This window comes from Muntiacus reevesi, chromosome 10 (genome assembly GCF_963930625.1).
Source record: "Muntiacus reevesi chromosome 10, mMunRee1.1, whole genome shotgun sequence".
Taxonomy (NCBI): domain Eukaryota; kingdom Metazoa; phylum Chordata; class Mammalia; order Artiodactyla; family Cervidae; genus Muntiacus; species Muntiacus reevesi.
In genome coordinates, this window is record NC_089258.1 from 66,019,644 (window position 1) to 66,163,822 (window position 144,179).

Here is a 144,179-nt window from a genome sequence, read left to right on the forward strand (position 1 = left end):
GAAACTCTCCATTACACTTGTCAATATGGGCAGTGACATTTGTAATAGTTATTAGGAGCAGAAGTGAATTTGTGGCTTTGATTTTCATGTTTCCATTGTATCTGCTGGGAGAAAGGCATGGTGGGGATGAACAGGGAGATGAAGTGGTCACCAGTGAGGGAGGGGAGGTCATCTAAGACAGTGGTCCCCGACCATTTTGACGCCAAGGACTGGTTTCAGGAAAGACAAGTTTTCAATGGGCCAGGCCAGGGGGAGTGGTTTTAGGATGATTCAAATGCATTACATTTATTGTCACTCATTTCTATTAATATTACATCAGCTCTACCTCATTAGATCTCAGAGACTGGGGACCCCTGATCTAAGGGCCACCCAGTTTTTTGTAATGATATTATAATTTCAAGATAAAACTTGTCGTAGGTAATTCGGAAAGCAGAGTAAAGTGGAAAGGAGAAAGGAAAACAAAAAAATCACCCACCCTCCCAAATCTAAAGTAACCTGTTAGCGTTTTGCCTTGCATCTTTTTGTCTATTTGTCTTCACAAGGATTGAAAAAATATTATACATAGTACTTGCAACCTCAGTTTTCCACTTAAAATTGTAGCAAAAATTTTTGTATGTTATTATGAAACATTCTTAGGAAGTGTCATTGTAGTGATATTTTCCATCCTCCATCTCTAAGTCACTTCCCCATTGTTGCTTTACATTTTTGCTAGAAACATGCTTATATACAGAAACATTCTTATACACAGAATCTTATACACATTCTTATACACACATCCCATTTCTCTGATGGGACGGCTGGGGTCCTGCAGTCCATGGGGCCGCAAAGAGTTGGACACGACTGAGCAAATAGACGACAACAACAGCTATGATGTTGGGACAGATTCCTGAGAGTGGGATTAAAATTTAGACAGCTGGCAGCTTTGATAGCTATTCCTAATTGCTCTTCAGGGTGGTCCAAGTTCTACTGCCATGGCCTCAGCATGTTTGCAGAAGAGGCAGACATGAGAAGCACATTGTATGGGAATGTTTGTAGCACCAGATGACACGAGATGTCAGAAATAAGGTGTTTACTGATATGATCCTTCTTAGCAACGTGGTCAACATCTGTATTTTACAATCCTAATGATGTGACAGGAGTCTGTTTTGGATCCTGCCTGGGGAGTCTGGTCTCAGAAATGCCTCACATTAAGTCCAGTCTGTCCACGTTTTCAAAACTCAGGTTCTAAGAGCAGTCTTCTAGAAGAGATGTCAGGGTATAATTGTTTCCCATAAAGCGAGATTGATGGTTGTCCTTTAGCTGTGCTGAATGCCTGCCTCATTTTCACAAGGTATCACCCTTGCACAGAAAATGGATCACTCCTCCGACCTCTCCACTAAAGAACTTGAACATTGAGTTCTTTTCACTTGAGTTTAAAAATAACACAAAATAAAATCCTGGAGGGCTGATGACCTCATGAATTGGTTCATTAACTGTCTCTGATCCTCTGTAGCTAAGGAGACAGTGGTTCTAGGGGCTGTGCCCCTAACACTCTGTGTGAGTAAGAGGCTCAGGGTCGTCACCCTGGCCAGACCCCCTCCCCTCAGGCCAGCGTGTGACAGACACGGGGTTATCACATGGAGAGCCGGGTCAGAATGCGCGCGTGGGTCAGTGTGATTAGACGATCACCTTCGTGTGGACGGGTACGCTTAGTGACTTTGTCACTGTGAAACTACAATCTCAGGGACTGGCCCAGATTCAACTCTAACCCTGGAAGGCACTGTAAGCAGTTGCTGGGTGTGCAGATGAGCAGTTTAAGGCCTAAAGAAGCCCAGGGACACGCCCCAGATCCATGACTAGTTAGTGGCTCTCTAGGTCTGTAACCAGGCTTCCTGACTGCAAAGCTCCAGGCGCTTTCTAACCTGTGCTAGCTGCACTTCTGGCCCATGTCCATGGAGTCTCGGCAAGGTCAACAGGGCTTGGCAGAACTGGTTGAGAGACCAGCCTGCACAGAAGAGAAAGCATCCTTTATCGTTACTATTTATGCTGCTGCCTGCCCGGGTGGCTCGGTAGTAAAGAATCTGCCTGTCAATGCAGGAGACTTGGGTTTGAACCCTGGGTTGGGAAGATCCCCTAGAGGAGAAAATGGCAATCCACTCCAGTATTCTTGCCTGGGAAATCCTGTGGACAGAGGAGCCTGGTGGGCTACAGTTCACAGGGCCACAAAGAGCAGGACACGACTGAGCATGCACACCACCTGCACACAGTTAGTGGCATTTTCTGGTGCAGCCCAGACACGGACAGTCAGCCCCTCACCCTCATATGCATCTCTCAGGAGGAAATAAAATTCACATAAGCACCCCCTTCCACACCCCCTCATTTATAGCAAGCCCCCCACACATGAAAGGAATGATTCCAAACTGAGAGTCTTTCCATATGACATGCAAACCAATCTGCAGTGAAATGTGAAAAGAGACTGTTATTTCCTGACCCAGCACCATTAAAGCTCAGCAAAGCCATCACGTTAGCTTGTTTGCATGTAATTGTATAAACACAGTTTGCCCAGTTCAAAGCACTTGGAGGTATTTCATTATGCCTTCGTCCTGGCTGGGCGACACTGACCACGTGCCAGGGCTGAAAAAATAACCAGCCCGCCCATGAGCTAGGGCTGATGTGGAGGAAGGCAGCTGGGCCAGAGTCTTTAGCTGCTTGTCACCGGTGTGATTGTACTCTCCCGGGAGACACGTGACCGTGGCCTTGGATGCGGACACTGAGCATCACCAAAGGGCATGTGTCCACCCCACTTTCTCCCCGCTAGCTCCTCACAGGTTGAGTTGAATTTGATTCCACCAGTATGCATTGGAGGGGGGCCCGTGGGGAAGATTCAGGCATAGGAATCAGGCCCAGATCCTGTGCTCAACAAGTTCAAGTTCCTAAAGATGAGAGAGGCATGTGAGCAACGAACTCTGAGGCAGAAGTGTGGCCATGATGGCCACAGGAGTGCGAAGTAGTATAAGCAAGAGGGGAACCGTCTTGCCTCGGAGATCCTGGGAGCCTGCGAGGAGCTGGTAGCATTGAGCAGGTGAAGGTGTTCCTGTGGAGAGGAACCTTTCTAAACAGCTTGAGCCAAAGGCTTGTAGCCGGGATGTGAGAGTGCAGGGCCTGGGACTGGAGGAGGGTAAGCTGGGGTGGGAGTGAGCATGATGGTCTCTGACCATGGGAAGATCTTTCTGCAGAGGCCCCGCCTGCCTTAGCTAGCGCTGGGTCTCCAGTGCCAAACAGCACCCAGCACCTAATGAGTGCCCAGTAATTTTACCTTTTTTAAAATTGAAGTCCAGTTGATCTATGATGTTGTGTTACAGTTGTAGGTGTGTGTGCGTATGTGCTCAGTTGCTCAGTCGTGTCTGACTCTTTGCGACCCTGTGGACTGTAGCCAGCCAGGTTCCTCTGTCCATGGGATTCTCTAGGAAAGAATTCTGGAGTAGGTTGCCGTGCCCTCCTCCAGGGTATCTTCCCAATCCAGGGATCGAACCCATGTCTCCTGAGGCTCCTGAATTGCAGGCAGATTCTTTACCACTGAGCTGCCGGGGAAGCCCCAGTTTTAAGAGTACTGCAAAGTGATTCAGTTTTCTCTCTCTCTCTCTCTGTGTGTATATACACACATACACACACATACAAATTCTTTTTCAGATTCTTTTCCCTTATAGGTTGTTACAAAATACTAAGTACAGTTCCCTGTGCTCCACTGGAGATCTTTGTTGGTTTCCTGGGATGCCCAATAATTGAATGCAGGAATTCCTAGGAAAGGTGTATTGCTGCAGCCGGGTATTAGGGGGAACAAATGTAGGGGTCCATTCCAGGTATCTCTTGGGAAGGGTGGGGCTCAGGGGAGGTGTGCCACTTTAAGAATATATTTGGACTGGAACAGTGGAGGTGACTCCAGGGCCCCACGATTGTCTCCAGATCCAGTTGCAGGAGGTGTGGTCCCTGGCGTTGCTCTCCTGCATTGTTTGGCCAGCTGCCTCTGCTTCAGCCAGGCCTGTGCTCCAACTTTTTTTTAAATTAATTTTTATTGGAGCACATTTGCTTTACAGTGTTGTGTTATAATAGTTTCTACTGTACGGCAAAATGAATCAGCTGGACATATACATGTATCCCCTCCTTTTTTGAATTTCCTTCCCACTTAGGTCATCACAAAGCACTTAGAGTTCCCTGTTCCATATAGTAGGTTCTCAATAGTTATCTATTTATTGTTTTTGTTCATTTGTTAAGTCACGCTCCATGGACTGCAGCACGCCAGGCTTCCCTGTCCTTCACCATCTCCCAGAGTTTGCTCTAACTCATGTCCATTGACTCAGTGATGCCATTCAACCATGTCATCCTCTGTCATCCCTTTCTCCTCCTGCCTTCAATCTTTCCCAGCATCAGGGTCTTTTCCAATGAGTCAGTTCTTTGCATCAGGTGGCCAAAGGATTGGAACCTCAGCTTCAGCATCAGTGCTTCCACTGAATATTCAGTGTTGATTTCCTTTAGGGCTGACAGCAGTCCAGGAGACTCTCAAGAGCCTTCTCCAGCATCACAGTCCAAAAGCATCAATTCTTTGGTGCTCAGCCTTCTTTATTTCCAACTCTCATACCCCTACATGACTACTGTAAAAACCATAGTTTTATATGGACCTTTATTGGCAAAGTGATGTCTCTGCTTTTTAATATGCGATCTAGATTTGCCATAGCTTTCCTTCTAAGGAACAAGCGTCTTTGAATTTCATGGCTACAGTCACTGTCCACAGTGATATAGTCTCAAGAGTGTATATAAGACAATCCCAGTTCATTCCACCACCTCCTTTCCCCTTTTGGTGTCAATACATTTTTTTCTCTTCGTCTGTGCCTCTGTTTCTGTTTTGCAAAGATCATCTTTGCCATTTTTGTAGATCCCTCATATATACGATAATATGTTAACATATGATGCTTGTTTTTCTCTGAGTTACTTCACTCTGTATGACGATCTCTAGGTCTACTCATATCTCTACAAGTGACCCAGTTCCATTCTTTTTTATGGCCAAGTAGTATTCCATTATAAATATGTGCTGTATCTTCTTTATCTATTCTTCTGGCTGAAGGATAATTTAGCTTGCTTCCATGTCCTGGCTATTGAAAATAGTGCTGCAATGAATATTGGGATGCATGTGTCTTTTTGAATTGTGGTTTTCTCTGGGTATATGCCCAGAGGGATTGCTGGGTCAAATGGTTGTTCTATTTTTAGTTCTTTAAGGAAGCTCCATACTATTCTCCACAGTGGCTGAATCAATTTACATTCCCACCAACAGTGTAGGAGTGTTCTTTTTCTCCACACCCTCTTCAGCATTTATTGTTTGTATAATTTTTGATGATGTCTATTTTGATTGGCGTGAGGTGATATTTCATTGTAGTTTTGATTTGCATTTCTCTAATCCTTGGAAGGAAAGTGATGACCAACCTAGATAGTGTATTAAAAAGCAGAGACATTACTTTGCCAACGAAGGTTCGTCTGCTCAAGGCTATGGTTTTTCCAGTGGTCATGTATGGATGTGAGAGTTGGACTGTGAAGAAGGCTGAGCACTGAACAATTGATGTTTTTGAACTGTGGTGTTGGAGAAGACTCTTGAGAGTCCCTTGGACTGCAAGGAGATCTAACCAGTCCATCCTAAAGGAGATCAGTCTTGGGTGTTCATTGGAAGGACTGATGCTGAAGCTGAAACTCCAATCCTTTGACCACCTCATGCGAAGAGTTGAATCATTTGAAAAGACCCTGATGCTGGGAGGGATTGGAGGCAGGAGGAGAAGGGGACGACAGAGGATGAGATGGCTGGATGGCATCACCGACTCGATGGACATGAGTTTGAGTAAACTCCGGGAGTTGGTGATGGACAGGGAGGCCTGGCGTGCTGCGATTCATGGGGTTGCAAAGAGTCGGACACGACTGAGCAACTGAACTGAATAATTAGTGATGCTGAGCAATTTTTCCTGTGTTTGTTAGGCATCTGTATGTCTTCTTTAGAGAAATGTCAGTTTAGGTCTTCTGCCCATTTTTTGGATTTTTTTTTTATATTGAGCTGTATGATCTATTTGTATATTTTGCAGATTAATCCCTTGTCAGTTGCTTCATTTGCTAATATGGTCTCCCATTCTGATGGTTGTCTTTTTATCTCATTTATGGTTTCCTTTGCTGTGCAGAAGGTTTTGTTTAATTAGGTCCCACTTGTTTATTTTTGTTACTGTTTTCATTACTCTAGGAGGTGGGGCAAAAAAGATCTTGCTGCAATTTGTATCAAAGAGTGTTTTCCTATAAGAGTTTTATAGTATCTGTTCTTACATTTAAGAGTTTTGAGTTTATTTTTGTGTGTGGCACCAGGGAGTGTTCTAATTTCATTCTTTTACATGTAGCTGTCCAGTTTCCCCAGCACCACTTATTGAAGAGACTGTCCTTTCTCCATTGGATATTCTTGCCTCCTTTGTCATAGATTAGGTGACCATAGGTGCTTGGGTTTATCTTCCCCCTTATTTTTGTTATTTTAACCTTTTATCTTTCAAAGGGATTGCTCTGGTTCAGCATAAGTCACTTATTGGTTAAAAGTTGTACTTCCATATTATAAGGTAATTATCCTCCAATTAAAATAAGTTAATGTTAAAAAGTTGTGCTTCAGCCCTTCCATCAGTTACATTTTTACCTTTACTGTTGGATGTGAGTCTAGCTTGCAGGTTGCAATCACACTTCAGGAAATTTACATTTTGGGCTCCACGTTCAGCCAGGGACTAGCAGCTTGGATTTCCCTCTCCGATCACTCCTGAGAGGGCTCCTCTTGCACACGAAGTATTCAGGCTCCCAGGAGTAGTGTGATTTTAGACATGAGCCTGGCTTCCTAGGAGTGGCCCTGGGTTGGGATACGGACTGTTCAGTCCGGATTCGCTCAGAGGCTGTGTCTCAGCCTGTGGCACCAGTGAAGCTTCTGCCTTGGGTTAGTGGGTCTGCCTGTGGCTTGGGGATGTTCTAAAGCCTCCCCCATGTCCTGCTCTGACCACCCCTGAGCGGTGCAGCCCAAGCACCCCCAGAATTGACTGTGATCCCCAGAGGACACCTCCGGGTTCTTTGTCTGGTTCTGGCAAAACTTCAGGCACTCTGCTGTTAGAATCGCATGGCAGAGCTGCCAGCCTCCTCCAGAGCTCTCCCCCAGGCCCCCATTGCTGAGGCAGGCCTCCCCCTGGCTCTGCTCCTGAGAAGGTCAGTCTGGTCAGGTGGAGCTGGGGAGACCTTCAGCTGTATGGCCCCATTTCCCCTGGACAAACCCCTGGGCCCTGCCCGGGAACTCGGGGTGGGGACCCTCTTTTCTGGGAGTGACACCCCTGCTCTACAGCCAGGCACTGAGGGAGGCAGAAATGGTGGCTCTGTCTTCCTGGCTTCCTCTCCTGGAGGGAATCTCCACCCTACATGAGAGCTGGGGCGGGGGCACTCGCACCTGGGTACCCCTGGCCCACCCTGCCTGTGGGGGAGCCTTCAGCCCACGAGCAGAAGGAGGCCCTGGTCTCTGGGTCCCTCTTGCCTGAAATAGAGCTTCTGCAATCAAGCCCTGGGGAGGCTGAGAGATGCGGGCAGCCCGCTTTCCCCAAGATGAAACCATAGCCCCAGACAGCTGTGAGGGGAGAGACCAACTCCATCTTCTTGGCCACATCTGCCCAGAATAGAGGATCCAAGACATGGAGCTGTGGGCGCGGGGTGGGGGTGGGGTTTAGGGAGGTCATGGCTCAAAGGTCACAGATGCTGGCTAAGCTTATATTTAGTGCATTTTCTTGAATGACTATTTCTCCATTTGCTGTATGTCCTCAGGACAGTTTTCAGAGATTTTAAAATAATAGTGGGTTTGTTTTCTTATTTTTCAAGCATTTTCCCCACTTTGTATTGCTGGAGAGAATTTCCACCAGTTCAGCTGCCGTCTTGACCTATTTTTTGGAGCAGGAGAGAAAAGACGGACTGTATCTCTGGTTGCCAGGCATTACTTCTACCCCTCCATGCTCCCTGGGCACATGGCCTCTACCCAGCTTCATTTCATGCCATGATTTCTCAAGGACCGAGTGATTATAAAACGAAGCCATTTGTTCTATTCAATGTGTACCAAATCAGTTAGTGAGATTTTGTTTTCATTTTTGGTGAGTGAAACATGCGGGTTCACGTTCAGCTTCGGCAAAATATCCAGAGAAAAAGCATTACACCTGGAAGAGCTTCCTAAAATATATGCACATTCTCACAAATTCAATCTCCCCAAATTTCAGAGTTGTATTTATATGAACAGTTCGGCTGTATTGAAACATTGAAGAATGCAGAGCCTACTTTAAACTTCAAATTTAAGAAATACTCATTTTCTAATCATCATTCTTCTATAATCTTTCATTAAAGTTTTCTAGCAGAAATTTTAAAACAAGGGGGAAGTATTTTGTGGTGCAGGGAGGTCCTTCTGATGTACACGGAAATTGTGTGATCTTTCCATGGGCAGCGTTATACCAGACTGGATCCCTCCATTACGTTACCCAGATGCTCACATATACCATCTTCATAATTTTTGCCATCTAGTCACCATTTTTTCTATGTCTATGTACCACCTGCACTTATTCACTTAATAGTTTTCTTTCTCATATATTTGAAGTGTTTCTTTCTAAAAGCATTCATATTTTAAAAAATTATTTGCCTGTGGTGGGTCTCAGTTGTGGCCTGTGGGACCTTTGCTTTTAGTTGTGGCATGCGGGATCTAGTTACCTGGCCAGGGATCGAACCCAAGCCCCCTGCATTGAGAACTTGGAATTTTAGCCACTGGACCATCAGAGAAGTTCCTAAATACATTCATTTGTAAAGCAACTGTTCTATCACTAGAGGGAATAATCAATTAGTAAATATGATGAAGACATAACTTAAAAATTCTAGTTAGATACTGTCAAGGACTCAGAGCTTAAGACTAGCTTTCCCAGTAAAAAAGAGAACTCTATGTGTTACTAGAATAGGATGAGCTATGTTTGATGCCCATACTGAGAGTTGTCCCAAGTCCTTTACTCATGGGATCTCGTTAGATAGTCATCACAACTGTGTGAGGTAGATGGCTTGCTCCATTTCACATGGGGACACTGAGGCATGGGTAAGTGGGTGCAGAGTCAGGATCCACACAGAACAAGTGATCTGGGGCAGCGCTCTTTGCGTGCTTAATCTGCTCAGTCACGTCTGACTCTTTGGTGACCCCGTGGACGGTAGCCCGCCAGGCTCCTCTGTCCATGGGGTTTCCCAGGCAAGACTGTTGGAGTGGGTTGCCATTTCCTTCTCCAGGGTATCTTCCTGACTTAGGGAAGTCAGGAAACCAGGTCTCCCATGTCTCCTATATTGCAAGCAGGTTCTGTACCTGCTGAGCCCTCACGGGTTCTCTTAACCACCCTGCAATCCTGCCTCCAAAGAGAAGTGACTCTGTTGGTTGAAGCTACCTCTGCCTCACTGACAAGTGCCCTGGGCTCTGTAGACATCCTGTACCTTGGAAATGACAGATTTAGACTGTCCACAGCCATCCTCCCCGCTCCAGCACTTGTGGAAATGCCTTCTAGTCCACTTTGAACATTCACAATGTTCCTTGGCATCTAAATGGTTCTGAATCCTGCGGTGAAAATTCGTTTGTGCTGTGCGTAGTCACTTAGTCGTGTCCGACTCTGTGTGACCCCATGGACTGTAGCCCACCAGGCTCCTCTGTCCATGGGGATTCTCCAGGCAAGAATACTGCAGTGCATTGCTGTGCCCTCCTCCAGGGGATCTTCCCAACCCAAGGATCAAACCCAGGTCTCCCACATTGCAGGCGGATTCTTTTTAAGCTTTATTTAACTCACTTTCTCAAACTTAGAACTTCTTAATATTAAAATAGAGGAACATGTCTCAGTAACTCAGGAATTCTTCATGGAGCAGTTTGGGAAATACTGAGAGGACAGTGGAAAAAGTTGGTTTAAAACTCAACATTCATAAAACTAAGATCATGACATCTGGTCCCATTACTTCATGACAAATAGATGGAGAAACAGTGGCAGACTTTATTTTTTTGGGCTCCAAAATCACTGCAGATGGTGACTGCAGCCATGAAATTAAAAGACGTTTGCTCCTTGAAAGAAAAGTTATGACCAATCTAGATAGCGTATTAAAAAGCAGAGATATTACTTTGCCAACAAAGTTCCATCTAGTCAAAGCTATGGTTTTTCCGGTAGTCATGTATGGATGTGACAGTTGGACTATAAGGAAAGCTGAGCACTAAAGAATTGATGCTTTTGAACTGTGGTGTTGGAGAAGACTCTTGACAGTCCCTTGGAATGCAAGGAGATCCAACCAGTTCATCCTAAAGGAGATCAGTCCTGAATATTCATTGGAAGGACTGATGCTGAAGCTGAAACTCCTATACTTTGGCCACCTGATGTGAAGAACTGACTTGTTGGAAAAGACCCTGATGCTGGGAAAGATTGAAGGTGGGAGAAGGGGATGACAGAGGATGAGATGGCTGGATGGCATCACCGACTCGATGGACATGAGTTTGAGTAAACTCCAGAAGTTGGTGATGGACAGGGAGGCCTGGTGTGCTGCAGTCCATGGGGTCGCAGAGTCAGACACGACTGAGTGACTGAACTGAACTGAGTTAGTCTTTGTGTTTAGAATGAAATTCACTTCATGCTAAATTATTTCTTGTGTTTAAAGATGGAGAGGTTATTTCTTTTTCAAAAAGCTTATTTTGGCTCAGCTGGGTCTTCCGTTGCATGCGGACTTTCTCTAGTTGCAGTGTCTGGGCTGCTTTCTGCAGGGGCTTCTTTTGTTGCAGAGTGCAGGCTCCAGGGCGTTCAGCTTCTGGAGTTGTGCTCGCGGGCTCTAGAGCACAGGTTCGGTAGTTGTGGTGCGCAGACCCAGTTGCCCTGCGAATCATCCCAGACCAGGGATCAAACCCGTGTCTCCTGCATTGGCAGATGGATTCTTAACCACTGGAGCCCTTGAATAAGATATTTCTTACTTGAGCTTAAATATTCAAATAGGGTTTCTAATACCCGATGAGTTTTCTCATGTGTTCAAACCCGTATTTTAAAGGTTCACGTGCTTCCTAAACCTCTTCCAATAACTCCACACCCCTCCCTACTGGTGCAACCATGCAGTTTCTGCTAGGTAACATTCTGCCTCCTTCCAGGACTGCTGGGTAACAGTCACGGGCAAGAGAAACCTTGAGCATCTGAACCCACCATTTGTGGGACACTGTGCATTCAAAGCAAATGAGGAATCTTCTTCAAAAAGCTCACAATTAAACAGGAGAAATAGCTTTGGGAGGGAAGGATACATACATGTGATGGATGACGCATTTGTAATCATCACTGGGGGTGTCTGCTGGTCCATGACCTACTCAGCAAGTGTAAAGATCTCCAAACTTATTGGCAAAGAAAAATGAGGCCCAAAGTGTGGTTTATGCTCCTTGTTTCTTTCCAGTTCAGGAGGGTTAGCGGTGGCACTGAATCTGAGGACTTTGCTTTACCTGGACATGGTCCACGGGGGTCACACCTCATTTGCTTACTCCTTTAAAAAAAATTTTATCAGACTATGTGAATTTTCAACATTATGTTAGTTTTAGATGTACAGAAAACTGAATCAGTTATACACACACACATATATATACACACCTCCATTCTTTTCCATGCTTTTTTTTTTTTTTTTTTACCATATATTACAGAATATTGAGTAGAGTTCCCTATGCTATACAGTAGGTCCTTACTAGTTATTCTATATATAGTAGTATGTATATGTTAACCCCAATCTCCTAATATATCACTTCCCCCATTTCCCCTTTGGTAACCGTAAGTTTGGTTTTGAGATCTGTGAGTCATTTAAAAAAAAATAATCTGATTTTCCCCGTCTTAGTTGCCCAGAGCAGGGTCTTTTAGTTGTGGCAGGTGGGATCTAGTTCCCTGACCAAGGATTGAACCCAGGCTCCCTGGCATTTGGATCACAGAGTATTAGCCACTGGCCTGCCAGGGAAAGCCCTGTGAGTCTGTTTTTTCAGTACGTTTATTTCTATCGCTTTTTATTAGATTCCACATATTGGTGATATCATTTGTCTTTCTCTGACTTACTTAGTAGGATAATCTCTAGGTCCGTTCATGTTACAAATGGCATTATTTCATTCCTTTTTATGGCTGAGTAATATTCCTTTGTATATATGTACCACATCGTATCCATTCCTCTGTTTATGGACATTTAGGTTGCTTTCATGTCTTGGCTATTGTGAAGAGAGCTGCTTTGAAGATTGGGGTGGTGCTTCCCTACTCTTGAAAATTCTGATCAGCACATGGTTTAAGCTTTTCCACTGGCAGAGGGAGACTTGACTTCAGGGCACCCAGTGACACCACTTACCTTCTCAGGAGTCTTACAACAAGGCCCTCCTTTCTCCCCTGTGTCCCCAAAGCTCCGGCGCCTCAGGGCAGGGCTTGTGTGCACTGGGTCCTTCCCTAAAGGTTGTTGCTTCTGCAAGAAGCAACCACATGCGTTTCCTTTCTTATCTTTAATTCAACTGTCCTTTAAAAAAAAAAAAACAGGGTGAATAGAAGTCTCTGACCCAGTATCCACGGGTCAGCTCCTTCAGCTGACCAGCAAATATAGACCCCTGAGGCAAAGAAAGGCCAGGGAAAGGGAACTTGGACACCTATCATAAGTTGTGGTAGGAACATAGCAGATCACTGAGAAAAGGCTTTAAGACACAAGTGATATTCCAGCACTGACTCTCCAGCCTGAGCACAGAAGGGAGAGCATGAAAGAGGTTCTTTCATTTCCTTCCCCAACCAGAGCCACCACCATCCACCTCCTGTGGCTCAAAGTGACCTAAGACTAAAAACAGAATACAATGATTTCCTAACTGATGAAATTGAAACAAAGACAGACAGACAGAAATAACTAAACTCTGGAAATATAACTGCTTCATCATTTCTTTGTATTTTTTATTAAACTTTGTTGAATTTTTTAAAAAAAATTTCTGCCCAGTTATGGCAATTAAATAGGAAACCACAATTACAATGCACAAACTGTGGCATGAAAAAAGAACACACACTCCATCAGAAATGACACCAGACCCTTTCCATTTTATTCATTCAAAAAGAGTCCAGTGCACAAGTGTCAAATATGAGCACTGGCGGTTTTTTTCTTGGAAGGGGGAAAAAACATTTATTCTGGCAGCGCGTTTACAATTCCAGGAAGTGGTTTTGATACCACAAGATGCAGGAATAGAAACCATAACAAACTTGGAGGGCGTCTGTTTGCAAGGCAGGGACGACTTAGTTGGAAAACATCCCCCTTTGTGCTTAGCGAATTGCCCATCAGTCAGCCTCCCCAACTGAGCCTTCCCAGGTGTTGAAAGAGAGAATGGAATTTCCTGCATAGATGAAGAAAATTCCTATAGAGCAGTGTTTTCTGTATCTCCAACCTTCCCCCCTCCCCCGAAGCAAGTTCTCAAGCTTTTCTGGAGCTGCTTTTGGTCACATGACCCTCTATCAGGATAACTTTTTTTTTGCTAAAATACATGTGATACCAAGATTTCTTCTTACACTGCTTCTCTAAGGTTCAGATGACAGCATAAAACATCACGCGTCCAAAAAGAGCAGATATTAAGAATGTGGGCATCTATGTTCATAATAAGAGCACACACTTTGCAGGGTATGTCACCCAAAGGAACATTTTTTTTTTTTCTTCAGTTAATATGCTCCCCTGGGGAGTTAGCCTGAAGTCACTTTACCAGCCTTTTTCTGGCCAAAGTCGGTTAATTTGACAGTTGAAGAACTGTCTCCTGCCAATTGGAAAACTTTTATGCCCAACAATTCAGTGGTCCGTAAAGCAATTAAATGTTATCATTCAGTTTACACTTACACACACATGCACACACGCACAGGAGGACTGTGACAGAAGGATTAACAAGGTGAATCTTGCGACTGTTCCAAAAGAAAATGAAATTGCAAATTGGAGGTGCCATACTCAAGTATTAAAATGCAGAACTAGTCTGATCCCATTTGATTTTATGACTATAAGAAATCATGCTTGTTTGACTGGATGTTCTGGAGTTCATAAAGTTAACTCCTGGGGCACAAAACCATCTACAAAAATTGATTTGTGGTTTTTTCTTTTTTGTGTGTGTGGGATGCAGCCACTTCTTTGTTATTTTTTAAATATGTGGAGACATCATATACTGTGGCATTCCAAGAGACAATACTTTATAGAAGTAAACGAGTAATACCGCTGACTAGTTTTTCTTGCTTTACACTGGAAAGAAACAGTTTCACACATTTTTCAATCAGCATGCAGAGGAGGCAGATGTAAACAGAGTCACGCACACTCTTCAAAGAATGTGTTACTATTGCAGTAGACGCTGTTTGGCCCCGATGAGGAGGAGAGAGCGGTTTGGTTGGTTGGCTTTTTAGGTTTTATGTCATGGAGATTTTAAAACCAGGGTTTTACTAGTTCTTGGCAGTAGACCATCCAATCAGAGGCTCTGTATTTATAAATAACCAATGTGGGCTTATGCTCTCCAATTAGGCAACTCACTATCTTAGGGTCTGACACCAGCTTTCAGAGAGCTCTGCTAAATTTCACAGACTCTGTTCTAGTGGGTGGTGGGGGGGTGGGAACAGGACCTATTAGAGCTTTTTACATGCTTTGGAACTAACGCCTGACTATCTAAGCTATTGCAAGGCTCCACTCTTCCTTGGATATGTGGACCCCTTAATCCCCCTCCCCTCAAGAATCTTAATCACCAGGCCTCCATCAGACTATCACCCAGTGACCAGGGACTTTTTACTGAAAAGGAGGGGAAGGGGCTATTGCCTGAAATGCATGTTTAAGGTTCTTGATGATTATTGTCAACCTCTATGAACCAACACTTAAGCCATGAGCAAAGAGATAGGTATCTTTTCTTTTTTTAAATATGCAAAGGCTTAAAGAATAAACAAAACATCCGATGCTAAAGAAAGAAATCAGCCCCATGTTGGCACAGTTCTCATCAGAATATTGCACCAGTGTCAACTAATGCTAGAAGCTTCAAACTGTATAAATTTAAATGTATTTGCATATTATAAAAATAAAGATAAACATATACATATTTTACACTAGTTATGGAACAGCAATGAATGGTCAGTCGATCCCTCTTTCACATTTAACAGAACTGAAATCTGAGTGCTCTGAATACTGCCACCTGTACTGGAATTATGGCTTATATGTGCACGGAAAAAAAAAAAAAAATCCCTGAGAAGCCATTCGACTTTATTTTTTTTTTTTTTCTTTTCTTCAAGTAGCGCTCTCCTTGGAGGATCACAGTTCTGAGGTTCAGGTTGTAAAACATTTGCTCCATAGTCTCTCCCGTCCTTTCCCCCAACCTGCACCCTCCCCACCTCATCTACAGGCTAGGTGTGCTCCCTTGCACGAAAGCACCCTGAACACACATGCATGCGAATTCACAGAACACGCCTGGGAGTGTGGAGGGTTTGCTGGGTACAGAAGATGGTCCAGGTGCGTTCTGATGCTATTTTCTCCATGGAAATCCCACAGCCGTAGAAGTCACTGGTTTCTGTGCTTTTCCCCAGCGTTCTTCCTATGTGGGTAGATGAGAAGAAAGCACAGAAATGAACCAGGGAAATAGGAAATGACATTCTCAATTATGAGAACAGCAAGCGATAATTTTTTTTTTTGGCCACAGATTTTCATGTCTACTTCTAGAGCTCCGTGTAAAATAGTAAATGCAGACAACTAATGTTCCTACAAAGGGAAGAGACTTTTTCACTAGAAACCTACTCAAACATTTCTGTTCATGACATTAAATTCAGACATAAAGCAAGAACTAGATGAAGTAGCCATAACTACCTATTCCACTGTAATTTCACAGCTTAACTAAGAACCCTGAACTCCAAACACAGCACTGTTTCCTTTGAAGAAGCGCACACAGACATACTAAATAACTCTCTACAAGTAGGAATATATACTAAAACGTGAGAATGAGTGTCAGTCAGGACTCAAAAGCATGATTGTACTTAAGGACTGTCAAACTAAAAGCTGGAGTTAGATGAACAGAAAATGAAGAAGCTGCTGCATCACCAGCTAATTAAAGTTTAAAATTTAGTCACTCAGTCATGTCCAACTCTTTGCGACCCCATGGACTGTAGCCTACCAGGCTCCTCTGCCCATGGGATTTTCCAGGCAAGAATACTGGAGTGGGTTGCCACTTCCTTCTGCAGAGGATCTTCCTGACCCAGGGATCAAACCCAGGTCTCCCATACTGTAGGCAGATGCTTTATCATCTTTAAACAAAGTGGCATTCAATTCAGATAACATGGCTAGATGAAAACGTCTGAGATGCTCCCATCCCTTATTTTAGCTTTCCTGTAATGATGCATGATGTGATGTCTTTAAAAGTGCTTGGCAACATTTAATAAAACAGATACACTTCCCCTACCCCTACTTCCTACATCTCTTTTTCAAAACTATTTATTTGGCTGCATCCAGTCTTAGTGGTAGCAGGTGAGACCTTCGGTCTTTGTTGCAGCATGCAGGCTCTTTAGCTGTGGCATGTGGGATCTAGTTCCCCAACCAAGGATCGAACTTGGACCCCCTGCATTGGGGGCGTGGAGGCTTAGCCACTGGACCACCAGGGAAGTCGCTGGCATCCCTCTCTTAATGTTGCCTGACTTTCTGGAAACCGATAAATTAGTATCTACCTAACACACAAGAATCGTCTGGGAGCATCTGATCAATAACTTCACCAAAAATAGGCACCTTCCATTCACTAAGTAGTTACGACATGCTAGGAATGGCAGCCTTCACCATAGTGCATTATTTGATTAATCCTTAACTTTTTTTTTTTTTCTCTTTTTTCTTGATTAATCCTTAACTTTTAAAGCTCTAGCAGGTAGGCTCTGCCTTCACCAAAAAGGAAGCTACGTTTCCAAGAGGTTAGATAACTTCCCCAAGGGCACACACCAGTGAGCAGCAGGGCCAGGCCTTTAAAGAGGGTTATTTGACACCGAGCTATGCTTGACAGCGAAAAGCAAGGCTGGAATATGTGGGGCCCTCGGGGTAGTTTCGTGTTTCTTTGGCGCTGAGCCATGGGTACTTTCAGAAGGCCTGTTAATATAGTCAGCTTCTCAGCAGAGAAGGTTTTGAAAACTGCCTCAAAATCAAGTAACCATACATCGAAGTGTAAAGAGGACGGCAGGGTGAAAACACCACTCCAACCAAGCAGTTGACTCTGGTGCAGCGAGTTCTGGCTTCGTGGGGGAGGTGCTACGTCATGCTTTTCTCACTGGATCCAACAAATCTTGAGAAACACAGACAGTTGTGTCTGGCCGCCTGCTCCCCTGAGCCACGCGTTAAGACTGAGAAACACAAGGATACGTAATCAAGGGCACCCGGAGGGAATATTCCAGTGTTCAAGGGAGAAAAAGGAAACCCGGTCTGAACATTTTTCCACATGGATATCATTTTTCTTGTTTGAGTGCTGAGGAAAAGAGAGGAGCTGTCAATCACTAACCACCCCCCCGCCCCACTTCTCTTTGCTCTTCCATCTCAAACTCGATCTCATCCGACAAGATCCACCTCAAATGCTACCTCCTAGGGTTCTTCCCAATTCTGTGGCAGGGTTCTTTCTTCTCTGTGTCCATAGGACTTTGTCGATACACCTGTCATTGCAGGTATCACATTCTAACTGGAATTAGACACAGGTTTCTCTGGTTGTGTCTTTGGTTCCCATTCTCCCCAAGGAGGCTATTATATTCCTGATTTGATTCTTAGATTCTCTGTTATTTTTATACCATCAACACTTGGCCCAGTGCCTTGTTATTGTTGTTCAACTGATAAGTCATGTCTGACTCTTTGTGACCCCATGGACTGCAGCACGCCAGGCTTCCTAGTCCTTCACTATCTCCCAGAGTTTGCTCAGATTCATGTCCAGTGATGCTATCTAACCATCTCATCCTCTGCTGCCCTCTTCTCCTCCCGCCGTCAATCTTTCCCAGCATCAGGGTCTTTTCCCAATGATGCTCTTGGCATCAGGTGGCCCAAGTATTGGAGCTTCAGCATCAGTCCTTCCAATGAATATTCAAAGCTGATTTCTGTTAGGATTGACTGGTTTGATCTCCTTGCAGTCCCAAGGGACTCTCAACAGGCTTCTCCAACACCATAGTTTAAAAGCATCAATTCTTCCGGCTTTCTTTATAGTCCAACTCTCACATCCATATATGACCACTGGAAAAACCATAGCTTTGATGAAAACAGACCTTTGTTGGCAAAGTGACATCTCTGCTTTTTAATATGCTGTCTAGGTTTGTCATAGCTTTCCTTCCAAGGAGCAACCATCTTTTAATTTCATGGCTGCAGTTACTGTCCACAGTGATTTTGGAGCCCAAGAAAATAAAGTTTGTCACTGTTTCCATATTTTCCCCTTCTACTTCCCTTGAAGTGATGGGACCAGATGCCATGATCTTAGTTTTTTTTTTTTTTAATGTTGAGTTCTAAGTCAACTTTTTCATTGTTCCCTTTCACCCTCATCAAGAAGCTCTTTAGTTCCTCTTCACTTTCTGCCGTTAGGCACAGTGGCCTCATGGGGGGCCAAAGATTTACTGAATGAAGGAGGAATAGGATGTCATGACAAAGTCTCAGGCAAAAGACAGCCAGGCTGTAAGAGGGGTAGATGAGAAGGGTGGAGGAGATGAGAAGGAAAGAGGGGCTGAGGACAGTCAGGACTGATGTTGGCTTCTCGGGGGAGGGGACACGTGGCCCCGGGCCACAGGAATGATGGGTTGTCATCAAGTAGGAGAGAAAAGGTGGCAGCTGGCCATGGACTGAGAGCCGGCTGGAGGCCAGGTGTGGCTGACCCTTCACAGTAAGGGAGTGTCACGTGTCAGAAGGGGGGCTGGGATCAGGTTGGGAAGCCTTGTGGGTCTTGCCCGGGATTTTGAACTTGAACCATAATCACCAGGAAGCCATTCAAGGCTTTGCAATAGGGAGCAAGGTGATGGGAGTCTGATGTTGAAAGATCGTATTGGTTTCAAGGACAAAGAGACCAGCAAGGAGGAGGCAGGCTGAGATACCCACAGGGATCTTGGCAGAGACAGGAGGACTTCAGGAAAGCATGGGCCAAAGACAGAGCTCAACAGCCAGCTTCACTCATTCAAGACACGCTGATGTGGGCAAGTTTTGTGCATAAACTTGGGGAGCTGAATAAATGGAAACAATTCCTTAAAAAAATAAGATGCACTGACAAGGTGGGGCAAGATGTCTCAGGGGACGGCCGAGTATGGGGAGAGGGGGAGAAGAGTGAACAGACCCCCCCAGCCTGGCGGCGGGTGCAGAGTGAGGCCGTCCCCGGAGACGGGAGGCGCAGACCCTGAAGGGCTCCGGGGCAGATTCCAGGTAGGATGATGGAAACAGGCCCACAGATCCCACAGGAGAAAGGAGAGGTCAGCGCGGGAGGCTCCACCCCAGATCCTCCCAGGTCACAGGACCTGCCCTTCCTGGGGTGTGACAGCGCACTCAGGGTATGGAGGAGCTTGGGTTGAAGTGACGCCATACCAGTGTATTAAGCAGCTCCTTTCTGTCCTCTGATGCTTTGCTCACCCCGGGAGGGGCGGCCCCTCCTAGCCTCAGCCAGTCATTTCCCAGAGACAGTCAACAACGCAGATGCTTCTCGACTTCAGGGAATCCAGAGTCCACACCCCTGACCACGCCCTTTATCGGGAGCCACACTCTGGGCCACTATCCACCTGCCCTAATCACTCCAGGGCCAGGCTCCACACTCGGGCTGTCTTTATGTCCCAGAGCCCGAGGGAACTGGCCAGTCCTACACCTGCCCCTGCCTTGCCCGCACCTTCCTGCAGAAACCACAACAGAGGCTCCTCCCACAGCTCCTCCCCACCCTCAGCCTCCTGACCCTCCAGGAGCTTCTCCCTGCATCCCTGGGTCCCCCGTATCCCGCCTGCCCCCTCCTCTAAGGAACTGTCATAAACTCTCTTCCCCCCAGCAGTCCTTTCCTGATGGGCTGGCCTCACTGTATCTCCACTTTTACATCCCCACAATGTACAGTTTGTCCAGACATTGACAATATGAAAGGAAGGTTCCCACCCATTTCCTCTTTACCCCAGGAATGCACGGTTAGGACACTGATGTTACTAACTAGCTCTAGGCGGCCGCATAGATCTGCGTGTACTTCATCTTGACAGGTGGTAGACAGGAAGGTGACCCCGCTTTCTCTCTTGCACACTCAGCATACACACTCACCTGCTGTGCAGAGTCACCTCATTAATACACTAGGCGGTTCTAGGTAAGTCAGTGAGTGGATTTTACTCAAGCATCTGTATTTGGATTTTGAAATTTTTTTTTTATTATTCCCTTTATAGGTCATCCACAGTATGCATACTAATATTTCTAGTAGAAATTACAACAGCTGAATTTATTGAATGATACTCAGTGTAAGGAAAAACGCTAAATGCCTCCCCTGCAAAGGTTTCTCTAAATGCACCGAATGACCCCACGAGATGGTGCTGCTGTGACCTGCACCTGTCACAGCCCCAACGAATCATAGGATTCAAACTTGGAGGCATAACTCCAGAGTCCATCAAACTAGCTTGGGAAAATAAATACCAACACTGCTTTTAAAAAAGCTATTTGCTGTGTTGATCAGCTTGAGCTTTTCCTGATGTTATATTCTTGCATTACATGAGTTTTTTTTTTTTAATGGCTTTTTTTCCCCAAAAAGCATCTAAGGGTACTGATATATGCATTGTAGTAAATCAGGCAAAAGAATCGAGCAGTTTTCTTATTCTTAAATCCCAAACACATCTTGATTCTGGATAAAAGATTTGTAATCTTAAAGTGTCTGGCTCTTTGGAATGTCTTCATCCCAAACACACCCTCCCGCCGTTTCCCTCTCAACTCTCCAAGTCCTTAGGAAGCCCTTATCTATTTAAGAAACCCTCTCTGCTTCCCAGAGACTTACCCTTAAAAATTGGTGCTCCTAAAGTCACAGATTGGGTACAGTAAAAATGATGGCATAAGGGAAAGAAGCACTATCTTTTCCACTTAATTGTCCAAGAAAGTATGGAGATACCTGAGCAGAGAGGGAACAAATTCCAGTATCAATGTGGCTGATGGAAGACTAAATAATCAGAGAAACACTTTTCCTCCCAGCCAGTGACAGCAACAAGGCAGGAAGCTGTCTTACTCCTTACAGAGAACAAAACAAAATCAATGCAAATCAGTGTGACACGCCCCACAGGCAACCTCCACATTTCAGCCTCTTTTCCTTGTGAAATACCATCCCATCCCCACTCTGAGATCAGTGAAAAGTTCTCCATTGTGATTAAGCCAAATTCATCCATTCCTTAAAAAGAAAAATTTTTAATCAAGTCTATACTAACTGATCTGAGTGCATTTAAACATACTTTGCCCATCTGGTAAGATAAAGACCACAGAATCGTTTTCATCCTACTTTTTACAAAAGCTTATTTGAATTGGTCTTCAATATCCTTATATCTTAACAATGTAACTGGCAAAATTCCTATGCAAAGTAATCATTCTTCTTTGGAGAATACTTGCAAACAGTAAGTAGCTGGAATCTGACTCAAATTGGAATACTCCAGTATACACACAATAATCCAAGTTTGAAATGCAGTCTGGGCCTTGTCTTTTATTATCAGGAGACTACATAGAAGAATGTAATTTGCACTCCAGTATGTTCTTTTTTATTAATAGTTTATATTTTATATTGGACTATAGTTGATTTACAATATTGTGTTAGTTTCAGGTATATAGCAAAGTGATTCAGTTTTATATACATATATTGATTCTTTTCCAAATTCTTTCCCATTTAGGTTTTTACAGAATACTAAGGAGAGTTCCCTGTGCTCTATATAGTAGATCCTTGTTGGTTATCTGTTTTAAATATAGTAGGGTGTATATGTCAATCCCAAGCTCCCAATTTATTTGTATCCTGCAACTTTATTGAATTCATTGATGAGCTCTAGTAGTTTTTTGGTAGCATCTTTAGGATTTTCTGTGTGATATCATGTCATCTGCAAGTAGTGACAGTTTTATTTCTTCTTTCCCTAGTTGGATTCATTTAATTTCTTCTCTGATTGCCATGGCTAGGACTTCCAAAGCTATGTTGAATACTAGTGGCTTGTCTTGTTCCTCATCTTAGAGGAAATGCTTTAAGTTCTTTGGTACCACTGGGCGGCATTGTGAATGGCTGCTGCAAAACCTTCCTGTGCCGTTCTATGTTTGAGTGCTGTGCCTCAGAAACTAACCATGCCTCTTCAAATAAGGAAACCCCTCTTGTTGTTTCCTGTGTTGTGAATCTCTCCGGTGCTTCAGTTACTACTTCTTCCTCTTGTCTCCATTCAGCCCCTCTCTGGACCTCCAAACTCCATCAGGTCTTCATTACTGAGCTCTTCGTGTTGCACAGAGAGAAGTCCCATGAAGTCACCCTCTTGCAGATCTAGCTTGAAATAAAGATGTTGTACTGCTGCACTCTGTTCAGTGACAGTGTTAGCTGCTCAGTCGTGTCTGATTCTTTGCGACCCCACGGACTGTAGCCCACCAGGCTCCTCTGTCCATGGAATTCTCCAGGCAAGAATACTGGAGTAAGTAGCCATTCCCTTCTCCAGGGGATCTTCATGACCCAGGGATCGAACCCATGTCTCCTGCATTGCAGGCAGCTTCTTTACCACTGAGCCAACGGGGAAGGCCTGCTCTTTGTTAAACATTTCTTGTACCTTCTCTATCTGTGCCTCCATTCTTTTTCCAAGATCTTGGATCATCTTTACTATCATTACTCTGAATTCATTTTCAGGTAGCTTGCCTATATCTACTTCACTTGGTTGTTCTGGGGTTTTATCTTGTTTCTTCATCTGGGACTTGTTTCTCTGCTATTTTGTCTAACTTTCTGTCACTGTGGTTTCTGTTCTGCAGGATTGGAGTTCTTGCTTCTGCTGTGTGCTTCATGGTGAATGAAGCTGGTCTAAGGGGAGAGGTGGGCAGCTGTGGGCTCAGGAAGACTTTAGGCAGCCTGTCTACAGATGGGTGGGGCTCTGTTTCCATCTCTTTGGTTGTCTGGCCTGAGTCATCCCAGCCTTTGAACCTATAGGCTGTTGGGTGAGCCCAGGTCTTGGTGAAAAAATGGCAGCCTCCAGGTGGGCTCACGCCAGTGAGTACTCCCCAGAACTACTGCTGAGAGGGTCTCTGTCCCCACAGTGAGCCACAGATCCCCCTGCTGACCACCACCTTCACAGGAGACCCTCCAATAGCAGCAGGCAGGTCTGGCCCAGGCTCTTGTGAGGTCACTGCCTTTTACCCTGGGTCTTGGGGCACATGAGGTCTTGTGTGCACCCTCCAAGAGTGGAGTTTCTATTTGCCCCAGTCCTGTGGGATTCCTGTGATCAAACCCACTGGTCATCAAAGCCAGATGATCTCAGGGCTCCTCTTCCCAATGCCAGACCCCCAGGCTGTGGAGCCTGACATGGGACTCGGAAGTTTCACTTCTGTGGGAGAACCTCTGCATTATAATAATTTTCTACTTTTGTGAGTCACCCAACCGGGCGGGAATGGAATTTGATTTGACTGCAATTGTGCCCCTATTCTACCATCTTGTGTCTATATTTGTCTTTGGATCTAGGATATCTTTTTTTGGTAGGTTCCAGTGTTTTATGTTTGTTGTTGTTCAGCAGTTAGTTGTGATTTTGGGGTTTTCATGAGATGGAATGAGCACGTCTCCTTCTACTTTGCCATCTTGTCTCTACCTACTGAATGTATCTCTCATATGTCTTAGGGTAAAAGACATGTCTTAGATATATTCATAGCTAACCTTCTAGATCCCGTCTTTTAAATGAAAATCAGTAGATAAGTTGAGTTAAATGGCAGTTTTTCAGAATATATACTTTGATAAAGGAGGGAAATCTCTTTGTAAATGAAAAAGAGAAATATTCTAAGGTAGCTAAAAATGAAACGCAAACAGCAAGCTGCCATTTCCCCAAAGAAGTTCACAATTCCCTTCCAAATTGGAATTTTAAGTGTCTCAACCTATAGAGCAATAAAATGGAGATAGGATTTCAGAGATAAAAATTCTAAAAATAAATTTCTTCTACTTTCCCTTTGCTTTCCCCACTGAAAATATATTTTTGCCCCCTCTGATCCTTAATGTCCAAGGCTCAGTACCCCTTTAATGTCCAGGTTAAAGGTCAGTGAGGTTGCCCCTCATAAGTTCTGAAGGGTAAATGTGAGGGATGGATGTGTTAATTAACTAGGTGATGGGAATCCGTTCACAGTGCATGTGGATATCAAATCACATTGTACATTTTAAGTATCTTACAGTTTTATTTATCAGTTTGACCCCAGTAAAGCTAAAAAAAAAAATCACTGGTTGCCCAGGGTTAAAAGTGGATGCAGGGATAAATAGGGGGAGCATAGAGGATTTTCAGGGCAGTGAAAATATTGTGTGTGATACTGCATGCTGGATCACGTCATTCTACATTTGTTCAAACCCATGAACTGTACAACACCAAGTGTGAATGCTAATATAAAGAATGGACTTCGGGTGATAAGGAGGTGTCAGTGTAGGTTCATCACCCGGGACAAATGTTCCACTCCGGTGGGAGATATTGACGGTGGGGGAGGCTGTGTGTGTGGCTGGCGGATGTATGGAATCTTTTTGTGCCGTGTGCCCAATTTTACTGTGAACCTAAAACGGCTCTAAAAAACTAAATCAGTGTTTTAAAATATTGCTCCCTATACTTTAAAAGAAAAAGAGTTCTGAAGGAGGCTGATTTCCCTCCAAGAAATACCATTTCCCTTCTATTGTTCAGTAAATAGAGGGCTGGCAGTGGGGAAAGCAAGTCAGTTCACTGCCTTTAGACCACTGGGCCAGGGATAACAAGTGTTCATATGAATTTCTTTAAAACTCACAAATCTCTTTAATACCAACACAGCAGGGAGCAAAGCCATTACTGAAAGTGGTGCTAAAAATATTTATTTTCTGCATAGAACCAGGTATTGTATTAGACACAAGTAACTGCATGTGGGCATGAAATTTCTCTTTGAAATGATGAAAATGTTCTAGGATGAGACTGTGATGATGGTTGTCCAACTCTATAGATATACGAACCATTAAATAGGCACCTTTTATGAAAGTACACACATAAAGCTTTAAAAATGTATCAGAATCCATATTCTTTAGGATGAGAAGTTTTGAAAGCAACCCAGCAAATCTGCTACTAAATGAACTTTTATCTCATCTCAAAGTTTTTTCACCAGAGTATAGAAATACTCAATCAGCAAAGGAACCAAGGAGTCACTCAGATGCTAGGTTTCTCCCTGGAGAGTGAGGTGCAAGAGGACAGGCATTTCATTCAATTCACATAACCTCTTCCCAATGAAATGCTGGTAGAGATTTCACCATCACCCAAAGTGACTTAATGAGAGTAAGTCACACTTTTAAAAATCACTACTTACTCTTTACGTTCTCTCTGCAGGGGAACAAAACACCTAGAAATTTTTAAAAAATGGTAAACAGAAAGCTTGGAATTCATAAGGAAGATCCAATCAAATAATAGTCATCAGTGGTTTTTGCTTGTAAAACTCAGCATAGCACCATTAATTTACATGTTGTCCGAGGCAGGTTGTTAATGACCAGTCTCACTTGACCTATAAAGGAGAGCCATAAAATGGTCAAACACGGAGTTGGTGATGGGCAGGGAAGCCTGGCATGCTGCAGTCCATGGGGTCGCAAAGAGTCAGACACTACTGAGAGACTGAACTGAACTGAAACTGGTCAAAGAGCTTGGAATGCCTCTTTAAAAAATACTAAGATCTAGATCAATGACCTAAGAATTGGGTGATTATTCTGGCTTTCCCGGGATGGTTCTGGTTGGTGCCTGTCATCTTGGCATGATTACTAAGAATTTCTCCTGACAATGAGACTTGCTGGCCTCCCACCTGGGAGCACGGGGGCAGGAGGGAGAACCTCAGTGAGTAGATCATCTGGCACACACACTTGAGACCATCGGAGTGACTCTTGTTTCTTAAAGCCCAGTGCCTGGCCCTAGAAATTCTGACAGCCATGCCTGATCAAGGAAGTCTGATCTTGGCCATCGACCTGCATTTCAGGGGATGAGAGAGTCATAAAAGGTTACTGTCTAGTGACTTGCCTAAGTTAACTGGGGCTGGAGTTGCAAAACCCAGGCAGTAACTCCAGTCTCCCCATTTCTGCTGCCTGCTGAGACCCCAAGTCTCATTCTCAGGCTCAGACCCACGCTGTGTGGACCTAAAGACCACCAGCTGGGACAGTTTTCCTCATCGGTCCCCAGATCGCCCACATTTGCTACACTGCTGTCCACCTGTAAATTAGAGCATACCCTGGGTCGTGCAGGGCCTGTTGGTTTACATTTTGTTCTCCAGGATGTTCCTTTATTTAGAATTGAGAGTTACCCTCTAAACCTACCGTCCATTCTATGAGACCCCACCTACCATCCATTCTATGAGACCCCTTTAAAAGAATCCATTTTAGAACAAAACTATTCACAGAGCTAGGTCAAAACAAGTCAGTCACTAAAGATATCCCCTCCAGCATCTCGATATCTCAGGCCATGAGGCTCTGATTACCCAAGACTTGAAAGCTGCTTGTTCATATCAGGTATGAGAAACTGGGTGAGAGGGGAGCTGATAGCATTTCTGCAGGACGGCAGGAGCCCATAAAAGACACCGATAACAGTGGCTCAGTGCCACCGTGGTTTCTGTACAAATGGATATTTTAACTCCAACCTCTATCTCGCCTACTAAATGCCACATAGCTATGACAAATAATAAGTTACCATCTCTCCTGGCTCAGGAAAATCTATACCCATGCAGAGTCTATTGAACAGACTCCATCCCAGACCCTGCTGTTTCTATAAGATCCCTTCATCCTCACCTTATCTGAAAGAGAGGGACCAGTGGAGACCAATTCAAAGAATGGTAACATTCTGTTTGGTATGCTCAGGAGAGGGGAATGTTCATTAAATAAGAAAAGCTGTAGAATATTCCTGCTTAGTTACTATGTAATCCTAAGAAGCACATCAAGGTCTCATAGGGTCAATATACTATTCATATACTAGTGATGAATGAACACTATGTACATGTTAAGCTTAAAAGCATTCTGAAGAGAAGAGCCTGAGAGAAGTTTCCCTTGGGTGCTCAGTGATGTTTTCCAGCAAAGATGGATTAGGGATATTCTGTCTAGTGAGTCAGCTGCTTTAGAGAAAAGGGGGCAGCTGCGAATGCATGAGAAAGCCCCTGCAGACCCCCACTCTGCAGACACTTGGGGGGTCGAGAGACATGAGTTCCTATCATACAAGCTCGCAGGGATGCAGCCTGATACCAAGTTTCTCAAGATGCATGACAGGTCACCATTCTCCAGTGTGAACCTTCCAACCTCCCTACACAAAGCTTAGATATGGAAAAAAAAAATTCTATATGGTCAACTAAGAAGAAACATCGAAATTTCCTTCATGAATCCTTTGCTCATATCACCCAGGTGACCAGGGACTGCTACTTTTCAAGATTTGCAATAGAAAGAAAGGTATTTCATCTCAGGGTAAAAGTGGCCTGTTGGATTCTTAACACTACAGAAAAAGCCAAACAGATGAGCTAACCTAAAATCATCATCTGAGTTTAAGGCTAACACTGTATATGAAAGTTAGTTCACACAGGTATATTCTGTGTCTTGAAGTCCATTTTGGGGAGGGTGGGAGCAAACTACACAGCCTCTGGTTGTCAAGAGTGATCGAGAATCAGAGACCCACAGGTAGAAAAAAGAGTCTACTTCAGATTTTCTACAGCTTTTCTTACTTAATGAGCTCTCACTGTTTTCTGAAGCAATGGCAGAATTAAAAGAAAAAACTGCTCTCTTTGGTTGCATTAGACCTGCAAGTATACTAAAAAATAGTCATATACTTTAAATGAGTGAGCTGTATAATATGTGGATAATATCTCAAGAAAGCCATTTTAAAATGCTGTTAACTTTTATCAGCAAAAGAAAACCACAAATAACAAAATATGAAAGTTCCTAGATTGTTGTATAAGCCATGGTCTTGCTGTCACCCAGAAAACTATGTCTGCCCTGGGAGGGGGGCTTTTCAGAGTTTGATGAAAGGTACTTTAACTTGGCTTTTTGTTCTTACAATGACTGAGGCAGGTCCAAGAGTGAGGGACGGGGGCTATGGGATCAGAACTCACTTGGAACACGGGCTGATCACAGTTGGTGTGGGTGGGTAAACCAAGGCAACATTCACTCGCTCGCTGCCGTTCTTGGGGCAGATGATCTCTGCCACTCCCTCTGGTCTGGGCTGACTCAGCAACTCCCCTGCAGGCAGAGAGAGAAACAAGTGTTAATGAGCGGGGTACATAGAGCTTGTATGAAAGTTCTTGTGAGAACCTACTCACAGGGTATCATCCTAGTAGCTTTCAGTGTTTTGTGTGCATGTGTATGTTTGTGTCTGCACACAGCTAAATCTGTGCTGTGCTTATTCGCTCAGTCGTGTCCGACTCTTTGCTACAACATGGACTGTAGCCCGCCAGGCTCCTCTGTCCATGGGATCCTCCAGGCAAGAATACTGGAGTGGGCTGCCATGCCCTGCTCCAGAGGATCTTTACAACCCAGGGATCAAACCCAGGTCTCCCGCACTGCAGGCGGATTCTTTACCATCTGAGCCACCAGGGAAGCCCTAATGAGTGAGACCTGCCTTCAAAAATGGGATCACCTTGTGACTTCCCTGGTGGTCTAGTGGTTAAGACTCTGCACTTCCACTGCAGGGGGCACAGGTTCAATCCCTGGTCGGGGAACTAAGATCCCACATGCTACATGATATAGCAATGAATAAATGCAGGTTTAAAAAAACAAACGGGACCACCATAGAGAGGAATCCAGCACTTGGGGGGTGGGGGGGAACAGGGGAGGTAGGAAGGAGAGAGAGTCGGAGAACAAACGATCAATCAGAGCAAAACAGGCTCTGTCCTTAGAACATTCTCCACGGTGAGGCAGACAAGCTGCTAACGGTGGTGGTGGGAAGGCCACCGTTCCAGACAAAGGCAGCATCTGCCGCTATTCTCCTCACCCTCCTTTCCACAGACGGGCTCCAGAGATCTGTATCTAGACGTCGCGGCAAACTGAGCCAGGGTCGCTGGAGCCCCAGAGAGGCAGAGCTGCCAAGGAGGCGTTCGTAATTAGGATCCGGGCAGATGGGAGTCACGGCAGCCTTGCAACAAAGCCCTGCGTTAATGATCTGGAAGGGCATTCGACTAAAGGTGTGTTGTCAAGGTAAATAGCCCAGCTTCAAGCTGGCAAGAGGATTTCCCGGGTAGGTAGGTGTGCAGATTTGAAAGGACCAGCACAGTGCTCTCCTGTGAGTCACGGGAGCTAGTAAAAACAGATAATTCACTTACTGGATTACCACAGGCCCCAAAGGCAATCTGTGTACTCTGCCCTGGATGCAATCTCTCCAACCAGATCATCAAATCCCCCCTAAGACCAGCGATGCCTTCAGTTTCCTCCCCACCATCCACTTAACCAGGAGCACCCTGATCTTTCTCTGTTTTCATGGTGCTCTTGCTCAGAAAAATTCAAAAAATAGATTTTGGCAGACAATGGTGCCAAATTCCCCTACTTAGAAAGTAAATAAACCAAAGAGACAAATCATATGCCAACTGGGGAAAGATGCTACTGCAAAAAAAACACTGACTCTGTGACAGCCATCACTTGTATTACTGATTTGAAATTCTGGGGAACCAGAGTGTATGCCAACATGTGAGGATACAAACCAAAAATCCTTTGCCTCAGAATCCATATATCTAAACATCTCACCTTCAGCAGAATTCACATTGATAGAGCATAACCATACGCCAGCACTGAACAGACAGCTTTAAATATACATCTCATTTCATCTTTGCAATGTTACTATAAGGTTTATCCTCATTCTGCAAAAGTGAGAAGTGTGAAAGTGTTAGGTCACTCACTTGTGTCTGACTCTCTGAGATCCCATGGACTGTAGCCGGCCAGGCTTCTCTGTCCATGGAATTATCCAGGTAAGAATCTGGAGCCAGTTGCCATGCCCTCTTCCAAGAGATCTTCCCGACCCAGGGATTGAACCCAAGTCTACCATTGCAGGCAGATTTGTTAGCATCTGAGCCATGGTGGAAGGCTGTTTTGTAAAAAAGGAAGATAATATGCAGGGAAGTTATGTGATGTACCCAGAGTCAAGCCTAGGCAGGGACTGACTGGGTAATGTGACCTGGGGAGCCCATCTCTGGGGCTCTTCCCCCTGACCCCCACAAGGTGGAGACTGCTGCTTTACTCCAGAACATAGCTTTCCTGGAAAAGTAGTCCCCAAATGCTATTATTCAGTAATGAACTAAGTATTGACATATTTGTACTCTTATGAAAGACAACTGTTTCCTGGTTTGAACATTCTTATATGACGTTGAACAATATGAATCTAATGTAATTTGAGTTTCTTAGCCGAGCTAAGGGCTTGCGGGAGACATAAGGGATGCAGGTTTGATCCCTGGCTTGGGAAGATCCCCTGCAGGAGGGCATGGCAACCCATTCCAGTATTCTTGCCTGGAGAATCCCATGGACCAAGAAGCCTGGGGGACTATGGTCCATGGGGTTGCACAGAGGCAGACACGACTAAAGTGGCTGAGCACGCACAACCAAACTAGTATAAACACCAAATGACTGCAAAAGTTAATTTAGCATCATTAGCTTGTATGATGGATACATGGTATCTGATACCAGCTAGAAAAAGATCTCAAATTATAAAAAGGAAAATTATACCATAAACATTAAATGCTCTCGAAGTCATAAAATGAACCAAAGTAAGAGTGTGTTACACCAGACTGAACCTTGGAAGTCATCCAGTCCAAATACCACTTTATGAGTCAGAAGCTCCCTGAGTTTAACAGATTTGCTCCGAGTCCCACAGAGAGCTTTAAACCAACCAACCGCCTGCATACCATGGGGCTACAACTGCCCCAAGAGGATGTTCTGAACCACTCATGCCTGCTAACATCCCCACTCCTGGGCCGCCCTCCCCTGCTTCCTCACCTGGTATTTTCAATTTCTACTTTCTGTCCAAAGGTTACTCCCAAGGCTTGAACCTAGACTGGAGATCTCTGGATTCCCCTGAGGACTCTCTCCCAGTTGGAATTTTCACACAGGCTTGACTCCTTCTGCCTGCAGCTGCCTAAGAGTCCAGGATAACAAATGCCGACGGTAAGCCCCCATCCTGGCTTCCCCGATTTTTCAGTGGTAAAGAATCTACCCGCAATGCAAGAGATGTGGGTTCAATACCTGGGTCTGGAAGATCCCCTGGAGGAGGAAATGGCAACCCACTTCAGTGTTCTTGCCTGAAAACCCCATGGTCAGAGGAGCTTGGTGGGTTACAGTCCTTAAAAAGGGTTGCAAAGAGTCAGACACAACTGAACAACTGAACACACCCGGCACAAGCCCCAGGCGGCGGTTCCTGCACGGCTGGCTTCCTTGCTGGGGGTACTGTGGTGAGAAGACCAGTTTGCCAGAGGATTCGAAATAACTTGCAGTTGACTATTAAGCACTGGCTATCAGTTACTCTAAACCAAGAGCTTTATGCTCCCCGCCCTAGATTTCCAGACTCACAAAGGTCTAGGTAACTGGTTTTGTTTGGGTCCCACCCCAGCAGGGCTGTCAGCCACTGAAACAGTTGGAAAGTTGAAGTCCTCAAGTAATTTCATGCATATGAAAAATTCACTTGAACTGTGGAGGACAGAGCAAGAAACAGAATTGCTTACAAGCTCCAGAACACATGTACTCTCAAATAAGCTACTGTATGGGGCCAGGGTTCTGAGAATTTAAGAAATGTGCCCAGTTGCTGAATTAAGAAAGTAAGAAAAATAGCCCCCCCCCCGAAACCCCCCCCCCGAAAAACCCCCAAAACTAATCAATAATACAGAGAGTGGTTCCTAATGTGTTAGCTACTTAAAATAGAAGCTAATCGGCTCAAATTTCCATAACACAAACTTGATTTTCAAACAAAAGCAGGGCTATTGGTTGAGCATCTAATTAGTGGGGCTTCTTTGATAGCTCAGTTGGTAAAGAATCTGCCTGCAATGCAGGAGACTCAGGTTTGATTCCTGGGTCAGGAAGGTCTGCTGGAGAAGGGAAAGGCTACCCACTCCAGTATTCTGTCCTGGACAATTCCAAGGATTGTAGTCCATGTGGTTGCAAAGAGTTAGATATGACTGAGCGACTTTCACTTTAGGGAGATCTCACTGTGTGAGGAGAGCAGGGATACAGGAGTCTAACGCCAGGACCTTGAGGGAGAGGGTTCGGGCATTGGAGAGAATTAAGTTCACGAAAAGAAGAACGATGTACTTACTGTGTGTGGTGGGTGCCCCAAAGGAAGTTGTGAGATTCGAGAAAATGAATGAGAAGGACAGACTAATAAGAAGGACAGAAGGACAGTCCTGATTTGCAGGACTGGAAAAGACCTAGAAGTGTGGCAATTTTAGATTTATGATGCATCTGTTATTGCTAGCAAACGCTAATAAAAAAAATTCCAAAGTTGGTGGGAGCTGCAAGATGAAATGTCATATTCACAGAAAATGTGTTACCAATAGAGTAAGGAGAAATATACATGAGACCTGGTATATTTCCATTTTTAGGGATTTGCTTCAAGGAATGGGTCTTTCTTTCTGGCAAAAATTATACAATGACTATTCATAGCAACACTGTTTATATAACAGTGAAAACTTGGTAACCGTCTCAAATGTTCAACAAAGAGGAAATGATTAAAAATTATGACACAATTCAGCAGACAGAATTCTCTGTAGTCCTGTAAAACACCGAAAACTTGGTAACCGTCTCAAATATTCGATGAAGGGGAGATGATTAAAAAGTAAGACACAGTTCAGAAGAAAAAAAATTCTCTGTAGTCAGTAAAAACAGACTGATATTTCTATGTAGAAGGTAAATTTGAAAGTGCATTCTCATTAGAAACATAAACTGATAAGGAACACAAATGGATTTGGAGTGAAATGGGTCATTCAGGCCTAAAGGTCCTCAGGTAATTTATTTTTATGCTTGAGTGAATTAAGAAAAAGACCAAGTTTGCTTCACACTGATGGGAGGTGCCAGCTTTAAATGCTGGTGCTTTCTCCTCTGTTGGCAATTTTCTATTCATGTAGGGTCTTCATACAGTCTTCCTGAAGAAGCAGAAATCTGGCCAGATGAACAGACCACTGCATCCACTGAGGCTACACAGCCTACAGTCTCTTTGTGCCCATTAAAGTTACGAAAAGCTATTCTTACTTAATTACTTTGTCTCAAGATTTCTGGTTAACATGCTAGTGAACTCTCATCAGCTGTTTTTCCCCTTATGAAAAAATAGAAAACCAAGTTTTATTATGACTTACCTTTAAACAACAGGAGATAAGTGAAATGAGCTTGTCTTTTTTCTGCTTATCATCAGAATTCACAAATATTGGCACATTATGCAAAATACTGAAAGTGTATCACTCTGACAACACAAACCACAATATTTCAAAAGCCCCAAACCTGTCTTTTTCCGTGCAAATAAAACCTGCTTCCTAATCCAGGAAGTTCTGAGTTATCAACATCCCTCAAAACAGAAAAAGTGGTCTGGAAATTTTAAAATAAGCAATTATATAGGTTGTATTAAACAAGGAATTATCTAGATTTCGAGGCCTCGTTGAGCTGGAATATTCTAAAGTTCACTCCTCCACTGCCCAAAGCCTGCTGCTGTCTTTTAATTCAACGTGACTCTGGATGAGGTGCAATGATACACAAATACATGTTCCCCCATCCCCTCAGGGCAAAGGCAGTACCTTCAGAAACCGATGAGCAGGAAGGCTCCCACTCTGCAAGCCCACAGAGTTATCAGAGAAGCAAAAATGGGAGAACCCCAAAGTCACTTTTATATGGAAGACGAGAGCCAGAGAAAAATAAAAGGACATCTTGTCTTAAAACAAAATAAAACCTAAAAAGTATACACACAGGAGGAGTCAACACTGGAAAAGTAAGTTAGTGCAGCCACTATGGAAAAAGTGTAGAGGTTCCTCAAAAAATTAAAACAGAACTACCCTATGGTTCAGTAGTTCCACTCCTGGTGATGTACCTGGGAAAACACTAATTTGAAAAGATACATGCACCTAATTTTCATAACAGCAGTGTTTACAATGGCTAAGATATGAAATCAACCCAGATGCCCATCCCTGGGTAACTGGAATAAAGATGTAGTGGATACATACAATGGAATGTTACTTGATCATAAAAAAGGATGGAATGTTGCCATTTGCAGCAATATCAAAGGACCTAGAAAACATTATGCTTAACAAAATAAGTCAGAGAATGAAGAACAAACACTGTATGATGCTACTTATACGTGAAATCTAAAAAATGCAAACAAACGTCTATAGCGAAACAAACACTCACAGGTAGAGAAAAACTAGTGGTTACCAAAGGGAAGAGGGAAGGGGGAGGGGGGCAGTTTAGGAGTACGATATTGATACAAAATAATACACATAAAATAGATAAGCAACAAGGATATACTGTCAGCCCTGGGAATTATAGCCATTATCTCATAATAACATATAATGGAGTATAATCTGCAAAAATGAATCACTACAGTGTATACCTGAAACTGACACAAACTGTAAATCAAGTGCATTGAATACAAACATGCCGCTGTGCCCACTCAAGGGCATGAGAAAAGGGAGCAGAAGCGATCCCGCGATACCTGTGGGTTCCCACTAAACCAGCTGTTGCAGGTCTGACTGCCTCACTCTGTCCCAGGGGAGGGTCCCCAGGGCTGAGCCTCCTCACAGCACAGTGGCTGGGAGGCTCCAGGTGGGCCGCTGCTCCGAAGAAAGAGAGTTTGTTGTACATTTTGGTGGTCCTGATTTTAAGAAAATCCATTGTGACTATGAATTAATGACTTTTTAAGAAGAGAAACTGACACATAGGAAGTAACACAGTGAGTCCATGTCAAGAGCAACAACAGACCTGGGCCCTCTATCCCCAAGCCCAGGATTGGACCCATCACCAGCCGACATCTTTATCACGAGGCAAAAATCATGCACAACTATGGAAACATGCTTTTCCCAACTTATAAAAGTATCTTACAGGGCCATTTTATAATAGCCAATTGGAGTAAATGGAAAAAAAAGTTTTGAAACCAAGGGATATAGGTCACAAATTGTCACTGAATGTGGTCTTTTCTATCATAAATGAAAGGTGAAATTTACAAGTAAATTTAAAATCAGCATGAATTAAAGGTAATGTGGCTTTGGAATTGTTTTTGGAAATCTTAACCTTTCAATATACAGGAGACACAATAACTTAAGAGGCAGGAATGACTTTACTGGCAAAAGAAATCCTGGTATAAATCAGATATGAAACAAAAGAGGAAAATTTATGTCCTAGGCCTGGTTCTACCACTGAGTTCACCATTCATTCAACAGGTACATAACCACCAACTAATGCGATGCAGGCAGCTCCAGACACTCTGCGAGAACAGCAGGGAATGAGGTAGACAACGGTCCCTGATTTCGTGAAGCTTAGAGTCTAGGAGGAAGATTGGTGAGGAAAAAAAATGGCTAACTACTTAAAACCTCGTTACACAGATCATTAAAACAGGGTAATGAGAGAAAGAGATTGACTGGGTTGCCTGAGATGCCTCTCCGAGTTGGTGATGTTAAAGCTGAAATCTGAATGATGAGGAGAAGCAAACCACGGGAAAAACATTCCAGGCCGAGGAAACCACTAACGCAAAATCATGAAAGTAGGAGGATGCTTGGTTGCCCAGTCTAGATTGTGGGGTGAAGGAGAAACACGACAAGAGGAGGAAGGAAGGGAGTGAGGCCCAGATCATGGGGACTCTGCAGACCAGGGGGAAATGTTTGGTCTTTATTCTAAGTGGTAAAGAGCCATGTGGGAGGTTTTAAATGGGGTAATGGCATCTGATCTGAGAAGATCACTCTGGCTGCTGTGTGAAGACGGCAAAATGAAGGCAGGGGGGACTTGAGGAGGCTCAGAGATGAGCCCAGGTGAGAGGTGGTGGAGGCCTGGTCTAGAGAGGCGCCTACGGAGATGGAAGGAATGATGTGTTCTGTAGGCAGTCAGCAGACTTCCAATGACTTGGACGTGGAGGTAAGAGGCGGAGAATAACCAAGGGTAATTCCAAATCTTTGGTCTGGGAAGATGACAGCTGGTGGTGCTATTTGTGAGACTGAGAGAGAAGTGACTTGTGGGAAGGGGAGAAATTAGGAGCTCTCTTTGGGTCAAGTTAGATCTGACTTGACCTGAGATCTGAAAAGAGACCTGAGCGCTCTTTTGGTCAAGTTAGACAAGCATGGTAATTAATACATCATAAATGTGCAACTACTTTTTAAATTCTGGACTTAGGGGGAAAGGTTAAGGCTGGAGGTAGAGATTCGGGAGAAATCAGCCAACATGTGATCCGGTAAAGGCATAAAAGTCAGTGAGGTCACCCAGGAAAGTGAGTAGATAGAGAAGCGAAAGGAACTGGAGACGGAGCCTGGGGTGCTCCTAGCTGATGGCTGAAAGATGCGAGGCCGGCCAGGAACTGCCACGAGGCAGGAGAACATGGCTTCACAAAAGAAACCAGACCACTTCAAGAAAAAGGGGTGACCAGCTGTACCAAATTCTGCTGGGTGGAAAGCAAAGTAACAGACATGGGGCCACTGGGTTTGGAGGTGACCAGAGCCTTTGACAGAAGGTGGGGATGGGTGTGTGACTGAAGAGGCCTGAGGAAAGAATGGGAGGTGGAAATGGGGACCACAACCAGAAATAATTTTCTAAGAAGCTGTGAGTTATGTTGTACCTGCCACTTGTACCCTGAGCTGGTTATCCCACGCCTGAAAAACAGAATTAGGCAAGTGGTGATGTCCATCTCTTGAGTTTTTTTCCCCCTCTAAGGCTCTGTGTCTGACTAAAATGAATAGGTGGGTAGATGGAGGAGTGACTAATTGAAAGATCACAAGGCTTAGAAGATAAAAAAGAGAAAGGAACCCAGCAAAAGGGCCCTGAGGCCGATGTGATGAACTGCAAACGAAGCAACTGACAATGGATTTATCTCCAAAATATACAAACAGCTCATGTAACTCAATATAAAAAACAACCCAATCAAAAAATGGGTAGAAGGTCTAAGTAGACATCTCAACAAAGAAGACATACAGATGGCCAAAAAGCCCATGAAAAGATGCTCAGCATCACTAATTATTAGAGAAATGCAAATTAAAACTATTAATACAATGAGGTATCACCTCACACCAGTCAGAATGGCCATCATCAAAAAAAATCTACACACAGTCAATGCTAGAGAGGGTGTGGAGAAAAGGGAACCTTCCTACACTGTTGGTAGGAATATAAATTGGTACAGCCACTATGGAGAACAGTATGGAACTTCCTTAAAAACTAAAAATAGAACTACCTTATCACTCAGCAATCCCCACTCCTGCACTTACACCCAGACAAAATCATAATTGCAAAAGATAACATGTGCCCCAGTATTCACTGCAGCACTATTTATAAAAGCCAAGACATGGAGGGCAGGAAGAGAAGGGGATGACAGAGGATGGGATGGTTGGATGGCATCACCAACTCAATGGACATGGGTTTGGGTGGACTCTGGGAGTTGGTGATGGACAGGGAGGCCTGGCATGCTGCAGTTCATGAGGTCGCAAAGAGTCGGACATGACTGAGCGACTGAAGTGAACTGGAAGCAAGTTAAATGTCCACTGACAGAGGAGTAGCTAAAGAAGACGTGGTACATATATACTATGGAATAATAATGCCATAAAAAAAATGAAATAATGCCATTTGCAGTAACATGGATGGACCTAGAGACTGTCATACATAGTGAAGTCAGAGAAAGACCACATCATATGATATCACTTATATATATAGAATCTTAAAAAAAACAAACAGTACAAGTGAACTTATTCACAAAACAGAGGTAGAATTACAGATGTAGAAAACAAACTTGTGGTTACCGGGGGGAAGGATAAACTGTAAGTTTGGGATTAACATATACATTCTATTATTGTATAAAGATAATTAACAAGGACCTACTGTATAGCACAGGGAACTCTACTCAATACTCTGTAATACTCTGTATGGGAAAAGAATATAAAAAACAGTAAATGTATGTATAACTGGTTCACTTTGCTATACACCTGAAACTAATACAACATTGTAAATCAATTCTACTCCAATAAAAATTTAAAAAGACAAAAATAAATCAGTCTAAAGCACTTTAATCACAGCAATCACCTCAGTGTATATGAAACTGCTGGTTGCAGAGAAATGTTACCAAGCAGTTTGGTTCTGGAATTAGCCTTTGTTCCAATCTTGGCTAAGATTTACTGACTCTATGGTTCAGCCTACTCAGGAGACAGAAACCACAGACTAAGGTTTAATATAAATAATCATTAACCTATTACAGGGGATTCACTCCCAAGGGGAAAGAGAATTCTAAAGAATATGCCAAAGCTGAGGGAGAAGAGTCAAGAAAGAAGAGCTTGGGTGTGGGGGAGCCCCTGGCCAGGCCGAGTCAGATCTCGTGAGCTGGAGTGGGGTGGGGTGCAGCCCCTGGATTGGGGAGAAGCCCGCTGGGCTGCCCAGGCCAGACCAGTTCACAGTCAGGTGGCCGAAGCCAGCAGCAGACTGTCCTCTGGGTGCTGACGAAATTCCCCAGGAAGCTGTCTTGCGGGGGAAGGTAGGAAGCATGCTGTTGAAATGAGGCTAGACGGGGGTGCTGACTGGAGTCCCTGAAAAGCTGCCCCCACTGGGTGTTGCTGAGTTAACGAGAAAGCGAGCTAGGCCACCCTCAAAACGCTCCGGGGAGGTCCCCTGGGAGTTACTGTCGAACTCGCCAGGAAACTGGGGTACCCCTAAATTCAGCAGGTGTCTTTCTGCTCAGTCACAGGGAAGTCAGCTGGGGTGCCCACAGCTCTCGTCCAGCTCCTGGCCATACCATATACTCTTAGGGCACTCTAAGACTCCAAGAAGGGTTCCCTAAACTTCAAGGATTCTGCGTTCCTCCTGTGAACACTTTGCTTTTGGCTCAATTTGTTCCTCTTGGAAATATGTCAGACTGATCGGACCACTTAATAATCAGTAATCGGACACATCCTAAGTTATGAATTCCGAAGGCAGCTGCAAAAACTCACACCATCAGACACCGTGAATCTCTTCCAGAACTGTTTTCATTTCACCATTTAGTCATGTCATTCTTCAAAATGTCGGAACCCAGTGAGATCTAGGGAAGTTAACAGTGTAAAGGCATTTCTGTCTCCAAGATCTGTTGCATTCGCAAGTTCAGTTTTGATTCTTAATGCTGGGCCTTTGTTTTAAAAAAATCACTCAGAAATGCCCTTCTGTGCCTTGAAGCTTTGGGGACAATTTTAAAGTCTTATCATTAGGAGAGTACAACCTACAACAAGCCATACAGAAGCAGGCCAGCTGGGGTTCTTAGAGATGACCTTGAACTAAGGGTACAACTCAGTACCCACCTTCAGCGAGTTTTCATGGCCTGTCATTAGGCTGCATTGGACAAACAAAATTTCAATACTTCAGCTTCTTCCCAGCACCCTCCAAGGTGGCGCCAATAGTGACAGTTACAGGCAGAAGGAAAAACAAAGACCATGCTCCTGATGTCTTCTCTGACGCATTCAATTCAATAAAAATGATGCTAACCTGTGAAGCCCTCAGACACTCCTGACGAGTAACTCAATGGAAGCCAAGCCTCCCCTGCCCCAAATCCGGGCACAGATGACGCACGCTTTGAATTTTTCCTTTTTTGCCCAGTGCTCCAGTGGGAGCAGACAAGCCCAGCCTTTCCTTGTCTAACCCAATTCGGGACAGAAGATGATTGTCCTCATAGTTACATTTGCTTTTAATTACATAAAGCCTTTTGTTTGTTTGAGGGGCAGAAGGAGGTGACTAAGCGTCTCAGGTATGCTCCACTAAGAAGAATGGCATTTGGTTCCACTAAGAAGAATGGCATTTGGTCCAAGGCGCCTCTTAGATGGATCACCACACAGGTCTCTTCTGGATCAAAAGAGCTGGGACCTCAGATCAAGCATTTGGCAAAAGTTCAACCAAGGAGTGAAAAAAAACTGCTGACAAAATTTCTTTGCAGATCTTCCCTCACATCACAAGTGTACACTTCCTCTTCTTAATGTCTTTTTTTTCCCCCTTCTTCACTTTTATGTTTTTATTTGCACACATGCAACCCTCTGCACCATTGTTCCCCACTGGCTTCCTCACGCTCAGCACTTTGAAATTCCCCTTCTACATCCCCCCATTTCCACTACCTGTAGTGAAACAAGAGCCCTCATCCTCTCCTCCTCCAGGATGTTTTTCTGTCTAGACTCTCTTCACCTGCTGATAGAGTCCTAGGGTCCCCGGGGAGTTTTCTTCCTCAGGTGTCCATCCCAGCATTGGGGCGAGATGCCAGGGAGAAACTTGGAGAAGGTTCCCCTTTGAAGTGCGAGGCCCCATCAGACACATATTCCTGGAGGGCCAGGATAAACATCCTGGGACAGCAGGTGAATGTGGCCCCCATGGCACTTATTAATATGCGGGAGAATTCCTCCAGGGAGGTTGCCAGAATCTGAGGTGCTTGCACTGGCTTTGCTTTTGGTTTGGAAAGAGAAAAAAATAGTAAAATAAAAGATTGATTTATATCACAAAAAATGGGCTGAAGAACTAAGCAGACATTTCTCCAAAGAAGACATACAGATGGCTAACAAACACATGAAAAGATGCTCAACATCACTCATTATCAGAGAAATGCAAATCAATATCACAATGAGGTACCATCTCATGCCAGTCAGAATGGCTACTATCAAAAAGTTTACAAACAATAACTGCTGGAGCGGGTGCGGAGAAAATGGAACTCTCTTACACTGTTGGTGGGGATGCAAACTAGTACAGCCACTATGGAGAACAGTGTGGAGATACCTTAAAAAACTGGAAATAGAACTGTTTAATTACATAAATAGAGCTTTATGTAATTAAAAGCAAATGTAACTATGAGGACAATCATCTTTTGTCCATACGACCCAGCAATCCCACTGCTAGGCATACACACCGAGGAAACCAGAATTGAAAGAGACACGTGCACCCCAATGTTCATCGCAGCATTGTTTACAATAGCCAGGACACGGAAGCAACCTAGATGCCCATCAGCAGACGAATGGATAAGAAAGCTGTGGTACATATACACAATGGAATATTACTCAGCTATTAAAAAGAATGCATTTGAATCAGTTCTAATGAGGTGAATGAAACTGGGTGGATGAAATAGAGAAGTCAGAAAGAAAAACACCAATATAGTATATTAATGCATATATATGGAATTTAGAAAGATGGCAATGATGATCCTATATGTGAGACAGCAAAAGAGACACAGATGTAAAGAACAGTCTTTTGGACTCTGTTGGGGAAGGCTAGGGTGGGATGCTTTGAGAGAATAGCATTGAAACATGTATATTATCATATGTGAAATGGATCACCAGTCCAGGTTTCATGCATGAAACAGGGCACTCGGGGCTGGTGCACTGGGATGACTCTGAGAGATGGGATGGGAAGGGAGGTGGGAGGGGGGTTCAGGATGGGGACCACATGTACACCCATGGCTGATTCATGTCAATGTATGGCAAAAACCACTACAATAGTGTAAAGTAGTTAGCCTCCAATTAAAATAAATTAATTTTTTAAAAATTTAAAAGATTGATTTATATCAATGTTCTGTACACTGGCTGTTGTCAATAACTTCATCATGTCCAGACTTAGCCCAGACAATGTGCTTCCCTGGTGGCTGAGTGGTAAACAATCTGCCTGCCAATGCAGGAGACAGGTGTGATCCCTGGGCTGGAAGATCTCCTGGAGGAGGGAATGGCAATCCATTCCAGTAATCTTGCCTGGGAAATCCCATGGACAGAGGAGCCTGGCAGGCTATAGTCCAGGAGGTCGAAAGAGTAGGACACGACTTAGTGACTAAATAACACGACTTAGTGACTTAGTGACAACAGACAAATCATGATATCACAAGAACAAGGGATCCTATCTTTAGATTCTGTACAAGATTTCTCTAGAATGTCTGAAAACAAATGCGGTAGCCTAGAAACACAGACCCATGAGGCACCACTTGAAGCTTAAAGGAAGTGATTTTAGGACCAGAAAGCCATCATATCGATGTGAAACATGCCTGAAAAACTCACCACCCTGAAATATGATGGAGAAAAACAAATACTGTCTGATATCACTCATAGGGAATATAAAAACCTAAAAGCAAAAACAAATGAACAAATTAAACTAAACAAAAACAACCATATAGCTACAGAGAAGAGAACAATGGCTCCCAGGAGGGAAAGGATGAGGTCGGGGGAGTTAAAAAGGATTTTGAACTGTGGTGTCGGAGAAGACTCTTGAGAGTCCCTTGGACTGCAAGGAGATCCAACCAGTCCATCCTAAAGATCAGTCCTGGGTGTTCATTGGAAGAACTGATGCTGAAGCTGAAACTCCAGTACTTTGGCCACCTCATGCAAAGAGTTGACTCATTGGAAAAGACCCTGATGCTGGGAGGGATGGGGGCAGGAGGAGAAGGGGGCGACAGAGGATGAGATGGCTGGATGGCATCACTGACTCAATGGACATGAGTTTGGGTAAATTCTGGGAGTTGGTGATGGACGGGGAGGCCTGGCGTGCTATGGTTCATGGGGTCGCAAAGAGTTGGACATGACTGAGTGACTGAACTGAACTGAAATAGATGGTGATAAATAGAAACAGTTTTTGGGGGTGAGCACACTGTAGGGTAGACAGAAGCAGAAATATAATGTTGTACACATGAAACTTACATAATGTTACAGATCAGTGTTACCTCAATAAAAAAGCGAAAACTCATTACCCTTGAGGAGTGGCAAGGGCTGGTCCAAAAAAGTGTGGACAGATCCATGCAAGTATCAGTAAATCAATAATGGACACATGGTGAGAAGGTCAAGTTTCCGACACTAAAGTTCAGAGGACAGCTAAGACCTTCCATACCCTATGTTCTGAGTGACAACAGAAGAAATAAAGTGAACTGATCATTCACATACATACAGAACTCTCACTGGAGTTATGATCTGGAGTTAATTGATCAGCTGCTGGCTCAACTTGAGCTGCTGTATAAACGGCCTTATGTATAAGCACATCCTCCAGCAAAATGCACGCGAGGACTTACACCACCCTCTCCCGACCTTTGGCCCATGTCAACGCTGACCCAGGGTACGGGGACCCACTTCCCTACCCGTTCCTGCACTCAGTCATTCCAACCCCCTGCTCCTCAGACGTGTGTGCTGGCCACTTGGCTCCATCAGCATCGCTAAGGGTTTATATAAATACAAATCCACCCAAGAAAGGAAAAATATTTCCCCTTTTCCTGCTTTGGATAAAGTTCTAGCAGACTTGGCTGAGGATTAGACATGCTTCACAGATCAAAGTGCGCTAAGGGGAGGAGAGGGGGAGGAGGAACAGAGCCCAGACCCAGCTCTGGCCTGCCTGCTCTCAAGATGCAAGTCAGGATCATAAAAAGCCCCCACGCTGCTGGGCTGGAGTGCTTTCAAAAGGTGACTCTTTATTTGGATAGCCTGTCACCTACTTCTTCCTGGGAACAGTTCCAGGCTCAGCGGAATGAATGCAGACAGTTTCATAAAAGCCTTCAGATGAAAAACGGTTTCCCTTCAACTTGAGTTCTCCTCTCATCTGAAAAGGGGAGGAACCTTTAGGACCTGAACTGAAATTTGAAACAGTGGCCAGGCCACCTTGTCGAAGTGGACTTGATTTTGAAGGACAAAGGGAGCAATCTGAATTGTTCTTCAGCAATCCTGAAGAACAGTCGGAAACTATCTTACCTTCATGTCTCCAAAGGAAGACGACAAGAATTCCTGCAAATTCATTTTTCCTTTGGAGAAAGGGAGGGGCAGGCAGAATGAATTTCTCTGGGTGAGGAGGGCGCTGAGAAGTCACTAAAGGGGCCTGAAAGACCCCACAAAGTAGAGTCAGACCCACAAAGCCTAGAAGGAACCTTTAAATTCTTCCACCTCCTTACTTTGCACATGAATAATATCACCCACTTGTATAAATAAACACTAACAGGAAAGTGGTCCAGCCAGACCCTCTTCCAACATCAGCTTTTCTTTATCTACTTCTCCCACCCAAGATTCATTCCCAGAAGATCCAGCCTGGACTTGAGTCTGTTTCAAACAAAGAAAAAGCACCCCTGGCATCGTGAAAAGTGTTACATCACATGACCAATGGCAGCCAAGCCCTCATCTCCAAGCTCTTCAAAGTTGTAACTGTGAACAAGAAAGAATTCTTATTCAATTAAGTCTATTTTTTTCTTATTTTTCAGGTACACCTTTCAGCAGGTAGGTGCAGCCGGCTTCCAAATGAAGCCTCAGTGCAGCCAAAAGAACATAATCATGAAAATGTTAATGTCCATTAGAAAGTAAGGGACCCCCAAACAGGACGGCTTCATCAGGGCAAAGAGCCACTTCCGGGGGCAGCTCAGTCTACGTGGAAACTCCCAGCAATCTGGCCACTTGCCTAGCCACGGTCTCAGGTCACCTCCAGTCCTGACTTCTTGCCTGAATATCACACTGAGATCTGACTACCTATTAAACACTGTCACTTGGACACTAATGTGTCTAAAATCAAACTCTTGATTCCCACTGGCCCCACGCCCCACCAAGTTACTCCTTTTTCAAGCTTCCCCCTGTCTGTGAATGTCCACTCTGTTCTTCGGTTACTTTGGAAAAAGTACATGGACTCCTTTATATCTCTCCTTCTCACTCACAACACACACTGAATACATCGGCACATTCCATTGCTCTAGCTTCAGACCCATCTATCTGACCACATCATCAGCTCCCTAGCCCACGTCACCATCAGCCTGCATGTGCGAAGTTCTCCTAGCTGAGTTCCTGATCCCACAGTCTGTTCCCCACTGAAGCCAGAGGGGTTCCCACACGATGCACACCACACCGTGTTACTCATCTGCTCAGACTCTGCCTGCTTTGTCACTCACACATCTACAGGATCCTGCGTCTTCTGCTCCTTTCTCCTGCCCCTCGCCCCCTTTTCATCCTGTTCTAGCCTCATGGCCTCCTTGCAAAGCACACTCCCACCTCAGGACCCCGTTTTAACCACTTAGGTCCCCAGCCCGCCTCCCCACACCCCATACATGCTTAATTCAGGTCTCTGCTCAAATATCATCACCTCAAAAAGAACTTCCCAATCACCCTGTACAAACAGCATCATCCCCACCACCACCACCTCCTGGTCACCCACATCTCATCTCCTGCTTTGTTTTGCTTATGTTACTTCTGTCTACTTGACATACTGGTTGATGGCGTGTCTCCTCTACTAGAATGTAGGCATCACAAGTGTGGGGGTTTCTCCTGTTCGCTCTTGGAGCCAAGCGTCCAGAGCTGCGCCCAGCCCGCAGCAGGCCTGAGACAGATGGTGAATAACTGAATCCATCATTTGATGAGTCCAAAAATGGACAGCATATTCAGGTGGTTTCCCAAGCTCCCCCAGGTCTGTGGTTGCAAATCCGACACTGGTGTGGCACACAAGTCCGGCCGCCGGGGCCACAGTCTACACCTTCTTCTTCCCACGGGAGCACGGAGGACCAGCTGGGCAGGTGTCCAGACTTCTGGGCACATCACTGCCCCCTCCACACACAGAGACGGGTGCAGAACCCAGAAGCGCTGCACTCCTCTGGAACTCACTCTGTTTTTCCATCCTACCTGGTTCTCACATCTTTGACGAACTAAAAATCACGCCCAAGTTAAGATCCATTTGGGGAGATTCTAATGCCAACACCTTGAGTTGTCTTGTAAATTTTGAGAATTATGACTCAGACTCTTTAGGGCAGGGGTCCTCAACCTCGAGGATCTAACGTCTGATGATCTGAGGTAGAGCTGACGTAATAATAATAGAAATAAAGTGCACGATAAATGTAATGCACTTGAATCATCCTGAAACCACCCCTTGCAGCCCCAGTCTGTGGAAAAACTGTCTTCCATGAAACCGGACCCTGATACCAGAAAGGTTGGGGGCTTCTCCTCTAGGGAAACCGGCGAGGCTAAAAATGCCCTCTTCTGAATTATAGTTGGAAATGGGTTATTTAGAGAGTGGGGGTGGGGAATCGGGAAGCAGATGTGTCACAAGTTATTTAGTGCTCTGAGTGAGGGGCAGGAGGAGACCACAGCTGAAATAAGATCTAAGCACCCCCCACTGCTTTCCACAGTCTTGGATCATCTGCTCACACACATGCGCTGATCAGCATCCTGCCGGTTCTCCAGGGGACCCTCAGGAGGCCTCTCTCCTCTCCAGTCTTCTGTCCTCTAAACTCTACTCACCGGGGCTCCTTTATTCAGGGGTTCAGCCTCAGCTCCCCCTCTCTGCACGGCGCCTGGGTACTCTCAAGGCACTAGGCTGGGACAATTATTTGTTTCCCAGGATTCAAGATCATTGTCTTTTATCACCTGGTGCTCATGGCCTCGAATATCATGATTTTATCTATTTTTCTTGGATTCTTTTCCAAGTGCAAGAGTAAATACAGTCTCTGTTACTCTACCTTAGCTGCAAGTGGAAGTGTGGTTATTAAGTTTGAAAGTGCTTTTGATACCAAAAATAAAATAGTTTCTTTCAAAATGGTAAACCCATCAAAGTTAACAACTTATGCTCTTCCAAAGACACTGAATGAAAAGATAAGACACAGATGAGGAGGAAAGATTTGCAAAGCATAAATCTAATAAAAGGACTTGTATTCTGAATATATAAAGAAGTCTAAAAACACAGTAAGAAGGAGATAACCCAATTTAAAAAGGGGGCGGAAGCAGAAGTCTGAATGACATTTCTCCAGACAAGTTGCACCAATGATAAGTTAACACATGGAAAGATGCTCAATGTAATTAATCATTAGGGAAATGCAACCAAACCAGAAGATCACATCTATGAGGGTGACGAAATGAAAAAGGCTGACCACACCAAGTATTGGTGAGGGTGTAGAGAAACTGGAACTCTCAGACACTGCTGATGGTATTTCTTGAAAAGCTGAATACACCTACCATGTGATCCAGCTATTCACTCTTAAATTTTTACCCAAGAGAAAAGCATAAATCCAATGAAAGATTTACATGTAAATGTTCATAGCAGCTTCATCTGAACTAGCCAAAAGCCAGGATCAACCCAAATGTCCATTAAAAGGTGAGCCGATGATGAACTATGGTGTATCCATACAATGGAATACTGATCAGCTATAAAAAACACTGGATATATATACAGTTATACGGGATGGATATACACAACATATATATGGATATACACAACTGGATCATCTATACACAACATAGATGAATCTGAAAATAACTGTGCTGAGTAAAAGAAGGTTCTTCCCTGGTGACTCAGCAGTAAAGAATCCACCTGCAATGCAGGAGCCTTGGGTTTGATCACTGGGTTGGGAAGATCCCCTGGAGAAGAAAATGGCAACCCACTCCAGTATTCTTGCCTGGGAAATCCCATGCACAGAGGAGCCTGGCGGGCCACAGTCCATGGGGTTGCAGTGTTGGACACGACTGGTGGTTGCCTGGGGTGAGGGTGGAGGACAGGAAGCAACAGGAGTGAACAAGAGGAAACTCCTGAGGGAGGTGGGTTTGTCCATTATCTTGACTGTGGTGATAGTTTAATGGGTATACACACAGCTCAAAACTTATCAAATGGTACACTTTCAAATTGTGCATTTTACTGTATACCAATTACATCTCAACTATATCTCAATTAAAAATAAAAGCAAAAACAAACCCTATAGTTAACTAAAAACCCAAACTAAGAAACACCCATTGGTGTAACAGCATAACCACTCTCACCCCCTCAAAAATGAAATGTTTGACAGATTCTGGGAAAGGTAAACTTCATTTAACCATATCTTCCATGATGTTCAAGCTGAAAAACCAGGGAATCTCAGATCAGCTCCATAGTAGGTGGAAATGTTACATAAGCATGCATTTTTTGGCTGAGACTCTTTTTTCAGCTTTTATAATTATTTCACATGTGCCTCACACTGTGATATTTGTAAAATGAAGAAGTATATTCTTTTAGATGAAACGCAAACTGAAGCCATACACAATCACATAGAAAGTTCTAATAGTAATAATAGTAGATACTATCTAATACCTGGTAATAATTGGCGGGTGACACCACCTACCAATGGCTATTAAGTCAGTAAGTCAAAGTAGTTAAACATCATCAATAGTTACAAACTTTCAGGAAGTAGCAGTAACATGGAAACACCCTAGTGTCAGTTGCGGGGGCATAGACATGTAAGAGCTGACACTTGTGACAAGGTAGGTCAGGGTAAACCTATTCCCATCCCCCTCTGACCAACTAGAGACCTGTAAGCTTGGCTTCCTCTTCTGCCTCAGGAAATCACTCTCTGCCTATTGCATGCTTCGGAGTATTATCACTTAGAAGTGAGACATAAGCTTTTGTTCATCCAATGCTATCCCACCAAACTTCCAGGAGAAGACACAGCTAAGGAGAAGACGACATCAGGGCACTGGATCCTTTCAATCTTTTATAAGTGTTTTTTTTTTTTTTTAATGTGGATCATTTTTAAAGTCTTCATATTTGTCATAGTACTGTTTCTGTTGGTTATGTTCTTGTTTGGGGGCCATAAGGCAATGTGGGATCTTAACTCCCCAACCAGGGATCGAACCCACATCACCTGCATTGGAAGGTGAAGTCTTTACCAGGGAAGTCCCTCCTTTCAGTCTTGAAGCACAAAGTAATCTAGTGATTGACTCATAACATTAGCTCAAAAGAGTACCATCTACTCTCCATCAAGTGGAAATTACACCACTTTTGATAATGAATAGAAAAATGAATAAGTACCACAATAAGCTCTATCACTTATGAGAAAATTTATCCTGGTTTTTATGGGAGGAAAAAAATCTCTTTATTTCTTGAATTGAGAAATTACACCAAATTATATCCAGGCTCTTTAATTGAAGCCCATTCATATCAGAGGCTATTAGTCTAATAAAGCCATTTGAAACAAAAAGTACAGACAGTTGCCAATCTACATACATTTTACTTTCAAAAATAATACATGGCCCCATTACGCTTAGCAGTGATGCTTTTAATAATTTCACCTAAGCAAGCTTTCTATTACTCTGTGTTTTGTGCCAGGGCCGAGGCTCACTGTCGCCATGCCCCCCAAACCCCATCCCACTCACAGACGTGGGAGACAGTGCCATATTTTCCTCCTTATATCTCTCACCTATTCGTACATCCTCACCTATGCATCTTGCTATGGGCTGGGAGTGCCAAGACGTTATGTCCACCAATACTCTTCAGAACACTGTAGGTTTACGTGGGCTTCATGCTTCAGTCAGAGCATCACTGCCTCAGGCTGTGTCTTCTCCTTCAGAGTTAAAGAATTTTTGGAACACAGCCTTTTTGTACATTAAGGACAATCCATATAATCCAAAAGCAAACTTCCTCTACAACCCACAAATCTATTTACAGAGCTTCCGAGGCACAAACAATGGCAGACATTCATATTTCAACTCTAAGTGACACCAATCTTCTATTCCTAGTTCTTTGCTCAGTACATCCCTACCTTTTCTGCAGTGCTAGAGCTATAGAGATTTCTACCTGTCTAAGAGAGAGAAGGAGAAAGATCAGAAAGAACAGACGTACTCTGACACACTCAGAAAGTTAGCTCTGCCACTCACCTACTGTGTGATCTTAGGTAAGTTACCTAGCCTCTCTGAGCCTCACTTTCTTCATCTGTGAACTATGAATAGTAAATACATACCTCATATATGTGTGCTATATGAATTAAAATGATGATATTTGAAACTGACCTAACCCAGCACCTGGCACATAATAGAAGCTTCCTATGTTTATTTCTTCCTCACAACCTTGCCATCTGAAACATAAAAAACAAGGTTTGAACACAAATAAACTTCTGGAAAGAGAAGAGCCTTACAGGAGCATTTGAAAAGGCCCTGACTTTCCTAATGCCTTCTCTAGAATTCCTGTCGCTGCTTTTATACGATACCCATCTCCAAGGCAGCACTGATCTCTGAAGACTGTCTAGCACTTTCACATATGTCTGAAGGAAGCGTCAGTTTGTACCTCCTGTCTGGAGAGAAATTTGGCAGTTCCACTTCAAGATATTTATTCTATGGTTATACCCATAAATATCTAAGGATACCCTGGCAGGTAATTACTTCAGCATTGTTTCCAAGGTGAGACACTGAAAACACCTGAAATGCTTGTTCATCATAAGGATGGTTAAACAAAACCAGTGTATATAACAGAATATACATACAACAAATATAAAAGGAGTCAGATGGCTCTATATGTCCAATAAATATTTTTAACTTAGAAAAGACCCAAGCAGTGTTTAGTGCTACCATTGGGGGCAGGAGGGGGAGGCATGACTTTCTCTTCCCCTATTTTTACATTCAAATGTATATTTGCAAAAACACAGAGCATCTTGAGAGGATACCCAGGGCAGACCACAGGCAAACAATCCCATCTGGCGAAATTGGCTGCCTCCAGGAGGAGAAATAAGTGGCTGTACGGAGAAGACTTCCCTTTCCCCATAGAGCTTTATGTATCTTTTGAATTTTGTACCATTTACATAGACTACCTGTTAAGCATAAAACTTAAAATAATCTACCCCAGTGTAAATTTCCCCCCTTTTCCCTCCCTAGAAAATAGCTTTCTTGTTTTTTTTAATATTTCTTTAAATTGATTTTTTGTAATTATAAAAATTACCATGCACTGCTTTTAGTAAGAAAATGAACATAAAATGTTTAAAGAAAAGGCTATACTCCCTTCCACCATCTCAAGTATCCAGGCGTGAACTGGTGTGGACCCTTCCTTTCCTTTCTCCTGGCTCAGACATGCAGATAAAACATACACACACACCAGGGACCTCTGGGGTTGATTTCTTTTCCACCAGGCAGAATCCAACCGTAAGCTAAGTGCAGCATTCCTTTCTTTCATCTGACAGTATATTATATGACAGTCATCTAAGAGTGATAGCTATATTTGTTCCCAATTTCTTTATTCATTGAATCTTAATGTCTTTCTCTTCCTCGCCCTTCCTTCACTCCCCCAAATAATTTTACATAAATGGACTCACATCATACATTCTTCAATAGGGTCCTTCTGGTTTTGGCTCCCACCCAGTACCCACATTTCTTAAACAGTCTCGTGGCCCCTTGGAGGGTGGGTGTGTGTGTGCCCACAAGAGACCCCGTGGTCTCACCAGGCCCACCTTGAAGCGGGGTCCTCCGATTCAGGGGTCCCCTGCGGCAAGCCTCAGCCTGCTGGCCTGTCAGAGAATCTGGGCCTGGCCAAGTGTCAAGTGTGAGTCCAGACTCCAGTCGAGGCGCCGTTTGCATCATGGAATTAAACAGTCTAAAAGGAGAAGCTGCTGGAAGCTCTCACCAACCCAAATCGCACATCTGATTAAGAAAAAGTAGCCCAAGCGACAGAGAAAAGCTCTCCAGCAACTAAAGGCCTCCAGTTCCAGCATCCTTCCCTGGCTGTCCTCCCTTGCGGAGATGAGAGAACTTGATGAGGCAGGACGGGACCGATCGGGGCGCCTTCACGCAGCCCGCCCACCGGGTCTGAGGCCGCAGCCTGCCTGGCCTTGGGAGGAGGAAGCAGCTGCCAGATGGAGGCGGAATGCACTGCAAGGGGATTAGCGGCTTCCGTGTAAAGCTCATGGGATGCCTCCAAGGCCCCCGTGGCAGGAGGTCAAAGGAACAAGGAGGAGGCAGTGGAAACGGAAGGTCACTCACTACCAGGCCAATTCCCGCCCCACACATTTCACGGAACACAGTGAAGAACTTGCGACCTTTGTTCAGCAAGAAGGCTAGGGTTGGAACAATCACCTCGCTCCCAGCCACGCTTACAGTTCTCGTGTCCATGGGAAATCTTTCCTGATGTCAGGCATTATGAAGGGACAAGTCAATCTGATTACTGATTACTCAAAATTTGATTTACAGCAGAGCTTCACAATTTCTTTCAAAAGGGATGCAGGAGCTTTTAAAAATTCCACACACCAGCCAGTAATATTTAAACCTTACTTGGGTGTTTCTATTTATGAGAACTTGACCTAGATCAAAGAAATCCTCCTGGACCTGAAGCATGGTAGACACCATGAGGGGCTCAAGTGAGATTTTGTATAAAAATCCTGCTGACATCAAGCCTGTACTGATAGCCCAGATGTCTTCACGGTGATGTCCAGACTCATGCAAAAGACAGTGGGGTGACTTAGCATCAGAGCATTCTGACTTATTAGGGTTCCACTGATTAACTTCACAAAAGCCCGGCATGAGGAGGAGGAGGGTGCAGGACTGATTTTGGAGGCTGCCTGCCAGCTCAGCCACCTCCTGGCCGTGGGTGCCCACGCAATGGCTTTACCGGTGCTGGGCCTGAGTCTGCACATCCCTGTGGGGGACGATCCATCACAGGGTCTCCAAGGACTCAGTAAGGTCACATATGCACAAGAGTTTAGCAAGAGGCCGATTCCCTTCCCCAGAGCCGCTGAGGCCCCCCTGGGACCCTGGCCCTGGAACTAGACCAGGACGGGCCACCTGGCCAGAGGCAGCCAGTTCCTCAGTGTGATGGCAACACACTGCTGGTGAGAAAAGCTGACGTAGGTATATCAGATGGCTCCCTGGGAACTGGAGGTTGGGGTGAGATGTAGAATTGGTCTGTCGGGGTGGGGAGCGGTGACTGAAGCAGAGAGAGGTGGACACAGTCACAGGGATCACATATGAGCTGCATAGTAAGCTGGTCTGAGGGGAGAAGGGAAAATGGGGCAAGTTCCTGGGGAGAGACAGACAGGGCATTGAGGGGTGAGCACACCTGAGGTGGCGGGCAGAGGATGGGGGGGGGGCCCAGGAGGGGAGATGGGACAAGCCGGGGGGTGGAGATGGGGTGACGGAGGACTAGAATGACAAGCCAGGAGGTACCAACAGACCAGGCTGGCGGGAGGGGGAGGACAGGGGATCTGGGACAGAGGGACTTCCTTTCTGTGGATCCAGGAGAAGGCTCTACTCTTGACATAATCCTGCTTTTTTTTCCCCCCTTAAATTTGCCTAAGAGCTCTGACTAGAATGTAATGATTAATAAATGGCTTTTACTGAGAGTATCCATTTTGTGCATTAGCTGTGTTATTGCTATTATTTGCCATGAATTATGTAGCTCTAATGAATTACTGTAAAAACCATTTCTGAAACCGTGGTTTTGAGATGAACAACATATCCCTCTGTGTCCGGGGAAAGGTTTTTCAAAAGTCGGGTAAGCATCCCTGCTGGAAGGGAAAGGGGCAAAGGCCCTGGCGTCCGATCCTGGGCTCTAACCCTGCAAGTTCCCAGCAAACCCCAACTCCTCTGGGCCTCAGGGCTTCAGCCACAAAACGAAGAAGCTGAACTGGTTTATCTCCAGGGTCTGCTCAGCTTAAAATAGTCTGTTCTAGCTTAAAATGCTGTGAAAATGTATTTTCTACTGAATTTTCTAAGCTTCTCGAGTTAAACGCCTCGCAAATTTGGCATGAAGTAGAACAATCTCTTAAATTAGGCCAACAGACACGTCCCGGGCTCTCTGTGGTCACTCTCCACCATCCCCTCATTCATCCATGCCCCTGCCTCCACACAAGGTACTGGCACCAAGAAGAATGTTATCTCTGAGCTCAGTCTCTTGCTTAGCATGGAGAAGAGGAGGGAGGCCGAAAGAAATTATATGGCCAGAAAAACCCTCCATCCAGAGATGTGTCTGTCTCTCTGGGCTTCAAAGAGCTCTGCTGTGGCGGGCATCATATATAGCTGAGCACCTGCATGAAAGGCCTGTTACTCTGTTGTCATCACAGCAAATTTCCCTGGAGTGAGAAAATAATGCTAAACCATACAAAAAGCTGTGAGATTTAATTTTCCATATAAATAAAAGTGTTTTTCATTTACCACTTAGCAAAAAGCCAGTACAGTATCCCCCAGGCACACACAGAGACATGCCGCTTGGCCAGACCTAAATATTTCTATCTGTGTGGCTCTCTCCTCCCACACCAGGGCCTCAGTAAGGGGCACACGCTGACCATCCAGGCTGCCCTGACCACCCATGCTCTGGGCTTCCAGGAGAAGAGACAGGTACAAAGGCCGGCGAAGACCTCACAAATGAGGCCGCCTCCTGAGAGGGTCAGCAGGGAGCAGAGCACCCTGAGGCCAGCCTCTGCTCAGCTGCAGTCAACCGGGCCCCTGCTAGAAACGCAGGCCTGGGCCCCTCCCAGCGCATACCTTGCTGCCCCCCCAAGTCACTGCCCACGCCAGCTCCGGAAGTGGGCCCTCATTTGGCCCCAGGAAAGATAAGAGTCTCCCTTTAACTGGAAGGCTGCAGGCCTTTTCAGAGTCCTCTGGCCCTGGTGAAGGTCAAGATCTGGCTTAGACAGAGTGCTGGGCTGGACAAGGTGTGAGACCCCAAACGTGTCTGTCTCTCACACACACACACACACTCTCTATCCCCTCCCTGCTTCATCAGCAGTGAAATATACATATTGCCAAAAGGAGTCATAAAGTAACTCCTGCAACACAGGATTCCACCCTCAGATCTCACCAGCTGCCCAGGTGCAGATCTTCCCTAAAAGGCAAAACCATTTGTGGTCAAGACCGACTGCTCACCCAGAGGCCATGCAAAGAATCAAGAGCACAGGAGGGCATCCATCAGTTCTAAAGGTCAAGGACAGAAGATGGAGCAGAAAAGAGGTAAACAAGCTGGAGGTGGGGCTCCAGGGACCCCAGGAGTGAGGTGTGCACGGCAGTGAGAACTGGTGAGAGGCTGGCACTGGCCTCGGAGTAACAGGCACACACTTCTTCCTGCCCACGTTTGTTCCGTATCTCCAGGTTTCCTGGGGACCAGATTTCACTGGGGACAGGACTAGATGAAGAAGCCAAGTCTAGGGCCATCTCAAGCTATCCTGGAGATGCTGCAAAATATAAAACTATCCCCACAAGAATTTAAAGGGATAGAAGACTGTATTCGCTTGCCAGGGCTGCCATAACAAAGCACCACAGACTGGGTGGCTTAGAAAACAGAAAGGATTATCTCACAGTGCTGGGGGGCTAGAAGCCCAAGATCCAAGTGTCAACAGGGCTGGTTTCTTTGGCTATTTCCTCCCTGTGTTGTCATACGGTCTTGCCTCTGCGTGTCTGTGTCCACATCTCCTCTTCTTATAAAGACACACTTGCTGGATTAGGGCCCACCCGCACGGCCTCATCTAACCTTGACACCTCACTCCACATACAGTCACCTTCTGGGGTACTGTGGGCTAGGACTTCAACATGAATTTGGGGGTGTGGACCACAATTCAGCCCCTAACAAGAGACTAAATAAGAACCTCATCAAGGTGCTGGGTTTCTTTTGTGACTCAAGGAGCATGACTTTTAATCCCCTTCTCCGGTTCCTGGAGATTGTGAAATTAATTGGAAGAGATTCAGACCCAAGAGTCCAAGACAGGATCTCATCTAATCTTTCATCTTACAGCTGAAGCTGAAGCCCCCAGGCTCTGAGGAACTGGTTGGACAGCTGTACCCAAGGGGTTTGTCAACTTCCCATCAACTTCCTTCCTTTGAAGTTAACACACATGCATTGTCTTTTTTTTTTTTTTTTTAAAGGAAAAAAAAAAAAACAAAACAAACTCAGCAGGAAAGAACAATATAAAGTGAAAAAATATGTCTCTCTTCCAACAGCCAGCTTATTCCGAAGAGGTAACTACATCTGTTACCCATTTTTCGAGGCCCTCCCAGAAATACTGGAACGCAGATACAAATGTCCATGTGTGTGAGTGATGTGCGGCACAGGTTTCTGGCTGCCTACCCAATGTCCCCTCTCCTCCTCATCCACGCTCCAGGACCCTGGGTGATGTGTCAGGAAGACTGTGTGCCTTATTAAAATCCTTGCCTTCACAGAACCCCTAAAGGCCTGGGGAGCCCTGGGACAGTTACTCTAGTCAATGAGCCATAAGCAGAAGTGTATTCAGGATTTCTGGAAATGTTTTGGCTTTCATGATATAGGAACCATCCCTTCTTTCTACTTTTCTCTGAATATCGTTTCCTACCTGGAAGTGCAGATGGGAGGCCCGGTGGGGATCAAGAGAATAAAGAAACCTGAACAAAACTCAAACTCTTTGTGACCCCATGGACTGTAGCCCGCCAGGTTCCTCTGTCTATGGGATATCCTAGGCAAGAATACTGGAGTGGGTTGCCATTTCTTTCTCCAAGCGATCTTCCTGATCCAGGGATCAAACCCAGGTCTCCTGCATTGCAGGGAAATTCTTTACTGTCTGAGCCACCAGAGAAGCCACAAATGGGATAGACTGTCTCTAATGGGGTTACTCTCAGAGGTGTCCTGAGGCCAGATGGTCTGGTGGGAAGGCCAGAGACGATGCTCACCATCCAAAGTTGTAAAGTGCTTCTCAACCTTCAAGGTACATACCAGCACACACCTGGTTCAGTAGGTCTGGGGTGCAACCTGACCTTCTCCATTTCTAACAAAACGATGCCAAGGTTACTGGTCCAAGGACCACAATTTGAAGATCAGAAGATTAGATGACCTCCAGCTCTCTCCAATCCTGAGATTAGCCCATGACAGGAGAGGTGGCCCCACAACCTTTGGTCTGTGGAGGCATGAACCAAGAGCCAACAATGAAGAGTTATATGTTGGGAAACACCAAGATAAAAGGCCCAAGGAAGGAATGACTGTAAAATCTCCTAAAATAAAAGAAAGAGCCCCATCGGCATCACAATGTCCCTGAAGCACTCCCACTAAAAGGATACTAAGTTATGGCTAAGTGCCAGGCACCATTCTCATGAAGCTACTTGGTTTTCAGTGTTGCCGGTGCTTGGCTATTTTAAAATCTGAATCACTGCAAAATGCACAAGTAAAAGAGAAAAACATTTATGATCTAAAATGACAGATTATTAGATTGAAATGGGACACTGGGTGGAGACTATTCTAGAGTCAAAATTTCCCCATTGACAGAAAATTGAGGTCCCAGGTCATTTAAAGCTCACACTGAAGCAAGATCATTGTCCTATAAGCTCGGTGTACTTCACTTGCCTTTAACGTCAGTTTTAAAGCAACTATACTCCAAGAAGAAATAAAGTCAATTTAATGTCTAACTCTTCAGTTTTCAGAAGTAAATAAATATTTGAGAAAATTTGATAAAAGAAATCAAACTTAAAAATACATCTTTTCCGTAACTCAACTTGATCTCAAACTTACTACAAATCTACAATAATCAGGGTATCATGAACAGACATAGATTAATGGGACAGAGTTCAGAATCAGACAAGCACTTCCATTGTCAACTGATTTTTAACAAAAGGATCTACTTAATTCCAAAGAGAAAAGGCAGTTTTTTTCCAACAAATGGTAGTGAAACAACCAGATATCTGAATGGGAAAAAAAAACCTTGACCTTTATTTCATGAAGTGAAAGTGAAAGTCACCCAGTCATGTCCAACTCTTTGCGACCCCATACAAAGAACTGGAATGGAATTCTCCAGACCAGGATACTGGAGTGGGTAGCCGTTCCCTTCTCCAGGGGATCTTCTTAATCCAAGGATTGAACTCAGGTCTCCTGCATTGCAGGCGGATTCTTTACCAGCTGAGCTATCAGGGAAGCCCTGAATTTATTTATTTCATAGCACACACAAAAAATAGTTTGAAATGAATCCTAGACCACAACTTGAAAGTTATAAAACTTCTAGAAGAAAATTTAGGTGAAAATCTTAATCTTGAGATAGTCCCCCCAAAAAAACTAATCAGAAAAAAACCCTGATATATTTGAATTTTAAATTATTGTTCCTTAAAAAATACTGCTAAGAAAATGAAAAGAAGAGCCACTAACTCGGAGAAAAATCTTTATATACATACAAAGAAAATACATATATCTGATAAAGGACTCATACCCAGAATACATAAAAAACAAAAAAATTCTTACAACTCAGTAAAAAGGAGACAAGCAGCCCAATTTAAAAAATGGGCAAAAGATCCAAAAACACACCATACACAATACACACACACTTGCAAAGGTGCTCATCGTTAATCTTCAGGGAAATGAAAATTCAAACCGTACTAAGACTAACAACATATCCAGTAGACTAGCTAAAAATTTAAAAAACTGACAATACCAACTATTGTGAGTACTGGAGCAACTACGATTTTCATACATTGTTGGTAGGAGTATAATGGTACAATCACTTGGAAACATTTAGCAGCTTCTCATAAAGATAGACATGTGTTTATCATATGGCCCAATAATTCTATTCTTAGAGAAATGACAATATGGATCTGCCTACACAAAGACTCACAGATGAATGTGAATAATGAACATCGTGAATATGGTTCTATTCACAATAGCCAAAAAGTGGAAACAAAGGCTCCCATCAAGTAAATGAATATACAATGGTGTTTTCTGAAATGAACTAGCACTGAGCAATAAAATAAAGGAACAAACTAGCAATACATCCAACAACATGAATATATCTCAAAAAGTTATGCTGAGTCAAAAAAGCTGGATATCTGGTTCTCAAACTCTGTACTACCCTGAGCACCATGGTGAACTCACAGGTACCAAAGGGTATTTTAAATTTTGAGGAAAACACAGCAACTGAACCATGGCACCAAGTACTTCTACCGTGTTCTCTGGACCTGATGGAACCATTAGGTATTGTGGCTGACTTAAAATGACTGATTCTCTAAAGGTGTTATGAGCCAGGAATGTCTAGCAACCTCTGAGCCGGACGTGAGAGAGTACATACTCTGTGAATTCTATCACAGGCAATCTCAATCTACAGTGAAAAAAAGCACATCGATGGTTGTCTGGGGTTCGGTGGGGGGAGGACTAGGACACCTTTTGAGAAGATAGAAATGTTCCGTGTCTTGATTAGGATGGTGACTGCATGCCAAAACTCGTGGAATTTATCATATGCTTAGAATAGGTACATTTTTTTTTCTACATGTAAATTATACTTCAAAAATGTTTATTTTAAAATAAAATATCCCCCCAAAGTTAAAACACATGTAAAAAAAATATCCTCTCTCATGGGCCTTGAGCATCTTTCCCAGGTGATAAGTACCTTTGGAATAGGAGTGTGTGATGCCATTCCAGTATTTTAGCTGCCCTCAGGGCCTGGGAAAGCATCTCAGTTCATGCTCAGAAAACATGTGCTCATTAATTCCCTAATTTTCCTCACAATGAAGATGTTTCCACAAGGAAATGAAAATTGAAACCAAATTCCAACTCGCCATATAATGATCTTTCCATGAGAACAAAATTTTAGCTCAGCAGTTTAATTTTTAGCATTCATAAATATTTATAAAGCTTTTCTCTCTTACTCCCTCAAGAGCCTAGTCACTGAATAAGGTTTCAAATGAAAAATTTAAAAGGCCTTTTAACCCGCTAAGAATATTTTTGGATCCCAATAATACCACGGAGAACAGTCAACATTTGGAGACAGCTCTCATTAGCCATGTCTTAAGCTTAAACCATGGACCCCTGAGATTAGTCAGAAATCACCAAAATAGGGCCCACTGCCTGCTCCTGTAAATAAAGTTTTATTGGAATGAATATAACCATGGCCAGCCTTTTAACAATTATCCATGGCTGCTTTCCAAGATGGTACAACTCTGCTTTTTCTCTTTGCTACCACAGCAGAGTTGAACAGTTGCCAGAAACACTCTAGGACCCATAAAGTTGAAAATAATATCTAGAGCCTGATGCTGGGAAAGACTGAAGGCAGAAGGAGAAGGGGGCGGCAGAGGCATGATAGTTGGATAGCATCACCGACTCAATGGACATGATTCTGAGCAAACTTCAGGAGATAGTAGAAGACAGAAGAGCTTGGTGTGCTAGAGTCTATGGGGTCACAGAGTCAACACAGGACTTAGCAACTGAACAACAATAAGCTCTTTGCAGAAAAAAGTCTGCTGAACCCTGATCTAAGATGTATCTGATCTAAAACAACATGTACCATAGAAGCCTGGAAGAGAAAGAGGAGGAGAAAACCAAAAACTTATGAAGGATTTCTTTTTAAACAGGATGAAACAATTCTCTGCAGGCTGTGATGCAGGAGGGAAATATATTGTTTCAAATGCAGATTTCAGGCTACTCTGTTTTTTCCCCACAAAATGTGTAGCTTGAGGAGCACCAGGTTCTGGATTGTCTCTGACTCAAAAAAACCTACCTCTGCGGGCTGTTTCAAGTTGTAATCATCAATGGCTCTAGACTTCTTAGAAAAAAAGTACCCAACTTTCTATTTTAAACACTCCCTTGGTGTAGTGATTCATCTATCCATGAACTCGACATTTTTGTGAGCAAGATTAATTCAGGAGAGAAAAAATAAAGTGGAACTGACTTTCTTTAGTTTCCCTTTCTCCTCACAAGGGTCGGAAAAACCTGACTGCTTTTCTCAGCTAAATTTAATCATTTTTCTCTAAGTTAACCAATCTTAGCCCACCCCCCGCTGCCACCACTCCCCTGCCACCCCCAAGTAATAGTCATCTCATTGTTTATTTAAACTGGCTTTTTACATATGTATGAGTTTCATTCTACCTAATGTAGAGATCGAACATAGTTACATGTAAATTTTTTAAAGATATTTTTGTACAAGTTGAAGTGAGTTAGGAAGAGCAACTTGGGAAGAGTGGCCTGTGACTCTGGCAAAATGTAACTACACTCTGTGTCTATATTTATTTAGTATTGTGAAATAGAAACTGTTATCAATATATAATCAGCAACTAGATGTTTATAACACTGCAGTTCTTAAATGATGATGCAAATGCTCTGCTATTTTGAGCAAGTTCTTTATATATTCTTGAAGCAGATGACCAAATAAGTTATCCTGCTAGGCAATCAGGACAAAATATTTTAAGTAGCAATGAAATAAATACTTGATTTTCTCCAAAGAAGACATATAAATATCCAAGAAGCACATGGAAAGATGTTCAACATCACTAATCATTAAGGAAATGCAAATCTAAGCCACCATGAGATACAACTTCATACCATTAGACTAGCTACTATCAAAAAAAACGAAAAATAAGTATTGATGGGAATGAAAAGTGGTATAGTTGCTGGGAAAAACACTATGGTGGTTTCTTAAAAAATTAAAAATAGAATTACTGTATGATCCAGCAATTTCACTTCTGGGTATGTACTCAAAAGAATGGAAACCAAGATCTCAAAGAACTATTTCTACACCCATATTGAAAGTGGCGTTATTCACAATAGCTAAAACATGGGATCATCCCAAGAGTCAACAGACAGATGAATGGATAAGCAAAATGTGGTATAGACATTCAATGGAATACTATTCAGGAATAAACTTTGACACATTCTACAACATGGATGAATTTTGAGGATATTATATTGAGTGAAATAAGCCAGAAAAATAAAATATGCCCTTCCGTGTTCCCTCTCAACTACCTCTCTTGTGGTTTGGCAATTTGGATTTATAACTTAGCATGTTTTAACCACTGTGAAAACAAACAGAAATAGGTTTGCATATAAGATTGTGAGAGAGAAAAAGAGTGGGCGGTCTGTATGAGAGAGAACAAATTAAGAGAGAAAGATACTGGGTATAGGTTGGATGGGGCAAGGCAGGGAAGGTGAAGAGAAGAGAGGATAGAGATAAGGAGCCCCATCCCCATGAAAGTGAAAGTGAAAGTCACTCAGTCATGTCAGACTCTATGACGCCATGGTCTATACAGTCCATGGAATTCGCCAGGCCAGAATACTGGAGCAGGTAGCTGTTCCCTTCTCCGGTGATCTTCCCAACCCAGGGATGGAACCCAGGTCTCCCACATTGCAGGCAGTTTCTTTACTGTCTGAGGAACCAGGCAAGCCTTCCCCATCCCCATAAACACCAGCAAATCCACTCACTTTATAGGCTGGAAACCAGAGACTAGCATTTTGCTTAAATTTAGCTTTTATACTAAGATCAGTGAAAACAAAACAAAACTGGAAAGGCATATAAACTGAAGAATTATTTCTCTGTTCTATCATTATCTGGGGGCAGAATTATGCATAAAGAGGACAAAATATAAACAGCAGAGACATATTTTATAAGTACTTTAGGATCAATTTCACTGGAGAAGGGAATGAGAGACCACTTCAACATTCTTGCTTTGAGAACCCCATGAACAGTGTGAAAAGGCAGAAAGATATGACACTGAAAGATGAATTCCATGGGGTCGCAAAGAGTTGGACACAACTAAGTGAGTGAACAACAAGAAGATCAATCTCAAGCAGGTAAAAACCTGCCTTTCTCCAAGACCTTGACTGCATGCATGGTCATCTTGCTGAAAGACATAAAGACGGAGATTCTAATCGCACAGAAAAACATGATAGACAGAGAGGAAAGGAACCCTTGACTGTGGTGTCAGCCCCTCCACTAACTAGCAGGGAAACAAAGGGCAGAGCTTGTCACTCAAAGAAATGGGAGAGCTCAGACTGCATAGTCTCAAATGTTGCTCCCTTCAGCTCTACAAATGATATGATTCCATGTCATATGATCATTGTCCCAATATTACTACTCTTAAAAATGGGGAAAATAACCCACAGATGTTCTCAGCAGATGTGGGCTTCAAATGTGCTCCTTGTTCCCTTTGGGTAAATAGTACCACTTTCTTCAAATACAGCTGTGTTCACACTTAACCAGGTTTCTTTACAAAAATGCAAATATCATATGCACAGGCACATACATCACTCCTGTCATTGTTTAAAGTTAACAGTGCTCTTGCACCAGCTTCTTATCTGAAAAGATCTAAAACTACACAAGTAAGATGCTTTAATTCTGCAGAGGCAAGGCTGGCTTCCATCCATCTTTTCCATCATAAATCAGGAGGCTGGTGCAAGGTCGATCTCAGCTTCAGATGCCTCCTCAGATAATCCCACGCACTGCCCATCACTCTCTAAAAAGACTGTAAGGTAAGTGTAAGACTCGCCTTACACTCACTAAAGCTTAACTCATATATCTGCATAGTGGATACTGGTCAGCCACCCATTCCACACAACACACACACACTAAGCTAGATCTTTCAACTCCTAGACAGCTGGGGAGACAAATATCAATAACCTCAGATACACAGGTGATACCACCCTTATGGCAGAAAGCAAAGAGAAATTAAAGAGCCTCTTGATCAAGGTGAAAGAGGAGAGTGAAAAAGCTTACTTAAAACATTCAAAAACCTAAGATCATGGCATCTGGTCCCATCACTTCATGGCAAACAGATGGGGAAACAATGGAAACAGTGACAGACTTTATTTCCTTGGGCTCCAAAATCACTGTGTAGGTGACTGCAGCCATGAAATTAAAAGACACTTGCTCCTTGGAAGAAAAGCTATGACCAACCTAGACAGCATATTAAAGAGCAGAGACATTACTTTGCACACAAAGGTCCATATAATCAAAGCTATGTTTTTTCCAGTAGTCATGTACAGATGTGAGAGTTGGACAATAAAAAAAGTTGAGCGCCGAAGAACTGATGCCTCGAAACTGTGGTGCTGGAGAAGACTCTTGAGAGTTCCTTGGACTGCAAGGAGATCAAATCAGTCAACCCTAAAAGATATCAATCCTGAATATTCATTGGAAGGACTGATGCTGGAGCCGAAGCTCCAATACTTTGGCCACCTGAGGTAAGGAGCCGACACATTGGAAAAGACCCTGATGCTGGGAAAGATTGAAGGTGGGAGGAGAAGGGGATGACAGAGGATGAGATGGTTGGATGGCATCACCGACTCAAAGGACGAGTCTGAGCAAACTCCAGAACATGGTGAAGGAAAGGGAAGCCTAGCGTCCTGCACTCCATAGGGTCGCAAAGAGTCAGACACAACTGAGCAACTGAACAACAACAGATGTGTTGGTTGCACTGCAGCATCCCTAGGCACCTAAGGATGCTCCATAAACACTGCTTCAGTAAGCAGATGTAAGTTCTCATCCTGGGCACTTAGGTTGTTGCTTTATTTTTAAAAGAAGGCCCCAATACTATCAGCATTAATAGAACAACTTTTGGATGAATTTATAGATGATAACAATAAAAGATGAAGGACAAAGAGAAAAACAATTCACTTGAGCTGGAATATGAGAAAGACTATGAGGACATTCCAAATGGAGTAAGCTACAATGTCCCTAGGTATTTTGAAAGAGCATATGTTTTTTTCCCTTTAAAGCCAGAGATTTAAACTGGCTGGCTTTCAGCCATACGCAAAGAAAATAAAGTGGATTTTTAAAAAACATTCTGCTTCAAAATTGTCATTCTTTCCCAGGCATGATCAGCTAAACAACTAAAGGAGTTTTCTAGTTTAGTTCATGTAAAATGTAGAAAGAGTACCATTTAAAAAAATAAGCTGTTTCCACAGTGCAAACCAATAATGGAAAGGTGATTAGAATTGATCTATCTATGATGCCCAGGAAAAATCCATACTCCTTTTCAGTAACATGAGCCCCATCACACAGCACATCGGGTAACAAAGTCCAAACCTGGGAACACACCCAGTTAGAGCCAGAGGCATGAACAAAAGATGTTAAAGGGCATGTGTGGAGGCTGTTTGGAAACCGGTTCTCAGTCAGGTGCCTACAGTTTGATTAAATTGCATTTTACAAGACATTCCTGCTAGGGCCAACATCAGGCTCCTGGGAATGTCTCTCCTCACTGGCTTTTTCTGATCTTTATCCAGAAGTTTTCTTCCCTTGACTTAAACATTTCCACACCTTAAACTAAGTGTTTCTTTGAGATTTATTAATAAAAGCATACATCCCTGGGGAAAAGCATTGGGGAGATTGAATGAGACAAAGTTTTGATCAATAACCGTAATGAAAAACTACATGAGTCCCACACTCAGATTTTGATTTTACCCATCAAAATTTCCTCCTCTTCCTCTCTTTCCCAGCTTGGTAAGTGGCAACTCCATCATTCTGATTCTTCAAGACAAAACCCTTCATCTTTATTTACTTCTTTTTTTTTCATAACCCAGAACCTCTCAACAAACCTTTCCAGTCCCATCTTCCCATTAGATCTAGAATTTGACCACTGCTCACCAGCTCCACTGCTAGGAAGACTTCCAAGCTACCATCAATTCTTGCCTAGATTACTACAACTGTTCTACTTCCCCTCCCTGCTTTCTCCCTTGTCTATTCACCCACACATTCTCTGTGATCCTTTAAAATTATTTAATTAAAAACTTCCTTAATTTTCTCAGTTCAAAAACCTCCACTGGCTTCCCAGTTGTCAGAGTTGAGGAGACTACAAGTGATTTTAACTTTCTTTTCACTTTCATGCGTTGACAATAAATATATTTTTATTGTCCCTGGAAGGAGCGGCCAGAGTTTTTGTTTCCAATAAACTAGTTACAAATGTCTTGAGAGAGAAAGATTCTCAAAAGTAGATAGGAGTCACTTAAACTGAAGAAAGAAAATATGGAATAGAATAGGAATTCATTATTGATAAGGCAGTGGCTATATACAATAAAAATAACCTATTTTTAAAAAATTGTCATGTATTAATTTCCTGAATGAAGACACTTCATGGCAAAGTTTTGTAGTAAAATTCCCTGCTCATTCTAGCCTTCAGAAAACGTGTGTTGACTAAAGTTCTTTCTGATGATGAATGGTGAAACCAATACTTCCATCCCCAGTCATTTCAAATAGCAGGCATCTAAAATGAAATCATTCTTCCATAACATATTCTGCTTATAACCAATACTCAGTGTAGCCTGTGTAGCTGAATAACCTCAATTTTCTACTCCATCAATGCTTTAGAAAAACATCCACAGACACGGGGGGTGTGTATTATCTGGTATGGCACACACAGGGAGGATAAAGCAGTTAACAGACAGCCCTCCCTATCTTGGGATATCTTCTCCCAGCCTATGGTAAAAGGTGAGAAAACACAGCATAGACACTGATGTAAGGAGACTGCTTGGACATTCACCCTGGACCAGTGCTTTATCCCCACGGCAAGGGCTGCCCTTTCTTCTCGGTCTCTTTGACTGACACAGTGTCCCACCTGCTACCAAAAAGCTTGAAAGGGCCATTTGTGTCCTGCTGGACTGATACCTTTCATCATTTCCAGTACATTTATCAGAATAGCACTCCTCCTATTCATCAAAGAAAGGACTATGACCCCAATTTATACACAGTTGAACACGTTAGCCACTTTGAGGGAGTGACTCCTCGCCCCATTTTATAAAGAGCTAGTTGGGCTGAAGCATGAAAACAGTCATCCAATTTCATTTCCTTCTCCATCTCAAGCCAAAGAATTAAAAAGACACAGGGGTAACAGCAAATAGAACTCCCAGGGAACTCAAAGTCCCCTCATCGTTTAAGCAAAAACTGAGATAGTGAAATACTTCAAGAGTTGATGGGAGACCCTCTGACTAATAACAGAGCTGGATACTCATTTTTAACCAATAAGTGAAACAGTCAACAGAGAACTGATAAAGTTTTGTGTCCTAACATTAGGATTATTTTTTTAAGTTAACAAATGAAAAATGCAGGCAATTAGAGTAAGCTGCCAGCCTATAGGTAACTTAACACACAAAATTAAATGGCCACACAACTACTTTTATCAAACACAGTGCAGTGTGGATTTCTCCCTGGTTAGGAAAACTGTGGTTAAATCAAACAATACTTTTATTTTTCTGAAAGTGGGAGGAAGACTTACTTCTAATTTTAAAGCACCATTACACTTATTTTCCTCTTAAACTGTGAACTGATTGAACTTAGTATCTCTTTCCTAAATATCGTGGTAAAGATATGCAGCTGAAACAACAGCACTCGGAAACAACTCTGAAAAGTTTGCAGGTCACTGACTTTTATTTCTTCTTGCACCTACATATGTATGTGTGTATGTATCTACATATGCCTACAGATGTATATGTAATTTTATATCAGGAATATTTATTACTGTGACACACCAATTTAGTAACATAATAGATAGTAATACATATTATTAATATGATATAGTATTATTTTACATATTTTATTCTCTATTTTTTATATTCTACTTTTACATATAGATAATAATCATAAATATATAAGGGATATATATAATATATAGAGATGATGTCTATATTATTCATAAAATATATATAAAGGATATATAACGTAAAGGATATACACTATATATATAATATGCATAAAGGATATAAAATATAATACACATAAAGGATGTGCCCTGTGCTCAGCCGTGTCCGACTCTCTGTGGCCCCATGGACTAGGTTGTAGCCCATGAGGCTCCTCCATCCATGGGATTCTCCAGGCAAGAATACTGGAGTGGGTTGCCATTTCCCCCTCCAGGGATACATAAAGGATATATACATATATGTGTAGGTATGTTTATGGATTCCTCAGAATTCAGCCCAAATCTGGTACTGAGTCTTCCATAGGCTGTTAAGTGCATCTGTGTCTCCTGGACACAAAATGAGCAGCCTAAGCGCTGCTTTATCATGGTCAAGGGCGCTAGGCTTTTGTAGAAATGAACTATTTCTTTTTTAAAACTGCAGACAGGTAGGGGCAGATAAGCTTTATTTTGTAGCAAGGGTGAAAGTTCTCTCTTTTCCCTTTCTCTCCAAGGAGGTAGTTTACGGCTCAAAGCCCTGATTGCTTGGTGTGATCCAGGAAAAATTCCATCTTGAGAAAATGCAACTTGCCTTAAATACCCTGAGACAGAAAGCAGGCAGGTCTCAGAAGAAGCCACTAGACTTTCTCAGGATGGTAGATACTTTTGGAAAAGCAAAGGATGTTAAATTACTTCAACCTAACAGGGAGTTTGAAATCTTTACCTTGAGCAACACTGAAAAGCTAATCCTGTATGCCTTGTGCTTATGAAGATGATTTACATGAACATCTATACTTGACTAGGTGTGAGCAACCAAAACTAAAAATCAGATTGTGAACTTGTAACTCCCGTGGCAACTATTAGCTGGTAAACTAGTTAGCTCTTACAAACTATTAACTCTGAGCTGCACCCCCTGGTAAAGGTTAACAGTCACTTGAAGTTCTCTTCTATTAACTGAAACACAAATAGCTAAACCCAGATGTGACAATATACATGAATAATTTCCCACTTTATACTTTTATGAAATATTAACAATATTAACAGTAATTTTTGCTGACACTCAACCTCAGTAAAGAATCTGCCACTAATACACACACACACAGACAACCTGAAAATACTCCCCATATTAGAAAAGTGGGCTGTAGTGCCGATATTTTCACAACAGTATATTTCCAAGTGAGAGCAGAATTTTCAACCTGGAAGGGACTTTAAAGGTCATTTAATCCAGCTGCTCATTTTAAAGATTAGGAGACAGGACTAGAGAGTTGAGATGTCCAAAGTCACAGAGTTTATTAGTAGAAATAACACTGGAAGGCCCTGAATTCCATGCCCTCCCACTATATATCAACCCACCAGGCCCTTCACCACTCATGTGATCTCAGCAAACTCTTCCCCTTCCCTGACTGGCTCCCAACTAGCCACCCTTCCTCCAGCAGGTTCCATACACATCCCACAGCTCTATCAACAGTTTTTTTTTTTTTTAATTTGTTTGTTTGTTTGTTTAAAATCATTCTTGGAACCAGTCACCTCCAGCCAATCAGCTTTTCCTTACAGAGAACCTCTGTACTTCAGAGCCCAGAAGTCTCACCCAGAGTTACGTGTGTAAGTTTCTCTCAAGGGGAAAACTCCAGAACTAAGTACAGTACAGCAAACTGAAAGGTTGTTTTGCTTTTTCACTAAGCTTCAGTTGTTTTCAGGATGCCCAATTCTGCTGACAAGATTTTGCACTTAAGTCTCCACTTGTGCTAAGATCTTGACTTGGGTATTCAATTAATAGGAACTAGATTTATTATCTGATCCCAAATATTGATATGTAGTATTCTTCTGGCACTTAATATTTGCCCAGTTTCCGTCCCTGAAATGAGTAGTATGCTGGCAGGTGAGGACAGTGGGCTTCAGAGGACAAGATGAACAGTCAGCAAACAAGCACCCCAAAATACATAGGTGCAGGTGAACCCTCCTAAAAAATGAGCTCCAGATTCCAACAAAGGGCCTCTGCAAACTGTGTGGAGCTGCCACCTGAAGTTTAACCACATTCGTTAAAAAAATAATGGAGTTTTAATGCATTCTGAAAGAACCAGGGAATAGAAAGTGGAAAGCCCTTAGCCATTGTTGCAAAACATACCTAGAAACAAGACTCTGTTCTTTAACAGCGACCCCTTCCTCCTACCTTATTTTTCTCCCCCCATTCACTTTAGTAACACTTTAACCAAAGAATGCTTAAGATAAAAACAAATGCAGGAAGTTAATCTGAGCGAAACACTGGCAGTAATGTTAAAACTAAGGTAAATGGAAAATAGGAAGTTTCAAGGCCTCCCATAAAAATGAAGGTTCCTGAACCTGTGAGACTTCCAGAGTGCCCCGTCATCCATTCCCGGTTAAGTCCTTGGTGATGGAAAGAAAATGTTTTCTCTGAGTAAAGTGGAAACTTTAAGTGTAAATTCCAGGTTATCAAGACCCCTACACAAGGGCTGAATGTTCATCAGAAACACCTTCACAGAGCTCAGTTTTGGAGATGCAGGCAGTGGGAGTGGGTTTCCAGGCTCCTGTCCAGGACAGCAAGCTCCAGCAATCACGTGACAGCACCCCCCCCCCCCCCCCCGCCCTCCGCCCTCCCGGCCAATATCCTTCCTTCCAGAGAGCTGAGGTTTCAGGAGTGCCTGGTATGTTACATGTGTCATTTGCATGACTACTGAAAACATACCACAAACAGTTTTCAATATAGCATCTGTGAGTCTCCATCGCTTCAAAACTAATGGGAGCATTTTGTTTCTTTGCAAATTCTGTGTTCTCAGGACACCATCACCCTTCATTAAGGCTGAGATTCCAACTGCCATGGCCATTTGCCACTGTTGCTTTTAATAACTATACATCGATTTGGTTCTCAAGTCTAGAGAAAAAGCTTTCTATTTTTGCTTTCCCTAATAGGGTAGAGCCAACATAGCATCCCCACCAGGCACAGCTCTAATTTGGCTGACAGCAGAACAAAGTCTGTTAAACAGTTTCTTATAGTAGGCTATAATTGCTTTCAGTCCTAATGAGTCAAGTTTACAAGCTGCAGCAAGAAGGGCATGAGTCCTCAACTTCCAACTACTTTAGGTCAGAAGATATAACAATTCTATTTCCACAAAAACGTTTATACCCAGACCTATCAGAGTCTTACTTTGTGGATGGGAGGATAACCTAAAAAAACCCATTTAACCAGGAGGAGGCAGGAGGTCCTAATTCTATTCTCCGCAACTGCCTGACTCAGACTATGTATCTGTTCTCAAGGATCTGATTTCACCCATACCTGCTCTTCTTTCCCCAACTATAAAAATGTGGATTTACCCCAGGAAAACAACTAAATGAAGTGGAGATAGGCAACCTCCCAGAAAGAGGATTCAGAATACTGATAGTTAAGATGATTCAGGATCTCAGAAAAAGAATGAAGGCAAAGATTGAGAAGATGCAAGAAATGTTTACCAAGAACCTAGAAGAACCAAAGAACAAACAGATGAACAATAGACTAGAAGGAATCAACAGTAAAATAACTGAGGCAGAAGAACAGATTAAGTGACCTGGAAGACAGAATGGTGGAAATCAGTGTTGCAAAACAGAATATAGAAAGAAGAAAGAAAAGAAATGAAGACAGCCTCACAGAACTCTGGGACAACATTAAATGCACCAATATATACATTATAAGGGTCCCAGAAGGAGAAGAGGGAGGGAGAAAGGACCCAAGAAAATACTTTAAGAGATAATAACTGAAAACTTCCCCAGCAGGGGAAAAGAAATAGTCAACCATGTCTAGGAAGCACAGACCGTCCCAGGCAGGATAAATCCAATAGAACCCACTGAGACATATGGTAATCAAACTGACAAAAATGAAAGACAAAGATAAAATTATTAAAAGCAACAAGGGAAAAAAGACAAATATACAAGGGAAAACCCATAAAGTTATTAGCCAATTTCTTAACAGAAACTCTATAAGCCAGAAGGCAATTTCTTGATCTATTTCAAGTGATAAAAGGGAAGAACCTACAACCAAGAATACTCTACCCAGCAAGACTCTTACTCAGATGTGATGGAGAAATCAAAAGCATTCCAGACAAGCAAAATTTAGAATTCAGCACCACCAAACCAGTGTTACAACAAATGCTAAAGGAATTTCTCTAGGCAGGAACCATAAGAGAAGGAAAAGATCTACAAAAAAAAAAAAAAAAAAAAAAACAAAAACAAAAATCCCAAACAATCAACAAAACGGTAATAGGAGCATACATGTCAATAATTACCTTTAAATGTAAATGGATTAAATGCACCAACCAAAAGACACAGACTGGCTGAGTGGATACAAAAACAAGACCCATATGTATGTTGTCTATAAGAGACCCACTTCGTACCTACGGACACTTCAGACTGAAAGTAAGGTGATGGGAGAAGGTATTTCACACAAATGGAAATCATATGAAAGCTGGGGTAGCAATACTCATATCAGACAAAACAGACTTTAAAACAAAGACTGTTATAAGAGACAGAGGACACTACATAATGATCAAGGATTCAACCCAAGAAGAAACTGTAACAATTATAAATATATATGCACCCAACATAAGAGCACCTCAATTATGTAAGACAAATACTAACAAAGGGAAAAATTGACAGGAGCACAATAATAGTGGGGGACTTTAAGACCCCAGTTTCATCAATGAACAGATCATCCACACAGAAAATCAATAAGGAAACGCAGGCCTTAAATAACACTTTAGGCGAGTTGGACTTAACTGATATTTATAGAACATTCCATCCAAAAGCAGCAGATTACACATTTTTCTCAAGTGCACATGGAACATTCTCCAGGACTAACCACATGCTGGGTCACAAGGCGAGCTTTGGTAAGTTTAAGAAAATCAAAATAACATCAAGCATCTTTTCTAATCACAACACCATGAGTTTAGAAATAAAATACAAGAAAAAAAATCTAAGAAGCACAAACGTGGTGGCTAAACAATACACTATACTAAAAAACCATTGGATCACTGAATAAATCAAAGAAAAAATTTAAAAATACCTAGAGACAAATGAAACGAAAGCACATCAGTCCAAAACTTACAGATGCAGCAAAAGCAATTTTAAGAGGGAAGTTTATAGCAATACAATCTTACCTCAAGAAAAAAGAAAAATCTCAAACAATATAACTTTACACCTAAAACCTCTAGAGAAAGAAGAACAAACAAAACCTAAAGTTAGTAGAAGGAAGGAAATCATAAAGATTAGAGCAGAAATAAATGAAATAGAGACAAAGAAAACAATGGCAAAGATCAATGAAACTAAAAGCGGATTCTTTGCAAAGATAAACAAGATTGATAAAACCTTTAGCCAGACTCATCAAGAAAAAAGAGAAAGGATGCAAATCAGTAAAATTAGAAATGAAAAAGGAGAAGTTACAACTGACTCCACAAAAATACCAAGAATCCTAAGAGATTACTATGGACAACTGTATGCCAGTAAAATGGACAACCTGGAAGAAATGGACAATTTCTTAGAAAGGTACAGTCTCCCTACACTGAATGAGGAAGAAATGGAAAATATGAACAGACCAATCACAAGCACTAAAATGGAAACTGTGATAAGAAACCTCCCAACAAACAGAAGTCCAGGACCTGATGGCTTCACAGGTGAATTTTATCAAACATTTAGAGAACAGTTAAACCTATCCTTCTGAAACTGTTCCAAAAAATCAGAGGAAGGAAAACTTCTCAACTCATTTTATGAGGCCACCATCACCCTGATACCAAAACCAAAGATACCACAAAAAAGACAATTACAGACCAATATCACTGATAAATATAGATGCAAAAACCCTCAACAAAATACTAGCAATCTGTATCCAACAAAACATTAAAAAGATGATTGGGTGGGATTCATCCCAGGCATGCAAGGATTTTTCAACATCTACAAATCAATCAATGTGATACACCACATCAACAAATTGAAGAATAAAAACCACACGATCATCTCAATAGATACAGGAAAGGCTTTTGACAAAACTTAGTATCCATTTATGATAAAAACTCTTCAGAAAGTGGGCATAGACGGTACTTACCTCAACATAATAAAGGCCATATATGACAAACCTACAGCTAGAATCATACTCAATGGCAAAAAGCTGAAAGCATTCCCTCTAAGATCAGGAACAAGAGAAGAATGTCCACTCTCACCATTTTTATTCAATATAGTTTTGGACGTCCTAGCTACAGTAATCAGAGAACAAAATGAAGTAAAGTGAATCCAAACTGGAAAAGAAAGAAGTTAAACGGTCACTGTTCGCAGATGACATGATACTATACATATAAGATACTAGATGCTTCCAGAAAACTACTAGAACTCATCAATGAATCTGGTAAAGTAGAAAGTTACAAAATTAATACACATTAAGTCTTTTGCATTTCTATACACTAACAACAAAAGATCAGAAAGAGAAATTCAAGAAGCAATTCCATTTACCATTGCATCAAAAAGAAAAAAATACCTAGAAATAAACCTACCCAAGGAGACAAAAGACCTGTACTCCAAAGACTATAAGATGCTAATAAAAGGAATCGAGAAAAACATAAACAGATGGAAAGATATACCATGTTTGTGAATTGAAAGAACCTATATTGTCAAAATGACTACACTACCCAAGGCAATCTAAAGATTCACTACATAATGATCAAAGGATCAATCCAAGAAGAAGATATAACAATTTTAATATATATGCACCCAACATAGGCGCACCAGAATATGTAAGGCAAATGCTTACGAGTATGAAAGGGGAAATTAACAATAACACAATAATAGTGGGAGACTTTAATACCCTAGTCATACCTATGGATAGATAAACTAAACAGAAAATTAACAAGGAAACACAAACTTTAAATGACACAATGGACCAGCTAGACCTAATTGATATCGATAGGACATTTCACCCCAAAACAATCAATTTCATCTTTTTCTCAAGTGCACACAGAACCTTCTCTAGAACAGATCACATCCTGGGCCATAAATCTAGCCTTGGTAAATTCAAAAAGATTGAAATCATTCCAGTCATCTTTTCTGACCACAATGCAGTAAGACTAGATCTCAATTGCAGGAAAAAAACTATTAAAAATTCAAACATATGGAGGCTAAATAACACGCTTCTGAACAACCAACAAATAATAGAAGAAATCAAAAAGGAAATCAAAATATGCATAGAAATGAATGAAAATGAAAACACAACAACCCAAAACCTATGGGACACTGTAAAGGCAGTGCTAAGGGGAAGGTTTATAGCATTACAGGCTTACCTCAAGAAACAAGAAAAAAGTCAAATAAATAACCTAACTCTACACCTAAAGCAACTAGAAAAGGAAGAAATGAAGAACCCCAAGGTAACAGAAGGAAAGAAATCTTAAAAATTAGGGCAGAAATAAATGCAAAAGAAACAAAAGAGACTATAGCAAAAATCAACAAAGCTAAAAGTTGGGTTGTTGAAAAGATAAACAAAATTGACAAACCATTAGCCAGACTCATAAAGAAACAAAGGGAAAAGAACCAAATCAACAAAATTAGAAATGAAAATGGAGAGATCACAACAGACAACACTGAAATACAAAGGATCATAAGGGATTACTACCAGCAGCTCTATGCCAATAAAATAGACAACTTGGAAGAAATGGATAAATTCTTAGAAAAGTATAACTTTCCAAAACTGAACCAGGAAGAAATAGAAGATCTTAACAGACCCATCACAAGCACAGAAATCAAAACTGTAATCAGAAGTCTTCCAGCAAACAAAAGCCCAGGACCAGGTGGTTTCACAGCTGAATTCTACCAAAAATTTAGAGAAGAGCTAACATCTATCTTACTCAAACTCTTCCAGAGAATTGCAGAAGAAGGTAAACTTCCAAACTCATTCTATGAGGCCAGCATCACCCTAATTCCAAAATCAGACAAAGATGCCACAAAAAAAGAAAACTACAGGCCAATATCACTGATGAACATAGATGCAAAAATCCTTAACAAAATTCTAGCAAACAGAATCCAACAACATATTAAAAAGATCATACATCATGACCAAGTGGGCTTTATCCCAGGAATGCAAGGATTCTTTAATATCTGCAAATCAATCAATGTAATACACCACATTAACAAATTGGAAGATAAAAACCATATGGTTATCTCAATAGATGCAGAAAAAGCCTTTGACAAAATTCAACACCGATTTATGACAAAAACTCTCCAGAAAGCAGGAATAGAAGGAACATACCTCAACATAATAAAAGCTATATATGACAAACCCACAGCAAACATTATCCTCAATGGTGAAAAATTAAAAGCCTTTCCCCTACAATCAGGAACAAGACAAGGGTGCCCACTCTCACCACTACTATTCAACATAGTTTTGGAAGTTTTGGCCACAGCAATCAGAGAAGAAAAAGAAATAAAAGGAATCCAGATAGGAAAAGAAGTGAAACTCTCACTGTTTGCAGATGACATTATCCTCTACACAGAAAACCCCAAAAACTCTACCAGAAAATTACTAGAGCTAATCAATGAATATAGTAAAGTTGCAGGATATAAAATTAACACACAGAAATCCCTTGCATTCCTATACGCTAACAATGAGAAAAAAGAGAAATTAAGGAAACAATACCATTCACCATTGCAACAAAAAGAATAAAATACTTAGGAGTATATCTACCTAAAGAAACAAAAGACCTATACATAGAAAACTACAAAACCCTGATGGAAGAAATCAAAGAGGACACAAATAGATGGAGAAATATAGCATGTTCATGGATTGGAGGAATCAATATTGTGAAAATGAGTATACTACCCAAAGCAATCTATAGATTCAATGCAATCCCTATCAAGCTACCAATGGTATTCTTCACAGAACTAGAACAAATAATTTCACAATTTGTATGGAAATACAAAAAACCTCGAATAGCCAAAGCAATCTTGAGAAAGAAGAATGGAACTGGAGGAATCAACCTGCCTGACTTCAGACTCTTACTACAAAGCCACAGTCATCAAGACAGTATGGTACTGGCACAAAGACAGAAATATAGATCAATGGAACAGAATAGAAAGCCCAGAGATAAATCCACGAACCTGTGGACACCTTACTTTGACAAAGAGGGCAATGGAAAAAAGGCAACCTCTTTAACAAGTGGTGCTGGGAAAACTGGTCAACCACTTGTAAAAGAATGAAACTAGAACACTTTCTAACACCATACACAAAAATAAACTCAAAATGGATTAAAGATCTAAATGTAAGACCAGAAACTATAAAACTCCTAGAGGAGAACACAGGCAAAACACTCTCCGACATAAATCACAGCAGGATCCTCTATGACCCACCTCCCAGAATATTGGCAATAAAAGCAAAAATAAACAAATGGGACCTAATGAAACTTAAAAGCTTTTGTACAACAAAGGAAACTATAAGCAAGGTGAAAAGACAGCCTTCTGAATGGGAGAAAATAATAGCAAATGAAGAAACAGACAAAGGATTAATCTCAAAAATATACAAGCAACTCCTGCAGCTCAATTTTAGAAAAATAAATGACCCAATCAAAAAATGGGCCAAAGATCTAAAGACATTTCTCCAAAGAAGACATCCAGATAGCTAACAAACACATGAAAAGATACTCAACATCACTCATTATCAGAGAAATGCAAATCAAAACCACAATGAGGTACCATTACATGCCAGTCAGGATGACTGCTATCCAAAAGTCTACAAGCAATAAATGCTGGAGAGGGTGTGGAGAAAAGGGAACCCTCTTACACTGTTGGTGGGAATGCAAACTAGTACAGCCACTATGGAGGACAGTGTGGAGATTCCTTAAAAAACTGGAAATAGAACTGCCATATGACCCAGCAATCCCACTCCTGGGCATACACACTGAGGAAACCAGATCTGAAAGAGACACGTGCACCCCAATGTTCATCACAGCCCTGTTTATAGTAGCCAGGACATGGAAGCAACCTAGATGCCCATCAGCAGATGAACGGATAAGAAAGCTGTGGTACATATATACCATGGAGTATTACTCAGCCATTAAAAAGAATTCATTTGAATCATTTCTAATGAGATGGATGAAACTGGAGTCCATTATACAGAGTGAAATAAGCCAGAAAGATAAAGACCAATACAGTATACTAACGCATATACATGGAATTTAAAAAGATGGTAACAATAACTATATGCAAAACAGAAAAAGAGACACAGATATACAGAACAGACTTTTAGAGTCTGTGGGAGAAGGCGAGGGTGGGATGTTCTGAGAGAATAGCATTGAAACAAGTATACTATCAAGGGTGAAACAGATCACCAGCCCAAGTTGGATGCATGAGACAAGTGCTCAGGGCTGGTGCACTGGGAAGACCCAGAGGGATGGGATGGAGAGGGAGGCAGGACAGGGGATTGGGAAGGGGAACACATGTGAATCCATGGCTGCTTCATGTCAATGTATGGCAAAAACCAAAAAATTAAAAAAAAAAAAACAAAAAACAAAAAAGAATCCGCCTGCAGGAGACATAAAAGAGGGTTTGATCCTTGTATTAGGAAGATCGCTAGAGAAGGAAATGGCAATCTACTCCAGTATTCTTGCCTGGGAAATCCCATGGACAGAAGAGTCTGGCAGGCTACAGTCCATGGGGTCCCAAAGAGTCAGACGTTACTGAGCACACACACACAACAGCACATGCTTATTTAGTTATATCCTGGATACACACCGATCCACACATACACACTCATGAAGCAACTCCATGAAGTTATCTCCCTCTAGCTCAACAGATGACAAGCTCCTGTCCTGCCTGACCCTCCCCATCTTACAAGAAGGAAATGGAACACTGGTGAGCTTTCCCCAGAAGAATAGAAACAGCGGAAGGGGAGAAGGAGGCCAGTACCTCTTAACCACAGTTCCATAAACCAGACAAATATTTTATTAATATGTACAATCTCCCCAAATGTCTGCTTTTTATTACCACAAAAACGTTAGGTTGGGAGGGCCTGACTCAGAGAAGGCCAGAAGCACTAGCAAACCCATTAATTCAAGTCCTAACTGCCTATTTCTGTTATCAAGGCTATGCAGGTGTTGCAGAAGAAATGGTTTATCTAAATAAATGCTATTTGTGAAGGAGGGTGATTATTCCTATTTGCAATTCCCATACTACAAGCCCTAATTGCCTTAATTGGGGTCACATTATAGAATTATACTTATTTGGGTTTAAAAAATAGTTCCAAGGAAAGGACATTACATAGGATTGTTTGATTTAGCAAATAAAAATACAGGATGGCCAATTAAGTCTGAATATTGCATGGGGGCATATTTATACTAAAAATTATTTGTTGCATATCTAAAATTCAACTATAACTATTCAAATTTAACTATTTAAATTTAACCTACTTAGAATAAAATTTGGTTGTTATTTATCTGAAATTTAAATTTCCCTGAACATCGTACATTTTATCTGGTGACCCTGACATTGCACTAGGGCTTGGAAGAAAAACAAAGATGAATAAAACATGGCATCCGACCCCAAAAAGCTCAAAGTTCGGTGAGAACCAAAACAATACAGGTTACTGTAGAGGAGTAGAGGCACTTACCAAGTGCTTTGGGGCTTCCCAAGTGGTGCTAGTGGTAAAGAACCCGCCTGCCAATGCAGGTTCAATCCTTGGGATGGGAAGATCCCCTGAGGGAGAGCATGGCAACCCACTCCAGTGTTCTTGCCTGGAAAATTTCAAGGACAAGGAGTCTGACTGGCTTCAGTCCATAGGGTTGCAAAGAGGGGACATGACTGAAGTGACTCAGCATACACGTACATGCACCAGGTGCTTTCAAAAGACAGCAAAGGAGCCATTAAATCCTAATTTAACACACAAATACCCTGTTCTTCACAATGAAAGTGAACATAATGGAATTTTTAAAACTCCAGAATTCTGTATATCTTATAGATTTCTAATGCTGATACTCGAACTTGCTACACGTTTTTCCCTGACTGGCCATCACCCACCACTCCTCTTTCAGGAATAACATCCACAGGAACAAGTAAAGCCCAAGCTAAACTGAAGCTTCCAAAACTTCTAGGAGTGAAGAACTTGGGTCCCTGACCCAGAACTCTGCTGCTAACCTCACAGGCACATATATGAAAGCAGAGAGCAGTGTGGCTTGTCTGCAGTTGCTCATTAAGGGTCATCTGGATGAGGAAACCAAAGGTCCTAAATCCACACCATCTCCAAGTGGGTACCCCAAAACATGAATAATCATGAAGATCATTCATTCCACTTTCTGCTGTTATTTACATCTGAAGCAAGTTACTGTCAAGGTAATCTGGAGAGAATTACAGGATACTGGACATGAAACAGATTTGAAAAGACCAGAGAACATACTGAGTCATTTCTATCTCCAAATGCATTTCATCCCGAGCCTGAGGGCTCCCACCATCTGGGAGTGTGTCTGTATCGAATATGGCGCAGAGAACAGTCTTCCCCATTTCTGCTGAGAGCAGGGATTCCCCACATACTACTCATGAGAACAGCTCTGAAAGGATTTTGGGCCCATATATGGAAAACCAGCTCTCCTTTTCTGCCTCAAGTTCTCTTAGTGCCAGCAGCCAAGGGAGCTGGGCAAGGCAGAGTTGACTGGTCAGGCGGGGTCAGGCAAGGACAGTGCCAGAGAGACCTGCTCAGCTCACGTCATTCTCAGAGGGCACCCAGGAGGTGTGATTGGCACCACCTGGCAGAGAACCAGCTCTGGCCTAGAAGTCTCCTACAGTTTCTCATGAGGAACTACTTCATTTCCCCCGGATTCCAAGATGACTGGAGAGAAAGCAAAAGGTGGGTAAGGAGAAAAAGAAGCTAAGAAATGGGTGATGTGTCCTACTGGAATTGCCTCTGGGGTTCACTGGTGGGAAATCAAGGGCATAAGTCACACCAAAGGCAATAATTCAAAGACTTAAAATTGGGTAATTAGCTTTGTATCATTTTACTCACAAGGTCTTGTTTAGTTGCTAATTCGTGTCCAACTCTTTGCGACTCCATGGACTGGAGCCCACCAGAATCCTCTGTCCATAGGATTCTCCAGGCAAGAATACTGGACTGGGTTGCCATTTCCATCTTCAGGGGATTTTCCCAACCCAGGAATCAAACCCAAGTCTTCTGCACTGGTAGGTGGATTTTTTACCACTGAGCTACCAGAGAAGCCCACAGGTCTCACAGTTCAGTATTAAAAACATTAATACTTTAAAAAACAGGCCTCTTATTCCAAGCCTATTCATCTTTGCATCTCCAGCACTGAGCACTGTCATGGCATTTAGCACATACCCTATAATGTTGATGAGTCACTGGATAGTGTCCATGAAGCTTCAACCCTACGAGCAGGTTCCCTACCACAGGCATTCATTTGTTTATTACTGTTCTCAGGGAAGCTTGTAGTCACACAGTTCTGTTCATACACTTTCCTAACAGCCAACAAAATCCTTTAGGTGTTAAAGAGAAATGAGCAGGCCTCAAGTTCTCATCTTTCAAGGTCTAACACTAAAACTTACTCCAAATCAGACACGTTTATAAGTCAGAAGAACCCACTCCAGTACTCTTGCCTGGGAAATCCCAAGGACAGAGGAGCCTAGTAGGCTACAGTCCATGGGGTCGTGAAGAGTTGGACACGACTGAGCGACTTCACTTTCACTTTTCACTTCCATGCACTGGAAAAGGAAATGGCAACCCACTCCAGTATTCTTGCCTAGAGAATCCCAGGGACAGAGGAGCCTGGTGGGCTACCGTCTATGGAGTCACACAGAGTCGGACACAACTGATGTGACTTAGCAGATAAGTCAGAAGAGTAAAAACACAATTTTATACTATATCAAAAAAAGAAGTCAACCTGCTTATAATTTTGTTTTGGAGGCAGTGCAAAAGGGAACACTTTGGAAAGCACTGCCAAATTCTTGGGGAAAAAAAAATTCCTAAAAAAGTAAAAAACAAATTCAGCCTATTAAACAAAGTGGAAAAAAACAACTGTATCAATTCAAAGCAATGGAAGCTGAAACAGAAAGTTCATGAAAGATCAATAAATAAATTCCAGATGTGCCCCCACTGTTTAACTGGTAAACAGTCAACCCAACTTTTATTGGTTAACCAACCCAGGACAGGCTTGCTTCTAATTTAATATCCCTTTCAGATCTCTGACTCCATAATGAGATACTGTCCAAGCCAACATAGGCCAACTTTTTCTGCCTTAAAATAAACATGTGAAGTTTCTGGGCTTAGATACTTTCTTCTTCCTCTTATTCAGCCACATATGGTCTAGTCACCTCAACCACATTTAGTAATACACATAAGTAACATATAATTAAAAATACATAATACATTTTTATATATACACACATAACTAGTGTATATATGTAAATATACAGTATGTATATAAAATTCAAAACAAAAGAGTACAGATAACTGTCAAGTGAAATGAATTAAAATGATGAAATTCTAAGAATAATTTTAATTAAAAATGAGTTCAACATTAGTCAGTCTTCTGTTTTGAGAACTCAATAGATGTATATGATTTTTAACTTAATGGTGACTGTTATAAACTAATTATAAAAATGCCTAAAACCTAAGGCAAGTTTTCCTCCACAGTCAGGAAAGTTCCACCTGCTGATCTGCCCCACTTGCTGACACATACACATTGCTATCAATAACCCACCAACACCAACTTATGGTAAAACATTTTCTAATTGGATTGCGAAAAACCAAGACAATTCCAATACCTGAACTCTGTTGAACAAAATGCTCCAATGCAATGATCTGGGTCATTTCCCAACCTTTGAACCTGACAACCCTTGACCCAAGCTAGAGCAATCACCATCTATCTAGCATCTGCACTCAATCCCCAGGAAGGGAAGGAAGGAAATGGTTTGGTAAGTGCCTACACTGTGCCAGGCATAATTAGGCACTTTTACACTGTTTAGTATCTTCTTTAATCCTCACAATAGCTCTATGAAACAGATTTAGCTTTTGCATATAGTGCAGGAAACAGACTCAGATGTCCCCATGTCATCTAAATATATCAAAGTACTCTTTTTCACATCTTTTTTTTATGCTTTGTTATATAAGAAAATTCTATTAAAATGGCCCATCCAGTTTTTGAGGCTAAGAAGGGTTTAATATTGAGTTATTTATCTTACTAGGACCTAAAACTACAGGCTGTGCTAAACTAAAACTAAAACTACAGGGTCAGTGCAACTTAACATGTTATATGATACTATGATTACAATTACATTAAAAATGCTCATGTCTTTCAGGGCGGATACATTCACTATCTTGATTGTGGTGTTGGTCTCATGGGAAAACACATAGGTCAAAACTTAATTGTATACTTGAAATATGTGTGGTTTATTGTATGTCAATTTCACTTCAATAAAATTGTAAAAAAGAAAAAGAAACCAAAGATATGCTCATGGATCTGACCCAAACAGGTATAATGAAAGTGAAAATATCCATAACTGATAAAATATCTTGAGTCAAAAAAGCCATATGATGAATGTAAGCAAGATTTTTCTGCCAGCATTTCTCAAAGTATATTCTATACAACATCAACTCTGGGGGATGTACACAAGTGTTTTATACACACACGCACACAGGTTCTGTGGTCACCTAAATTTGAAGAATATGTGCTTAAAGCAGGCACACCACATTTCTTAACTCTGGAAATTCTCAGAGGCTTTCTCATATGCTAAGAAACATGGTGTTTTTCAAAAACAGCTCTATAATACACAGGTTTTCTGAAATTAATTTTACCAGAAAACCCTTTTTTTCAGAGGATCTCCTTGGACTGATAATCTGTACAACATACTTAGGAACCAGGGCTTTAATTCACAGACTCCTGGGGTTTGCACTGGCTGGGTATTTAGGGATGAGTGAGTCCGGGGATCTCAGCACTTAGCCCAGAGAGTCACTGTAGCTCTGAACTCATGACCTGTCCTTCTTTTGTCAGCAAGGGTAAGGGGCAGAGCGCACAACTCAGAGGCAACGAAGGACAACGGAGGGTGTTAACAGAGGCTGTAAGTGAAGCCAAGCTGCAGACGTCCTCCTGACCCTTCCTTTACCGGTGCCCCACAACATCTGCCGTAACAAAGGGCCGCAGGCGGAGGGGCTTACGCCACAGAAACGTATTGTCCCAATTCTGGAAGCTAGAAGTCCACAATCAAGGTGTCAGCAGGGTTGCTTCCTTCTGACGGCTTCAAAGGAGAATCTGAATCAGGCCCCTCTTCCTTGGGAACACATCTGTGTTCCCGTTTGCTTGTCTGTCTCCAGATTTCTCCTTTTCAAAATGAGGATGCCAGAGAGACTGAAATAGACCCATCTAAGGAATTCATCCTAACTTGATCACCTCTGTCAAGACTGTCTCCAAATAAGGTCACATTCTGAAGTAGCCGGACTCAAGACTTCGGGACACAATTGAACCCACAGCGTCCTCCAATAGAGCTCACTGGCCAGAGATTAAAGAGACGTCCCGTTGTCAAAGTCACCCTACCTATGGAAGTTGGGCCTGATCGATTGTTACTCAGCTGAATGTCCTTCTGTATTCTCTAATTTGTACCCTGATTTGGCAAGTTATCTTTGTTCTGTAATGTAAATAGACTATAAAATGTTCTCCTTCAAAAAAAAAAAATAACAACAACAACAACAAATGTTCTCCTTCATTTAATATCTACACATAGGTGGCTTCTCACTGTGGCTTCTATTAAAGATTTACTGAGCCTAGTATATGTCAGACACAGTATTTACCATCGTCACTTGCCTTTGTGAAAATGAAAGTATTAGTCACTCAGTCCTGTCTAACTCTTTGTGACCCCACGCACAGACTGTAGGCCACCAGGCTCCTCTGACCATGGAATTCTCCTGTCAAGAACACTGGAATGGGTAGCCATTCCCTTCTCCAAAGGATCTTCCTGATCCAGGGATTGAACTGAGGTCTCCCGCAATGCAGGTAGATTCTTTACCATCTGAGCCACCAGGGACAAGTAGGTGTTTTTCATATTTAAAGAGAGAGAGTAGGCAGGTGACTTTCTCAAGGTCACATAGTTAGCAAGGACCAAAATGTTGGGATTGGAACACACATCTGACTCCAGAGTCCCTACCCTTCCTTTCCACCACGATCTGAGATGGCTGCATTTCCCTTGTACTTTGACTGAGGTTGAACTCACAGAAATAGCTTAGAGAGGGGAGAAAAAAAAATCATGAGCTCTGTTTTAGACAGGAGATGCCTATTGGACATTCAAGTGGAGATATAACACAGGGAGCGGAATATGTTAGTCTGAAATTCAAGGGATGGTTGGAGTTGGAAGTATACATTTTGGACTTCTCTGGTGGTCCAGTGGTTAAGAACCCACCTGCCAATGCAGGAGACACAGGCTGAATCCTTGGTCTGGGAAGACTCCACATGCCACTGGGCAACTGAGCTCATGTATGCCCGCATGCTCTAGAGCCTGGGAGCTGCAACTACTTAAGCCCATGCGCCCTAGAGCCTGTGTTCTGCAACAACAGATGCCACTACAATGAGAAGTCCTCGCGGAGCAATTAGAGAGTAGCCTCCACTTGTCACAACTAGAGAAAGCCTGTGATCAGCAACAAAGACCCAGCATCACCAAAATTAAATCAAGAAAAATTTAAAAAAGAAAGTATATACTTTTCATCCATCCACATAGAAGTGCTATAGTTAGACCAAAGCTGGATGACATCACTTAGTGATGGAGAGTAGGTATCAGCAAACTACAGCCGATTTTGTATGACCTGTGAGTTAAGAGTGGTTTTTATATTTCTTAAATGGTAAAAAAAAAAAAAAAAGAACAAAAAACAATATTTCTTGATGAAGTTAAAAATATTAGAGTCCAGAAAGAATCTGTACTGGAATACACTGTATGCCACGCATTTATCTAGGGCTATCTTTGTGCCACATCAAAGTTGAATAACTGAGTATAAGGCCCACAAAAAACTTAAAAGATTTGATATTTGGCCCTTTCCAGAAAAAGTCTGCCAATCCCTTCTAGAGGAGAGAGAGCAGAAGTCAGGACGGAGGGATCTTTGGTGGCCTGTGACCTTCACGCTGGGATAATGAAGGATACCAAGCAAAAAGGGCTGAGCGGAGCCCCCAGTGAGGGAAGAAGACACCTGGGCCAATAAGGTCCTGAAAGCAGCGAAGCAGCAGGAAGCCTGGGGGAAAGCAGTGTCTCCGGAAGGATGGAGGAAACAATAGGAGGGTCAAGTAGGAGGGGGACTGAGAACTGACCACTGACCACGTGCAAATCCCTGGAGACCAAGGCAAGCGCAGTGCTGGGTCAATGGTGGGGGTGAAGTGGGACTGAAAGAGATTCAAAGAAAGAACAGGAAGCAAGGAGATAACTATGGAGGGTGAACAACATTTTCAAGGAACTTTACTATCAACAGGGTAGAGACAACAACCAGAGTGAACCATAAGGTGCAAAACACATCTTGTTTGTTTTAAGAAAGGGGGTGCTACAGTCTGATGACTGGCTGACAGGACTGATCAAGCAGAGGGGAAACTGATAAAGCAGGAGAGAGGGGGTACACTCACTGTAGGATGAAGGGCTTCCACGTGGACGAGAGTAGATGATGGCCTGTGAGTAAGCAGCCAGAGCAGAGACAGTTCATCTACCACAACAGGCAAGGCGGACTAAGCATGTGGATGTGTACGCCAGTCAGCTGCTAAATGCAGCGGTGGGAAGAGAAGAATGTTCTCTCCTATGCTTGCTTTTGCCTTAGTAAAAATAAAAACATTAGCTGACAGGGGGGCATGGAAGGCTGCTGGACATTAAAGAAGAGGTGCTGATAAGAAACACCCCAGAGAGGGAGAAAGGGAGCTGACGGAGGTGATGCGAAAGGACTGTCTCAGTTCTCAGGGGACACTTGAGTGATGGAGTGTCTTACTTTTAAGGAAAACCACTCCATGTGGTGGTTTTTTCTGCAGCTCCACTCAAATACATGAACCCCAAACTGACTGTGCAGCATGGAAATTCGGCTAAGGGAATTGAGATGAATAGTCAGTAACGGACCATGCAATTTAAACTGGGTGAGGAGGTAAGGAAGGACATGAGTGGAGTTGGAAAACAATATAAAAGTGGAAAGTTATGGAGGTCTCAGTGAGATCAGAGAATTTTTAAGTAGATTATGTAAATATGCCCTATGAATTTGGGTCTTCAAATATCACATTTTTTAAGAGATAAAGCAGAGTCTTGTCTAGAGTTCAGGGGCTTCCCAGGTGATGCTACTGGTAAAGGATCCATCTGCCAATGCAGGTTAGATATAACAGACATGGGTTGGATCCCTGGATCAGGAAGATCCCTGGAGCAGGGTAGGGCAACCCACTCCAGTCTTCTTGCCTGGAGAATCCCATGGACAGAGGGGCCTGGCAGGCTGCAGTCCATAGGGTCGCACAGAGTCAAACGCAACTGAAGTGACTTAGCACACATATCTAGAGGTCAAGCTGGTGTCTGACAGGAGTTTTCTTGAACAAAAAAATAATCGATTAAGAAGCAGTCACCCCTAACCACCTATCAATCATTAATTTCCTCCTGTCAAGCGAGAGGACTCGATGAAGTACAATATCATTTGATTCACATCTTCTCTGTGCAGACATGAGTGAAAAGGCATCTGAGGAGAGCAAGAAAGAGGAGGAAGCAGGCTTAGGGGATGTAGGGGAGAAGAACAGGCATTCATGGGATAGGAAATGGAATCAGGAAGAGAAAGGAAGTGAGATGGGATTCAGGGAAAGAAGGCTGAGGGGTGAAGGTGACAGTAACTATAAAAACCACTTTTAAAAAAGAGTCAAGGAATTAATGAGTTTTACACATGGAGGTGTCAGCACCAGGAAATGTCTCTGTCACGTACTGAGCAGTCGTCAGCACCAAGATTCCAAATTTACCAAACACCGGTGTCCTTACTTCCTGTGCACAGAGAAACTGCCGTTTTAAAATATCACTTTTATTAAGGACAGTGTATTAAAGTCCTAGGGCTGCCATAAAAATACCATAAACTGGTGGCTTAAACAACAGAAATGTATTTTCTCAACAGAAGCTCAAGAGCAAGGTGTTGGCAGGGTGGTTTCTTCTGAGAGTTGTCATAGGGAAGCTGTTCCATGCCTCTCCCCTGGCTCCTGCACTGTGCTGGCAAGCTTTGGCTCTTTGGCATTTCTTGGTTTATAGATAGAGCACCCAGTCTCTGCCTTTCTCCTCACATGGTACTTTCTCCTGTGTGCATGTCTCTGAGGCTATATTTCCCCTTTTTATAAAGACATCGAGTCATACTGAACTAGGGCCCACCCTAATGATCTCATTTTTCACTTATTTCTATAATGACTCTATCTCTGAGTAAGGCCACATTCTGAGGTACTGGAGTTAAGATTCCAAAATATCTTTTTTGGCAGGGACACGATTCAACTCATAAGGGACAGGAGACTTGTCTTAGTTCTGTCCTTTAAATTAGAACACAAGTAACTTATGTGGATATCATTTTTCAAAGAACTCAGATTGTCTCAAAAGATGGATGGATTTTATAGACAAAGTGCACACTTTACAACCTTGGTTGGAGTTGATGTTAAATGTGGTACAAAACACAATTTTGTTAATTTCATGTCAATGTACGATTTCATTAGAAAGATTCTCAAAGTAGAGGATGTGGTTTGGGAATTACTTTCCTGGAGTTTAGCTTTTCCAATGTGCAGGACTATCTAAGTATTTCCTATGAAAGGAGTGAAGAGAGAAGGGAAAAAATCACATGTTGCTCCCCCCATGCACACACACACTCCTCTCACAAGCAGAAGTGATCCCTGACATATGCATGTTTTTAATTGTAAGCTAAAGATTTCCCTAAGTTAATAGTGATATGACATATAAATTGAGCATAATTTGTACCCACAACCTTTTTCAAGAACAAGTCTTTGCAGAGGAGGAAGGGTGTGAGTATGAAGGGTCAGCAGGAGGGTGTCTTAGGGGGAGTAGGATTTTTCTGTTCCCTGATTGAGGTGGTGACTACATGAGTCCATACATGAGTTGAAATTCATAGAACTGTACACTGAAAAAAGTCAATTTTACCATATGGTAATTTTTAAAAGAATATTGGCACTTAGTGTCTATTTTTCAACAATCTTAAGTGACCTCGTTATTAATTCCATTTTTTCAAATGAGAAAGGTGGCAGCTCAAAATTAAATAACATGCTCAGGATTATATACCTTAAGTGGAGGATCTAGGGTTGATCCACATCTGGCTACGATGTGTAGCCAAGAGTACAAAACACGTACTCTCTTCCGCTGTCCCACAATGACACCAAAAAACTACTGCACTCCTTAATTTGAGTATGCCTGTTCCCTCTCAGAACTGCAAAGCCTTGATCAAGAGTAAAAGCTATTGTCAGAGAGAACACACACAGAGACATGAGGCTCCATACAGAGCACAGAACAAAACATGGAAATCCATCCCACTTACATAGCATTGTTTCTTGGGTACATACTCTCCTGGAGCAGAGGACCAAAAACAACAGTCAATTGTGTCGACTATCAACTACAGTCAGTATGTGTCAACTGTCAAGCATCTTATCTCTGACTGCTAGTATAGCTCCACTCTACATAAAAATAACAGCCACGGGCCTTCTCAGTCCCCTGGACTTATTTAGGAAAAGAGAAGGAAGAAACTCACCAGAGCTGGGAAACATAAAACATGCATTCTATTGTTTTCCATTTTGCTCAGATGGGTCTCCACTTAGACACCTAAGGAAACAGGTTGATCGAGTTGACCAGCCTGGACACACTGCTGTACTGAATTCTAGGATATGTCTTTAGATATTTCCCAGGACTCTTCATTTGATGGCCCCTGTCACTCACCACCCCAGCAAACAATGAAATCTAGGATAAAGTGACAGCCACTTTCCCCACATTTTCTGCACACCAAACAAAAGGCCACAAAGATACCCAGAAGCCAGCCTCCTTAAGCAGTGATCACTCATTTATGACCAATGGCTCAATACCATCACCTAATAACTAAAGCAAGAGTCAGTGCAAGGTCATCCACTAAGTAATAGCAAACTATACGGACTTTTCTTGAAAAAGGTTAAGAGATGCTCACTCTTGGGAGATTCTAATTTTATGCAAATTGCTGGTCTTGTTTCCTTTTTTCCTTCAGGCTCATATGCACACACATTTCTATAAACACATTCACAACGACTTACTTCTTCAATAAGAAAATCCAATTACCTTCTTACACTTACCACAACAGAGACAACAATGACTGAGAGTTGTATTTTACCGTCATGATTTATAGCAAAGTCTATACATGTCTTTTAATTTCATCCCCTAAATTCTCCCAGGCAAGGGCAACAAATTGATCTGTATATCCATCCACTGCAATTCCAAGTAGAATGCCCTGAAAGTGGTAGAGACACATGAAACATCTACTGAACTGAAAAAGTGAGGGAAAGAAAATGCGCAACTTAGAACAAAAATGTAGGCTTTTCGGCTTACAAAACCTGTTAAATTTGACCACTGCCACATAATCTTGACCTATAACAGCTGCCAAAAGCCTAGTAAGTTAGAAAGCCAATTTTTTTCTTAACAGGAAATTGATATTTCTGTAGATCAAAAATTACTGGATATCAGTGATTTCATATAGTTCAACCTAACAGAATACAGCCAATCACCCAAAAGAGGGAAATCTGGATCTAGCCTCATAACGTGCTTTACTTTTCAAAATATTAATATACAAAGGATAGGATCACAAGACACATACTACATTAATTCATGTGTTTTGTAAATATTTTCTCTTGAACTATAAAATATTTCAAGAGAAATATTTTCTCTTGAACTAAATTCTCTTGAATTTATAGTTCAAGTCTTAATAGTCTTATAGTCTTAATTTTCTTAACAGAGCTTTTGAAGACCAAAAGTTTTTCATTTTAAGTCCTATACTGTATGGCAAAATTTTTTTAGATAGCTTCTGTGCTTAAAAAAAAAATCTTTGCCTATTCAAAGGTTACAGAGAGTTTCTCCTATGCTTTCTTTGTAAGATTTTACAGTCTTAGCTCTTACATTTAGACCTATGACTCATTTCAAGTTAATTTGTGTGTATGGTACAAGGTACGGGTTGAGGTTCATTTTTATAAACACAGATATCTAATTGTTCCAACACTATTTGTTAAAAATAGTATCCCTCCCTCACTGAATTACTCTTGGACGTTTGTCAAAAATCAATTAACCCATTATATATATGTATGTCTCATAATTTATATATACATCCATTGTGTTCTACTGACAGATTTATCTATCCTTGCACTAATATCACACTGTCCTGATTACTGTAGCTTCAAAGGAAGTCTTGAAATCAGATAGTACAAATCCCTCAACTTAGAATATGTGTGTGTGTGCCCACATGCTCAGTCATTCCATCATGTCTGACTTTTTAAGACCCCCACTGACTGTAGCCCACCAGGCTCCTCTGTCCATGGAATTTTCCAGACAAGAACTGGAACGGGTTGACATTTCCTACTTCAGGGGATCTTCCTGACCCAGGGATGGGATCGAACCTACATTTCTTGTGGTTCCTGCATTGCAGACAGACTCTTTCCCACTGAGCCACCTAGGAAGGCTTCAAGTTAGAATACCTATTTTTAAATAATTTAATAACTGATGACTGATTCTGCAGGGGACAATTTTCCCCCAATGGACACAACATAAGTCCTCCAATTGATGCTGCTGCTCATTTCATCTCCCCATCCTTTCTACACATACCATAAGCTTCAAAGCCCTTCATCTACTTTCTGCTTAGATATAACACAAAGAATTCCTACTCATTCGACCTTACCAACAACAGGCTCTCACCTAGGTTATTACCACTCATGCTCTCGTGCCACCAGCCATGATCCCCTAGACTCTTGGTCTCTACTCCTTAAATTTCTCCAGACGACATTACCAAAAGGTAGCTAACCTCTGTGTTGACCACAGGACTCCTACCACTTTGGGTGGCCCTAGAGAATGATTTCCTTGGGGTGCTGTGACCTTATTCATGCTAAGTTTGGATGTTACCCCTAACCAACTATAACCACAGATGAATAATTGAATGAACAGATATTTCCACTTGCAAGCCAACTAAGCCTGTTGCCAAGGGCCAAGAGAGCTGTCCAGGGCATGACAACAGGGACACTGCTCATGCTGCCTGCAGCAGGATTGTGAAAGAACACAGCCCTGCTCTGACTCTGGTTCCTCTCTCTCCCACCCAGACTCACACAGGGGTGACACAACATCTTCATATTAAATATTACAGAGTAAAAATATGTTCAACGTTCCCTGGCCCAAATTCATATCCTAAATATTTTTATGTTGACTTAGGTGTGTTTCAGACATGTCCAAATGCAGAAGACCTCAAATAACTGGGTGAAAGCTCCTTTTACATTTCTTCCCCCTAAAATGTTCAAACATATTTATGTTGTCTTATAGAACTATAATCAGCGTAAAGTTATCCATTCCCTTCCTGTAATTTGTAAAACTATAATACTTTTTGAAATTTATTTTATCATGAATTTTCCCAGTTGCATCCCAAGATAAAACTCACCTATAGGCTCTAGGCTCTGTTTAAAGAAAAACAATAATAAAATAAAATGGAGGGAGGGAGGGAGAGAAGGAGGGAAGAAAAACAGGAACTGAGATGAAATATCCTAAAGTTATTAACATAGCACTGAATTTTTCTCATCTTAGAGATACTTGATATTTCTTTTGGCTTTATGTGTGAATTAAAATCCCCTGGAGAAGGAAATGGCTACCAATTCCAGTATTCTTGCCTGGAAAATTCCACGGACAGAGGAGCCAGGCAGGCTTCAGTCCATGGGGTTGCAAAGAGTCTGACATGACTGAGTAACAGTAACTACTAAAAAGGGTATCTAGTTTCCAAACAAATCAATTAAGAGTCTACCTAGGTTTAAAAAAAAAAGTTTCAAAAACTGAGAGGTTTAGAAACTGTTTCTTAGCTCTTCTTGCAGAAACTAAAATCAAAAGGCAAAATTGAAACCTCCTGGGACTTCCCTGGTGGTACAAGATGTAAGAATCTACCTGCCAATGCAGGAGACATGGGGTCAATCCCTGGTCTGGGAAGATGTCACATGCCAAGGGGCAACTAAGCCTGTGTATCACAACTACCGAGCCCGTGGTCTGGAGCTCGGGAGCCACAACTACTGAGCCTGCGTGCTGCAACTACTGAAGCCTGTGCACCTAGAACCTGTGCTCTGTAACAAGAGAAGCCACCACAGTGAGAAGCTTGTGCACCACACTGAAGAGCAGACCCTGCTGACCGCAACTAGAGAAAGCCTGCATGCAGCAAGGAAGACCTAGTGCAACCAAAAATAAATAAATATAAAAATGGAAAACTCCTGGGTATAATGATTACAAACACGCAGGGAGACAAAGGTAGAAGCTGGTGAAGGCACAGATTACTAGTTACCCTAACTCAGGAGGACTGCTAGCCCAACCAGGGCCATGGCCCAGGAAAGCCCTGCAGAGGAGAATCACACCAAAAAGCAACAAATGACACCTGATTTCAATTACTCTCTGGACGCCTTCTCTTCATTTTAGAAAGTGTCTGTTGAGTGCAATTTAAAATCACTCAAGTGTCAAATCTTAGGCTGTTTCAAGTGAGTTAACTGTGACTTCTCTGAAATTCCTAGTAACTACTATATTATCAAAGTTGAGTCTGGAATAAGGCATAATGAAAAAGAATAGAAACAAAGTGTGTGTATGTATGTATGTGTGTATATCTATATATATAACTGAGTCACTTCTTTGTACACCAGAAACTAACACAACATTGTAAACCAACTCTGTATCAATCTAAAAAACTGAGTCACATTATTAAACCATACTTCCCTGAATGGCTCAGACTGTAAGGAGTCTGCTTACAACGCCAGAGACCTGGGTTTGATCCCTGGATCAGGAATATCTTCAGAAGGAAATGGCAACTCACTCCAGTATTCTTGCCTGGAGAATCCCCATGGACACAGGAGCCTAGCAGACTACAGTCCACGGGGTCGCAAAGAGTCAGACACGGTTGAGTGATTAAAACTTTCATTTTCATTCAACCATACAGCCCCTTAGTCAACTACTTTTTGTTCCCAAAACTGACATTTGGTACCTTAGAAACTTGGAAGAAAAGCTATGACAAACCTATACAGCATATTAAAAAGCAAAGACATCACATTGCCAATAAAGGTCTGTGTACTCAAAGCTATGGTTTTTCCAGTAGGCATGCAGGGATGTGAGAGTCAGACCATAAAGAAAACTGAGCGCCAAAGAATTGATGCTTTCAAATTGTGATGCTGGAGAAGACTCTTGAGTGTCCCCTGGACAACAGGAGATCAAACCAGTCAATCCAAAAGGAAATCAGCCCTGAATATTCATTAGAAGGATTGATGCTGAAGCTCCAATACTTTGGCCACCTGATGCGAACAGCCAACTTATTGGAAAAGACCTTGATGCTGGGAAAGACTGAAGGCCTAAGAAGGGGGCAAGAGAGGATGAGATGGTTGGATTGCATCACCAACTCAATGGACATGAGTTTAAGCAAACACTATGAGACAGTGAAGGACATGGGAACTTGGTGTGCTGCAGTCCATGGAGTGGAAAAGAGTCAGACACAACTATGGGACTGAACAATGAACACTTAGAAAAAACTAAATGTTCACAGTCCAAAAAGGACAAAAAGGTCAGAAACCTGATTATAGGAGAGTTGTGTGCTCTTAGTTTACTGGGGAAGTCAGGATGAGAATGGACCACTCCCATGGCAGAGCTGGCATCCTCCATGCCCCCGCCCACGTTGCTCCCTCTGCACAGGAAGTACCAACCATGCCAGCCTCAAAAGGAGGAGATAATGAAGATGCTACAATGCTGGATCTCCCAGGACTTGGCTGGGCAACTTGGGGAGAGCTTTGCTCCCTGCTGAAGTGGTTTTATTATGCTCTTTTTCAAAGCAGGAAGATAGAAACTCAGGGAACCTGGCATTTTCCTTCCTACCTGATCATTGTTTTTTAGAAGATAAAACTCGGGCATTTAAATGGGGATTTAGAAGAGGGTTCTATGGTTATCTAGTAAAGATCACTCTTAGAGCTGGGAAAAAGGAAAAGTGATCCTAAATGACCACAGGTTGATTTTTCTCTTTCTCCAGTCTCTGACTTAGTGCCACAGTGAATGCTTCATTTATTTTTCGAGGAAGATAGAAATGCCTAAATGTGATGGAAAATGTTCATTATATGACTTGGATCTCCGATCTTCTGAACCACCCAAATAAGCAATTACCTTGAGGAATCCCCAAATAAAACTACAGTATGAATTCATGAATCAAGAAAGTACAGCTAATTTGCATAATGAGGCTTTAGAGAATGAGGAGATATATATCTGATACAATTCTAAAAGTATAATCCCATCATTTACTGAGCAAAAACAGAGAAGGAGAGAGAGCGAAATGGCTTTGTATGATCTACTTTTAGCAGACAGTTCAGCTACACAAAATATAGTCACAATATTTCCTATACTACTAAGACACATCAGTATAATAGAGAAGGGAAAAGAAAACAGGACTCGGAAGGAAACCAGACAATAAAGCAGATGGATTGAGCTCTTCAAGTCCGTGCTAGCGCAGAATGCAATTAAACAAAGGCTAATTAAACAAAGAAGATGGTTTTATTAAAATCACAATGGTTAATAGCCTAGGTAGACCCACTAAATTCTTCACTGTAAAAACTGCCCAGGTTTACAGCCCAAATTAAAAATGTAATCTCACACTATGAGAAGTATGCCTTTAAACTGTTTCTGAGAGAGCAAAGAAAATAAATGTTCCAAATAGCATCAAAATAAAAGGAAGTACATTAGGTTCCTTATATGCATTGCACACAAAAATTTTTTAAATAATCAGTGTCTCTACTTTTTAATTATTATTTCAATCCCAGGATTCGAAAAACAATGCAAAGTACTATTAGAAGAGAATGGGCTAATGATAATTCAAAAATTATGGATTACTGCATTTTTTTAACTAACAGGTTAAAAGCCCAGGGATTTGATTGACGATCCTTGAGACAAAAAAAGGAGGGGGCTCCTTGGTGGCTCAGATGGTAAAGGATCTGCCTGCAATGCAGGAGACTTCCCTGCGTCGGGAAGATCCCCTGGAGAAAGAAATGGCAACCCACTCCAGTATTTTTTCCTGGAGAATTTCATGGACAGAGGAGCCTGGCAGGCTACAGTCCATGGGCTCTCAAAGAGTTGGTTGGACACGACTGAGCAACTATCAGTTTCACTAGAAGAAAAAAAAGACCATCTGTGATCTTCTTTGTTCACACATGCCTTTCCTACCGCCTGTAAGTGGAATTCTAGTTTCCTCGTGACCTGCTCTGTTGGGTTGAGTCTCCTTCTCCACTGAATCCTCATGACACTGGGTCTAGACTCATTTTACAAGGCATCACAGTGGTGCCCAAGCCTCATCTCCTTTATGGACCAAAGTCCTGGAGGACAGGCTCTGAGGGTGATTCCTGCTGGATGTCCCCTGGTGCCCAGCCCTTGCTGGGAAGCCCAAGCGACCTCCCGCTGAATGAACGCAGGATTAAGTGAATGCGTATCCTGACAAATGTCTACCTGGCAGGCACTACCCCATTCCTCTACATGGCATGAGCACTGTGTTGTTTCTTTTGGTTAATGATATAGACAAACTGAATTAAGTGATGTTTCCTGCAAAGATTTTTTTTTTTAATTTCGTATGAGCTAAAACTGTGATGAACCACTGAGACCAGAGTAGCCTCAAAATTATGCAACTGACTATACTGTGGAGCTCTGACCAATACATGGGAGCTGACCCTTGGTAGAGGTGTACTTCCAGAGGCAGCCCCGGACCTTGGAGCCTCATCTGGTGCATGCTCAGTCGTGTCTGACTCTGCGACCCCATGGACTGTGCAGCCCACCAGGCTCCTCTGTCCGTGGAATTTTCCAGGCAAGAACACTGAAGTGTGTTGCCATTTCCTTCTCCAGGGGATTTTCCCAACCCAGGGATCGAACCTGTGTCTCCTGCACTGGCAGGTGCATTCCTTACCACTGAGCCATCAGGGAAGCCTCAATCTGGAGCCACTGTCAATTATTTAGATATTTGCCTCTAGTCATTCCACTAATGACCGTCTTAGGGCTGATAGTACAGCTTACCTAACCACTGTGAAATACATGGGTAGACCCTTTCTAATTGATTCTAGATGAGCTAGGCCTGACACCTGGGTCTGGGAGACTCCACTTTCATAAAGTAGATAGTACGTTCACTATAGAAAGAAGTTATGAGTGACTAAAAGGGGCAATGTGACCACCGGCTTCCACTTACAGTCATCATTCCTCAATGTATGAAATGTAAACAGTACCTCTCATAGTTTACTCAGATTCTAAAAGAATCTTTGCCAGGGGAGGAGAGGGGGAAAGAGAGTACAGACGAATTCCCTGCTGTGTTCCATGTTTTTTTAATCCTGTCTGATTGCACTGAGAGTCTAGAAAAAATTAACTGGGAGAAAAGATCATAAGCATGTTAATAACTTATTCCAGTTTATTCTGTTTAATTATTATTAGGTTAAAAAATAGTTAAGGCCTAACCCACTTTTACACAGAGCATAAATATCTTCGTGGGGCTCGTTGCATAAATATCTTCATGGGGCTCGTTGCCTCGAAGAACTGAAAGAGGCTGCAGCTCAGAGGAAAGAGGAGCAGGGAGAGAATTGCTTTAGAGACACGGAAACCAATAAGGGGTGTGCCAGCCTCCTGCTGGGTCATTAGCCTGACCCACAGCTGTTAACTCCACAAGGGGTCCTCTGCCACTGTCCCCAAATCCCACCCTACTGTGGACCAATTTGATAATGAAGAAGCGAAGCGCCAACAAAAGCAACTAACAGAATAGGATGGTCAAAAAAAAAAAAAAATATCATCCTGCAGCAAACAGATCTCTTCAATGGATTTGCTTTGACCCCTTCTTTTACAAGCAACCCCACTGAAAATAAGCTAGAACAAAGAGGATTCGTTATGCACAGCCATAAAGATCTCCAGGGCACGCCACATCCATAATTCATGATGCAAACCCAGCGCCATCAGCATCGTTTATCCTTTCAATATTTTAAAGTGGTGAAAGGTTGCTGGATATTTATAAAGTCGCTGATTCTTACAGGATCCTTCCAAATTGAGGAACAAATGGGGAACTTTATTCTTCTGCAAATGACATTACTTACAAACCTAAGACTATAAATCTACTAGAATTCACTTGGTATCCATCACAGGAGGGTGACTAGACAGCTCTCCTAAACCAATTAAGCCAGCAGGCAGCATACACATATCAGTTCTGTTGAAATTAATCTTATCAAATAGCTTCTGCTTTCTCTTTTAAAAATGAACGCCCCAGTTTTCTTCTCATTACAGTTAAAATCCACCCCATCCAATACAACCAGATCAAAGAGACATGCTTTCCTCCTCCTAGACTGGAAAAGTGAGGCCCAGAGAGCTACTTAGCTAGCTCAAGATCTCCCAGCCAGGCAGGGAAGCCCTCATTAACACCCTGGCCTGTTTCCTTCATTCCCAGAGACCTGCCTGAGAGCCCATATCACATAACACAGAGTCTGAATGACCTCAAGAGTGATCCCCTGACTCTATTCCCACTCCATTCAAGTCCATCTTCCATACCACTGCCCTGAGTGGTCTTACAAAAACTAAACTTGACACTGCATCCATTTGACCCTTCAATATGTTCTTCTCATCCTAGTGGGAAAAAAAAAAATCATCAAATCAAATCAAAATATTTCAGCTTTCTATCAAGCTGCCAAGAATTCTGCCAAGAAGTTTAGCTAATCAGGTAGACAGGCTAAAAAAATATTGACATGGCAAGTACACTGATAAGCGAAAGAGCTGACTCCTCGTCCCCATTCTGACTCCACCGCACTTCAGTGGACCTGGTGGTTTGCAAAGTCCCCCATCATCACCTCCACTCAACTAGAGACCTGCTCCCATCCATCCAACCCCACCCACAAGGCCCCTCCCATCCTCAAGCACCTCCTGGCCCTTGGAGATCTTTTTATCCCAGCATTTATTGCAGCACTGCAACGGTCCGCTTACTATGTGCACCACTTTCCTAAACCACTGCTTCCTCTTCACCCCAGGTTCCCCATCACCTGCCTTATCGTCATGGCAGAGTCCCAGTTAGTACAAAGAGTTTGACACTGCAGAGTTAGACACACATCTTTCACATACATTATTTCATTTTTCATTCAACCAACTGCCTGTTTTTGGCTGGTGGGCCCTGCCACGTACTGGGTGCACTTGGTCACATTCTTCAGCCTCAACCCCCACGCCTGTGCCTCAGTGTCCCTCCCTGTAATCAGGGATCACCAGTTAACATTTACTGAGCGTTCACTACATGGTAGAAACTACCCTGGACCCTTGGCGTGCATGAGGTCATTTAATCCTCACAACATCTGAGGCGGCTGAGCAAATGCTTAGGAAGTGTCAGAATTATTTTTCCTCATTCACAGATGAAGAAACTGAGGTTCAGAGTGGCTTCCCCAAGGTACGGGCTTCTTTCCTTCCTAATCCACTGGCTTTAAAAGGTAAAAGACACAGGCCTCTTTTTTCTCTGATCCTGGTATAGCTTAACACAAGGAAGCTGCATGGCAATATGCATATCTAGCTGTGGCTAAAGGGACATTTTTCCAACATCACCCTCCAGCAGCAGCTATGTAGACCCCTCGGGATAAAGATCTGTCCCGTTGGAGAAATAACTAAGTCGGTGGAGGAGGAAGCAGAAAGGTATTTGAAGTAGCACACACCCAGATTCCGAGCATTATCAAATCACCAGCACGATATGAATGCCTGCACCCTTAGAAGGCGAGAGAGCAAGTGTTTACCTCATGGACAGAAACAAAGCTACCGATACGCCACCAGATTCTTCAAAAGCAAATATTTGTCTACAGTCAGAGAACCAGGATTCTTTTCTAACAAAGAACAATGTACACCATTCTAATTCCAGACTCTTCCTCCTACTCTCTGATTTCAATGGAGACTCCCCCCCAACGAATAAACGTGTCTTGAGTCCCAGCTGGCACAATGAATCAGAAGATTTATGGACCGTAAAAAGGGATGACACGAGTGGTCCAACCTTCATGGAACACCTGGGGCTGTGTATGCAGCAGCTTTTCAATTCCTGGAAACTGTCACCTGTCTCGCTGGTTCCACAAGAGAATTTAACAGCCCTGGTAATCAACAAGACGCAACCATGCCTGCTATTTGGACGAGCTTTTAATGCTGTGCCCCATCGCACAGACAAAGCTCACAGATGCTTCAACAGTTTTCAAGAAGCAGGTGAGAGGCAAACACAGACCCGATAAGCTCTGTTCTACAGGAACACCTGACCCAAAAGCCCCAAAGGCAAATTCTTAAAATGACCAAACAGAACACTAGGGAATTTTCCTCCTCCCTACACCAAGGGAAAAAAGATGGAAACAGGGGATCAGCCAGGGAGGATGCACATTACAGTATACAGTAACCAGAGGGCCAGCACATGTCTTTTTCCTGAGAAGAAAAGGCAAACATAGTGGCAGAGGCTTAATAAAAGAAATGAGTTCGAAAGAACAGCTGCCCCAAGCTAAAGCAGGGCATGACCAGGACCGTGCCAGTCACTAGCCATCTGGGGGCGAGTGGTGTCAGCAGAGGAGACACATGCATCCTCCCGTGGGGGCCTGGCATATCATTTTTTGCTTCTGTAACCTGGACACAAAATGGCCCAGCCCTCAGCAGACCAGTGAGCTATTTGGGGGCATCACAGTGTTCTAGAAAATTTCATATCTTGCTTTTTAGCTCTTCCCCAAGTGATTCATAAACTTCAGTTCATGGGGTCCATGAACATGACTTGAGCGACTGAACAAGTGATTCATAATCAAACAAACCCCCTAAATCAAAGACACCCCAGCTATGCCATGTTGATGTGCAGCTAAGGTGAGTCAAGGTCATCCCAGTGAATATATATGCTTCGGTAAGAAAATGTGGTTTCCTTTTCCCCACCAAGCTGTCTGCACTGATTTAGACATTTCCTGTAAGAGCGAGGATTTTTAAGACCAAACACTTCAATGAACCCTGTGTACAATCTCCTTTCCCCAAGAACCTGACTGGTGATGATTTTGTTTGCTTTAAGCAAAAGGTACAGCTAAATAGCTTTTAAACACATAAGTCACTTTACCAGAATTTGTTTACTGTTCTTCCACATCAAACACATTTTAGTGGACTGGGTTAGACCCATTCTTTATTCATGACACATACACAAACAGTTCGGATAATCTCTTAAATTTTGGTCCCTTACTATGACACACACACAAACAGTTCAGATAATCTCTTAAATTTTGGACCCCTACTAGTCCCAGGATAAAATATCCAGGCACATCTCTGGATAACACACCAAGCTGGGGGCAAGAAAATACAATGGTATGGAACTCTGGGGCTAGTTACAGGGCACAAATGAAAACTGCTCCGCTGGCCCAGGTGCACTGGGCTTTAGATGGTAGTTGTGATAGAAAAGTAGAAGCAATGTTTTGAGCCAATGAGATATGATTTATTATCCTTTATTTTTCATTAACATCCCCCAACGATGCAGCACTATTCTTGCTACCACTGTCTTATTTTGATCAGTGGTATATTTATCTGAAGACATGCAAGATTTGTAATTATTGTGATGTCTAAACATTACATCACAATATAATGGATGAATTAGGCTGGTAAATGCGTAATTACGTTGCAAACAATGGTATTCCAATAGGCATCACAGAAGCCAATTAAAAAGATTACCCTCATTTTAAATCACAGTTAAGTTTTTATAATTCCCCAGCCCCCCTTTTAAGTCCCACCATGTGATTGAGAGATTTGTCTTTTTCTAATTGCATCCCGACAGTGTCCTGAGCACAAAGAGGGGTCACCAACCCTGAAGGAAATACAACTGAGTATTTCCCAAAATTCTGGAAAGGGAGAACTTAGTTTAAAAACTATAAAATAATCTGAAAAGAATCAAAGGTCTGTCAATATAGGACTAACTAAACAGTGCATCCATTGGTAAAACATTATGTATACATACACACACGAACACACACAAGCACAATAGGTTTGTAATTTCCCGTATGGAGACATGTCCAAAATATATTTTAAGTGACTAAAAGCAAGGTGCAGAATAATGAATACAGTATGATCTCTTTCTGGTTAAAATATATGCAAATATATGTTTTATCTTCCTTGAAAGCAGTAACTAGAAATAGTTTAAAGACAAGAAAGGGGGCTGAAAGGGGCTTTTGCTTTTGAATATGCCATCCATGTGCAGGTATTACTTTTTTATTGGGAGTAGAGGTTATATAGGTAGACAATTATGGTTCACTGTGTGGTCCCTCCTATTCTCTCTATTTAGAAAACTAATAATGGTATATCATTTAATCACAAAGGAAGTCCTCGATTCATTGTATCAAGTGAAATTCTTTAAAGATCAAAAAGGCAAACAAGCCAGAAAACAACAACTTAAGTCCAGCGGGGTTCAGGGCAGGCCACCCCAAAATGCGCCAGTGACATATACTTTTGAATTAAAAGTTACTTAAGAAACAGCCAATGCAAGGACACTCTGACCCTCCTTTGTCCTTCCTGAAAGTAGGATATAAATCTCCCAGGTGAAAGGTGCCCACCTGTATCAGGAGGTAGAGACATTTTTATCACTGGAGACAGGGAACTCGGGGTAAAGAAGGAGTATAAGCAAACTCTACTTAGTTTTATCATGAATTAGTGCTGAAGCCTTAAGCTGTCTTGTCAGTTCTTCACAAATTTGTTTCCTTGTCTAAAAAATATATAAACAGCCGGCTTTGGTTACCTCTTGGATTCCATATCTATAAGATCTCTGTCCTTATGAAATTAAACTTTTTTTCCTCCTATTAATCTGCCATGTGTCAATTTTAACTACTAGACCAGTCAAAGCAACCAAGATGGGTAGAGGGGAATGTTCCCCTCCCTGACAGTTTGATAGACAAAAGGTTACCATCCTTCATATATAGTTAATATAAACTGAACTCTGTGATTATAAGAAATCACTGTGATTTTAAAAAATATATATCAATTATCAACAAGATGATCCCAAAAGGCATGATCAGACAATCCACAGAGAAAGTAACACAATAGGTAACATTCATTTAAGAAAATAAGCATGTACCCTAATTAAAAATCTGATATGTCAGTGATATATTGCCTCCCATTCATTGTTAGTGTATTTTTAAGATGATGCCCAATGCTGAGGAAATGCAGTGAAATCAATCTAGCATCCCATGCAGGCAGCACAGTATTTCCCAAATGAAAAGCAACGTAAGCATGTATTGAACATTAGGCATTCTTTGCCTTTGACTCATTGAGTTCACTTCTAGAATTACTGCCCAAATAAGAGCCTTTATACAGAAGTACAGTCATCAAAGAATTACTCATAACAACAAAACTTGAAACTACTCAAGTGTTTAATGGTTAAATAAACAAAGGTAAAAATCTCCTTGATGTACTATTATGCAAGCATTTATAATTACCATGTAGCTACTAATAATATGAAACCATACTCATGGTAGCTAAGGTTAAGAAAATTATTATTTACACAATATGATTATCACTATTATCACTAGACATTTTAATGGGCTTCCCTGGTGGCTCAGATGGTAAAGAATCTGCCTGCAATGTAGGAGACCTGGGTTCAACCCCTGGGCTGGGAAGATCCCCTGGAGGAGGGCATGGCAACCCACTCCAGTATTCTTGCCTGGAGAATCTCCATGGACAGCAGAGCCTGGCAGACTACAGTCCATGAGGTCACATAGAGTCAGACAAACTGGCGACTAAGCACAACACAGATATTTTAATAAACCTAAAGTTAAAGGGAAAAAGTTGAAAAAAAAATAGAGCAAAATGTGTAATTACGTTAGATACCAACATGACTATAGTTTTTCCTTTTCACACTTCAGGATTGTAAATATTTTAATAATAAGAAAAATGCATTTTGAAAAGAGTATAAATACAAATCACACTGTACTATGTTCCTATGAAAAAGACGAGCTTTATTCATAAGCTGATCTGACATCCAAATAGATCTTTAGGATTTCCAAGTAGATCTTTCTGGAAGAATGGTACAAAGAGCAGAAGCTAATGTCTATGGGATTCCTGCCACAAGTCAAGTGTCATTCAAAGCATTTGACTTGTATTAACTCAATCTGCACGGTCAGCCTATGAGACAGAAACTATTATGACATCCAAAGTCACACAGCTAGAAGTGGTGGACCAAGGATTTGAACCCAGCAGGATCTCAAGAGTCCTTGCAAATAACTAACATAATACTTCCATTTTAAAACGCAACACATGCACCCAACCTGGGCTGGTGATCTGTTTCACCCTTGATAGTATACTTGTTTCAATGCTATTCTCTCAGAACATCCCACCCTCGCCTTCTCCCACAGAGTCCAAAAGTCTGTTCTGTACATCTGTGTCTCTTTTTCTGTTTTGCATATAGGGTTATCGTTACCATCTTTTTAAATTCCATATATATGCATTAGTATACTGTATTGGTCTTTATCTTTCTGGCTTACTTCACTCTGTATAATGGGCTCCAGTTTCATCCATCTCATTAGAACTGATTCAAATGAATTCTTTTTAATGGCTGGGAGGGGGGATCAGGATGGGGAACACATGTAGATCCATAACTGATTCATGTCAATGTATGGCAAAAACCACTACAATATTGTAAAGTAATTAGCCTCCAACTAATAAAAATAAATGAAAAACAAACAAACAAAAAACTACACACACACACAAAAACACGCAATGCAAAATTCCAAGGGTTTCAAGCAAGATATTAAGCAAATATAAACAAAATTAAAAGTTTTTTAACATCTTGCACTTCCTAGGATTTTAATTAAAATGTAACTAAGTATATTTTGATAAATTGAGAGGCACAGGGAGACACACTCCAATGGGGATATATAGAAAGGTGAAAAAAAAAAAAAAATGCCATCACAGGGTGATAAGTGAAATCCGAACAAATGAAGGGCATAAAATATGCTACTCCATCAGAGCAAAATTATTTTAAAAAATGGTATTTTCAGAAAGCCTGAAATAAAGACAGGAAACAGTCCACAATAAATTGTGTTACAGCCAAATTCGCCTTTATCGCAAGATCTGTTATGGTAAGATTTCAAGTCAGGAAAATCGATGTTCTGGATACATTCCTAGGGATCACAGAGGCATGTGGCCATCTGGCTGGGGGACCAGTCAACGTCCATGTTCCCTCAGGACTCAGGCACGGAGAAGGGGGCTGGGGCATGCTGAACTGGGGATCACACAGGACAGGTGCTCTGCCAGCCCAGCAGTGACTATGAGTCTGAGCAAATCATCTGAAACCACCCTTAGGTCCTCCGAGCCATAAATCCCCTCCATGGTCTCAACAGAGCCCCATCTGATGGACAAGGAATGAGTGACGGCAGTGTTCCCGAAACTCTAGTTCCTGGGCCAGTGGTGGCCGCTGGCAAACTCTGACCAGGCCATAAATGAAACTTAACAGCGAGAAGCCTCCTTTATGACAACTGCTAACTGCTTTTGGGCACACACCCACCCCAGGGCATTGCCTGCAAATCTATCTGAATGCCCTCCACCTTTTAAAGAGCCTTTCTAATTTAAAATACCCTTTCCCACTTCCCCACGGCTGACTGGGAGGGGCAATCTTGCACTGAGCGGCAGGGCAGCCCTTTTAGGAACCCCTCTGAGACCTCACCTGTCCCCAGCACCTGACCGTGACCTCTGCTGACCTCTGTGCGGCAGGTCTGTGCCTCATCCGACCCCGTATGTCCAACACTGAGACTGTGGCCAGCATGCAGTAACACAGAACGGACATTTAGGAAAGAGGAGGACAGAGGTGAGTCTGTGGGTCCTGGGGGGCAGTGGGTAACCCAACCTCGAGGAGCAGGGTGGGACAGTGGGTGGGAGCAGAGGTCGAGGCTGAAATCCCAGGGTGTTCTAATTCTAGGGAACCCAACCCTGTGAACCTCAATTTCTCCCCCTGAAAGTCACGACAATGATAATACCAACCCTCTAGAGCTGCTGGAAAAATTCAGTGACATCACCCATAAGAAGTACTTCGCATTGTCTCTAGAACATAAGAGGAACTCAAGAGTGTTACTGACTCTCATATTTTCTCCCAACTCTGTATCCCCAGAGTGACTGATATGATGATTAATATAACAACAACCTCCATGGCATGAAAAATAAGAATCCCCTGGAAACGACAACAAAGTGAGGAGTCAAACAAGTGTATCTAAGAGAAATATTATTTTTTTATTTTATATTTTCCTTACCCATTAGCTTTTTAAAACTTGCTCTTTTCAAAAGAAAAAAAAAAGAAGGAAAAAAAGAAAGGAAGGCTTGTTCTGCTACCCTCAAGTTCACTGCTACTGTAACACGGTACTAATACAATGTCAAGATCACATGCTTCATTTCAGAAGTGAAGAGGATCTAGGAAAATTAATTCTTTAAATTCTGTCAACATTTAATAGCCTAAGAGTAGAAAACCACCCCAACAAAGCGTTCCTTAACAAAGACATCTCTAAGCAGCAGCCATATATTTTTAACATGACAGTATCCAATTTAATTTAGACTGTCTTTGGAGGCGGTGTTCACACAGTCTTTGGGGTTCAGAAATCACTGCTGATGTCAATTTGTCTCAAAACAGAAGCAAATCCACAAATAACTCTGAGAAATGTAAAAATTCCTGAAGAGGAGGCATTTTCCCTCCTCAAAAAAGCTGATTCGTTTTGGAAGTTTTGAGAAACCCTCAGATACAATGCCTTTTCGTTTTTCAGCATCCTCTCAAGATCTGTCTGAGATTTCTTGCAAACAAGTGACCTAAACTATAAATAACTGCAAAGAACGACTACGTCAAGCAAATTCAAAATTATACCCAAGTTTTCCTCCACATGACATTTCTTTCTAGAAAATCAGAAACCAGTGTTGTTTAGTCATTCCTCACACATGCAATGAAATTTCTTCATATATGATCAGATTCCACATGTACAAAAATCAACAATTACACCAACTGAAATCCCATCTTGATTCCTCATGAACCAGGCCAGGTATTTTTTTATTCCCCTAAAAATCCTAATTTGGCACAGACTTCCATATACAGCAGGTACTCAACAGTGATTGATGACAGCATCCAGCTCATAAACTTATGATACACTTGTCTGTCATTGGTAATGACCTAATTTTGAATGAATGCAATCCTCATCCCCTTAACCCTCATATATGCCTACAGCCTTGCCAATCCTGCCAGAGCTCTACTCAAAATCTATGTGGGGAAAAAGTACCGTCCAGAAGACAGTAATTACATGCTACTTCTGTGCGCTCCTCACCTACATGTCCTTCGTGCGTCAGTCCCTCATTAAACCTCACATGCACAAAACAGACTGGAAGGTTCCTCTCATCAACACTAAGAGGAGTCTCAAGGCAGCCGTCTTAAAAGATGTCCATCAGTGTGGCATCTCAAGGCCCAGCTTAAGAATTCCTTCTCAAGTCATGCCTTAGAAAGACAGTTGCCACAGAGAGCCTGGCGAAAGAATCCCAGACCATTCACCCCAGGAAGTTACCACCCTCGTCGGTTCCTTCCTTCCAGAAACACCTGCCTTACAGTTGTGGCTGCAAGGCACTGTGATTGCATTAATACCAGGGAGCTGTTCACTCAAAAATGGTTTATCTTAAATGGCATAGGTGGTCTTATTTGCAAAACAGAAATAGAGACACAGATGTAGAGAACAAACATATGGACACCAAGGGGGGAATGGGGGTGGGGTGGCATGAATTGAGATTGACATATATACACTTTGACATATATATATATATACACATATTGATACAGTGCATAAAATAGATAACTAAAGAGAACCTAGCCCAGGGAACTCTTCTCAGCTCTATGGTGATCTAAACGAGAAAGAAACCCAAAAAAGACAGGATATATGTATATGTATAGCTGATTCACTTTGCTATACAACAGAAACTAACACAACATTTAAAGCAACTATACTCCAATAAAAATTAATTAAAAAAAATAAAATGGAATATAAGCTATTAAAAAAATCGTTCATTTCAAGCCTCATTCTAGATGCAAATGGGCACTATTGTTCACAGTGTCCAGATAATCATTGATGTAGCCACACTGAGACATAGGTTTTGCTGTCATCACGGTAATTTTATTGCAGCGGTGACAAGACTTGTGACCTGTTTTGCTAGGCTCATGAGTGAAAGCTGGATGGAACAAAAGTTTTCAGTATTAGAAATGATGAAGGAACAATAATTTGCCAAAATAGCAAGGTACTTCCTACAACTTCCAGGGCCCTAAAGTAAATTGTGTGAAGAACTGTACCCCAAAGATTACAGATGGAGAATTTTGGAAGCAATTCCACATTCAAGTGAAGATCAAAGAAGCCCAACTCAAAAGAAGTATGGATGGACTAAAACAGTAACTGTTATCTTAGCAAAAGCTTTCTTTAAAAGGGTTATCTTGAAGACGATGATTCAAACATTGAGGAATCAAGGTGATGGGCAGTAGTAGGAATCATAACATGTGAATTCTTCAAATAAGAATTTGACTTTAAATCCTTTTGCCAGGGTTACTCATGATTTTTTTAAAAAAGAAAAACTATATTGTTTTAAAAAATGGTTAATATCACATATGTGAATTTCACCTCAATAAAAAGGAGAAGGACGAAGAGCAGAAGGACTGGACTTCAGTAAGCCAGCCCACCCAAAAAAGCAGAAAGACAAGCATGACACAGAGAACCCTCAAAGAGCAGTCTTGATACAACTTAACACAACTTCCTTTCTCCTTCTTGACCTTCTCCCACCCACCCTTGTGCGCAGATTTGCAAAAACAAAGGAAACAGCTGGTACGGCCCGGGTGCCTAGGACTGCCAGTCCAGAGCAGGAAGTTCCTTCCTGAGGTGGTAAACCAGGCTCCAGGCTTGCAAAGCCCATGCAAACCTCTGCTGGATCTCACCAGGACCCGAGGTCCTCTCCCCTGCTTCCCGCTCTGGCTTTCTTTCTCCTTCTGTATACTCTACTTTTTTGTAAACAGACAGCTAAAGAGAAAGAAGTTTGCGAATGGCTTTTCACTAATTTACCCTTGGAGAAACAAGGCATCATTATTTACATCTAAGAGATTAGGTTAAGGAAGGACAAATGAGAAAATGTTTTCTTGCTTTCAGAGCCAAATGTAAAAATAACTAAAAATTTTCTCCTCCCTCTCCGCAAATAAGTCAGCCCTGCTGGCAGTTGTGTCTGGGAGTTCTTACCGTAGACTGTAGTATGTGGGAACCAGTGCTGCCCTTGTTACAGCCAGCAACTCTTCCATGGTCTCCTCTGAACTTAAACCAGCAAGAACGCTGGAAGGAGCTTCTGGAAATCAACAGCAATCGGAAGAAGGCATAACAGCGGGTACCCACAACGGCAAACCCCTTCTTTCCTGCATCACCACCTTCATTCTCCTTACCAATTATACTTTCCCATATCTACAGGATAACGTCAAGGGAGGGTCAGGGGCTAGTTAGGAAGGAAGAGCTATGATACTAGAGGGAGGGAAGCACCCACTGCCTCAAAGACAGTGACTGCAAGATCAGGTGGTAGAAGCTTTCTGCGGCCATGCTTCAGTCACTGTCACATCCTGATAAGCTGCCCCTTCACCACTCTTCCACCATCTCTGTAAGAATCAGGAGGATGGACACAGAGGGCAAGGACTGATGTGCCAGAAAAACCCCATGGGAAAACTATACACACTTCTGAAAGTACACACTTAGAGAAAAAGAACATCACAAGCAACCTACAAAAAGCACTCTGCCGAGGAATAAATTAAGAAACACTAGAATTTCTTGAGTTTTTGAGAAATAACCAATCTGCTTTGAGTCCCTTCTACCTGCTCAACCCTATGCCAGGCACCACCTGGGGAGCAGGGTGCCATCACATGAAACATCAGAGAAATAAGGGTATAACCACAGAACAAACCACCATGCTCGACACAGAGATGGCCTTGATGGCTTGACAAAACATGTCATCCACAGTCACAGAGAATGAATATACGGATATCAAGGGGGAAAGGTGGGGAGGGAGGAACCAGGAGACTGGGATGGACACATACACACTATGATACTGTGAAAAAAATGGATAACTAATGAGAACCTACTCTATTGCACAGGGAACTCTACTTAATGTACTGTGGTGACCTGAATGAGAAAAAAATCCTAATGGGAGGGGATATGTGTATATGTACAGCTGATTCACTTTGTACAGTAGAAATAGAACATTTTAAAGCAATACACTTCAATAAAAGGTAATTTAAAAAAAAAAGACAGGTTATTCATATATATTTGGAGGCTATCTGAGATGCCTGTCAATCACTCTGGGTTCTAGAGGCCATATGGACTTGAGGCAGTAAGCCAGGACTGGAGGGTCAGCTTCATGAGTGCTGGAGCAGGACTGGAGCAGGCAGCCAAAACGGGGTCTCCCAGCCCTCCCCTCTGAAGTGAAGGCAGCCAGCTCGAGAGGACGGTAAACCCGACAGCGACCCGGCACTGGTTTTGCAATCAGAGCAGCTGAACCAGGGGGAACAGAGGCCTGGCTGAGCCTGCCCCAGGCAGAGCCTGAAACACAAACCACTCTCCTCTCCAGCCCTGGGCTCAGGCGGGCCACAGCTGCCGCAGACAAGAGACGGCAAGCGATAAGGCCAGCACTGGTCCCCTGCTTAAAGATAAAAAGCCCTCCCTGATGGATGGATGGTCAGATCCTTAACTACAACTTCCATGGAGAGAAGCAAGTTAGTAGGTGAAGAAATCAACCAGAAATGCTCACTCCAATATCAGCAACCCAGCCCTCCCCTCCCGCCGCCATCACGTTCCCTACCCCCAGTATGTGGAGCAGAAGCCCCTCATTTCCTCCAGATGCTGGAAAACTACTTTCCCAGACAGTCTCTCGCCTGATGCTCAAAACGACCCTGTTAAGTAGACCCTATACATTTTCTAGGTGTTCAGATAAAGTGAATGAGTAAGAACTAAAATAGGTGAGGTTTGGGATGGACATGAACACACTGCTGTATTTAAAATGGATAACCAGCAAGGACCTAGCGTAGAGCAGAGGGAGCTCTGCTTGATGTCATGTGGCAGCCTGAAAGGAAGGGGAGTTTGGGGGAGAATGGATACATGTATATGTATGGCTGAGTCCCTTTGCTATTCACCTGAAACTATCACAACACTGTTTGTTAACTGGCTATAGCCCAATACAAAATAAGTTTAAATAAAGCAGGTCGGATTTCCTGGGGAATAAGATGAACAGGTGGTAGAGGATGCACAAAACATCTGTTAACAAATTAAAAAATACTTTCTCTATGAAATTCTAAACTGCTTGTGCAGAGATGAACTTAAGAGTGGATTCTACACTTTGAAGGAGAGGCCTCAAATATTTAAAATAATTTGAACACTCCAATGGCCTTTCAAGTCTTTGAATTCTGTTATGCGGGGAGCTTCTTTCTTCCACTGCAAAATGGTTTTGATTTTTATGTGAAACAAAGTCCAAGAGAGTTCAAAGAGGACTCACCACAAAAATAAAAGCCAAGCAGCATCAATATTAATAATGCCAAACTAAAGAGATATATTTAATAACCTTTGCAAAATTAAAAACAATGACTAATTCAATCCAAGCAACTAGGTCATGCTCAAATTCCAGTAAATCTAAAAGTGAGATAGAATAAGGCAAGAATTTTGCTTTGCTTCAGTGGTCAAAGTGAAGGGCCCATTCAAGGGCAAGGCTGGAACTACAGTCACAATGAGAACATCAGAGGGACAAGTGCGGGGCCAGGGAGGGGCGCTGGGACACAGGACAAAGGGAAATGACCACAAGAGTACCACCTGGGATCTGACAGAGCATCTGAGTATCAAAGGGAAAAAAAACTTCTCATAAAGACCAGTCATCTAGCAGACAGCTCAGAGGTTCTTACGGAAGCCGCAGAGCCTCCGGCGTGCTTCCTGCTTGGAGGAAACCAGTGAACAAGCTAACCAAAGAGATATTAGGACCTCCATAAACAGCCACACAACAAGGCAAAACCGAGGGCTTCAGAGAGGTACAGAGTGTGTAAGAAATTAAACAGGGACGAAAAGCACTTGACTAGGGAGAGGCAGCAAGGTGCCAAGCCACCAAGGAGTCAAAGGGATCAAATATATAAGCGATCATCTACCAGTTCTCTGCCTACCGCTCTGGGTGGCTTTCCAATTATTCTTAAGAACGATCTTGAAAATTTGGAGAGTAGGATACTTCAGGCAAAATCTTACGTGGCCCAAGTTCAACTCACCAAGATGCACTCTTCCAATTGCAAAACACACAGCATGCTTTCAAACACTGAAGTGGATAGCAAAGCACTAGAATCTCACATAGGTAAATATCCCACAAGAACTTACTCTAGGCCAAGAACATTCCACCGAGTTCCCTTGTTAAAGAGGCTGTCAAGGCTGGCAGTCAAGTCAGTATCTGCAGAAGGCAGGTAAGGACTCACACCTAACACGCAGGCTGCATCCTGGGCCTCCTTTCAGCTTGCAAAAGCCTCTCGCCACGCAACCATTTAAGTCCAATGAAACAAACAGGTGATTTCTCTGACAACGTGATTAGATCTTTTTTACAAGAGCTTTTAAAAACAAGTGGCCAGGGGACTAAGGACTTTCCTGAATACTGCCATTTCTTTTGTAAATCAAAATAAGAAAAGAGAAATCTAGCATTATACTTCCAAAGGAAACTACCTTAGCGCCCCTCAGGCCAGGAAATTCAGTGTCCTATGGACAGAGGCAGAGCACACACAAGAAAGAAAAGGTAAGATAATAATGCAACTTTGTTTCTTCTTCATAATATCAAAGGAAACACTGATTAACTTCCTATTTAATCTTAATGTCTTGAAGTTGAAAAAACTAGAGCCAGTGTTTCTTTCACCATTGTATATAAAATTGTTAGTTTACAAGAGAGCTTGACACTTTAATAAAATGTAAAACTAAGTAACCAACTTTTTTAACATCTCTAAAAGCCAAATGACTTCTTAAAGAGAGGAAAGGCTACCCAGAGATTTCAAAGGTTTCCACTGAGCTACAATACATTTTAATAAACTAGGGACTTGAGCATATTCTTAAATGTATGCATGCCTTCATTAACTGAACATCCAATGATAGAATTCTGTTCTTACATCACCTTCTAGCTTATTATTTTAGCTCTTCTCAAATCTTTCAGAATTGTGACAAATACTAACAAATGATGGCTATCACAGAAAACTATAAAAGAAGAAAATGCTTTTCCCCCTTGTTTTTTTAATGTAATAAAGGTATTATAATCATCCTTTTTCCCACTACTCTGTACTCTCTGCTATGTTTGGAAGAAATATAGTCCTAAACGAAGCAAAAAAGGTAATTTCTTTCTCTGATCATAAATAAGAAATGTTCAGTCCATATTATAAAAACAGCTGATGATTTATTCCTACTCACTATTTAAGATATTCTGACCAAAAAAAGATATTCTGACAATTTTTAACCATTTAATTGCTTTTTATGTTGAATCCTCTCTTCCCTACAGATGGATTGTAAACCAGGTGACCCTCCTTTGAAAGACAAAAAGGCAAAACAACAACAGGAGAATGGGGGGTCCTTTCTGCATCAGGAGGCGAGCTTGTTTGTGGACTTAAAAAATAAAGAGCTGAGGTTAGAAAAAAAATTCAGCCTCATTGTTTACTCTTCAAAGTTCTTGGAATTCCTCTACACAGATCCTTACTTTTTCAATAATTTCTGTCTTTCCCTTTGTTGTTAATAGCATCAGTTTTATTAATGTTCCATCTTTGCATTAAGAACTGGCTTTAAGTAGCTGTTTCAATAATCTGCTCTGTGAATATGTAACCCACAACCTCTTTCTTCAATTTAGTGGCACAGTAAAGAAGTATTTTGCTTTCATGAATAAAAGACAATGGCAAACATAAAACTGAAGAGGCTACCAAGTCATGAAACTGACGAGACACTAGACAATACAGAGAATGGAGGCTCTACTGACTGGTAACTGGATATGGTGACATTTTTCAAGCTGAAGAATTACACTCAGCCTAGATCTAGGACAACAGGGAAATGTTACCTTCGGAAATACTGGTGTCCAATTCCTTCCTGATACTATCATGAGCAGCATTCAGACTAGGACAAAGATGACAGAGGCATACAGTCTTCCATTTCATCACCACCTCAGTGTACTCTGGGGTGGGGGACTGAGGGGAGACACTGGCAATGATGCTATTATTGGGTTTGTCCTTAGGACACTTAGAATGTTGTTAACCAAGCCAGCTCCACAAAAATCAGAGCTGTTTAGAGAAGCTAAATGGGTCCAAATAAATGGACCCATTCTCAGACACTTAGAATATCAATTAACCAGATTCAAAAAATCCCCCTAGTTTTGGAATTCTTCCACTCACCTAAAACATTGGGGGTGGGGGGAAGTCTTCTGGAAAACACTCCTCAAAAAGAGGGGAAAAAAACCGAAAACTTGTCCATATTTTTTTTCTTCTCAGTTTCTTATCCATTCCATTTCTTACAAAGCACTTCCATAAAGCTCCACTCTCTAACACTTAACCAAAACCAGGCTTCAAGATGTCGGTAAAGCACAAAATTACCAGGAAATACCCCTAAAACTCCCCTTAGAGATTTCAGTAATAACTCTTTCATGCCCCAGAGTGTACTGGGTGAAACAGAGAACCCAGAACTGAGTCACGCCTTACAGACTGACATTTTTGTCTTTGCTAATCATCATTCACCCTGATTACAAAACATTCTTCTCTGGAGTTTCTTAAGAAAAAGGTGCAATAATTCTACATAATGGTCATAGTCTGAACTTACACAAAAGAATATGATGACAGATATTTCAAATTTGGAGCACCCCTTGGATATGTGTCTAACAAGCATTATAGCCCATGACTCAACATCAGACACCACCCATCTTCTATGCAACCATTTGAAATTTCCTTCCAAGAAAGGCAGGCTGAACTGGGAAGACGGAAAAGGAGATCCAAAATGTTTGGACCGGAACCCACTTTAGAAGCCCGAGTCTAATAGAAGAGTGGAATCCTGGGGACTGTATTTCATATTGTTCACATACTGACTGCCTCTTGCTGGTCCCCAAATGCCCTCCTATTTACCCTGAAAAGTTTTCCTGGGAAGTAGGTGAGATTAAGCAAACAGTCTGACACAGGCGAAACAAACATTTTCCCCAAATGCATCTTAAGACACTCCGCAGAAGAGCCAGGTCCCTCTGCCCTCTTACCTGGGAAAGCGTGTGGATTGGGCGACCCTCTCTTAAGGCACTTAGAACAGAGAATGTGCACCGTGTAGTGCAGTCCAGGCCATTCCTGAAGTAGGACATTCAGTTCCTCTACCAAGGGGGTGATGGCTTGCCATGCCGTCCATATGTTCGGTAAGGATGCGTGGCTGGCGATGGACAGGGTGTCCGGCTGCAGGACCCCCTTGGCAGGTCTGTAGCTCACCACCACCGGGACCTTCCCCCTGTAGGCAAAGATCTGAAGTTTGCCATCCGACCTGTGCACCACGTGGTTGTTGATCTGGACGCTGTAACGGGCGAACAAGCCGGGTGGAAAGGTGAAGGGAAAACTGTATTCAATCTGCAGCTGCTCAGCCACAAAGGACTGCCCGGCCAGGTTGGTCCCGTTAATCCAGGCTTCCGCGTGCGGCACCTCGTTCTGCACGTAGCAGGGGAACTTGTACCAGGCCGTGGACCCATTCAGGGGCTTGCCCTTGGCTTTGTTGAGGCAGTAACAGAGTCCCATCTTCTCCAGCAGCTCCAGCAGCAGCTGCAGGTCCTGCTGAGCTTGGACGTGAGGCTTCAGCAGCAACCGGATGACATGGGCTGGCAGGAGCCCGTGCAGCAGAAAGCCCTCCACGTAGTGATGGAGCTGGGTGGCCCGAAGTGCGTCCTGGGTCGGGGCAGGCGGTGCCATCAGCGGGGAGCTTTCGGCCCGGCCCTCGACCTCGGCCTCGCCGCTGGTTCCCAGGAGCAGCTTCTGCAGTAGCAAGGAAGGGTCCCTCTGGAAGAAGACGTTGAGGATATCTATGAGGCGGGAGAGGTTGTGGAAGACGTGCTCCTTGAGAGCCGGGCTGTCCTCGAAGTACAGCAGCTTGCCGCTCTCGTGCAGGTAGGACAGGGCGCTCTGCAGCCGGTCCTCGGTCAGCCCGGCCTGCAGCCCCAGGCGAGCTGAGTCCCACCAGCTGAGCCAAAGCCGCTGCGCCTGCGGGGGCTGGAAGTGCAGCTCCTCCAGCACCTGCCAGGACCGGGGCAGCACGCGGTGTAAGTTGGGGAAGATTTCGCGGTGCTCCGCCACCGAGAGCAGTTTGTCGCGCAGGCGCTGTAACTGGCGCGGGTCCCGGCAGCTGACCGGCAGCACCGGCGAGAGGATCTGCAGCCTGTGGTTGAGCAGGTACTGGAAGTGGGCCTTGCGCCGCCGGAGGTTCTTGTCGGACACCCCGTAGTAGGCGGCATGAGGGCTGGCGGAACGGAGCTCGAAGTCCCGGGCCAGCGCCTCGTCCACCACCTGGGCCAGACGGCTCAGCCCCTCGGCATCGTGCTTCTCCTGCAGGGCGATCTGGCGGTGGATGTCCAGACACTTCTCCTCCAGCTCCTGCTCCCCGCACAGGTCGGCGTGGGTGCCCACGATGCACACCACGGCGTGGGGCACCCGGGCCCCCACCCGATGCAAGAAGGAGCCCACGGTGGTGGGAAAGCGGAGCGGCTCGTAGGTGGCCAAGTTCACCACCAGCACGTACAGGGCCCCGGGGGAGAGGAAGAAGGGCTGGATTACCTCGTAGCGTTCGTCCCCGGCTAGGTCATACACGATGAACCGCAGGCCCCGGGACACATCCGCCGTCCAGCTGGTCACCTCGATGCCCTTGCTCCCGAGCGGAGGCGAAGGCGGGTAGGTCTTCTCCTGGCCCCCTTCTCCGTGCTTCCCCTCCACTCTGCCCTCAGTGAGGCAGTGCCGGAGGAGGGTCTTTCCTGCCGCCTTCTGACCCATCAGAAGCAGCTTGAGGCGCGGCTGGACCGCCGGCTGGGAGTGAGCCAGCTCCTTCTGGTAGGCGGCGATGTACGGGATCCCCTTCATACAGACCTCGTAGGGGGGTTGGATCAGCGGGTTGTCCTTGATCTTCCACAGGCCCACGCGGGAGAGCTGGCCAAAGTTGTCTGGCAGCACGGCGATCTGGTTCCCCTGCAGGACAAGCTCCTCCAGGCCGGTGAGCTCGACGATGGAGTCGGGCAGGTAGCGGATCCGGTTGTTATCCAGCCACAGGGTGAGAAGACGGCCCAGGCCCGAGATCAGGGATGGCACCGAGGTGAGCTGGTTGCGACTAAGGTAGAGCTCCTCCAGGCCAGCCAGGGGCAGCAGGGCGGCTGGGAACTCCTCCAAGAGGTTGGAGGAGAGGTTGAGCATTTTGAGTCGCTGCAGACGGCTGAACTGGGGGGGCAGAGCCCGCAGCCCGTTGTTGTCCAGCATGAGGCTCTCCAGGCTGGCCAGCTCGCAGAAGCCGCTCGGCAGGGTGCCAAGCTCAGCCCCGCTCAGCCAGAGGATCTTGAGGGCGCGCAGGGCACTGATATCCTCGGGGAGGCCCCGCAGGCGGTTGCTGGACACGTCCAGCTCCTCCAGGGCCGCCAGCTGCAGCAGCTGCCGGGGAAAAGCCGTGAGCTGGTTATGGTCCACGTCGAGGGTGCGCAGGCGAGAGAGGCCGGCAAGGGAGTCGGGCAGGTGCGCCAGCCGATTGAAGCTGACGTCCAGCTCTTCCAAGTGGACCAGCGCACCCAGCTGAGCAGGCAGGGCGGGCAGCTGGTTGTGGCTGAGGTTGAGCTTCCGCAGCTCGCGCAGGGCGCCCACCGCCTCAGCGCCTAGGACACTCAGCCGGTTGTGGCTCACGTCCAGCTCGGTGAGGTGGTGGCCCAGCTCGGCAACTGCCAGAGGCAGCTGGGCGAAGCGGTTCCGGCGCAGGACCAGGACACGGAGGCTGCCCAGAGCCGAGCCCAGCCCGTCGGGCACCTCCTCCAGGCCGTTGTTCCCCAGGTTCAGCACCTCAATGTCCCCAATGTTGGCCGGGAGCACGAGCTGGGGGGCGTCAGGGGAGTCGAGCTGGTCGGTTCCCGGGCAGCCCCCAGCCGAGCTGAGGGTGAGCTGGCGCAGGTTGCTCCGCAGCTTCCTGGCGCGCAGGGCGGCGTCCCGCCACAGCCTCACCGTCTTCAGGTTCCCGCTGTCCGTCCCTGCCATGGCGGGGCCCCGGGCCGACACCCTCGCGCGGGAGCCCGCAGCTACATGCCGCGCTGCGCCCCGGCGGGCGCCAGTCTCCGGGGCCCTCTCGCTCCCGCTCCTCCCTTCCCACCGGCCCTCGGCAGCCCGCGGCGGCGGGTCCTAGCGCAGCCAGCGGCCGGGCGCCCGCAGCTGGGGGGCGGCGGCGACACGAGCGGCTCCGTTGGGCGCCGGGCGCGCGGCGCGGGCAGAGGCGGCGGCAGGAGGGGAGCGCAGCTCGCATTCTCCGGGCTCCCGGGCCAGGGGCGCGCCGGGGCAGCAGGGCCGCCGCCCGCCCGCCGCGCCGCGGAGGATGCCTGCCGCTCCTCCTCCCGCTCCGCCCGCCTCCGGCGCCTCGGGGCCGACTGCCGCCCTGCTACCCTCGCCGCCGCGGCCCCGCGGCCCGCAGCATCGTCGCCCGTGAGAGCTCCACGAGGACGGTGGCGCCCGGCTCCGCCGCGGTCATCATGCGGGCGCAGGGCCGGGCCGCCGCCGCCGCCGCCGCAGCCTCCTCTCTGCTTCCCCGGACTCGGGCGGGAGCGCGAGCGCCGCGTCCCCGGCACGGGGAGGGCGAGATCGGGAAGCAGCAGCGCCGCCCGGCGGAGCGGCCCCCACGTGACCGGCGGAGGCGCCGCGTGTTCCCGGCACCGCCCCGGGGGCGGTGGCCACAGACCGGCGGCGGGTGCTGGCTGGGGGCGCCTCGCCGGTGCAGGCCGGCAGCGTGCACAGCGCTGGGCGGGAGGTGCCCGGGGTGGGGCCCGTCCCCGCTGCAGATCCGGGTCCCAGGGTGCTCCAGCTTGGGTTCGCCTGCGTCTGGCTCTTTGTTGGTCCTGCACCTCTAAGGATATCTTTCTCTTTTTCCCTCGCGTGTGGGATCCCTGGCCTCCCTTACTCACCCTTCATCTCCCTTACCTCTTCCACTCGTCCTACATCCACACCCTAATAGAAGTGACCCATGCAGGGCCCTGGGATTCATTGTAAGAGGGTAAAAAGAGAGTGTGACTGAACAAAAGAAGGAGAAAAGCAGGCAACCATTCATTCACTTGGTAAATATTTATTGAGGCCCTATTTCGTGCCAGATCAACAGAGACAGACGTTCTCCACTCCCCTGGGGGAGGCTCTGAGTTGGATCCCCGCTGGCCTAATTGGAGGGTGAAGCAAGGGGTGCCACGCATTGTTTTGTCCAGGGTATTCTATTCATCCTCCCAACAGCCAAATACAGAACATACTGTATTTCAACTATACAGTACTCCTTATGCTGTAGGTTCAAGAAAATGAAAGCTGTTTCAAGCAACATCTGCAGCCCAGTGCTCAACTTGAAGATTTATCTAGGTGAAGCAGTTTCTTTGAGATCACATCTATACTAAGCGAATAATTTCTTCAGAATGTACCCAAACCGTGAAATCTATCAGGCCCGCGAATACCACCTCCATCACTGCCCCTAGCTTAGCTAATAATAAAGCAAATAGTTTTCAGAGATGCAAAAGCAAATTTCACTGGTTAATTGCACCAGTTAACAGTCATGGCTCTCCTCTACACATGACATTGTTGTCATCTGGAGACCCAGATTCGGTGCAGGTATTTGAGTAGTAATCATCTGTCTCTTCAAAGAGAGTGACTGAATATCTGGAGCTTGAAATCTGTCCCCGAGACAGTTAACAAGCCTGGGGTGGTACAGTCTGTAACTGAATGATGCTCCCAGAGCCAGGTGGATCCCAGAGGCCCCAAGTACCTTAACAGGATGCAGGTGAGCTGTGTTCACCCTGCAGGGCTTCCTGGAAGACCAAATTGCTCAAGAATTCCTCATACCCTCCTGCCCGCCCTGGAGGAGGAAAATTCGAAATCACCTAGGCTGACCCTTTTGTTCACAGAGATGCAAACAGGCCCAAGTAAAGCAACCTCTCAATTGGCCAGCCATGTAAAAGGGAAAAGCCAGGTGTGCTAACTCCCCTTGTGGGGTTATTCCCCTGAGTGTATCACTTTCAAGGTATTCTTAAGTCAGACCCAATTTCTCTGGGCTTTATCTCCTGGGCAAGACAAACTGGAGAAAGCATCACCTTCCTGCTCAACTTGTGGTTTGAGTGTGATAATAACCCAGGCTAAACTGCTCCCTTTTAGAAAGCATCAGAAGATTATACTTCCATCTCAAATGTCTTTGAGAACTCTGTTTTTCCTTTGCCAGGAGATAATATGTAATTTGCTTTATCTGATAAAGCTGGATGGGACCAGAGACTACCCCGTCTGGGGCCTCTCACTGGAGCACCACACCCTGGAGTGGATGAGTTTGCTCAGTGGAACATTCTTTCTGGGCCCTTCAGCCTGCGTGAGCTGTTGCATTCAATACTGTGGGGTGCCTTACTGCAAAGTCCTGTCCATGAGTTCTTTGAAAGTCAGATCAGGAGAATGCAGTGATCAAATATAACTGGAAAAAAGATAATGTGTCTAGTACAGTTCATTAAACTTGAGCAAGAAGGATCCTGGCCTGGACACACAAGCTGGTCCTCCCTTTGTGACATTCTACCACCTGCTGTAAAGTTTCTGATGGGCCAAGAAGTTGATGGACATGGTCCATCAGCCTTCTAGAACACACTTGATATGAAGGACCCTGAATGCCCAGTGCAAACACCCTGAAGCCTCCTTGGAGAAGGCAGGCAGTGTTTCACAGTCATTCAGGAGTTGTTGATGTGCACATCCTTGTGGTGTGGATGGAGCTTGATTGTCCCTGTGAGCCCACAGGTCCCTCACTGTGCTGGGTAGAGCCCAGGTTAGGAGAGAGGGAAGTGGGTGTACCATGTTTGTTGGCCTGAGGTAGCTCATTTAAGATTAGGTGTTATGTAGATGGGCCTCCATTGGTACTTTTGCCCCATACTCTGCCAGTACTAGGTGACCCTGCATGTGTTGGGGTTTTCCTAAAAGTTGAGAACAATCTCTGCTTGGAGTAAAGCAACTTTGATTACTCGAGAAGTTTTCTTACCTTGGATATTTAGCCAGTCATGGCCCCGAGCTATCAACTTTCTAAAGCCTTTACATTTATCCTGTCTTTCCTATTCTGACACTGTTTTCGTTTTAGCTGCTGCCATATGACTGCAACTGGCTTGCCCTGAGTCCAGACCCTCTGCAAGGGCACACGTCATTTAAAGGCACGGGAGACCACATATGAAGAGGCTGAGTCTTGAGCTGGGCCTTAAAAGATATGCAAGCCAGAAGGGAGGACCCTGGACAGATGGGCCAGAATCTTCCACTAAAATATTTGTCAGTAACAATCTGAATGGCCCAGGTGGCAGGGGTCCACTCCTCTTGGTAGCAACAAGCTCCAAGTAAGCTTTCTATCCCTGGTTTCTTTTCTTTTCCTTTTTTTTCATTTATTTTTATTAGTTGGAGGCTAATTACTTTACAATATTGTAGTGGTTTTTGTCATACATTGACATGAAACTGGAGCCCATTATACAGAGTGAAGTAAGTCCCTGGTTTCTTTTGTTCTGTCTTAGACACACTAGACTTTCCTCCATGGTGACAGGTTTTTTCCTTGACTGTCTAACTCCCTAGCTACTGGCTCCGTGGTTTACTTCCTTTCCCTGTCACATGTCTTACCGAAGGGGTCCAGGGCTGTCTGCAGCCCCTCCCCTGGCCCCTCCTTGGGCCCAGTCACCTGGCTCCCATCACCACCTGTCAGCAGTCCTGCTCTCTGGTCGGGCACCTCACCCTTTCCTTTCCTTCCCATCGCTGAAGGTGTTAAGCAATTTCCTTTGGAAACTTTCTCCTTTCTTCTCCTGTAGGATATTTGGTGTTGTGTTAAGGTTTGGGATTTCCAAAAGAATGCCCTAAAGGCTAATTATTTCCTTTTAGGAAAAAAAGTTTGCCATTAGAGTAAGTACTATGAAATGAACCACTATAACTGCATGGACTACTGTCCAGGATTCGCCTATATATGGAGAACTTTTTAGGCAAGTAGTCATTAAGCTTTTTATGGTTTTTTTTTTTTTAATATTATTCTATTTATATTAAAGATGCATACTTTGGAAAAATCACCTGAGTACCTTTCCACTGAATTTTAACTTCACCAACCACAACTGAGGTCTTTATTTTAGGGTGACCAAATGTCCCAGGGTGCACAAGACTGAAGGGTGTTCCAGGACAGGAGATGTTCTGTGCCTAAAACCAGGGCAATCCTAGGGAACTAGTATAGTTAGTGAACCTACTTCGTTTTTATCTTGCCCTCCTTTTGCCTTTCAAGAAAACACAGCTTAACAGAAATGCAGGATTTTACTTGCTTCAGCTATTTTAGACTTTCAAAATAGTTCTGATTTATTTATTTCCGTATTTACTTAGGCTGACTTTGTTTTATTGTACTTTATTGTGCATTGCAGATACTGCATTTTTTTACAGATTGAAGATTTGTGGCATCCTTGCCTTGAGCACCATTTTTCCTACAGCATTTGTTCACTTCATGTCTCTGAGTCACATTCTGGTAATCCTTGCACTATTCCAGACTTCATTATTATTATATTTGTTATGGTGATCAGCAAAGTTTGATGTTACTCTTGTAAGTATTTCAGAGCAAGTACTCATATAAGATGGTAAACTTAATAAATGTGTATATTTTGACTGCTCCAATAAACATCTCTTTCCCCATCTCCCTCCCTCTCCTCAGGCCCCCAGAAACATAATAATATTGAAATTATTTATTCAATAGCTTTACAATGGCCTCAAAGTGTTAAGTGAAAGGAAGAGTCAACTGATTGGGCAACCTTCACTGATGTCTTATTTTAAGAAATTGTCACAGTCACCCCAACCTTCAGCAACCACCACCCTGACTAGTCAGCAGCCATCAACATCAGGGCAAGACCATCCATCAGCAAAAAGATTATGACTTGCTGAAGGCTTGGATGATGGTTAGGATTTTGTTGTTGTTGTTAGGATTTTTTAAACAATAAAGTATTTTTTAAATTAAGGTATGAGAACATACTGTATAGCACAGGGAACTTTACTCAATGCCCTATGGTAACCTAAATGGGAAGAAAATCTAAAAAAGAGGGGATATATGTATGTATATGGCTTTCCCTGATGGTTCAACAGTAAAGAATCCACCTGCAATGCAGGAGATGTGAGTCTGATCCCTGGTCAGGAAGATCCCCTGGAGGAGGAAATGGCAACCTTCTCCAGGATTCTTGCCTGGAAAATTCTATGGACAGAGAAGCCTGGCGGTCTATAGTCCATAGGGTCACAAAGAGTCAGATAGGACGGAGCACACACACGTAATGTATATATATAACGGGTTCACTTTGCTATGCAACAGAAACTAGCACCGCATTGTGAATCACCCATACTCCAAGAAAAATTAGTTTTAAAAAAGACTAGAATACCTTGGTGCTTTATCAAAAAAGAAAAATACTTCAGTGCTAGAACAAAATTATACTCCCTAAAAAGTTATTTCAGTCCCAAGTGGCCACTGATGGCTTTCATACCATATCATACATTGTCTTCCCACCAAAGCTGCCTGATTTCCTTCAACACAATGAGTTCCTTGTGGATTGTCCAAATGCTGTCTGGATTTAATATATTTCTCTCCCACCAGTGTAATAAGTATAATTTACATCACTTCCTGTTTGGTCTAAATTCACCAATGAACACCTACACAGCCCATTCACTTACATGACTATTTCTGACATAAATTACATTTTCCTTGTACAAGAGAAGAAAAGATCTGTACACTATTTGTAGACATAATGCTATTGCACTCTTAATAGACTACAGTATAGTGGAAACACAGCTTTCCTATCCGCTGCAAAACCAAAATGTGTGTGATATTTGCTTTGCTGCTGTGGTCGGGAACTGAACCCGCTGCAGCTCTGAGACAGGCCTGTAAATGCTTATTAACTCATCAGAAAAGACATTCATGGGCTTGAGGTTCTAATTAAATTTAGACTATCAAACGTATCTATCTAGTCTCAAAAGGAAATGTGGCTACTCCTTAAGCCTTCAGTGTAAATGAGACCCGAGGATGAGCAATGAGGGGACTTGACTTAGTTGTCTCCTTGAAGTCTGGAGAGCCCCAGTACATCCTGTCTTTATCATGCCAAGAGGGAAAGGGCTTCCCACACTTCTCCTTTCCTACAATTTAGATTCAGTGAATATTTTGCTGTAAATAAACAATAACAAAAATGCTCCCTCCTATCTGGTTAAAGATAATAAGGGAAAATCCACTTCCATGATTCTCATCAGACTATGCCCTTCCTGGGACTTCCCAGTGACTCAGCCGTAAAGAATCCACCTGCAATGCAGGAGATACAGGTTCCATCCCTGGGTTGGGAAGATCCCCTGGAGGAGGAAATGGCAACCCACTCTGGACTTCTTGCCTGGGAAATCCCATGGACAGAGGAGCCTGTGGGCTACAGTCCATGAGATTGCAAAAGTCAGACATGACTTAGTCACTAAACAACAATACCCTTCTTGTCTTAGTTTTATTGGAGGAAGAAATCAAGGGGAAAAAAAGAAAAAAAAAAAAAAACAGAGAGGACAAAGGAAGGGATGCCTCTGTAAAAGGTTTTAGGCTTATCCCAAAGAAGAAGCTAGAAATCAAGCCTTAAGAACTAATGTGGGTCAGTTCAGGAAGTGGATCTTCGAGGAGGTGTTAGTTAACTTTTTAATCTTGGGCACAACTAACTGGTGTTTCTGAGAATCATCACTGGTAATAATAGCTAACATGGATTCAAGGTTTTCTACGTACACAGGCACTGTGCAGTATGCGTTTCACATAGTATTTCATTTAACCTTCACAACAGCCTTGAACAGCAGGTCACATCATCATCCTCATTTTACAGAGGGACAAGAACAAAGGCAGAATTAATGAGTGGCAAAATCGAGACTCAAAACAAGGGAGAGTCCAAAGCTCATGTTTATTCGCTGTTCTATTTCTTAGGGGGTTGGGCAGGGAGAGAGGAGGATGCATCTTAGTTCACCGTCAGCAGATAGTGTATTTAAAGCTGCAGAGAGTGGTACCAGCTGGAGAGCAGGCCTGACACTTCATCTTCAGTAGAAACTGAACTTTGCTCTTACAATATTGAAGAAAGTCATATTGGGCAACCCAAAGCTCTAAACAAACAGTATCCCCGAACTACAAGAACTGGATTGAACATCTGTTATTCAGTGTTACAGCAGGAAACAGAATTTCTACACCATCTGTAGTTAAGTTGTGTTTGATTTGTTTGCTTTTTGTTTTAGAGAGAAAGGATTTATTTATTTATTTATTTTTTTCCTTTTATTTTTTATTTTTTTTTTTTAATTTTTTTATTTTTCAGTGGGTTTTGTTATACATTGATGTGAGAGAAAGGATTTAATATAAATGTTCATTAAATCTATACTTTGGTTAGAGGGCATTTCAGATTCTGTCTTTTAAGAAGAGCATTAAAAGAAAGAAAGAAAACGATGGAAACCTGAATTATCAAGCTAATATTAGATACCAAGAATCTGACATTTTTGTTTGGGTGGGAAAAAAAAAATCAAACTTTCCTCACCCCCTCTCCCCCACTTTCCCCATATTTGATAAATCTGCCTTGGACTCACCATCTGATTTGTATGCAAGAAAGTTTATATCAGCAATGGCTAGGAAGTCTGAGAATGGTCATTTAACTACCAACAGGGAACATAAAAAATGTGCTCAAGGCACTGTCTCCCCCAGAGAGCAAAAGAAAAATTATTCAATATGGGTGTTGTTTTTTCTTTCCCTTGCTCTCCAGAAAACAAATTTATCTTGGAGTAGGCAGCATTAAATTTAACATCAGATCTCTTTGTGTTTCCAGGTCAAGTGGGAACACATATGCTCCCTACTGAGGAAAATAAACTGCAATGTATTTTTAGCATCCGTTGGAAGTACTTTCAGCTGAAGATCGTCTGCAAGATCTAGGCAATTTCACTGAAAGTCAAAGGAGTTGCAGCAATGTTACCTAGAATTCCAGAACTTGCCCCAGGGGTCTGTAAATAGCATTCTCCCCGAACCCATACACCACCCCCAATCCTGGTGCAAACATCCTCTTTATGAGAAAATGGAGGAAAATCATTCTAGTGAAGGATAAATGAAAAACATCTGTGAAGTAGTTATGACAAATGAAACTAACCATAGCTCACTTGGCACTTTGAGCACGGGATGGGGAGGATGGGGAGCAGAGAGTTTGTTCCCCCAAATTTTGTGCCTCAGGTGGAAGTTAAGCCAGGGACAGGGAGCCGCCATATGGTGTGCCTCTGTGAAAGGTGGACAGTGCACCACCCCGGTAGACCTAGGAGAATCATGTGGCTTCCGCTTCTGGTCCCTGCCTCCAAGGGTGGTATGTGCAGTGCACAAGCTGCGTAGTTGAGTCTTAGTCACTGGTCTGAAATGTTCATCTGTGAGATTCAGTGACAGAGACAAACGGCTTCAGATCTGCCTTCTCTCTGCACAGTTTTGCAAAGTAGTTCCCGTTTGAAAAACAAATTTAGTTAACTGCTAGCTTTTAAATAAATGACAACTGGGATGTTGCCTCTTCCTTGAGAAACATTGTATTTCTAAAATAGAAACAAAGTCGACCATGACATAGTAGAAATAAAGTCTACCCTAACACATAACATAAAGTACACCATAGCATCACAAATGTGAAGTCCTCAAAGAACTGTAATTTTGATGATTATTATAATAAAAGTAATAGTGAAGGGCAGAGAAGCCTAGATGCTGCAGTCCATGGGGTAGCAAAGAGTCGGACACGACTTAGTTACTAAACAACAACATAATAAACTCATATATTTATTAAAAGACAAGGAAGCCAAAGTCACCATTTATATTCTTCCTGATATTTTATTACTTTTACATTATTAAAAAAAAGTTTCTATTTACTCTTCTGTAGAACAATAAAACATGACTCCCTACCTCCTCCACTTCAGAACATGAAATGGTGACATATCTTGGAAAAATGGTGCACAAACAATAGGGATGATGGACGTCATGATACAAGCATCATGGTTGGTCATAACTTCATTATTAATTCAACACATACTTATGTAAGACTGTGCAGCATGCCTGGATACAAGATAATTTGAGGAGGCTTCTGTCTCTGTTGTCTTTGTCAAGGTATAAAAATAAAGCATTGTCTACTGCTGATTAAGATAGTCTTCAAAAGCCAAGGACCTCTCATCAGTTACAAAGATATTGTCTATTTTAAAATTTTCAGAGCAGATTTGATGGAAGTCTAGCAGATGCCTCAATTTCGTTCCTTTGTCTTTGCACCACAATGGCTCTTCAGAGACAAAAGAAAGTGAAAAAGTCTCTCAGTCATGTCTGACTCTTTGCGACCCCATGGACTATACAGTCCATGGAATTCTCCACGCCAGAATACTGGAGTGGGTAAGTAAGTAAGTAAGTAAGTCGCTCAGTCGTGTCCGACTCTTTGCGACCCCATAGACTGTAGCCTACCAGGCTCCTCTGTCCATGGGATTTTCCAGGCAAGAGTACTGGAGTGGGGTGCCATTTCCTTCTCCAGAACCTTTCCCTTTTCCAAGGGATCTTCCCAACCTAGGTCTCCTGCATTGCAGGTGGATTCTTTACCAGCTGAGCCACAAGGGATGGTCTTCTGCTTCTTGAAGACAGTTACATTAAAATTTACATTTTCAAAATGAAGAGTATTAAGTTTATATATTAGGAGTTTGGGTAAAGTTCTAGTGCAGAATATTAAATTTATCCTTTTTTTCATACTTTGGTGTTTTAAAAACAAGTTTTTGTTTAAAAAAGTTTAACATGATGTACAAATTAAATGACATTGTGGCCCAAAGTAAACCAAAAAGATTATGGAGCTTTATCCTACCGATTGAGCTTTGTAGGGGAGGAAAAACAATTTCCTCTCTACTTCTGTGTTCTTAGCTAAAACCCTGTAATGAAAGATTAATAAGAGAAAAGCAAACAGAAGTTTATTAACACATATACCTCATGGATACATAGGAGAAGTCTTCCCTACTGGCTCAGATGGCAAAGAATCCACCTGCAATGTGGGAGACCTGGGTTTGATCCCTGGGTTGGGAAAATCCCCTGGAGGAGGGCATGGCAACCCACTCCAGTATTCTTGCCTGGAGAACTCCCATGGACAGGGGAGCCCTCTGTTACAGTCCATGTAACAGAGGAGCCCTCAGGCTACAGGCCATGGGGTCGCAGAGTCGAACACAACGGAGTGACTAAGTACATGCATGCATACATGGGAGAAACCCGAGGGAAAAGGAGTCATTCAAAGTGGTGGCTTTGAACTCTGACCTATACAGCATCTCCAGTTGAAGACATAAGAAAGGTACGGGGCAGACCAGTCTTGTGGGTGATGGGAGGGTGTGTTATGAACATCTAGGTCCATGCCTTCTCCATTGATAAGGGCCTAAAGTTGCCTACAAGGATTAACCTTTGTCCTTCCTGGTAGGGAGGGGAGAAGGGACACTTTTGAAAATATGTGTCCTCCTTTTCCTTAGTGTTGTCAACATTTTTGATGAATTAACAAGGGTTCATTTGGTCATGTTCAAAAAATATTGAATAGAAGAGAAGCAGAGAAAAGACTTTTTTTAAAAGAACTTTACTGGATGTTGGCAAATCAGGGGAAGACAGATTTTTCTCATATCTGCTTTTCAACTGCCTTCAGCTCAAAATAACAACTATGCCAAAGTGGCATATTCTAGGGTGAGATATTCTGCTATCATTCAGGACCAAAAGTATGAAAATCAGTCTTTCTGTGGGTCCAGGTGTTACACTGGAAACCATGAGCTGTTATCTTAGGCTATCAGAGAGATTTGGGAACAGAGGAAATCTGGTTCACCAAGAAAGAAAAAGGCAGAAGTGAAAAGATCACAGATATTAGTGACATAGCATAATTCTTGTTTTTTCAGCATTTTGGTTTCTTGCCTAGCATTCTTGAGTCTGAATTTTTGCTACAACACCCTTGAATTGGTTTCTCTTCCTTGAAACCAAAGCACTCTTAGCAGAGAAACTGTTTTCTGGAAGTGAGTCTGCAAGTTACAGACCGTGCTCAAGAAAACGGTTGTCAAAGCAGATGGGGTGAGAAGTGGGTAGTCCTAGAAACAAAAGAGAAGATGATAAAGTGTGTTCCATTCTTGCAGCCTTTCAAGGAAGTATAATAAGAGCAAGAAGGAGAGAGACTTGAGGCCAAGGCTGCCCGGCCAAAAGCAGACAGAAAAGCAGTTGTAATTCAGGTAGGTACCAGGATCCTTCCTGACCGCAGCCAGCCATCTAACTGCTCAGAGACAGTTTAAAAAGCATCTAAAAAGACACAGATCAATACAACCAGATTCTGTCTTGTGACTGTTTTCAAAACTAAAACTGGGGTGTTTACTGAGAAAATGTGTAATCTCGACAATTAGAGTTGGAATATCTGGAAAAGTCAGGTGTGCTACAGAGTTCAACCCCCAAACTCCAGCTTTAACACCTCAAATCCTCTCTGTGGCCCTGCCACCACTCATCTCAACAGATAAATGTGATAAGGCCTGTCCCCACTGTAAAATAGTTCAGCTGAAATCAATTTGGGAGCACAGGTGACATTTCATGATACATTGGAGGAAAAAAGTGCCAACATAAGCTAAAGAAAATGACAAATGGGAAATATTTTCAACACATACAACATGGGGTTTTTATTAAAAATATATAAGGAGTTCTTACAGATCAGTTTGCAAATGATGAATAAGCTAATTTTTTAAAGGCAAGGAAAATAGTTTACACTAGAAGAAATACACATAGAAAATGAATATATTTTAAAAATAGTTTAAACTCCAGAGTAATCAAAGTAATACAAATTAAAATAGGATACCATATTTAGCCTATAAAATTGGCATACAGTGTATATATAATTTTTTCAGTTTTGTTGTGATATAATTTATATATATCACTATATAAATTTAACATGTACAGCACAACAGTTTGACTTACATATATTATGAATGATTACCACAATAAGTTTAGTTAGCATCCATCATTTCATGCAGGTATAATAAAAAGTAAAAGCAAAAAAAGAAAAACGTTTTAACATGCAATATTAATAGAAAAAGGGTACTCTCAGGTTATTACAGCTAATACAATATTGGTACAATTTCATTCAGGGCGTTTAATAATATGCAGAAAAATCCTTAAGAAATATTCTACCCAGGGGAGTTGTTCTAAAGGTAGACATGGCCCTCAAATATCCATATCCAAGGATATTCAATGGGGAAAACTGAAAACATCCTGATTTCCAACAGTTAAGTAAATGTTGGCATGCATATATAATAGAATCTATGTAGCTGTTAGAAATTGCTCTCCAAGAAAATTTAAGAACTTAAAAAATACCTATGTAATAACATTTGATGAAAATATTCAGTTCTTCATATAAGCATTACCTCATGTTAGTGTAAATACTAGGTTGGCCCAAACTTTTGTTCAGATTTTTCCATGAGCTCTTATGAACTTTTCGACCAAATCAGTACATTTTCTCTGTTGTTTAGTTGCTAGGTCATGTCTGGCTCTTCTGCGACCCCATGGACTGTAGCTTGCCAGGCTCCCCTGTCCATGGTATTTCCCAAGCCAGAAAACTGGAGTGGGTTACCATTTCCTTCCCCAGGGGATCTTCCTCACCCAGGGATCAAACCCATGTCTCCTGCACTGGCATGCGGATTCCTTACCACTGAGCCACCAGCAAAGCCCCAACCCAATACATACACACACACTATTACCAAAACAAATTAGGGTCCATTCCCAAGTAAAGTCAATCTACTGACACTGGGTCATGGCGAAGGAAAGTGCCGCATTTACTGTGGGAAACCAAGCAAGGAGTCCAGGCAGCTAGTGCTCACAAGGCCTGAACCTGCTGATGGGTTTCAGGGAAAGGTTTTTAAATACAGGGTGAGGAAGAGAGCTGTGGGGTACGTGATTAGCTCGTGGACATTCTTCTGATATGTTGGTGGTGAGGTAATTGGAGTTAACATTATCAATTCGCTGGTTTCACGTGGTCTGGGGTCTACACAATTGTGGTCAATAAACAGTTAACTTCTTCCACTTGGTGTAGGTTTCAGTATCTGCAAAACAGCCCAAAGGATTTGTCTGAAAATATTATCTATAGTCCTTGAGGAGGAACTAAAGGTCCTTGACTTTGTTTAATGGACCTCAACTATTATTATTTTGTCTTGCTTGACTGTTTTCCTTTCTGCATTTTCTCACTTCTGTGATTTAATATATTCTTTGGAACTCAGGGAAGGCTTAGGAGGCTAAATTTTTTCTACAAACATGAGGCAAGCAGAGGAGGATAGGGTTGGGGGGCAGAGATGAGGGGGAGGTGTGGCAGGAAGGTCCCATAGAGCTCTGCTCAATTATAGTACCTGTATGTATATGTGTGTATGTTTGGGGTGGGGGGTAGGTAGTATGAATGGACCTTTACAGAAAAAAGCCTGAAAATATCAGAGAAAATACATCAAATTGTCAGTAGCTGTTACCTGAATTGGAAAAAAAAATTTTTTACCTGGAATTACAAGTTTTTTTCCAAATTTTCTATAATAGGTATTATCTTTGTCATTAGAATAAGTTATATTTCAAAAGAAAGTCATGCAAAAAAGGACATATGTTTTGCTCAAGCAATCACAAAAGTGCTTGTTATATTTAAGTTATAGTTAAGATTATGTTTCTATATTTCAGTTTGTGATTTGTTTGAGAGCAAGTATGTTCACAAGGAAATATCCCCTCTTTCCTGGAATATGGATCTAAGCTTCCTTCTTGCCCTTTGTGCAACATTTATTTAGCATGTGCAATTTCCCCAAGTTAATTGCATGAGACTCATAAAGCTGGTATTTTAAAATAAATTTCAAAAACATTGAGATTACGTTGCCTAGTAATTCAATACAAAACATTTCCCCCCCCAAAAAAAATTTTCAGAAGTCTCACCTCTGGCTACAAAAAAATTCCAATCAGTTCAATTTCTGAAAATGCCGCCTTGCTTTAATCTTGGTAAACATGGTTTCCTGCCCCCCCCCCTTTTTTTTTGACATCAGATTTCTCTAGCCTCTCTTCCTCCATGTTCTGCAGAGCTGGTCATTAGAAAAGGCAAATGCATAAAGGCCTCAAAGGCAACAACAGATTAGGGGGTCAAGAGTCCCAAAGAAGAATTCAGCCTACGAGAGAGTCTGGGTGAGTGACCCATGTCATCCTCTGGGTGCCTTCATCTGGCATTTGGATGCAGGGCAGTGCTTAATGTCCTGTCTATGTTAATACAAGTGCAGACAGGCTTTCCATATCCTCAGATTCCACATCTGAGGATTCAATCAACTGTGTATCAACAATATTCAGGGGGCGGGGTGGGGGTGGAATTCCAGAAATTCCAAAAAGCAAAACTTGAATTTGTCAGGTACATGCAGATATTTACATTGTGTTAGTTAATATAAGTAATCTAGAGAAGAATTAAAGTATAAAGGAGAATGTGTGTCTGTAATGTGCAAATACTTCATTTAATATAAGGGACTTGAGCATCCATGAGTTTCTTATGCATGGGGGTCCTGGAACCAATGCCCCCTCAGATACCAAGGGCTGGGTGTTACCTGAAATCCCCACATGCGAAAATTTGAGGCACTGTCAGAAGCTGGGTGGGAGATACCTTGGGCCCAGTGAGGACGCTCACATCAATCATTTGCTTAGGAATTTCATAACCAAGATAGTAAAAATCATTTGGAGTGAACTCTCCATCCTACTTCAATCTGTAGCTGTGCATGGGACACTTAGTCACCATGACTCTCAATTCCACTAAGCATAAAAGAAAGGACATGAATTATACCAGATACTTGAAGTATCAGATGGTCCATAAACACATGAAATTATAAGAAAAATTATATGCATTTTATGAGAAAGAAGATCCATAGCTTTCACTTGATTCTCAATTCATGTATCTAAAGGGATTATAGCTCCCCGAGTTACAGAATCTTCACATTCAACATTAATATTCCATGATTCTCCATTTAGGCATATTTTGGATAGTGCTTTTACCTATCATTAGTACAACTAGAGAACTGTATTTTATACCATGCTTGGTTTACTTAGACTTCAAACTGGTAAATATTATTCCCCCCAATAATAATATTGGAAGACGAAGTGAATATTGTTATTTCCTCTCTCATATATAAGGCATTTTGTGACAGGAAGGGTCTGTATACATACATATGTACAAGAGAACAAAATGCAGAAAGCTTATTAAAACAAAAAATGATACAAATTAACTTATATACAAAACAGAAATATACCCACAGACATAGCAAACAAATTTATGGTTACCAAAGGGAAACGTAGAGGGGGAGGGATAAATTAGGAGTTCGGCATTAAAGATATACACTACTATATACAAGATAGACAACCAAGGACCTACTGTATAGCACAAGGAACTCAAACCAATACTTTATGATATATATATATAAGGTAAAAGAATATGAAAAAGAATATATATACATATGTGTGTATATATATTATATGACTGAATCACTTTGCTGTACATCTGAAACTAATATAGCATTGTAAATCAAGTATACTTCCAAAAAAAGTTAACCATCAATCATATTTCATGAAATTAAAAGACTCTTGCTCCTTGGAAGGAAAGCTATGACAAACCTAGACAGCATATTAAAAAGCAGAGATATCACTTTGCCAACAAAGGTTCACATAGTCAAAACAATGGTTTTTTCAGTAGTCATGTATGGATGTGAGAGTTGGACCATAAAGAAACTAAGCGCTGAAGAATTGATGCTTTTGAATTTCAGTGTTGGAGAAGACTCTTGAGAGTCCCTTGGACTGCAAGGAGATCAAACCAGTCAATCCTAAAGGAAATCAACCCTGAATATTCATTGGAAGAGAGAAAATTGGAAGATGCCAAAACTGAAGCTCCAATACTTTGGCCACCTGATGCAAAGAGCCGACTCATTGGAAAGGAGTTTGATGCTGGGAAAGATTGAGGGCAAAAGGAGAAGGGGACGACAGAGGATGAGATGGTTGGATAGCATCACCCACTCAATGCACGTGAATCTGAGTAAGCTCCAGGAGATAGTGGAGGACAGAGGAGCCTGCAACTGGCTGTAGTCCATGGGATCACAAAGAGTCAGATATGACTTTGTAACTGAACAACAACAGTATATTTCAAGTCAATGGTGAAAATTTTGTCATCACACAATTTGTTGGTTTAGTCAATGTAATTAAAATATTTCAAGGACTCCCCCGGTGGTTCAGTGGTTAAGACTCTCTGTTTTCAATACAGGGGGCTCAGGTTTAAGCTCTGATCTGGGAACTAACATCCCACATACTGTGTGACACAGCCAAAAAAAATAGGAAAATATATTTTAAATTTCATAAATGTTAATATATGATCCTGATGTTGACTTCAGTATAATATTTTTAAAGAGTAGGTTGGAAAGAAGTTGGGAAGTCCTAGAACTGTAATTCCAATATTCCAACCTTGTCAATATATAATTAACTACAATGAGTTCAGAACCTTCAGATTTTCATTCCCTGACATCAATAATGCAAAATATCTATTCCCATTTGACTCTCTGATATTTACATAGTCTTTCAAAAGACTGCATTAGAAGTGACTTAATGACCATGCAGGCTCACAGCATCTTGTTGCTCTACAAGCTGACTTCAGATGTATTGGGAAATTCTGTGTGGGAAAAAACACTGGCAGTGCCTCTGCCAAGGGCACTGAATCAACATGCCAGAGCCCCGTCCTCATTCCCAGCCAGCCAGGCTGGGCACACAGAGCCAGGCTCACTGGTTCAGAGCACCCTGCAGTGATGTTGGCCTGTGGGGCAGGTGACCGTATCCACCAAACGGGTCCCGTGGAAGGCAGTGTGCCTTTGGCTCTGCTTTGTTTCTTTGGCCACGATGCATGGCTTGTGAGATCTTAGTTTCCCGACCAAGGACTGAATCCAGGCCCACGGCAGCGAATGCACTGAGTCCTAACCACTGGACTGCCAGGGACTCCCAAGCAGTTTGTTTTTATTTTTGAAGTGGTTGACTTTGGATTGTTGGAGTTCCTAAAATGATCTTACAAAGCATTTATATTCTGTCAGTTGATTCTTGGATTCCTCGTCTCTTTGGGTTTTGAAAAATATCACTACCACATATTCTATGTGGCCTTTTGCCCCTAAAGAATTCAGTGAATTTGTAAATAAAGCTGGAAATAAAACAGTTAAAAAAGAATTATGAGATAATCAGATAGACAAAATATACACAATGTAATATTATTCAGTCTTAAAAAGAAAGAACATTCTGACACATGCTGCAACATGGTTGAACCTTGAAGACATTATGCTCAGTGAAATAAACTGGTCACAAAAGGGCAAATACTGTTTGATTCTAATATCATGAGGTATCTAGAGTAGTCAGACTTACAGAGACAAAAAGTACAATGGAGGTTGTCATACTACTACTGAAGCATTGTTCAGTGTTTTTTGCTTGTTTGTTTTTTTGTTTCAAGACTATCTTTTTGAGGTTCCCTGATAGCTCAGTTGGTAAAGAATCCTCCTGCAATGCAGGAGACCCTGGTTTGATTCCTGGGTCGGGAAGATCCCCTGGAGAAGGGATAGGCTATCCACTCCAGTATTCTTGGGCTTTCCTTGTGGTTCAGCTGCTAAAGAATCTGCCTGCAATGTGGGAAACCTGGGTTCTATCCCTGGGGATCCCCTGGAGAAGGGAAAGGCTATCCAGTATCTTGGCCTGGAGAATTCCATGGACTGTATAGTGCATGGGGTTGCACGACTGAGTTACTTGCACTTTCACTTTTCACTTTCTTTCAAGGTAGAGATTTCCCTGGTGGCTCAGATGGTAAAGAATCTGCCTGCAATGCAGGAGACCCAGGTTTGATTCCTGGTTCAGGAAGATGCCCTGGAGAAGGGAATGGCAACCTACTCCAGTATTCTTGCCTGGAAAATCCCTGGACAGAGTATCCTGGCAGGCTAAAGTTCATGGGGTAGCAAAGTGTCAGATATGACCGAATGACTAAGGCGATTTTCAAGGTACATAATGTGATATTTACAGATAAAATGATATGTTATCTGTCATCTGGGTAATACTGGATACAGTTTTGGCCATGAGTTGTTTAAATTTTTTTTTAAAGGAGAATGAGAAAAAAAGACCAAGTTATTTAAGCAGGCATTGCTGTTAATCTTATATAAATGAAATAAAATACAGATTACAGATTATCTTTAACCAAAATGTGTTATCCATTACCTTATTATCTATACATTTTGGTTTGCCTAAAATATTCAAATCTTTCAGATGTTTCCTTATTATTCTGATGATAAACCTGTTAATATGTTTTCCTTTGTCAGTACTATATTCTACAAGATATATCTTCTAGAAAGCATTCACTGTGTTCTTCTGAATAATCCTTCAGTCTAATAAAAAAACAGAGTGGATTGTTTGAGATCATAGAGAAAATTTTAAAAATTAGTCTTTTGGAGTCTAATTCCAGTGTCATTATTTTTTAGGAGTTACTTTTTTCTTATTATATAACTTGGCTAGAACTTTTTTTTAAAGTGTAACATCACCAGCATTTAGAATCTGTCTAAACACTAGCACAAACATAATACTAATTTAATTTAGTTTCATCTGAGAGCAAACTTTGGTATATAATTCTCTAAACAGTATACTGCTTGAGAACAAAATTTGTTTTTTTAATCTAGGAAATAATGGGTACTAATAAGTATTTGACTAAAAAAAGGATTTCCAGCTATAAGATAAATACCGGGGATATAATGTACAACACGATAAATATAATGAACACTGCTGTACATTATATATGAAAGTTGTTAAAGGGAGTAATTCCTAAGAATTCTCATCACAAGGAAAAATATACTTTTTTCTTTTTCTGTTATTTTGTATCTGTGTGAGATGATGGATGTTCACTAAGCCTATTGTGATAATCATTTCATGATATATCTATGTCAAATCATTATGTTGTATGCCTTAAACTTATACAGTGCTGTATGTTAATTATATTTTTTTCAATTATATTAATATCTGAATAAAACTAGAAGAAAGAAAGAAAAAGAGGGAGAAAGGAGGGAAGGAAGGAGAGATGGAGAGAAAAGAATATTTAGGTCTATGTTTTTGGAGTTCCTATGCTAATCTGTAAACCATCATTGTATACTTGGGAAAGAAGTATAGTATTACTTTGACTCTGATAATGCATGGATTGATACTAATTTAAAATAGTATCTCCCCACTCACTCCATTCCACTTGTGATGGCCTTTGTATTATTCCTGAGGATCTGGAACCCTGTCCACTAATGAATCCTTCTATTTGGAAATCTCTCTCCTAAGACGTTTGCATGAAACTCCTTCCTGCATTTTTTCTTGTTACCTTCCCTAGAGACCTTCTCTAACCAAATTGGATCCACACTCCTACCCTGTTTAACTCTATCTCTTTATCCAACTCCATCTACCCCTTCCTCAAGCACTTATGTTTACCTGGATATGTTTGGTTGTTTTCTGTTTCTCCACACAAGACTCTAACTTCATAAGGACAGGGGATTTTTTTCACCCCTGAGTAACCTAAGCATTGGCACATGATCGGTCACAATTGAATTGAATATTTGTTGAATCAATGAATGGACAAAGAGTTGAAAAGGCACTCATTTAAGAGAGTCTAACTTCCAGCTTGAACAATGAGCTTTAGTCATATCTTCGGCAACTTCCATGGGAACTCTCATGGAAGTTAATTACATGTATTTTTCATCTTCAAAGTGCACTATAAATAATTTTTTAATACTTCCATGAAACAGATGCTAATACTCTATTTTATAGCGGGGAAAATGAAAGCACAAAAAAACTAAATCCCGAAAGATCAATGAGTGAATCAATGTCAGAGCTAGATTTAGAGAAGAATTTTCGATATTCAGTCTTGCTTGAGCAACCAACTCTCCAAAGTCATTTATCTACATCTTATGCTTGTTACAACTCATTTAAAAGCATTTACTATTCCTGAGTTTGAAAGCCTCTCAGGTAAGAAATCAGTTTGTTGTGACATCAGGTGACTCAGTTACTGTAAATGTTCTTTCAAGATCTTGTTCCTTAATCTGTAGCCAGTAATTCCAACAAAGCAAGTTGCTGCCCTAGCAGAAAATACATGGTCTACAAGTAATTACCAATTAGTCTCATTATGCCCATCCCTCATTTAATTTTAAAATGCTTCCACCACCCCGAATCAATTACAAACATGGGGAAAGCTTTTTATGCACTGTCTGTAAAAGAATTTCTCAAAGTCTAATTTTGCTTTTGATTCTTCAAACATTATTAGAAATGATGGGACCCCAAAATTCTGTATGCCAGAGGGTCACACAAGCTCATTTTTCATCAAGCAGTTCCTTTTTGTATAGGGACAGTGGTTCTCAAATCTGGTTGTATTTTAGAATCACCTGAAAATTTTACAAATACTGATAACTGGATCCTACTCTCAGAGATACTGATTATTTTATCCAATGTATGGCTTCCTTTTGGAAACTTCTGAAGGGTAGCCAAATGAAGACTTTTGTAGAAGAACCTCAGTTCAGGGATCTTCTGATGTGACCCAAGAATGGACTCCAGGAAGGAGACAAAGCCAGAGGACCATGATGTAATGGTTTCTAGATTTCTGTGTAATTCTACATACTTTACCCTGGAGAAGGGAATGGCTACCCACTCCAGTATTTTGGCCTGGAGAATTCCATGGACTATATAGTCCATGGGGTCACAAAGAGTTGGACATGACTGAGAGACTTTCACTTTCACACTACATATTTTAAATTATTACAAAATTATTAATATCTTATAGTATTCTTTATCCCAGGGTTTTTGTTTTGTTTTGTTTTTTAGAAGGATCTAGTTTTAAATACATTTGTAAGATTTAAGTTACCTTGAGCTAAAATGAAACAGATGTCAAGGTTACACCAATGGTGATGAAGTGTCTGAAACACTTCTTAAAACTGTCAAACCGTGGAAATTTGAGAGATACAATTAATAGTAGACAAAATTGTGTCATGCTACATGAGCCACACAGGATCAAAACAGCCAATTGTATGATATAAACTGTTTACAAAACCATTCTTAGTAATAAACAAAATTCACTCCAAATGTGTTTACTTGTACTTTAGACACATTATGCCTTCATCATCAGTCACTCTCACTGGCAGAAAGATGGTGTTTGTTTCGCATGTCTGAACCTTCTAAGCATTCTAATACCTACAGCTTCAAGTAAAACAGAACCCTGTTGTAACAGGGTAAATGTAAATGTAACTCATTACCTTTAGCAATATCCCTCCACCACAAAAGCATATATGGTTTTCATTTGTTTTCTGTCAACTTCTTACACTTGGTACTTATTTGGTTTGCTGATTGTGAACGGAGCAAAGGTAACAGAGAAAAATGGATACAAATGAGGAAAGAATTAGTGAAAAAGAAATGATTTGTAAAAAAAAAAAATCATCAAGGAAAAGTACATGAGCTTAGCTCTCTAAAAGCTAGGATGAGAAACCTGTCTGTCTCAGTTACTCATCTTGCTGGATGCTTCCACAACCCTCTCTGGATCTTCAGTCCCTCTGCATCTTGTGTTTCATGTCACTTGATTACTTAAGTAATCCTTAAGTAAGTTTGATCCTTCAAAGAGTTGGTTTCCCCCACTTGCTCCGGGTTGCTGGGCTTGCAACTGGTATAAGTTCTCTGAAGCAACGAGGCTGGTGTCATCATTCGGCACTCCTATTTAAACACTCCCTTAATTCCTCCTGTTTAGTCTGGCTCATTGGGTGTCACCCATAAAAACAGTATGGCTTTTGTAATCACCATTAGAGCAGAGTAGGGGGTGTGACTAATCAGGACACTGCGACTCTGTTATCTTCTGCGAAGTGAGTCAGTTTCAACATAAGCTTTGTGCTCATATGTCACTCCCTACTCTCTGCTGTTCAAGTCCATATTTGTTCCAGACTCTGGATGCTTTAAAAAAAAAAAAAAAAAAGGCTGTTTGTTTTCTTTATGAAAACATGTTCTATATACCCTCTCAGGAGAAGAACTAACGCTGCAGGAATTTGGAGAAATTCCAAAAATGCTGTCTCACTATACAGAGTTCCCATGGCAGGGAAGATATTTGTTCCCTCAGTTTGGGGAATTGTACCAGTAATACAACAAGCTCAGGTCAGCACAAACAATACTAATATTACTAACACTAACAAGATCAGGTCAACACTAACAATAACGTCAGATATGCAGATGACACCACCCTAATGGCGGAAAGTGAAGAGGAAATGAAGAGGCTCTAGATGAAGATGAAAGAGGAGAGTGAAAGAGCTGGCTTAAAACTCAACATTCAAAGAACTCAGATCATGGCATCTGGTCCCATCACTTCATGGCAAATAGATGGGGAAAAAAATGGAAACAATGACAGACTTTATTTTCTTGGGCTCCTGAGAGAGTCAATTCCTAGGCAGGTGGAGAGAAAATCCGGGGTCCCCAAGGAGGAGAGAGGGGTCTAGGGCTCTCAAGGAGGAGAAAAGGACAAACATGTTTTTTTCCCTCTACATTCCTTAGTCTTAGTCACATAAAACAATTTTTTCTTTAAGCCCAGAACTGATGATTACACAACAAATTACTCAGTTTAAACTCTCTACTAAGGATTATAAATCAGCCATGTATCCTGCGTGAGGACAGTTTCTCCTTCCTGAAAACCTTCTGGCTAATCCTGTTATCTTAGTGTAAATTATAGGAGTGGGTCTAGTAAGATCTTTACAACCTTGAGACACTCTTTCAATTTATTGTAATAACTAATTAAAAAAGTATATAGCTCCCTTGATAACACTAGCAAGGGGGGCACTCTCCGTCCCCCTTCAGATGTCGATGTCAGAAGCTTTCTCTGACCCTTTTCATATTTTAATAAAACCTTGCTATGCAAAAGCTCTTGAGTGATCAAGCCTGGTCCCTGGTCCTGAAGCCAAATCTTCTTTCGAGATCACGAATCTGACACCGTTCACCATAAGCTATTACTCCCAAATCACTGCAGATGGTGACTGAAGCCATGAAATGAAAAGATTCTTGCTCTTTGGAAGAAAAGCTATGATAAACCAAGATAGCATATTAAAAAGCAGAGACATACTTTTTTTTTTTTTTTCTTTTTCTTCTTTTTTTTTTTTTTTTATTTTTCAGTGGGTTTTGTCATACATTGATATGAATCAGCCATAGAGTTACACGAATTCCCCATCCCGGTCTCCCATCCCACCTCCCTCTCCACCCGATTCCTCTGGATCTTCCCAGCCCAACAACAACAACAAAAAAAATAAAATAAAGGTATGGGATCAACAGATACAAATAATCCAAAAAAAAAAAAAAAAAGAATCCACCTGCAATGAGACAAGTGCTCGGGCCTGGTGCACTGGGAAGACCCAGAGGAATCGGGTGGAGAGGGAAGTGGGAGGGGGGATCGGGATGGGGAATACATGTAACTCCATGGCTGATTCATGTCAATGTATGACAAAACCCACTGCAATGTTGTGAAGTAATTAGCCTCCAACTAATAAAAATAAATGAAAAAAAAAAAAAAAGAATATTCACACGTTAAAAAAATAAATAAAAATAAATAAAAAGCAGAGACATCAATTTACCAACAAGTCTATATAGTCAAAGCTATGGTTTTTCCTGTAGTCATGTAGGGATGTGAGAGTTGGACAACAAAGAAGGCTGAGCCCTAGAGAACTAATGTTCTTGAATTGTGGTACTGGAGAAGACTCTCAAGATTCCCCTGGACTGCAAGGAGATGAACCCAGTCAATCCTAAAGGAAATTAACCCTGAATATTCATTGGAAGGGCTGATGCTGAAGCTCCAATACTTTGGCCACCTGATGAGAAGAACCAACTCACTGGAAGACACCCTGAAGCTGGGAAAGATTGAGGGCGACAAAGGATGAGATAGTTGGATGGCATCACCAACTCTATGGACATGAGCGTGAGCAAACTCCAGGAGATGGTAAGGACTGGCGAGAGCAGTCCATGGGGCAGCAAAGAGTCAGACGCAACTGAGCGACTGAACAACAGGTCAACACACACACACTGAACGCTTACAATGTACCAAGTGCTTTTCATGTATCATGATCTTAAAAAATAAAGTTTATTTTAGGGCAGTTTTTAAATTTTTATTTATTTGGCTGTGCTGAGTCTTCATTATTGCATGCAGGCTTCTCTAATTGCTGAGAACGAGCGACTACTCTTGGGTGTGGTCCATAGGCTTCTCATTGCAGTGGCTTCACTTGTTGTGGGCTTCCCTGGTAGCTCAGCTGGTAAAGAATCTGCCTGCAGTGCAGGAGACTCCAGTTCGATCCCTGGGTTGGGAAGATCCCCTGGAGCAAGGGAAAGGCTACCCACTCCAGTATTCTGGCCTGAAGAATTCCCTGGACAGTCCGCGGGGTCGCAAAGAGTTGGACAGGACTGAACTTTCACTTTCACTGTCTTGTTGTGGAGCACAGGCTCTAGGGCGCCTGGGCTTCAGTAGTTGCAGCTCCTGGGCTCTAGAGCGCAGGCTCCGTAGTCATGGCAGACAGGCTCAGCTGCTCTGTGGCATGTGGGGTCTTCCCAGGGAAGATCTTCTCAGGGATCGAACCTGTGTCTCCTGCATTGGAAATGGTGGGGTTTTTTTTGTTTTTTTTGTTTTTTGTTTTTTTTTTTTACCACTGACCCACCAGGGAAGCCCAGGAGCAGTTTTATATTTATAGAAAAATTACAAAGAGTACAGAGAATTTCCATGTATCCCACACCCAGTCTTTGCTATTACTATTTTACATGAGTATAATTGTTACAATTAGTGTAATGCAATACTATCATGACAATATTGACATATTATTAATAACTATCATCCCTATTTTTCATATTTCCTTAGTTTTTATCTACTGTCTTTTTTCTGTTCTAAGACCTCATCCTGGATACATTTAATCATGATATCTTCTTAGGCTTCTGTTGACTGTGATAGATTCTCAGACTTTCTTTTTGGTGAACTTGACAGTTTTGCAGAATAAATAGAATGTCCCTCCATTGAGAGTTGTCTAACTCTTTCTTTTCTCATTAGGCGGGGGTTAACTGTTCTTTTTTTAAGGACATTTTCAAAAATATATTCTCATTTATTTATTTGGCTTCACAAAGATCCTGGGCCTGCAGGATCTTTGATCTTTGTTGTGGCATGTGGGATCTAGTTCTCCAACTAGGGATTGAACCTGGGCCCCTGCATTGGGATCATGGAGTCTTAGCCACTGGACCACCAAGAATTCCCCTGGGGCTAAGTATTCTTTTTTTTTTGGGGGGGGGGGGCGCGGCTAAGTATTCTTAAGAGGAAGACCCCAGAGGTAGTAGAATGCCATTTTCATCATATCATGTCAAAAACATAAACTTTCAGCATGGGTTATCATTGTTAATGTTACCCTTAATCTCTTGGCTGAGATAACATTTGTCAGATTCCGCTATGGTAACTTTACAATTTGCCCTCTTTGTCCACTTTTCCGTTCTGTAGCCTTCACAAGGAAGTCACAATGCAGAGTTCACACTTAAGGAGTAGGGAGTTATGATCCATCTCCTTGAGGGCAGATTATCTACATAAATTATTTGAAGATCCTATTTATTCAGTCATTTTCTGTATCTGTAGAATCACGGTTTTGTAAAATACACTGTTAGTTATAATCCAATACTTTTAATTTTTTTTAAAAAATTGGAGTATAGCTGTCTTCTACTGCTGTGTCAGTATCTGCTGTACCCCAGAGGGAATTGGCCATTTGTATACACACATATATCCCCTCTTTTTTGGATCTCTTTCCCACGTAGGTCATCACAGAGCACCAAGTAGAGTTCCCTATGCTATATAGTAGGTCCTCATTAGTTATCGGTTTTATACACAGTAGTGTGTATATGTTATTCCCAATCTCCCAGTTCATCCCACCCACCCCTCTTCCCCTTTGGCATCGATGTTTGTTCTCTATGTCTGTGTCTCTAGTTCTACTTTGCAAATAAGATTATCTATACCATTTTTTCTAGATTCAGCATATATGGTTAATATACAATATCTGATTTTCTTCTTTTGGACTTATTTCACTCTCTATGATAGTCTTTATGTCCATCCACATCTCTATAAATGATACAGTTCCATTCCTTTTTATGACTGAGTACCATTCTATTGTATATATGTACCACATCTTCTTTACCCATTCCTCTGTTGATGTAAACGCTTAAATCTCTTGCTCAAGGTTTTCCAACTTTGACCACAGGGAGCCTTTCAGTTGGCTCCTTGTTTCTCTGACATCGTCCTTCATTGTGGTTTTTCTTCAGCACTTCTTCAGTTTCTGGTTCTATAAGATGCTCCAAGTT

The 144,179-nt window shown here is 42.6% G+C and overlaps 1 protein-coding gene and 2 non-coding genes across 4 annotated transcripts; 2 read left to right on the top strand and 1 right to left on the bottom strand.

Moving 5' to 3' along the window:
• Positions 1-14,175: 14,175 nt before the first annotated feature.
• On the bottom strand, positions 14,176-117,916 carry MFHAS1 (multifunctional ROCO family signaling regulator 1). 2 transcript variants are annotated; one of them, XM_065946343.1, is made up of 4 exons: positions 114,790-117,916; positions 28,288-28,414; positions 21,020-21,130; positions 14,176-15,625 (listed from the first exon to the last, which is right to left on the bottom strand). In XM_065946343.1, the coding sequence occupies exons 1-3, from the start codon at positions 117,785-117,787 to the stop codon at positions 21,103-21,105; spliced, it is 3,153 nt and encodes a 1,050-aa protein (XP_065802415.1). In that variant the 5' UTR covers positions 117,788-117,916; the 3' UTR covers positions 14,176-15,625; positions 21,020-21,102. The 2 variants fall into 2 exon arrangements, with proteins under 2 accessions (XP_065802415.1, XP_065802414.1); XM_065946342.1 differs by lacking the exon at positions 21,020-21,130.
• TRNAG-UCC (transfer RNA glycine (anticodon UCC)) lies at positions 28,821-28,893 on the top strand. Its single transcript has one exon. It is a non-coding gene; the product is annotated as a tRNA-Gly (tRNA).
• Positions 107,566-107,698, top strand: LOC136143920 (small nucleolar RNA SNORA1). The gene has a single exon (XR_010658420.1). It is a non-coding gene; the product is annotated as a small nucleolar RNA SNORA1 (small nucleolar RNA).
• Positions 117,917-144,179: the final 26,263 nt, after the last annotated feature.

Bases quoted from the DNA above. Each gene is read 5' to 3' on its own strand.
- MFHAS1 (XM_065946342.1), bottom strand. From the start codon at position 117,787: ATGGCAGGGACGGACAGCGGGAACCTGAAGACGGTGAGGCTGTGGCGG. The intron at 28,415-114,789 runs GTAAGAGGGCAG...CTCTGCCTGCAG, and splicing joins CAATCCACACGCTTTCCCAG to GGGAGTTGCTGAGTCAGCCC. The intron at 15,626-28,287 runs GTGAGTTCTGAT...CTACCCACATAG, and splicing joins GTGATCAGCCCGTGTTCCAA to GAAGAACGCTGGGGAAAAGC.